This window comes from Sciurus carolinensis, chromosome 1 (genome assembly GCF_902686445.1).
Source record: "Sciurus carolinensis chromosome 1, mSciCar1.2, whole genome shotgun sequence".
Taxonomy (NCBI): Eukaryota; Metazoa; Chordata; class Mammalia; order Rodentia; family Sciuridae; genus Sciurus; species Sciurus carolinensis.
Genome location: NC_062213.1, coordinates 100,193,176 through 100,337,354, shown reverse-complemented (window position 1 = coordinate 100,337,354; position 144,179 = coordinate 100,193,176). Strand labels below are relative to the sequence as shown.

At 38.3% G+C, this 144,179-nt stretch overlaps 3 protein-coding genes, 1 non-coding gene and 1 pseudogene across 6 annotated transcripts; 2 read left to right on the top strand and 3 right to left on the bottom strand.

Annotated features, from left to right (window-relative positions):
* Nucleotides 1-41,578: 41,578 nt before the first annotated feature.
* On the top strand, nucleotides 41,579-42,901 carry Gja8 (gap junction protein alpha 8). Its single transcript, XM_047528942.1, has one exon. It carries the CDS (start codon nucleotides 41,579-41,581, stop codon nucleotides 42,899-42,901), a length of 1,323 nt encoding a protein of 440 aa, XP_047384898.1.
* Nucleotides 42,902-57,279: 14,378 nt separating this feature from the next.
* On the top strand, nucleotides 57,280-107,798 carry Gpr89a (G protein-coupled receptor 89A). Its single transcript, XM_047545928.1, has 14 exons — nucleotides 57,280-57,447; nucleotides 72,399-72,458; nucleotides 73,368-73,471; nucleotides 78,900-79,006; nucleotides 79,415-79,516; nucleotides 84,277-84,397; nucleotides 85,172-85,252; nucleotides 94,907-95,016; nucleotides 96,846-96,934; nucleotides 98,174-98,266; nucleotides 104,204-104,299; nucleotides 106,030-106,119; nucleotides 107,006-107,071; nucleotides 107,199-107,798. The coding sequence occupies exons 1-14, from the start codon at nucleotides 57,406-57,408 to the stop codon at nucleotides 107,403-107,405; spliced, it is 1,368 nt and encodes a 455-aa protein (XP_047401884.1). The 5' UTR covers nucleotides 57,280-57,405; the 3' UTR covers nucleotides 107,406-107,798.
* Nucleotides 78,196-78,268, bottom strand: Trnav-cac (transfer RNA valine (anticodon CAC)). Its single transcript has one exon. It is a non-coding gene; the product is annotated as a tRNA-Val (tRNA).
* A 626-nt stretch (nucleotides 107,799-108,424) lies between the features above and the next one.
* On the bottom strand, nucleotides 108,425-143,288 carry Pdzk1 (PDZ domain containing 1). 3 transcript variants are annotated; one of them, XM_047545898.1, is made up of 10 exons: nucleotides 143,107-143,287; nucleotides 142,427-142,506; nucleotides 123,645-123,856; nucleotides 122,701-122,950; nucleotides 120,100-120,236; nucleotides 118,775-118,970; nucleotides 116,978-117,174; nucleotides 112,753-112,977; nucleotides 111,617-111,904; nucleotides 108,425-108,998 (listed from the first exon to the last, which is right to left on the bottom strand). In XM_047545898.1, exons 3-10 carry the CDS (start codon nucleotides 123,852-123,854, stop codon nucleotides 108,945-108,947), a joined length of 1,557 nt encoding a protein of 518 aa, XP_047401854.1. In that variant the 5' UTR covers nucleotides 123,855-123,856; nucleotides 142,427-142,506; nucleotides 143,107-143,287; the 3' UTR covers nucleotides 108,425-108,944. The 3 variants fall into 3 exon arrangements, with proteins under 3 accessions (XP_047401854.1, XP_047401865.1, XP_047401873.1); XM_047545909.1 differs by lacking the exon at nucleotides 142,427-142,506 and having other exon boundaries at nucleotides 143,107-143,288; XM_047545917.1 differs by lacking the exons at nucleotides 142,427-142,506; nucleotides 143,107-143,287 and adding an exon at nucleotides 129,094-129,146.
* On the bottom strand, nucleotides 109,784-110,624 carry LOC124980413 (nucleophosmin-like; annotated as a pseudogene).
* Nucleotides 143,289-144,179: the final 891 nt, after the last annotated feature.

Here is a 144,179-nt window from a genome sequence, read left to right as displayed (position 1 = left end):
GGAGCAGAAACATCCCAATGGCAATAAACACACCTATTGCCTAGATTCTGGCTTCTAAGAATCATTCTCCACTTAAAGGAACTAGAGCTCCTAGTAGAAATGTTCAAATTCAAGGCTGAGGTACAAAACGTGTAAAATGAGCCTAAAATACTATTTTTTGTCAGAAGTCAATAAAGTACTCAAAAAATGATAGGAGTATATAAAAGCACATAGACATCAGCTTGAGGAGGCTTCCAATGGCCAAATTAAGGACAATTTGAGTATCAAAATAAATGGTGATAGTATCAATTGTAATCTATTGAATAAAATAGGAAAATATGAACCCATACAGCTACAAAACAATAAATTAAAATTTTGTTGAGGAATAAGATAATTACATAGCTTCAGTGATTTTTTTTTTTACACAAAATTGTTTGCTAATTTCAAGGAGAAAAGAAGGAACTTGAATCTGGAGAAGCCTTGTGGACATTCTCTTAATTAAGCAACCAAGGTTAACATCAGTAATATGAAAACATTGAAAATTTGCCACAGCTGACATAATGTACTGTGAGTACAGCACCAATTCTATGTTACTCCTTCCAAAGATGCATAGCCTAAATCTACCAAGAGAAGAGGAGACAAGCCTAAATTCAGAGATACTCCACAAAATAACTGGCCTCAGTCTTCAAAAGTGACAAAGATATGACAGTCAAGGAAAGATGAGAGACCATTCCAGACTGAAATTAACCAAAGAGATTTGACACACACAGCATGTGATTTTTAACTGGATCCTTTTGCTATAAAGAATATTATTGCAACACTTGACAAAACTTTGAGTAGTTACAGAATATTCTTGTCATATAGAAAAATATCTACAGGAAATATGTACACACCAAGGTTTTTGAAGCAATAGAGAATCAAGTTGGCAGCCTATCTCAAATGATTAAGGAAAATAGTTATTTCTACAAAACTTGTAGCTTTTTTGCAACTTTTGATTTAAAAAAAAAAAGTATACTATTAAATAAATAGGCTGTGTAAAGTCTGACTCGCCTTGTGCAGGCTATTCTGCTGCATCTAGGGCCCAGCCAGTGGGAATGGAGATCCGTGGTTGGTTGCTGACCTCAGGCAAGGGAAAGGAATGATATTGTCACACAGAAATAGCTACCTGAATGTGGCTCAAGGTTTTCTGCCTATTCATATTTCTGCTTTAACTTCACTAATAAATAATTATTGCTGTTCTCAAAATATTTGCTCCATCTGTAAAAGTCATCAAATCAAAGACTCAAGTCTGGCTCTAAAATCTCTCACATTCTTTAGAATACAAATCTCTGTCTGCCCCTGAACCTTCCTCAACCAACCAGGCACCTAGGCCTCCTCAGGGACAGATTCACTTCCTGTTCTATTATGGGGAATGTGGCTGACTTTTGCAAGGATTTCCTGCCTTCTCTCAGTAAGTGACTAAACTGGTTGCAGCTAATTCTGCTGGGAAGTAACCAGCTGTTTTTCTACAATCCTACAGCCATTTCCATGAATTAATTTGGGAGCATTGTAGACCCTTGAAAAGCAGCATAAGGCTCTGGTGCCTGATAGCTTTAGTAGGATTTAGCTTCCTCGGCAATGGACTGAACATAAAGAAACATACAATCTATTAACAGCTGCTCCTAGAAATGCCTGTGCAGTCTTGGGTAAGATAAAGAATCACTCTATTCTCATGGGTGATAAGATGATTACACCACTAACCCTTACCTATTGTCAAGGTGTGTGAGAGAATAAACAGAGTGTGCTTAGAGCTATCTTGAGTTTGTTATTAAAAGAACATAATACATGTAGCCATATTGTTGTATTTATTTAGTGCTTAGTGGAAAAGAGCAATTTAAAACCCTAGCCCTGATAAATAAAATAAGATTGTTATTATTAACTATTACATCTAGATAATAGTTTGTGTTTAATCATTTATTTACTTATTTGGCACACATTCATTCAGCACATTCACTGTGCCAAAACTGTACAGGCACAGAGCACCAGCTGTGAAGAGGACAGCACAATCCCTGCTCTCATGAAATAGAGTCTAGTGATAAAACATGAAACACAAGTGTGAGGAGTGACAAAAATGAAAAAAAATAACGTTTTTAGCTTTCAATGAAAATAGCTGTTTTTATTAGGCAAGTAAAAAAAAATTACAGGTCTGGGAGTCAGAAGAGGATTCGAGACACAGATCTCTTGCTTACTGCCATGTGAGCCTCTCGGAGTTATTTAACTTCTGACAACTGTGATTTCATCAGCATTGTCTGAGAATCATAATAACAATGTCTGCACACTGTCTCTCACAAGGTTGTTGTGAAAGCCGATGAGATAATCTATGTGAAAACACTTACAAATCTCGTAGGTGTGAATTATTATTGTTGCAGAAGTCTCCATACTACACTTGAAAGTGGTTGGTTTGCCTTGACCACTCCGAGTAGAAGGAGCCAAGTGCATTACAAATCAGTGTCACCGTGCCTTCCAGAGGTGTTCATGTCAAGCCCTACTGGGTGAAGTAGGATATGACTGTTCCCAGAATTATTGATCCACCACTGCCTCTGCCTGCTGGACTCAGCCCTGTCTTGTTCAATATTTTTAACAATAAATTGGATAAATACGCAAGAAGATGTTTATAAATGTGGAGCTCAAATAAAGCTAAAAATAGAAAATACAAAGAATTGCAGAGTCAGGCTCCAAAATGATCTCTCCAGGATAACAAGATGAAATATAATCAAGATAAATGTAAAGTCCTGCACTTAGCTTCACAAAATTCAATGCAGAGCAGCACAAAGGAAAGACTAAGGAATATTTTGATATTTCATATGTCAATAGAGTTCTGTTATTCACAGAGCACTTGCATCCATCTCATTTAGTCACTTAGGAAGTTGGCTGTAGTGAATCCAGTTCACTAAATTGTTAGATAAAAATTTACTCAGGTTTATCCTTTTGGTTGCAAATCCAGGATTTCCTTGCTTAGGTTTAAGTTCATGTCTATTACCAAGTAAAGTTGTATTCTAATCCTTGTGGCACCTAAGAGTCAAGAGAGTATACTTTGCTTAGAATTAGACAGTGAGGCATGGATGAGGAAAGGACATAGATTTCTTTCTTCAAACCAGAGTTTTATCTTTCCTTTAATCTCTCTCTCCTCTAAGAAACTTTTCCCAGTTCACCCAGTTACCACTAATCAATTTCATTTCTACTGAATTCCCATATACTAACACATGCGTATAATAATGTTCACTATCTTGAATTAAATTTAGTTACACTGTACCAACCACTTCACACCCCAAACTCAACTCTAGATTATAGCCTCTTGAAAGATAAGATTCATGCCTTATACTTTCTAAAATCTTCAGTAGTGTAGCAGAGATTTGCCATATTTTAGGTACTCAATAATGGCTATAATGAAGTAGACACTGAGTCACATTTGAATCTGGTTTAGCTAAATTTCCTATAGTCACTTTTCCCTCTGAATGTTTTGATTTTTAAATCTTTAAAATCTGCACAATAATACCCACTTCATAGAGAATTTTCTGAGTATTCAATGCTATCATTGACTTTATTAAGGTCATGAGGAGCATTTCTTTAAATGGAATGGTAATAATAACCTGACTCTAGTCTTCCCAAGTTCCTATGCAGAGCTCAGATATCAGTATCTTATAGTATCTAGCAGCCCACAGTTCCTGCAGACTCTCCTAGTCCCTGACTAATCCCTGGAGTCACAGCAAGGCAGCTGTCCTGGTTTAAGTCAACCATGCAGGGCTATTTGAGAAGTGTGGGTTTCTTTTGTCTGCCACTACCCTTAACAACATCCCATAGGCACAAAACCTGGGCTCCCAGACTGCACGATTGTTTGCAATTCAACAAATATTTGACTGCTTCCTGTGTTCCAGGAACTGTGCTAGGGCCAAAAGAGACAAAAGGTTGACTAAAGCATAATTCTACCATCCAGGAACTCTGTCTGCTGAGAGTTGGGGAGTATACTTATACAAACTAGTCTCCCACCGAGCAGAATGTGATAACAGCCAATAAAGCATTTGAGTTTTACTTACAGGAGTTACTAGATAGCTATGGAAGTAGAGAGGGCATAATTATGATTTACATATGAGGCATCCCCCAAAACTCCTATGTTACTGCAGGAATATTCAGAGGTGCAATGATTAGATTATGGGAGTTGTAACCCCACAGTCCATCTTAATTTGAATGAACTAACTGGGTGGTGACTGTAGGCAGGAGGGTAGTGGGTGGAGGTGGGTCACTGGGGGCTTACCCTGGAAAGGTGCATCTTCCATGCAGTTGTTCCCATCCCCACTCCCATCTTCCAATCCCCCACCCCTGCCTTCTCTCTCTGCTTCCTGGCTGCTACAAGCAGAACAGCTTGCCTCCACCCTGCCTTTCTGCCATGATGTTCTGCTTCACTTTAGGCCCAGAGTAATGTAGTCAGCCAACCATGGACTGGATCTCTGAAACTATGAACCAAAAAAAAGTTTCCCCTTCTAAGTTTTTCTTATCAAGTACTTTGATCACAGCCAACACAAAGCTGACTAACTCAGGCATTCAGGTAGAAGAAATAACCTAAATAAAGTAAAGGTGGAAGAAATGGGGCATATTCAAGTCATAGCAGCACATGACTTAGGCCAGAACCTAAGGAATAAATTGTGGAGAGCAGTGGAGAAACCTAGTATATTACCAGTTTCTGCAGTGTTTCTCAGTGACAGCCTCTTGACATTCACGCTTTCCTGGCATAATCCCCTCACCATACATAAAATTATTAATTCGTTCTTCCTACCATCACCACCACCTTTCATTCACTTTGGTGAATCCAGCTGCCATGTTTTGAGCCGCCTCTATGGAACAGCCCAATTGGCAAAGAACTAAGGCTAACCTCCAGACGGCAAACTCTGAGACCCAACAGAGGACCTCTGAGGCCCACAAGAAAAATGAATCCTGCCAATGACCACTGGGTGAGCTTGGAAGCACCCATCCCAGTCAAACCTTGAATTGACTGTGGTCCTTACATCTTGATTGCAGTCTTACATGAAATCTGAGCTGTAGTAACCTAGTGAAGCCAAACCCATAATCCTGATCCACAAAAACTGTTAGTACATGTGCACTGTTTTAAGCAATGACATTTTGAGATAATTTGTTATGCAGCAGTAGACAATTATTATACCTGGAAAGGATTAGAGGCAAATTTTGGAGAACATTCAGTATTAGGCTTATATATCTGACCCATGACATTTATCTTATCTATATCTAATAGGAAATTGGGAGATACTAAAGATCTTGCTCAATGACATGACCAGAGATGTATTTTTTTCAAATAAGGAACTGGCAGTGGTTCATAAGAGGTGTTGGAACAGGAAGACAGAGGTGCTTAATATAAGAAATTATTCAAAAATCTTGATGTGCTCATCATTTCCTGATGAAATGCAAAGAACTGAGCAATAGTGACAATGGAGGGGAAAGGGAAGACAGGAAAGCTATAAATTGGATTCATCTGGTCTTAGCTGTAGATAGAAAGTGAAAGTAAGGCAAAGACAGGAAATCAAAATAAGATTCCAAAGAATAAGGAATACAGAACTGGAAATATAGAAACACAATTTATAGAGATGAAAATCAGAGTGAAAAACACAAGTTTCGATGTCACCTGCATAAAGGTCAGAATCTGCACCTTGTAGGGTCAGGGTTACAGGTCAGAGTTCAGATGAGCCAGCAACCACTTTGACACATAGCATGAGAAAGTGAGGCTGCAACTTGTGGAACACACCTTCTTTGAAATCATGGAGGAATCACCAGCTCATTGCCAATGATGCCAGAATCTGGCTGGGAAGACTAGGACTTTGCCCATGCTTTAGTTGGGCCCTGACAAAAGTATACACATTTTCTTGCACAAATATACCATATACTTGGCCAAGGTGTGATGTAAGGTCTTCAGATCTCACTCCAAGTGAAAATCCATATTCATGATGTAAAAAAAAAAGATGTTATCTCATAGAAACATAAAGTAGCATGGCGATTGCCAGGGACTCAGGGGAGAGGGAAAAGAAAAGTTGTTCAGTGGATATACAGTTTCCATTTTGCAAGATGAAAAAATTCTGGAAATTGGTTGCACAATAATTTTCTACTGAAGTAAGCATGTAAATATCATTAAAATGGTAAAGTTTATGTTCTGTATATTCCATAAAACATTAAATATTATTTGTCTAAGAATTCCTGGCACTTCATCAACAGACTGTTGGCCTGTCAGAGAAAATAATTTAAGTAACTATCATTTACTGACTACTTCCTATATTCTAGGAACTAAATTCTAGAATATAGGGTTGTAAATCCTCACAAAAGCCCAATGTTATTGTTAACCTCACAGAGGTTAAAACATATGCATAAGATACATAGCTGATAAACAGAAAAATCAATGTTTGGGCCAAGATCTTTGATTCCAATAGCAGGCTAACTCCTACATTATACTGCTCTGGTTGAATTGTCGAAGAAAAACAAGGTTAAGGTGCAGGAGACATCTTTAGGTAAGGAGAATGTCACATAGTTTTAGACAAGAAGCCTTGTTCTATTGTTCCCTATGACTCCCCCACAGTTTGATACAATGCAATGCACATTAAAGTCTTCAAGAAATTTTTTTGGCTTGACACAGTAGCACACATCCATAATCCCAGTAACTAGGGAGACTAAAGCAAAAGGATTGCAAGTTCAAGGACAAACTTGGTAAGTTAGCAAAACCCTCTCCCAAAAATACTTGTAAAGAAATTGTTTGAGTAAGTAAATGAACAATGAGTATTCAGTATTTAAAAAAAAAAAAAAAAAAAAAAGACCCATTCCCTTCACCTTGAAAAATTAAGGCAATTGTTACTTTCTGGCTGCCAAACCAGCCATTCATTTCTGGTGCAACACATAAAGAGCCTGGAAATCATCACTTCCATTCTCACAAGAAAAAAGTTGAACAAACTGAAAATCACAACTCTTCTTAGATCATCAGAAAACTGAGGTCACAGGACAAACTATTTAAAAACTGGAGATGCAGAGAATTCATTTACTGGAACAGAAGACTGTAGCTAGAGCCAATGCCAGTAGGAATGTTTAACTATAATAGATGAATTGCTGGAGGCTTAGTTTAGACTAGCTAGAAAGTTAAAAATTGAAGAGTCTTAGAGGGTACCAATAGTTCCCTGAATTTTACCTCCAGGAGCCCCACCAGGTTCCCATTGGGAAAACTGAAGAAAAAATAAAATTCCTTCATGCTTCCAACAAAGAGGTGGGGTTGAAGTAACCATTTTGAAATATTCTCCAATCTCTTTCTCCTTAAGGCCTGCCTTCAAGAAAAACAATTTTACTAGAGCTTAACCAACTCGAGGGAAGGAAAATTCTCAACTCCTGTCCCCTCCAGCCTTCCTTAACCCTATTTAAGAAAGAGTCTCAAGGGAAACCCAAAGAGGACAGGGGAGACAAAAGCAAGGAATTAGAGGAAATTTGATCCTCTGTCCGCACAACTAGAGCAAACAGTAAACCCAATCTAACTCCCAAACAGAAAAACAGGACTTCATACTAAAAGTCAATACACCTCATTTTCTTTTACCTGGATGAATCACATGGAGCTTTCAATAACAAAGACGTGCTAAAATGCAAAACAAAGCACAATTTGAACAGAAGAAAAAGCATCAGAACCAGACTCACATACAGCAGAGATTTGGGGAAAGGTCCTTGGAAGAGTTTAATGGGTTTCATTTCTTTGGGAGAAAGATTGGTTTTTTTAACTCCTGACTCTGCTCCTAAACAGGGTTCTCTAAAGCTGGTCCTGCCAATTCTTCCACATCAGTCTGTCACATTCATGTTTTTCTTTTCATTCTGCTGCTATCCCCTGATTCTAGACCTCTATACCCCCTTGGATTTGTTATGTAATCTCCCAATTTATTTCCCCTATCTCCCCCTCTAGCCACCCTACACACAGCCCTAGACTTATTATTCTAAAACATCACTTAGCACAGGACAGCCCCACCCATTAGACTCCACCACTTAAGAATCAAGCTCTTGAGCCTGGCTCCCTAAAGGAGCCCTCCACACTAGCCTATCCCCTGCCCAGCATCCTGACTCTCTCGTCTATGTAATAGGTATTATCATCTGCATTGTACAATTATGCAAGGGTATACCAACCAAGGAGTAGAAGAGTCAAAATGAAATTCCAGTCTGTGGAACTCCAGAACTTACATTCTTTTTACATTGTGACTTCTCGGTCACTCCATCATTATCTATCATTATCTATTCAGCAAATAATTGTGGTGCCCCTATTATGTGTTTTGCATTTTAGTATGTGTTATAAAATAATTAAAGATGAATTAGACACAAATTTAGGCTTTAAAGAGCTTTGAGATATGCTTCTTTGTTCTGCCGTTTCACGTTTTATGTATTTCCAGTATTTCCTTGCCTGATACAGGTTGACCAAGTCTGCTCTGAAGACCTAAAATCCAAAACACTTCTGGTCCCAAGCATTTCAGATAAGGGATACACACACTGTACAATATGATTATATTTGAACATAATGAAGGATCTTTCCCATCAGGCTGAAAATACATGAGCTCAAGAATAATAGGTCTCAAACACTGCTACATTTTGAACATTTAGCACAATATCTGGCACATAATAGTCTGGAAAAACTCACACTGTCTCTCTATACTCACCTACAACACTTTGACACCAGATATGTGGAGGTTTTCCACATCAAGTCATTCTTCAACTTTCCAAACACCAGCTGGGTGTCCTACAATTTACTTCAATTCTGACACTACCGACTTGGAGTTAGCATCCGATCCCACAAGAGGTTCATCCCCTTCCTAGTCAAAAACAAGTCTGGGCCTCTGATACATCTGTCAGAAGGATGAAATTGGGGGTCCCACAACCTCCTCCTCAGGTTTGGTAACTTGCTAGAGTGGCTCACAGAACTTAGGGAAACACTTCATTTAATGTTTACCAGCTTATTATAAAGGATGCAATTCAGGAAAAGATGCATAAACAAGGTAGTATGAGGTGAGCATGCAGAGTTTCCATGTTCTCTCTGGGAGCACCTCCGGGTATTTCTAGCAATGCTGAAACTCTCTGAATCTTGTTCAAAAGTTTCTAATGAGCTTAATCTCCAACCCCCTGCCAACATCTTAGAAATTGGTGAATGGGACTGGAAGTATCAATCCTCTAAACACTGAATTTCAGGTAAGCAGCACCATCCTGACACTATATGGGGCCCCCCGCCCTAAGTCACCACAATAGCTTAAACTCAGGTGTGATTGAAAGGCGCTCATTATGAATAATAGAACACTTTCCTATCACTCAAGATGTTCCAAGGGTTTTAGGAGCTCTATGCCAGGAACCAAGGACAAAGATCAAATACATTTTTATTATACCACAAGTAGGTACTCAAGAAATATTTGTTGAACAAGTGAATAAAGGAGTGGATGAATGAAATGATATTAAATGGAAATGAAAATGTTTAAAGAGAGGAGAGTAAAGGTGGAGAGAATAAAGTTCTCCATTTTCATGTTTCAAGATTCCCAAAGGAAACAGTGCATAAATGTAGCAATTTGAAAGAAAAGTAATTGAGTATGATTGCCACTGCTTAGCTGATGGATGGGAGTCAAATCGTTCCCATGTTGGGTATCTGACCCACCAGGCTGACTGACAGACCCTGTACAATGTCCCCACTCCCACACCAGGAAGAAAGGACTTTAGGTCCAGGTTTCCCAAGTTCAATAGCCTTTTCTTTTTTGCTTTAAAAAAAAAATCGCTGAGGCATGAGATACTTCCGTTCTCCATTGGCATCTTTATACTGTGCCCAGAGAAACAATCATATCACATTCAGGAAGGCAAGGGCCTGCAAAGGCGGGGAAACAGGAACTGTCCCCACGGATGTCCTCCCCAGGGGAGACAGCCAGGGGCTGGGAACAAATGCTGTGTGAAAAGGAAAGCCAGACTTCACCAGAGGCTCCAGGTTGAGGGGCTGGTCCTTCCCGGCATTCAGCCCAACTCTCAGCCATGAAGTCCAGGAACAGCACATTATTCTTAAGCACACACACATACACACACTTTTCCTTCCCTATCCTCACCCGCTACACATATACATACACACACACACACACACACACACACACACACACCGATTCTTGTGCAAAGTCTGACCAGGGGCTTTGTACTTAAGAACATATTTCAAGTCCACCTCCAGGTCCTTACCAGAAAAGCGTCCATTTCCCTCTTAAATACATCTCCATAAACCCAGCTCCTGCCTAGCTGCTCAACTTATTGGCCCCCAAACATACCTCAGACCCAATTTCATTCCAATTCATCTTTTTCTTCCCCTTCTACATACTCCTTTCCCTTCCTCACTAATTATAAAGGTCTTCCCCATAGGTCCTTGACCAAGAGCACCTCAACCATTTACCGTCTCTCACTTTTGAATTCCAGCAGCACTTCCTAAGTCAGTACTCCCTTGTCTTTTTTGTAAAATGGAAAATGATATTATTTGTACAGCACATGAGACTGATGTCAGCAATGGCAACTAGCAAAAGAACTCCAAATGCCTGGAGGACAGAGGGGATCAATATCTCAGGCACGCCTGTAATCCATTCAAAGTCATTGCACACACGACTCCAGACTGCCTAAATCTGTCACAGAGCATTATGCAAGCCAATTGAGGAACTAGAAAAGATGTATATAAGAAAGTCCTGGTCTTTGAAGAGCTTTCATGCACTCAAAGAAATGGAAGATACCTGAAGGCATACATAATACACACATATATAATCATTTTAAGTTCTTTGTGTAACAGGAAAAACATGAGCTTTGGAATCAATAGTATATGGAGGTTCAAATTCTGGCTTTGGTCACTCTTTTTCTGTGTGAACTTAGGCAAGATAATATCACCTCTTTGATCTCACTTCTCCTGTCTGTAAAAGAGGGATAATAAAAACTTATCCTCACAGTTGTTTTAAGTCATCTTTAGTTTTTCAAAAATCATCTTTACTGAGGTATAATTTACACACAATAAAGTTTACCAACTAAGAGCATACATTAAGTTTTCACAAAGGTATATAACCATGTAATCATGGCTACAATCAAGAAACAGAACATTTTCATCAACCCTAAAACTTCCTTCCAGCCTCTTTATAGTCAATATCAATGCCACCAAAGTCCTCCCATTCCTTGTCCAACTGATTTCCTTTACTATAATTTTGCATTTCCTAGTGTGTTAGCCATGCATCACTGTGACTAAAATTCTTGACAAGAACAGCTTAGAGGAGGAAAAGTTTATGCTGGCTCACAGTTTCAGAGGTTCAGTTCATGGTCAGTCAACTCCATTGCTCCAGACCCAAAGTGAGGCAGAACATCATGAAGAAGGGTTTGGTGAGGAAGGCTCCTCACCTCTTGGCAGCCGGGAAGGAGAGAGAGAGGAGAGAGAGAGAGAGAGAGAGAGCAGAAGGCAAGATACACTCTCCAAGGGCATGCCTCCAGTGACCTGCTTCAACTAGCCATGCCCTACCTGCCCACGGTTACCACCCAGAGTAGTAGTCTTTTCAAATTATTCATTCATCAAATGGATTAATCCACTGATTAAATTATAGCTCTCATTTCATCTCTGAACATCCCTGCATTAATACAGGAGCTTTTGGGGGACACCTCATATTCAAACTATAATAACTCGTTTCATATAAATATAGTCATAAATTCATATTCCTTTGCATCTGGCCTCTTTAACTTGTGTTAATGCTTTTGAAATTCATTCATGTTGCCGTATCAGTAGTTTGTTCCTTTTTATTGCCAAAAAGTATTCTATTATATGAAGATACCATAATTTCTTTATTCATTCTCCTGTTGATGGAAACCTGGGTTGCTTACAGTTTTTGTTTTTTATGAATCATTTTGTGGATATGTTTTTATTTTTCTTGAGTAAATATATGAGAGTTAAATTGCTGGGTTATAAAGTGGATATAGGTTTAACATTTTTAAAACTCCTAAACACTATTGCTAAATGGTTGTACCAGTTGAAATTTTATCAAAGATGAATGTGGACCATGTTCTTGCCAATATTTGGTGTGGTCACTGTTTTTAGTTTTAGTCATTCTAGTGGATAAGTAATGATATTTCATTGTAGTTTTAATTTGCATTTTCCTAGTAACTAATGATATTCAACACATTTTCATGTGTCCATAGTCATTCATACATCTTCTTTTGTAAAGCCTCTATTCAAGCCTTTTGTCCTTTCTATTTATTGGATTGTCTTTTGTAATTGATAGGTAAGGTTATTTTATGTATATTTGAAAGAAATTCTTTGTCAGATATATGTTTTACAAATATTTTTTCCTAAATTGGGGGTGATCTCTTCATTTTAATGGTGATGTCTTTGGATGAGCAACAGCTTTGAACTTCAGCAAATCTAATTTATCAACCCTTCCTATTTTTGGTTACTGCTTTTCATGACATCTTTAAGAAATATTTTTCTATCCCAAGGTCATGAAACAACATACTTTTATGTTTTCTTCTAGAAGTTTTATAGTTTAAATTTTTATATTCAGGTCTATGATCCAGCTCAAGTTAATTTGGGAATGATATAGAGAAGGATTCATCTCCATTTTTTTCATACATTCATTCAGTTTTTTCAGCAGGGGAAAGGCTTTTCTTTCTTCTACTGAATTGAGTGATGATTTGTCAAAAATCAATTGACCATATATAAATGAGTCTTTTTCTGGACTCTATATTATGTTCCATTTCTGTTTTTTATATCAAAGCCACACTACTTGAATTACTAAAGTTTTAAATTATTCCTTAATTTGATTCCTTAATTTATTTTTTCCAGATTGTTTTGGCTATTGAAGTCCTTTGCATTTCCACATAAATTTTAGAATAAACATGGAAACTTGTATTTTAAAAATCCACTAGAATTTTGATTGGGATTGTGCTGAATTTATAGATCAATTTGGAGAGACCAGGCATCTTAGCAATATTGATTCTTCTAATCCATGAACATTATATATCTCTCCATTTAGGTATGTCTTCCTTAATTTCTCTCCACGATGTTTTATCCTTCTCAGTGCAGGCATTTTGTACACTTATTAAATTTATTCCTAAGTATTTGATGTTTTCAATGCTATTGTAATGATATTTTAAACCTTTATTGTCCAATTTATTGTTGCTGGCATATAAAGATATAATCAATCACTGTATATAAATTCATTTTTTTTAAGTTATGTTTAAGAGCCAGGTGTGGTAGTACAGCCTCTAGGCCCAGCTACTCAGGAAGCTGAGGCAGAGGATCATGAGTTCAAGGCCAGCCTCGGCAGCATAATGAGACCCTGACTCAAAAAATTTAAAAATACACATATATATATATTTTATTTAAATACTATTGGGATGGTTATTATAAACATTTATGACTTAAGCTGGAAGAACTCTAAAAGAGCATCTACTCCAAACTTCTCATTTTGTAGATAAGGAAACTGAGACCCCAAAAATGATTTTCCCTGTGTCACATGGTGGCAAGAATCCAGGTCTATCAGCCCCCAGATTTCTGTTGTTACACTAGATAATGACATCCTTCCTTAAATTACTAACTACCAGAAAGTAATGGACAGGCAAGATTCAGTTATCCAACACACAATAAGTTCTGTGTTGGAAAGGATAAATGAAGCAAGGATTCTATCCTGATGAAGAGATTGTAGATTTCCATTAGTGAAGAGGAAGGAGGCTAGGGGAGGGGTAGGTAGGTAAGACTGAATAATTGGGGGTAGAAATGATCAAAGTATATACATATATAAAAATGATGCAATGAAAGTCACTATGTTGTATAACTAATATGCACTAACAAAAGAAAGAGATTATAGATTTTCTAAGAAGAATGTATAAAAAGGAAAATGGTAGGACTTCAGCTTCTTTTCCTTGCAATATTGCCTTGGGGCTGACTGATTTCTGGGTTATGAAAAAACATCTTCACATTACCCTAGGTACCTAACCTAAAGTATATTCTTGTTGCTATTTTTTTTTTTTTTACTTAATACAATGTGAACATTATAAGCCAAATACAATACAACCTGTTACAGGTGAGCTCAATAAAGACTAGGTACAGGAAAAATATCTGGAAAATTCATGTTAGAAATTGACATCATTGAGACTTCCAGCTGTGGCATACTATCTGTAGAACCAATTCTTCTTCCAAGAACAGTTAAAATATCTGAATAATATATATGAAAACATCAATTTGAAGTTTCTTAGAGCTACCAAAGCCACAAGGACTTGAGGACCAAGATCTTTGACAAGAGAGAGATGAGCATACCTCCAACTTCACTCTCCTGGAAATATTTGTTGATTCTAAAGTAGTATCTGTGAGTGTGGGAAGCTGGACAGAGCTGTTTGTATTCCCAAATACTGGGAAAACAAACACTGGAGTTAGAGTCCACCAAGGACAAGGAGCTGTGGTAACACCCTAGGGTTTCAGTAAGAACCTGTGAAAGGCTACACTTAGGTGCAACCATGAACTATAAATAGACTAACACTCAAAAAGAATAAATCTCAGGCTGAGGTTGTGGCTCAGTGGTAGAGAACTTGCCTAGTACATGTGAGGTACTGGGTTTGATCCTCAGCACCACATAAAAATAGATAATTAAAGGTACCATGTCCATCTACAATTAAATATTTTTAAAAACAAAAAAGAATAAATCTCAGCTTCTAATGAACTCAATCATGGATTGGATCAAGATAATTTGCCAGCACAACAATAGCTACCTTTTGTTCCACCCAGATGCAGATCTTTCTGTAGGTTAGAATTTGACAGTTTTTACTCTGAAATTTAGGCTAATCTGGTATGCAAATGTGCCATACTTGCTACTCTGTCATTAGCACATCATTGTTAGCCTATATTCTAGATGCCCAAGACCTAGTGGTACCAAATGTTGATCCCTTTAATTGGTTTATTTATACATTTAATTGTTTAAGAAGTTGGTGATATTGAGTGAGACAAATTATACTTATTCATTCATTCATTCAGAAAACACTTTTTGAGTACCTTATCCAATAAGTCTCCTGCAATAACAATGCATTAGGATATATTTCACTTGGAGATTGACTCCCATATTTCACCTAGCCCCATTCTCAAATGTAGAAGACTGAATTTGAGGAAAGAAAGGAAATGTGAAAAGAAGAAGTCAGTGTGGGGGGTGGGAACCAGAGGTGGGGTGGGAGAACAAGGGAAATAGTAGATCAATTTGCTTCTGGAAGCAGGGAAGTGGAAGATAAATCCCAGCATCCGCAGTATTTTTCTGGCCCTACCTATTTTAATTGGGCCAACAAATGGATAACATTAAACAGGAGATTTCTATAATCACTGTTCTCATCCCAGAAATCCCAACAACAGAACATAAGCACAGGAAAACAGAATGTCCCCATCAATATTTAAGTTAAAACAGATAACTGATGTCAAAACTCAGATCAGGTGGTGATAAATTTTTATGGGCGTTCCCCGCTGGCTAGCTCTGCTGACTGACCCCAGTTGTTTCCTTAATCTGATTAATTTTTCCTAATTTTTGATTATTGAATTTTTGTACACTAATTAAAATAAACATAATTTTATTAATATTCACTTTAACTAATATACTCTCAAGAAACATTCTATTGGACATACCAACCAAGTTGGCCAATAGTTATAATGTGATTTAATGGAATCCATAATAGAGTTAGAAAGACAAAATAGGGGGCTCATAAGCTATTGTTCTTTTTCTGTGTTTTTCAGGAGAGTAGGGTGAGCAATTTGACTGTAAACACTTGCAGGTTTTGAACATGTTATCAAGAATAATGGATTTTGTGTCTTTGTGGACCAACAGAAGAGTGTATTGAAACAAATACTATAAATTCATCAACTCTCTTCCCCTATTGCTGTATAAATTTCTTTCATTGATTATATCCAACATTAAATTATTAATGTTATTATTATTACCTTAATGGTTCATGAATTAAAGTTAGAACCACACAAGGTCTATTTTTTAGGGGGGGGTACTGGGTATTGAACCCAGGAGTGCTTAACCACTGAGTCACATACCTAGCCCTTCATATTTTTTAGTTTGAGACAGCATCTCACTAAGTTGTGTAGGGCCTTGCTAAGTTGCTGAGGCTGAATTTGAACTTGTGATCCTCCTGCCTCAGGCTCCCAAGGAGCTGGGATTACAGGTGTGCCCCACCAAACCCAGCTAAAGTCTATTCTTAAACTAAGCTAATTACCAGTAGGATAAAGACCAGTTAGTTTAAGGGCATTATGAAAACTTAAAACTAACATGAGAGAGGAAAAAATTTCCCTTTGCAACCAAAGCTTTTTGTTTTCAAGAATAGAAAGAAAGGTAATAGGCAAAATCATATAGTTGGAAATGCAATGTTTTATAAGACAGCAGGAAAGGACTCAATGGAGAAGGCTATCCAAGGTTGATCTCTTGTGATGGTTAATTTTATGTGTCAGCTTGATTGGGCTAAGGGAATTACTGATAATTCATAAAACAGTATTTTTGGGTGAACCTATGAGGGTGTTTTGGGAAAAGATTAATAGTTGAATCAATAGACTCAGTAAAGAAGATCTACCCTCCCCGATCTGCGTGGACATCATCCAATCCATTGAGGACCTCAATAGAACAAAAAAGAGGAGAAAAGGTAAATCTTCTTTTCTTGAGCTGGGACAGCCTTATTCTCCTGCTTTCAGACATCAGAATCCCTAGTTTTCAGGCCTTTGTACTCCAGGATTTACACCAGCATCCCACTCCCACTCCACCCCAACCCCATTCTCAGGCCTTTGGAGTTACACCATCAGTTCCCTTGGTTCTCAGACCTTCATACTTAAACGAAAGTACAATGCCAGCTTTCCCAATTCTCCAGCTTGCAGGCAGCATATAGTAGGACTTCTTGGCCTCTATCTATGACCCAATTCCCATAATATCTATCTATCTATCTATCCTATTTGTTCTGTTTCTCTGGAGAATTCTGACTAATACAATCTCTTACAAATAGTACAAGATGAAGGAAGATTGGAGGCCAAAAATTGCCAGACAGTAATATTCTCAATGTCCTTACCTCGCTCTCTGCACAGGTCTCCACTAGCCTCATCTTCCAATATACTTTAGCAACCAACAAAACAGACTGGTCTCATTATAAGGAAATGTCTCAACCCCAGAAACGGTTACAATAGGGCCTCAAAAATGCAATTTACAAGCATAAATTTATAGCAGGAAACATGAAAGGAACTGGGTTATGCATAAACCATGAGACATATCTGCCAGAGTCCTCTTTCTTAAAAGGTTGAATCTAATTATACAGGGAGCCATAAAGGGGACAGAGTTAGTAGGAATGACCCCCATAATTTCACATTACCAAGACTAAGGAAGAAGGGCTAAAGGAGGACTATGGTGTTTTTTTAAACAGAAATAATTCCTACTTGGTGATGAGCAATGTGTCACTTTTCTCTGTGATCTCAGGGTCTTGGTCCCTTTTATGCTCTTTCATATTTGCCAGTGTGAGTCTCTGCTTCTTTTATCCAAGTCTTCCTCTGATTATATTTTATCTATAACTTTAATGGGCATGTGAAGGTAACAGGATCTTCCACCCCCGTCTCAAAGCAGACATCTTATTCCTTAGCCTTTCGTTTCAGAGTCCACCCAGTAAAAGATGTTGAACTTGAAATGATGTAAGATCTACTTCCACTAATACCTAGTTTATAACTCAGTTGTTGACTCCTCCCCTCCTTTTTTCTTTATTAAGAGAAAGCAAATAACGTTACCAGAGTCTTGATTCTAGCAGTTGTCTCTATACCCTCCAAAGGACAGGTATCACATAATGGAAAAATAAAGACTTTATAGTTCAAGTGGGTCTGGGTGTAAATACTGATTCTGCCATTTCTTAGCACAATGACCTTGGAGAAGTGAACTAATAATTTAACTCCAGGGCTGGGGATGTAGCTTGACCTGGGTTCAAGTCCCAGTATTACAAAGTCATCGTCATTATCATCATCATCATCATCTCCACCTCCATCTGTAAAATGGGAATAAAAGAGTTATGTAGGGCTTATGTGATAATTAAATAAAAATACAGACATGTACAGGTTCCAGCCATATAATGTATATTTAATAAGAGCTAACCATAGAAAAGAAACACCTCAATTTTCATAATAATGTTGATGTTCACAACTACATAGTTCTGACTCATAGGCTATAATTAATTGTGTTGGTCTCCAATAGCATAAAGGATGGCTTATAATTTTTTTAATTTATTTTTTAGTTGTAGGTGGACACAATACCTTTATTTTTATTTTTATATGGTGCTAAGGATCGAACCCAGGGCCTCACAAGTGCTAGGTGAACACTCTACCACTGAGCCACAACCCCAGCCCCTAGCTTATAATTTTGACCAAGAAGTTGTGTCAGATTACTGAACAAAAGCAAATGATGAATTCGAAAGAGCTCAACTGATCTCTGCTCCAACCATTTCTCAACCTATTCCTACCCACAACCCGGGCCTTTCCCACTCTCCAGGTGACTTTGGAGAAGGAAGTTGGCTACCTTCCAGAGAAAGAGTTCGACAACTCTCAAGTCCTTCCCTCCCCACCCCCACTCCCCACCTCTAATAACCCTCATTCTACTCTCTATGAGTAAAACTTTATTAGATTCCACATCATAAATAAGTTCATGCAATATTTGTCTTTTGGTGCTTGGTTTTTTCATTTAGCATAATGTCCTCCATATTCACCCACATTGTTATAAGGCTGCGTATGTCCACTGTGTATGTATTCCACATTTTTTCTTTTTTTAGACAAGGTCTCAGTATGTTGCTGGTCTCAAATTTCTGGGCTCAAGGGATCCTCCCACCTTGGCTTCCTGAGTAGTGGAGATTATATGCATGGGCCACTGTACCGTACCTGGTTTGTTCCATATTTTCTTTATTTGTTCATCCACTAATGGACATTTATGTTGTTTCCATAACTTGGCTATGATTGAAAGGTTCAAAGTCTCAGATGGACAGGAGGAAAAGGTTTTGAGATCTAGTGCATGATAGTGTGACTGTAGTCAATAACAATGTTATATATTTCAAAATAACTAAGAGTAAACTTTGAATGTCTCACCAGAAAAAAATAATAGATTAAGTGAAATGATGGCTATGTTAATTTACTTGATTTAATCATGGCACACTGTGTACATACATTAAAACATCATATCATACCCTACAAATGTTTATAATTATGATTTGTCAAAAATAATATTAATAAAATTTTTAAATAATAAATTTTTTTAAAGAAGAAAGAGAAAGGAAGCTCAAACAGAAACAGTGCCCTAGACTTTACACAGAAGCAATCTTAGGCCCACTGTACTAACCACAAATCCAGATGAAGGATGGGGTAGGGGATTTCTTGATCTTTTAGTCAGCATTTGACAGTTTTCAAAGAGTTTTCATATACCTAACAACCTGAGCAAGGCCAACCCTTCATTATATGTAGATTTATCACTGTATATCATCTTTATTTGGCAATATTGATTAAATGGTATGTGGGTGGGTGTGTGCATGCATTCATGCATCATTTTCTTCAATAGCTAACTCCAGGAGGACAGGGGCCAAGTCTAACTATTTCCTCAACATTGTATTTCCAACTCTTAGCCCAGTGCCTAGCACAGAGAATAGGCACTCAATAAATACTTGTTGAATGAGAAGAAGATATAGCACTCATATGCCCATCACTCTCTAACAAAATATTTTAATAGAGCTAACAAGTTTAGTTGGAAAATTAATCTACGGCTAATACAAATGCCATGACATTTTCCAGAGTCAAAAGTAAATATCCTTCTGGATAATCCAGGGTACTGCTTCACATATTATCAGAAAAGGACAAACACCCCTAACTCTTGCTGCCAATGAATCATCATTCCATTTAAGAAACCAGCAGAGAATTTTCTTCCCAATTTCATGTCATCAGATTTACTTCAACAATTGTCAACCATAATGAATTATTCTCCAGATTAATTTTTCTCCCTCTTTTTAGAAAGATTAATAGCACATTACCCTCATTCTGATCTTTTTATTCTTCAAAATTCTCCTAGAAGACAGTGATATAATTTAGAGAATGGCCTATCAAAGTGGCCCAGAACCTATACTTCATAATATATATTTTGAAAACTATAGAAAAATTCAGATTTTTATAAGTTACTCTTTCCTGATTCCAACCCATGACTTCTTTCTTTTTTCTCTCCTCTATTTTTTTCTTACAATTTCTCACTGGAGACTCTAAGAATAAATAGTCATAGACATGCAATAGAAGCCCTGAGAGGTGCTCTATTCCTGGTCTTACCCCAGAATCGCTGCAGCTGTGCCCGAGGATTCCAGCCCAGTCAGATTACACGTCAAACACACTGTCTACGACCTGTCCTGTCAGACAATGCCAAAAGCTGCTTTGATTAATTTTTATTTTAAATACAATTGGTGTATGGGTAGAATATAGATCTGCCTTTGCAACCTTTAGACAGGGCACATAATCTTTCTCTTTCACCTATTTCTCCACCTGCAAACTGTCAATAATTTTTTTCTCTCTAAATTGATGTGTAGCAAAAGATAAATATACAGGACCACTGCTGAAATATTGGACTTAAATGCTTTAATATGATTTGGTCTCTGTACTCTGAAGCACACTTTCATCTTATGACAGGTCTCTCTTGACATGATTCTGAGCTCCTGGACCCAATATTTTTTTTTTAATTTATCTATTTATTTATTTATTTTTGGTACTAGAGATTGAACCCAGGGGCACTTTATCACTGAGCTACATCTCTAGTCCTTTTTGTTTTTTATTTCGAGACAGGGTCTCATTAAGTTACTGAGGCTGGCCTCAAACTTGAAATCCTCCTGCCTCAGCCTCCCAAGTTGCTGGAATTATAGGTGTATGCCACCATGCCTAGCTTCCTGGACTCAGTGTTAACGAGTTGTACAAAGCAATAAATATGAATTCATCTTACTGTAAACTAAGTCAAATGAGAAAATAACTCCCACTAAAACATACATCATAGCATTCCAGAGACAAATGCATATCTCTTTCAGATAATCCAGGCCACAGCTCCATAGGCAGTAATGGGTACTTACTATATGGCAGGAACTGTTTTCAGTGTTCTACATGTGTTAGCTTCTCTGTTCTAACAAGTGCCCTATGACATAGGTGCTATTATTAAACTATTTTTGTTTGTTTGTTTGTTTTTTTAATGTGGTGTTGTGGTTCAAACCCAGAGCCTTACACATGCTAAGCACATGTTTTACCACTGAGCAAAATCCTCAGCTCCTAAATTGTATTTTATATATCAGGAAATGGAGGTACAAAGAGTTCAAATAGTTTTCCTGAGATCATATAGCCTGTGAGTGGTAAATTCCAAATTTGAATCAGCTGACGTAGCCTTTATACTCTGCTGCGTTTTAAGAGAAAAACAGAAACCATTTATATGGCAGTCTTTGGGCCAAGTACTTTACATAGATTATCTTATTAAATCCCCATAACCGGCATCTCCATCTCCAGATGATAAAACTGAGACTGGAAAGAGTTAATTTCCCAAATATCCCCAAACTAGTAAATGATACAGTCAGAGCCTAATTATAGAGCCTGAGAACAAAGAAAATACTAAACCATGTTGGAAAATATAAAAAAAAAAAAAAACAATCATAGGTTCTAACTAGAGTCTTCCATGAAAGACTCTCTCATCCATTAGAAGGATATGAACATGTGCCTTTCGAATCTAAAGAGAAATTCTTTGGAGTCTCGCTCTATTGGGTTTACAGATAGGCCAGGAGGAGAATGAACTCCTGAACAGGCACCTGTAGTTTCCATTGATACAGACTATACTACCATATTTTAATCAGCAAGGAGGGCAAGCCCAGGGGTAGGAAGCTCAGAGCCACAGGAACTCCACCATCCCTGCCTCTAGCAACAGAGGTTTCCTATAACCAGATCTGTCTCTGACTTGCAGGTTGGCAAGTTAAATTCAAACAATCTCAGTCATAACTCTTAGAAGATATTCTTCATTACCCTGACCAGAGCATTCCAGAATATTCCTGAATCCTGATCCTCTAATCCCAGTGATCAGGGTATGCTATCTGAAGTTTACCTTTGTCTTTGCCATCACATGAATCCACACTCTCTACAATTTACTTTTGCCCTGTCATGCGCTAATATTGCCCCTTGCATAATCACAAATACAACAGAATTGTGCCATATGAAAGGAAATGAGGGAAGATTTGTGAAAGGGAAGGAGTACATAGTGGGGAATCTGGAGACCCTCAGTTATGGTGATTTTGGGGGGTTGGAAGACTGAGAAACGGTAAATATTTCAGTGATAAGAGGGACTATTGAGTAGGAAGAAAAGGAAAGGAGAAAATGGGGGATATTTCTCTGGGCCATCTATCTCCACCAGCTCGATGATCATTAAACAGTGAGAGAACCAGCACAGGAAACCAGCACAGGAAACGTGGTCATACAATAAACAGTACCCCAAATTAAACCCTAGGTCTTACCCCCGTGCATTTCCTGTTCTCTTTGCTACTCCCATTGAAGTCACACTATCTCTTCTTATGTGATAAATAGATTCATTGGAACTGACCAGTGACTGGGGAGGCTAAGACAGGAGGATCCTAAGTTTAAGGCCAGCCTCAGCAACTTAGTGAGATCCTGTCTCAAAATTTAAAAATAAAAAAAAATAAAAAAAATAAAAAAAGGTAAAGGAAGAGCAGTCCTGGTCCAATCCCCAATATCAAAAAAAAAAAAAAAAAAGAAAGAAAGAAAAAAAATCTCCATGCATTGAACTGAGTGCTGGGGGACAATGAGGAATAGATTATGCTTCCTACTTTAGGGGAGCTTATAGTTTAGTGGGGAAGCCCAAAACATACACAGATAATTTCAATAAAATAAAAATACTTTTTTAAAAAGTGCTTTCTTGACGAGTGCCATGGCACAGGCCTATAACTCCAGCGACTTGGAAGGCTGAGGCAGGAGGATTGTAAGTTTGAGGCCAGCTTCAGCAATTTAGCCAGAACCTGTCTCAAAATAAAAAATAAAAAGGGTTGGGGATGTAGCTCGGTAGTAGAAAGGTCCCTGGGTTCAATCTCAGTATTGAAGAAAAGAAAAGTTCTCTGGACAATTGCAGACTTGGACCTGACCTCTTTGCTTATAGATTCTGAAGATGTCTTAACTATGCTTGGATCAAAAGAGAGACAGCATCTCCCCCTAGTGATACAAGGCCCATCTCTGTGGTGCTCTTGAAGCTTTCCTGAACTACCAAGGCCAGACGGCAGGGGCACACATTCAAAGTGGAAATGATTTCCTTAGAACCTCTGACTGATAAAGAACATGTTTTCTCAGAATGGTGAGGTCTCACATCCTGTTTCCTCCCTCTTCCCAATCAATTTTCTACACAGATAAGCTAGACCTGCCTACACTGTCTTTTGATGACAGGTTGCCCCTAAAAAAAAAAAACAAAAGCCACAACAACAACCAAAAATAACCCTTATGGTTGAGCAAGTCAGCAGACAGCTCAGGGCTGGAAAGGAAAAGAGAATTCTATCTTTGTTTCCATTTTGGTCCATTCTGCCAAGTTGAAGCAGATTGATTTTTCATTCATGTTAAATTCAAATAAATAAACAAATAAACCACTCAAACCAAATCCCATCACATATGTACCCCTAATGAATAATGAATCAAGCAAAGGAAAGGATCAGAGAATCACAGCCAGGCCTAGAGTGGGTGGAGGAGGTAGGGAATGAATTTCTTTGACTGAGTAGACCTTGAGCTCAGAAGCTAAGATAGGAGAATGGGACTCTGGTGTCATGTCAGCTTCTGCCTCTTTTCCCTGGAGCCTAGGCAAGCAATCATCCTGCACTGTCTCTCTGAGACTGTCTAAGGCTTTGCCACCACCCTAAGGTCACCCTCCCCACAGTACCTCTCCTGCCCCTGATGAGAATAAGAAAGAGGCAGGGGAACATGAGAGAATAGTCAGACACAGCTGAAGGAGCCTCTACATCCAAGGGCAGTACCTGGAGTTTAGACCCATCCTGGCCACCACAGAAGCAGGGAGTAAGAGAGGCAAAAAGGAGTCAAGAGCCAGCCTGTTTCCATAGATACGGATTTCAGTTGCATTTTATGACAGCCGTGCCAGGCTGCCTGGAGAGGCATTGTTTGGATGCCTGGGGACCCGCTTAGAAGGAAAATCAAGTAAGAAGCAATTTTTTAAAAACTCCAAGTCATTTCCTTTCCAGTGTCAGGCCAACAGACCCTTCTGCCTCTGTCCCTCTGGCTGGAGCATCCTCACCTTTAGGTATAGCTTAGCAGCTCTAGACCCTGAATCTCAAATCCTCTGAAGTTCACAGTCAAAATGATTCATAGAAGCAAGCCACTGTTAGGGCTTCTTTTGCAGCTGCTTGTGACTGAAGGAGTTCCAATCCCCCAACCCCTAATGACCTCTCCTTGTAAGGGCTGCCTCTGGGATTTTGAGTGGAGAAGGCCCACCTTAGGCTTTTGTGGGAAGCTCAACTCCCCGTACTCCAAGATTCAAACTATCTACTCCCCAAAACACTTATTTTCCTTTCCCACTTCTACATCTTCATCTCTTGCCATGTCATCCACTTAGAATTCCCTTCTCTCTACTCATCATTCAACCATTTATCAAAAAAACCTACTGAGTTCTTTAATTTACGAGGCCTTCATAAAAGAGACACGACCAAGACACATTCCCTACACTCAAAAATTGTAAGAACTGCTGGGCATAGAGGCACACACCTGTAATCCCAGCAGCTCTGGAGGCTGAGACAGGAGGATCATGAGTTCAAAGCCAGCCTCAGCAAAATCAAGGTGCTAAGCAACTCAGTGAGATCCTGTCTCTAAATAAAATACAATTTAGGGCTAGGAATGTGACTCAGTGTTCAAGTGCCCCTGAGTTCAATCCCTGGTACAACCACCAACAACAACAAAAAATCATATGGACTTAGTGGGAAAGGCATTCACATAAATGAATTATTAGAAAAACAACCAGACAGGGGTAAAGAAGAAATCCCTGGGGAAAGTAAAGTCCAAACTGAACTTCATCAGATGAGTCGGATTTGGGGGAGAGGAGATTCAAAGCAGAGCAACTGCATAGACAAAGGCACAGAGGCAAGAAACAGGATGATGGGAATAAGGAACTCAGTAGATCTGAGGTGCTGAGAGTCAAGTGCAAAGGTATGAGTGGCAGAGATAGGCTGGAGTAAAAGACAGGCACAGACAGCAGATACCATGTTCTGTGCTTAACGACCCAGGCTTTATCCTGCAGAGGTTCTTAAGCCTTGTTTCATGGCCCTCCAGGGCTCCACCAGGATTCCTCAGGGGCAGACAAGGGGCCTCTCACTCTTAACCTAAGTGACTTATTTTATATGTGCATTTGTAGATGGCAGCAAACCACAGAGAGTTTTAAGTATGAGAAAGACATGGTCAAATTTGTGTTTTAGAAAGTCTCTTTGGATTTTTAGAACCCACTTCCAACCATTGCTCAGGGAAGTCTATTGCCTGAGAAAACCTCTGACAGAATAAATGATAACATCAGATATAAACACTTTTTCTGTATATCTGTGGTAATTATTGCTAAACCTACTTCATCCAGAGAGATCCCCTTTGCCAACTTGCAGATAGAGCCCGTTCAATCCTCTGACTGTGTTGATGGCACCACCTAATGGTAAGACTGTATCGTGACTCCAAAAGAAACCAAGACTGCTTCTGTACTTCTGTGTCACATTTATTTCTAAAAACCAGTATTATTTTATTTAATCCCCAAAACAACTCAGCAAAGTAATGTCTCATTTTTTCATACATGTTACAGTTCAGGAACTTGAGAGATGGACAGGACAAAATATTTGTCTTGAGTCTCCTGTGAGCTAAGAACCCTGTTAGATGATTTACACAAGACAGGCATTATCCCCACTTCAAAGGTGGAGAAACTGGAGTCCTTGGCAATTGAGAGATCAACTAGATTTAGTCATAGGCACTGAAGTTTTCCTGATTCCATATCCATGTTCTTCTCAATTAATCTGGTCAGATTTAAAACTCTTATTTGAGTCAAAATAAAATCCAGTGGTAAAGGATTAGGAAAAAGTTTAGCTTTTTTTGGAGTTCAGAGTAATTGACCCAGACTGCAGTTATTTTCTTTGTCATGAGTGGCAACCAAAGTACAATTGTAGATTAGACTGGAGGGTAACTATGGGAAAAATATTTACAACTAGAATATACAAGTTATAGGAATCTGTGAACCTGAAGTCAAGCAGATGCCCAACAAATCATGTTTCTACGGAGTAGGGAGTTAGGTGGCTACATTCTTTTTTTTTTTTCTTTCCACATTTTTTATTGGTGCAAGTTGTACATAATGATGGGATTTGTTGTTACATATTCATACTTGCCCACAATATAACAATATGTTTTGGCTAATATCACTCCTCAACACTTGCACCCTTCCTTCTCTGATCCCTTTTATCTACCGATCTCCCTTTGATTTTCATTAGATTCCCCACTTCTGCACATCATCTTTCTTCTCCTTTTTCATCTCTAGCTTCCACATATAAGAGAAATCATATGACCCTTGACCTTCTGAGTTTGGTTTATTTTGCTTAACATAATAGTCTCATGTTCCATCCATTTTCCTGCAAATGACATAATTTTATTCTTCTTTATGGCTGACTCCACTGTGTATATCTACCACATTTTCTTTATCCATTCATCCATTGATGGACACCTAGGCTGGTTCCATAGTTTGACTCTTGTGAATTGTGCTGCTGTAAGCATGGGTATACATGTTTACTTTGTATAATGTAGAACTTGTATAATATGATAACTTTAACTCTTTAGGATAAATACTAAGGCATAGTGTAGCTGGGTCATATGGTGGTCCCATGTCTAGTCTTTTGAAGAACCTCCATATTGATTTCCATAGTGGGTGTACTAATTTCCAATCCCACCAACAGTGTAAAAGTGTTTCTTTTTCTCCACATCCTCTCCAGCATTTATTATTGTTTGTATTCTTTTTTTTTTTTTTTGGCAAAATTCTCATCTCAAAATATTTAATTTTGTTTTGAAAAGGATACATTCCCAGTTTCCCTCCCTACCACATCACTCTGGCCCACCAACAGTGACACACTCACAAGCACACACGCACATAAGGCCAATGGGCTGCTCTCTGTTCTGTCCTCTCCAGCTGGGAAGAAGGGATCTTCTCCTTGCCTCCTTCCCCCAACAAAGGTAAAGGAGAGAGGGGCCAGCTAGAATGACAGCTCCCTGGGGAGGATGCAGAGCCCCACACACTGTATCACATCACACGCACTTAGAAAAATAAGACAAAGTCGTGTTCTGGCACCCCCAACACCGAAAGATAGCAATCTGCACCTGGAAGTCATCTTTGCCATTTTCTAGAAAAATTTATTGCATTTAATTAACAGGTGTTAAAGGAGTTGGGAGGGAACTTTGCCATGAAAATCAGGAGCTCCTTGGCCCTTTGTGTCACGGGGAGTGAAACTCCCAGGGCCATGTGGAGAGCTGCCCAGCACAAAGAGGCCTTTCCCACAGGCTCCCACACTGGCCACCCTGCCTCAGCCTGCAGGACTGCAGAAGTTGCCTGCTTGGGAGGTTGTTTGTGTTCTTGATGACTGCCATTCTGATTGCTGTGAGATGAAATCTCAGTTTTAGTTTTGATTTGCATTTCCCTAATTGCTAATGATGCTGACCTTTTTATATATACTTTTTGGCATTTGTATTTCTTCTTTTGTGAAGTGTCTGTTCAATTCATTCACCCATTTATTAATTACATTATTTGGGTTTTTGATGTTAAGTTTTTTTTTAGTTCTTTATATATTCTAGATATTAATCCTCTCTCAGAATAGTAGCTAGCAAAGATTTTTCTCCCATTCCGTAGGTTCTTTCTTCACATTCATGTTTCCTTTGTTGTGCAGAAGTTTTTAAATTTGACACCATGCCATTTATTAACTCTTCGCATTATTTCCTGAGTTTTAGGGGTCGTAGGTGGCTACTTTCTATAGAACAAAGAATCTCTTAGAGTGAGGAAAAAAATATCACAATTTATGCATCTACAGTGGTCATATTTACTGTACTAATAATGGTCACAAGCATAAATTTAGTAACTTAAAGCAAGACACATTGATGATCTTGCAGTTCTTCAGGTTACAAGTCTGAAATGAGTCTCACTGGGCTAAAAGCAAAGTATCAGCCAGACTATATTCCTTTCTGGAGGCTCTAGTGCTGGAAGCTGCCTAGATTCTTTGGATTTGATCTCCCTCCACCTTCAAAGTCACCAATGACCTGTCAAGTCCTTCTTGCACTGTAATCTCCTGGTTCTCTCTTTTCTGTCTCCTTCTTCACCACTTAAGGACCCTTATGATTATACTGGGCTCACTTAGATTATAAGGGTTATCTCCCCAAGTCAAGGTCAGCTGATCGGCAACCTTGATTCCATCTGAAACTTTAATTCTTTGCCACTCAACATAGCATATTCACAGATTCCAGGGACTAGCATGTGAATATCTTTGGGAGCCATTGTTCTGCCATTCCTATACAAAGATATAAGAGACCAAGTATCTGTAAAGAGAGTCAACCCAAATGAGCCATAGAAATTATAGTGTTGCATCTGAGTAAGAAATTACAGGACCAAGAGTAATAACAACTTTAGAGATACATAAAAGAGACAAGCAATTAAGAGAAAAAGAAAAAAAGGTAAGGGGAAAATTATAAAAGCTCCCTCTTCATAAAAAGGATAGAAAATACACCAAAAGGAAGAAAACAAGCAAGCACAGTGGCTCATGCCTATAATTCCAGTGGCTCAGGAGGCTGAGGCAGGAGGATCTCAAGTTCAAAGCTGGCCTCAGCAACAGTGAGGCACTAAGAACTCAGTGAGACCCTGTCTCTAAACAAAATACAAAATCGGTCTGGGGATGTGGTAAAGTGCCTCTGGGTTAAATATCCATAACCCACCCCCACCAAAAAGACAAAATTGACCCTTAGCTTTGATTTTCCAATTTGCAAATCAGAAAAGGCCCTTGCAAAGGATGATGACAAAATCTGTTGCCAAATGCACCAAGATGATAAATAAAATATATATCTCTTTATTATATTTTTTAAAACCCATTTGAGAAAAAAAGGACTAAAACCTTGAAAGAAGAGACAGTATTCATGTTACTGTGACAATTCACTTTATAAGGGTCTTGGCTTAAATGCTAAAAAAGAAGCTACTCTAGCAAACTGTTTTTCCTAACTGGTTTCCTGAATTTTAATGAAATACAGAGGCTTTTTCTAAGCCAGACACAAAGTCAAGATACCATAAATTTTTAAATGACAGATTTGATTAGATAAAAGTATAAATTCTCCGTACAACAAACACACTAAAAGCAAAGTTCCAAGACAAGTGATCAGTTGGAAGTTTTACAATATATGTAACAGAGGAATGATAGCCATAGCCTATAAAAAAAGAGCTTATAAATCAACAAGGAAAAGGCAAATAACACCAACACACACACACACACACACACACACACACACACAGAAACACATATACACACACATACTCATCCAAGATGGACAAAGGATATGAGTAGGCAATTCAGAGAAAAAGAAATGCAAATAGCTAGTAAACATCTCTCTAGTAATCAGAAAAATGCAAATTTAAATCACAAGACTCTTTCTGCCTGTCCCATTACAAAAACTGTAAAGATGGACAATAGCAGTGATGGTAAGAATACAGAATGAGATAACTTCTTGAAAGCTACATGAGAGTAGTTTGGAAGTACGTTTTTAGAACAATTGGTAGTATCTACCAACTTTCCAATTTTACCTCTTTTGAACAATTAATTCTGCCTCTAGGTATACATCCTGCACCCTCCATGTACTCAAAATACTCATAAGGATGTTATTAGCTTAAAAGTTTGTAACAGAAAAAAAAAGAAAAGAAAAATGTCCTTCAATAAAGGAGAGACTGAACAAATTTACAGAGTGGGCTTACTATGGAATACTATCGCAGACATTAAAAGAATGAAGTTGATCTACATGTACTGCAAAAGTTACCAAGATATTAGTGAAAAAAGCAAGTCACACAATAATCTGCAATGCACTGATCTTGTACATATGTACATAGGAAAAGGATCAGGTAGGACACACATGAAACTTAGACACGGTTATAGTAGTAGTGATGGCATAGAAAGAAGAGGGTAATGAGAGATCACTTTAATTTTTAGCCTGCTACTACTGTGTTGTCTGATTTTTTTTCATTGTACACGTGTTTGTGCCTTACATTTGTCTTTTTAAAATATGGATACATGCAAAGTGAATTAATCTACAGTGCTTTGCAAATGTTCACAGCTATGTTGGTTTCTAGAACAACAAATGTTAACTGATTAACACAAAGACCAGAGACCCAAGATGCCCTGAAAGGTCAGCACCGTAAAATTGAATCTCATAATTAAAAGAGACAACATGAGCAGCCCAGAGCAAACATGGGCTTTGGAGTCAAGCAGACCTGGTTCCTGTCCTGGCCCTGCCTCTTTCTTTCTGTGACTGGGAGCTAATTACTTAAACCTCGTTGAATCTCGATTGAATGGAGATGAAAGTATCTACACCATGTGTGTACATTTTATTCTCCCCCTTTGATGTGTTATATAAGTAGAGTGGACTAATACAGCTGGGAGAACTCTTCACAAAGATTTCCGCCCCCCTCAGTGGACCCAAAGAAATACTCCAAGGGCCCTATCTTGGTGGTAGAGTGTCCAAAAATGCAGCAGGTTCCCAGAAATGTGAGTAAGTTTGGAACACTCAAGTTCTGAGCATCAGGACCAGTATGAACAGTTGCAGGAGCAGGAGCTATCCAGAGCAAAGGTTCTAATGTTTACTATGCATTAGAATCACCTGAAGGATTTGTTAGACCAGCTTGCTGGTCTCCATCCTGAATTTCTGATTAGGTAGGTCTAGAGTAGAGTTTGGAAGTTTGGATTCCTAAAAAGCATCCAGGTTACTACTCTGCACTTTGAGACCCATTGACCTAGAGCATCAACAACTGCTCCCACCTCAGAGAATTTTAGGCTATAGCAGCCATTTTTCCTACCCCTTGTCTGGGTGCTTGATCTGATATTCTCTCTGCACCTCCCCAGGCACCAAGAATGCCAGGACCCTCCCTAGTCTGGCCCCTAACCAGTAGCCAGTTTCTGCAACCTATACCTAAATCTGTCAAAGATGATGGGGCAACTGAGAGAACCCAAGACTTTGAGTTGAGGGAGGAGCGGTGTTGACAAGGAATGCTGAGACCAGATCCGGCTCTAGCCTGGTCCTGCCTGCTCTGTGTGCTCAGCACAAGGACAGGAAGTGTGTCCCCCTTCTGCCTAAGCAGATTGGGAAAGATAACTTTGTTAGCAGAAGGCTGGGCCAAGGGGTCGTGCTCTATAGAATTGGCACAATCTGCTCTCATGCATGAGCTGCTCTGTTCAATAGGGAGCCCTGCCTTGCCCTGACAACTCGTCTGGGCTGGAAATCCTCTCTCAAGTGAAAGTGCTCCCAATCTCCCCCTCCAGCCCATCCTTTGCCCCTCAGGGCACAGGAGCCCTTGAATCTCAGCCAAATGGTCTTGATGAAGAAGAAACTCTGACTTACAGCCATATTGGCTAGGGAGAAAAGACAGAGAGGGGCATGGCTCACCTCTTAGTCCTCTCCAGGTGGCAAAAACAAGAAAAAGCAAGTATTGATCCTTCTTCTGTTGAAGAAAAAAACCATTGATCTCTGTCCAGTGGTATCTAAACCTACCCAATGGAAGCGATAGCAGTTTCTATTTATCACGTGCTTACTAGTACAAGTATTCAGCTCAGATGTACTTGCGTTGCTTTATATAATCACTACAACTCTTTGAAGTTGACATTGTTGCTCATTTTTCACAAGAAAAAACTGAGATTGAGACAAGAAGTTATTTGTGCAAGGTCAGGTAGATGGCTAGTGGTAAAACTGAGACCATCCAACTCTGCATCCTGGCATTAACCATATTTCCATTCAGGTTCCTGTGAGATGGAGACTCCCAACCCTAAGACCGGATCCAGGTGAATACTGGGTTGTGCTGAATGTTTGATGGGTAGACTAGATTCTCCACCCTTCCTCCCCACCCTCCTCAGAGTAAATGTACATGGCACCTCTTTGCATGCTCCATGTGCCAGGCATCACACTGGGATCCTTGCCTTATCCACTTCTGTGTTCCCAGAATAGTGCCAAGCATACAAAGTCTGTGGCAGATAAGAAAGGCAAAGTTGTATATTGGCTGCTGGGTGGTATCTCGTTTCTCCATGTTGGAATTTTGAACTTACACAGGTGAACAAACCATGCATGCATAATCAAGAGATAAAAATTACACTTCCCCACAGTTTTCATCCTTGCCCACTGTTTCAATCCCCCCTGAGCTCTTTCTTGCTTAACAACGTCACCTTGGATGGTTCCTGCCCTGAGGCCTCATGGTTCCTTCCCTCACTTTCTTTTAAGTCTGTTCAAATCTCACCTTGTCAGTGAGGTTTCTCTGAGTACCCCTTCCCCTCCACCACTCCTTCCATTCCCCCTCATCCTGCCATACTTTATCTTTTTTGGTAACACCTAGCACCTTCTAACATACTATATAATTCATTCATTTATTTACTGTTGATCATCTGCCTCCCCACTAGAACATAATAAAACTCTGTGATGGCAGGGCTTTTTTGTTTTATTCACTGGTGTGTTCCAAACACCTCAAAGAGTGGGAGCTCAAAAATGCTTATTGCATGAATCTCCAAGCACTGTCCACTAAGTCAGAGCTGGGGCTGAAATGTTCAGGGAAGTGACCTGATTCACTCAAAGCCTCTAGTCTTGTATTTCTCATAGATTCATTTTCCCTTGCGCATGCCAGTGTCTGAAAGAGAGAGACTGTGCATCTCCTAATTCTAGTCACAACATTGGGGGTGGTTCGTGTAGGCACCATAAATCTTTCTGCCCTTCTACTCACAGGTAGGGCTCACCCTGTTTTGCCTACAGAGTTCTGTTGCTTAAATGAGTTTATGGCCATATGTAGGGCCACCAGAGCCATAGAAATCTTGTGGACCTCAGAGTTGTACCCTGACCTCAGAGAGTGTCATTTTTACTGAGCCTTGGTTTCCTCATATTTGAAATGAGAAAAATTGAGATCAATGATCTCCAGTCTTTCCAAGTTCTGACATTTTCCTATGGAAAGGGGAAATGTGTGACTTTGATCAAGATGGACTTAGGAACGAACCAACCCATGACTCTGGGTCAGAGAACAATCCATATTTACAGAGGAAGAAATCAAAGCAAATATAATCAATAATAAATGAAGAGAGATTGACAATGTCTCATGAGTAGGCACCATCCTGTTTTCACCACCATGTGAGTCAAGTTGGACTGGAAAGTCCTGGATGAGGAGAAGTTCACTTTGAAGATAAGCTTTATCAGCTCTGAGGCCTCTCGAGGAAAGCAAAGCTTCAGGAATCAACTGAATGAATCTTCTGAATGTTCTCAGAAGAAAGGCAGTTATTATTTTCTCTATTTTACAGATGAGAAAACTGAGGCTGAGAGAGGCTAAATGAGTCTCTCATGAATAGGAAGCAGAAGAGCCACACTCAAAGCCAGGTTTTTCAACTTCAAATTCTAAAGTCTTTCCACACATAACTACCTCATTATTCCCAAAATGCACCCTGCTAGAATGCCACCATCACACTACCTAAAATGTCAATAAGCTAATATTGTATTTTAGTTATTACAGAATATAGTTAAAGTTAGCATTTGAATTTTACTATGTCTCATGTTCTAGAGATTTATTTATTTGCACCAAGTAATACAATACAACTACCATTAGAAGACACCCCTGCAAAAAGACCTGCTAAATTAACACTATTCTTGGTAGGAATAGACATTTCATCTCACAGTGATAGAGAAGATGAGCCTTCCTCTCCATCTCTTTCAAATTTTCCCCAAGAAGTACTTGATTTAGAGTTAATATTTTCAGGGAATTTCCAGCTCTACACAGGACTGACAACAAAAATAATTCAATCAATTGGATCCTATTGGTAGAGTGTATTCTGTCAACAGAGTAAATAAGAAAAGAAAATACAAATTAGAAAGCTAGATTTGCTGAATGTGGTGGCAAACACCTGTAATCCCAGCAACTCAGGAGGCTGAGGCAGGATGATCACAAGTTTGAGACCAGCCTCAGCAACTTAGTGAGGCCCTAAGTTGCTTAGAACTTGTCTCAAAATAAAAAATAATAAAGGGCTGAGAATGTAATGTGCCCCTGGATTCAATACCCAGTACCAAAAATAGAAAAAGAAAAAAGCTAATTTGTCTAAACCTGAGAAACGATAGTAAGTTCAGAGCTACATTGGCATTCTGTTTGTCTAGACTCAAACACATCCTCCACTACCCTCTCTCATAAAGCAATGCTGAGAGATGATGCCACCCATCATGTGAGCCAAGTAGGACTGGAAAGTCCTGGATGAGAAGAAGTTCATTTTGAAGATAAGCTGTATCAGCTCTGAGGCCTCTCAAAGAAAGCAAAGCTTCAAGAATCAATTTGTACTGAATGTTCTCAAAAGAAAGAATGATTGGTTTCTTTCACATCTCTCCTCTGATCTCTCTCCTCATTGATATTAGTGGAACAGTCTTGATCATCTATTTTAACTGAAGAATTCCCTAGAGGGCATTGTCTCGGTGTGGACATTCAAACTTGAAAGTTCTAAACAAACCAGAAGTCTAAAGTAAATAGGGTTGTGTACTTGTGCACATTATAATAAAAATGGAACTGAAGACTCACATCACGTGGGTAACATTCTGCTTCAAACTGCCACCATTAAAATGGTATATGTCCCTGATATCAGAAAAGACAGGAAATGGTAGAAGTGGAGAGAAGTTGATTTCATGAAAGCTTACACTTTTTTTTTTTTTTTTTTTTTTTTTTGGGCTGGTTGCATCTGGTTTACTCTCAAAGTTGTCTTCAAGTTAGTGATCATACATTGCAGATTTCCTAAAACAATACAAGTTTTAATTATTTTTGCTTCATTTTTTCCACAAGTAAATTTGTATTGGGATAAAGTTCCCCCATTTTTCATTTAGAAAATGTGGTCAAAACAACCATTTTTTATATCAATGCAATAGGTTCAGAAAATGAGAAGAGAATGGGTCTCAGAAAGCATATGTTCATGCCCCTAAGCTGACTTCCCAGCCATCGTTTCTCATTATACCACATTGGTATTTCATCCAAGAGCCTTTTGGTGAGCAAAACATCACACCCCCATTTTACAGAAAAATGTTAGCTGACAATTGATTCAATTGCAGTTTCTCAAAAATGTTTGTAATTACAAGTGAAATAGATTGGGAAATGTTATTGCCTTAACAAAAGTCACCAAAATTCTTTAGAGTATTAGGGCTAACAGTTTGGAGACCCAAGAACAAAACACCAATGGAGGATAAAACAACATCCTTCAAAAAGTACCAACCACTTTCTTTCAGTCTGACTTGAGGCAGAGGGTTCCTCACAGGTGACCTCTTAACTGTCCTTTCAGTGCTAAGATTCTCTATGATGATAAGACCCTGAGAAAATACCCCCAGGCTCAGGCCTTCTGGAGAAAAACCAAAGGTTTCCTGTTGTAGAGGGCCAGTCTGCTGCTAAAAGAAACTTTTGGAGCCCCATCTAAGCTTTCACAGATCAGCTTTCCCCCATCCTCCTCCCCTCAGTGCCCAACAGAGCTCTCCCATTCTCTCCCTCCTATTGTTTTCCAAACATCCCTCCCTTCATAAAAGCTGTCTGGCTGGGAGCTTAAAATATTGCTGGACAGTAAAACCTACCCATCAGGGCTAATCCAGTCATATCTGCTCAGTCGTGCAGCACAGTAGGGGCGGGGTAGAGAAGTGGGAGGTGGGCTTTTAGGCGGCAAAGGAAAGACACCAAAGTTGCCATTTTGCTGCTGAGCGCCAAGAGAGAAAGACAGCATCTATTTCTCCGTGGGACCCTGCTCATATTGGCAAGTTTTCCTTGGGTGATATTAGGTTATGGCCTTCCCCACACACATACTTCTCACTCAGCTTAATGGAAGGACCATAGACAGGATTCTCCAAAAAGGAAAAGGCTGCCGCTAAGGTTCACTCTTGGGCTTGGACAGCTTGACTTTGAGTCCAACTCTGAAAACCCTCTTGAGGTTAATCTAAGAGTTGGTAGAGGAAAGGAGAGAGTGCTGAGCTATTTGGGGTCTGGGGGAACAGAGATGTTGAAACTCTAACAACAGCCTGACTTCTTAAGGTCTTTTCATTTTTCAGAATGAATTAACATGTCTCCGGAATTCAGAAAGACCTAAACCAAGCATTCAGTTTATGAGAGTTTTGCACTTTTTTCACCCACACTCTGCAATAAGATTAAGAGTCATAATTGTTGAGTGCTATGGGCATAGGGGAGACCTCCAGCTCAGTGTTTTCAATGCTGAAGCATTTAATGAAGCACAGAAAAGGATCTGGCTAAGGATCATAAACACCTTCCTGGGAGTAGGTTCTGTTGTCTGTCTATAGGACTTGCTGATTAGTGGCCGCTCTAAAAACAGGAATGGAGGTACATTTATACTCCATTATCAACTGGAGTGGTAAGTGGACCACTAATTCTTTAGGAAACTTGGTAACATGGATGTTTATGTGTTTTTGAGCCTCTTCAAAGCTAGGATAAGGCTATGCTATACTGGAAATCACCCTGGGCCTGGAGTGGAAGACCAGGGCTCACAGTCTGGCTCTATCCTCACTAGAGAGCCAAATTGGGGGACTCATTAATCCTCCCAGCCTGTCCCTCTCTGGCAATGGAGGTTGATAATGCCTAGTTTCCTGGTTTCCAAACATCTATCTGTGGATCTTCACTTCTAGCCTAAGATGAAGTTTCCAGAAGTCTGTGTCAAAAATATGACAATGGTAAAATAAACAATGTAGTACAATGTGTTCAGTTTAAAGGCCTGTCTTTTGTTCTGAAATTATGTCCTTTCTAAGTGTTACAGGATATAAATATATTAATTTAACTTGACATATTTAACTTAACATATTTAACTATTAAAATTCCCTTTTGTGAAATTACAGTGAAAACAGACCATAATCATTAGTCATTTAATAATTTTTTAAATTTTTTTATTCCTTGTTTGGCAAAATAAGAAATTGGCAACCTTATATTGGTCACCCTATTTTGGTGGTATAATGATGTTGTTATAGTAGTCTGTGAAATCCAAATCTGAGAATCACTGGCCTGGTTCATAGTTTGTTATGGGAAGTGAAATAAGAAATGTGAAAGTTTATCACTATAAGAGCTAAGGGATACTCCAACATAAAGTGCTATTTTAATCATTACCTGAAGCTATAATTCTCTGGTGGGATGTTCCTAGGAGTATATGGAAGCCTTGAGGTTGGAGACTTGAACACCACTGGTTTATTTTTCATCTGTAATAGATTTGTTCACTAAATTTGCACAAGCAAAATAAAACAGAGAATTATCTTTCAGAAAGAGAATGGAAAATTCTTCCTTTGGTTTAGATTTCTCCCTGCTCCAGTGGAATATCTTGCTACTCTGATCTGACTTTAAATTTTCATTGTTGGAAGTTAGAAACCCGAGGCACTTTCCCTTCACACCTCTAAAGTATCTTTCCTTAGCAGTAAGCCTGTTTAATTCACCTTGAAAGTAGAAAAGATTTTGTCTTAAGCTAGTTTCTTTTCTTCAATTAACACAGAAATGTTGTAACTAGACATGGAACACCAACAGCCAGGTGGGGTGGCACACAACTGTAATCCCAGCAGTTTGGGAGGCTGAGGCAGGAGGATTGCCAAGTTCAAAGACTGCCTCAGCAAGACCCTAAGCAACTTAGTGATACCCTGTCTCAAAATTTAGAAAAATAAATAAAAATAAAAAGGGCTAGGGATGGGAATGTGGTCCAGAGATTGAGCATCCCGGGTTCATTCAATCGCTAGTACCAAAAAAAAAAAAAAAAAAAAAAAAAAATCACCACTCGAACAATCCTAGCATAGCAGGACAAAGCATGGAAGGACACAGCTTTGTTTGGTTTTAGTGTGGAAATTACTAGTGTAGTGGTTAGGAGTAGCAAAAAAAAACAGTGGTTAGTGGTGGAAATTACTAGTGTAGTGGTTCTTGTGTCATGAGTATATATCATGATTTTCATAAGACAAGAAGGACACAGTTTATATTTTTGATCTCATACCAAATAAGCCTTTTTTATTTCAAAAACCACTGGTTCAAGATAAATTTACTATCCTTCTTGGTATTCACCATTCCTTTGCAAGTTCTTAACTATCATTATGCTGATATAGGAAGAAGACTAGAGTTCCCTGGACATAGGTAGTGCTGATATTGCATGCACTCACTAGAGAATTTTGAATCAGTTTGTTTGTAATAGAAACAGAACCCAGTGACACCCTACCACTGAACTATATCCCAGGCCACTTTTATTTATTATCTTGCTAAATTGCCCTGGCTGTCCTTAAACTTGCAATCTTCCTGCCTCAGCCTCCAAGTCACTGGGATTACAGGCATGTACCATCATGCCCAGCTAGAAGTTCAGATATTAAATGATTACCATTAGTTATATATGTTGGTGCCTATGGAACTCCCACATTGTGAAGTGCTTTGTTCTGTGTTGTAATAATAGTTCATAGAGGATGGAGTCAAAATGACTCCCGTCATCCAAGACTTTTAGATCCTAAAGTGGAGAAACAAGACTAGTTGACATAGTTTTGAGAGCATGTACTCACCAAACACATTTATGTGAGTATATGAGTTAAATATGCATAGATACTCAAAACAACTAATATGGTACAATACAATTAAGGCTGACAAAACAATTGATGTATCAGTGGGAGTGAGATATTAGCAAGATAGTTAAGATTAAGAAAGATATTATTAGTAAAATATTAGATTTAGAATACATTGAGACCAGATTTGACCTTTCAGAAAAAATTAAAATAATTAGTGTTTTAACATAAATTTTGGATTGAACTATTGGATAAGAACTATTGGACTTTTTTCCAGCTCTGCCACCAGTGGGCTTTACTCTGGGACTGCTTACCCAATTGTGAGGTTTCCCACCTGTTTTCTGGAATGTTGTGGGAATAGTTGACAGTTTACAGAGGAAGCACGAAATTTAACTGTAACTTGAGAGAATTAAAAGCAGATACCTGTGACTGGGATTCTAAGCTGCTGGTTCTAAGGACCTCCTATTCTCCATTCCTACAAGGAATTCTTCCCAGTGCCAAATCATGCCACAGCTACCCTGACTTTTTCAGGAGAGAACTTACTATAGGATACCTTACCTAATTAGGAATTTCTGGGATTCTGAAAGGAGAAATGCCCTCTGCTCTCCAAAGGAAATAGATAGATATACATACCATAAGAACACAGGCTGGGCATTGCCTATGCCTACAATTAATATCCTACCACCAGGCTCCAAATGACAGGATGGAAGGAGACTTTAAGGTGTCACTTAGATCCAGGTTCAATGGTACACACCTGTAATCCCAGTGACTCAGTAGGCTGAGGCAGAAGGATCACAAATTCAAAGTCAACCTCAGCAACTTAGCAAGGTGATAAGCAACTCAATGAGGACATATCTCTAAATAAAATACAAGAAAGTGGTTTAGTGTCCCTGAGTTCAGTCCCTGGTACCCATCCACCCCCCACCCAAATAAAGATGCCATTTTGTTTATCCTTCACTAAAGTTGAAAATCATTCCTAATTCAAGATACTACTTTTTAGCACTCTTTCAAGTGTTTAACAAATATCACAGTCAATAAAAGCAGTAGGCATATGCTCCTTATCGTATATGGTGGGGCATGATTGGAAGAATCCTAGAAAAAGGTCCTCTAACATGAGCTCTTGCCCTGGACTAGAAGCAGGGATAAATACATTTCACACTAGAGATGATCAGGTTGGGGGAAAAAAATGTCCTAAAGCAAGGTGGAAGTTTTCATTATAGTCCTTCATAGGCTACAGGTTTGCATAGGATGAGTGATCCAGATAGCACACATCCTCCCTGTCAATTCAATCCTGTTTCCATTAGCCATTGCTATGCTAGGAACATGATACAGAATCATGTTTAGAGGTATTCTTTTCTACAGAACAAATTCTTAACTCTATTAAAACAACCATGTGCTGGGAAATGGTATGGACCAAATTATATTTTTATATTGTGTGCACATACAAATATGTAACAACAAATCCCACCATTATGTACAACTATAGCACACCAATGAAAAAAATGGAAAAAAAAATAAACATATGTTACAGACCTTGAAACCTTTTCCTTCTGTGGGACATTAAAGTGTTCCAGTGAACCTATCTCAACCTGTAACATGATTCCTTCCCAAAGCACTTTCTGTCCTTTGGATTTAGAAGAGTAATAATAAAAATATACTACCCACAATTTGTAAAACTATTAAGAAGGCTTTTTAGATTGCAACCTCTAGAAGAGAAAACATAAATTAAGAGCACAGAAGTCAGAGAATTGTGTAGCTCTGATCACATTCAGTATTTCTCAATGGCGTAGTGGAAAGAACGGAGCTTTTGGGATCAGGCACAAAACTGCTACTGTGTAGCTGTCTCATCTTAGACAATGTGTTTAGCCTCTGGGAGCCTATGTTTTCTCATGTGTTGGAATCAAATAAGTTAGAAGACACTTATCAAACTTTGTGTGCTAGGATATGTGCCAGGCATTGACTACATAGCAGTAAGTAATACAGGCATGGTCCCTATCATCATGGAGATTGCAGTCTAGCAGGATTAAATTAAATAATACAATGCCAAAGGTCTATCCCACAAGTGTTCAATAAATATTAGTTCTCTCCATTTCCCTTCAAACATTTGATTATCATATATTCTGACACAGTCAAAAGAAAGGTGGCTATAGATAACTTCATACACACAGAATTTTGTCAGGAACCCAGATACCCATGGGGTCTTTTTTCAGCATTATGTCTCATGAACCTTCAGTTGATACGTGATCTTGATTTAAATTCATCTAATCATGGGTTTCTATTTATGGCCCCCAATAAATCCTTAGTTTTTTGATGGAATTCAAGGAATTACATAGATATTGCCTCGTGGATCCTTTCAGAACACTTGTGAAATTAATGAAAACATATTATTATTAAACCCATTTTATGTAGTGCTTACAAAACCCATTCTACAGATGAAGTTAATGTTTGTTTTATTTTGGGGTGCTGGGGAGGGATCCAAGGGCCTCAGGCATGCTAGGCAAGCACATTACCATGAGCTATGTCCTCCAGAACTGAAGAAGCTAATGGAAGTAGATTCTTCTATATGCCTCTTTTGTCCCTGAGTGCTTGTGTGCACAAAGGGAGCACTCAATAAATGTTGTTTAGATATTGACTGTTCCAGTAACTCAGAAAGGAGAGGTGGCCGAGAGATAACTCGGGCTTGCACTGGGGCCACTCAACTTTTGCCTTCTCCCTCCTAGGTCGTGAACAATGGGTGACTGGAGTTTCCTGGGGAACATCTTGGAGGAGGTAAATGAGCACTCCACAGTCATTGGCAGAGTCTGGCTCACGGTGCTTTTCATCTTCCGGATCCTCATCCTTGGCACGGCGGCTGAGTTTGTGTGGGGGGATGAACAGTCCGACTTCGTGTGCAACACCCAGCAGCCAGGCTGTGAAAATGTCTGCTACGATGAGGCCTTCCCCATCTCCCACATCCGTCTCTGGGTCCTGCAGATCATCTTCGTCTCCACTCCATCCCTGATGTATGTGGGATATGCAGTGCACCATGTCCGCATGGAGGAGAAGCGCAAGGACCGTGAGGCAGAGGAGCTGTGCCAGCAGTCCCGGGGGGATGGTGGCGACAGAGTGCCACTCGCCCCAGACCAGGGCAGTATCAGGAAGAGCAGCAGCAGCAGCAAAGGCACCAAGAAGTTCCGGCTGGAGGGAACCCTGCTGAGGACCTACATCTGCCACATCATCTTCAAGACCCTTTTTGAGGTGGGCTTCATAGTGGGCCACTATTTTCTGTATGGTTTCCGGATCCTGCCCCTCTATCGCTGCAGCAGGTGGCCCTGCCCCAATGTGGTGGACTGCTTTGTGTCCCGACCCACTGAGAAAACTATTTTCATCCTGTTCATGTTGTCTGTGGCCTTTGTATCCCTCTTCCTCAATATTATGGAGATGAGCCACCTGGGCCTGAAGGGGATCCGATCTGCCTTCAAAAGACCTGTAGAGCAGCCACTGGGGGAAATTCCTGAGAAATCCCTCCACTCCATTGCTGTCTCCTCCATCCAGAAAGCCAAGGGCTACCAGCTTCTAGAAGAAGAGAAAATTGTGTCCCACTATTTCCCTTTGACTGAGGTTGGGATGGTGGAGACCAGTCCACTTTCTGCCAAGCCTTTCAGTCAGTTTGAGGAGAAGATGGGCACAGGACCCCTAGCAGACATGTCCCGGGGTTACCAAGAGACACTGCCTTCTTATGCTCAGGTGGGAGCACAGGAGGGGGAGGAGGAAGAGCAACCTGTAGAAGAGGGAGCAGAGCCGGAAGTAGGGGAGAAGAAGCAAGAAGCTGAGAGGGTGACTATGGAAGGGCAGGAAATAGTGGCAGTACCAGAGGGGGAAAAAGTAGAGACCCCAGGCATGGGAAAGGAGAGTGACAAAGAAGAGCTGCAGGCTGAGAAGATAACCAAGCAAGGGTTGTCGGCAGAGAAGACACCTTCACTCTGTCCAGAGCTGACTGCTGATGAGACCAGGCCCCTGAGCAGGCTGAGCAAAGCCAGCAGCCGGGCCAGGTCAGATGATCTAACCATATGAAGTGATGCCAAAGAAAGACACCCTTCCCCAGCTAATATAGGGCAAGATGAAACAAAAAGGTGCCAACGGTTTTGAGTCTTCTGTCCCCTCTGGTTACCCCTGCCCCTGGTTGGACAGATACAGCAATGGAACAGTGCACACTGTACAACTAGAAAACGGCCTCTCCCATATTTAAGAACTACCAAGGCAAACTCTGTCATACCAAAGTTCCCATTCTCATATGACTGTCCTGTTCCTCTACTCCAACAGCTATGGGGGACTTTGCTTTTATCCTTACTTCTCCATGGAAACCCTTCCAGTCAGAACTGTGGTTACCTCATAGCCTTTTATCAATCTCATCTCAAGCTAACTCAGCCAGACTTTATCACCACAGCACTTCCCAAACAGATGCCATGTGATCATACATCAGGGATCTCAAACTAAAATGCTTACAGGATCCAGGAAGATTATTTAAATTGCAATGGCGAGAGGTGGGGCTGTGAAAGTTGAAGAGCAGGGGCAGCTGCTGGTCAGTTCCAGGTAATCATCACCTTGCAGTATTAGCTGGTCATCTGATTTTCCAAGAGAAGTCAGAAATTCAAACGTGTAATTGAAACTTCCAAAAATGTTAACATTGGCAGCTAAATTGTAGATATATGGTTCGAATGAAATTTGTGCTAACCAAATTTAACCTGCAGGAGCACCAATTTGCAACATCAGCTTACATTAGCAAGCCCAGCTTTCCTATGGAATTGGTCTTACTTTTCAACTTCTTTTTGTAGCTTCCAAATGTCATTTCACCACTTGGGAGTATTAGTTTAAGGCATCAGTCCAGGAGATGCCCAGAGTTCATACCATTCCTTTGGGTCACTGGAACCCCTAGGTTCTGAAGGGACTTTTGTATTGAAAGGAATTCCTAAAGCAACAAAGTTTGTTTTGTTTTGTTTTGTTTTGTTTTTAAATTTTCCTCTCCCAACATCAGTGCTTAGTCTGAAATCTACACCTCCTTTCATCAAGGGGTTAAGAGGAAGGCCAGTTCTGAGCTGGAGGACACCTACTCACAGGGCTGTCCCTACAAGAGTCAGCTCTCCGTTCTTGCCTAGACACAAGACAAGTACCAAAGAAGTCATCAGAGTAGCACTAGGGGAACCTCTTCAATATGGGTGCTCAAACAATAGAGCCAAGTCCCTGGCCAAGCTTCATCCCTGAAAGGGACAGAGGCAAAAGGAAACAAGAGGAATCTTGTAGATCTCCTGCCCTGTTTCCCCACAACCAACCCACCTCAAACATAGAATCCAGTCAGGGGAAATCCTCCAGTATAAATTCATATCTCACACTGGGAGCAATTTTACCTGGGCTCTATCAGTTTCCAGAGCAGAGAGAGAAAGTGATAATTAAGGTTGTTCATGTAAACCAAAACTATGCCTCATGGACTTCAGTGCCAAGCATAGGGTAGTAGGTGTAGAAACTAAGTCCACAAGGCAAGAATCTGGACAGGAGACCACCAGAGGGCCTAAAAGAAGTTCTCAGAAAAACTGCTTTTCTCCCCTGCCTGTATGGAAGACCCTTTTTTTGCCCTCTGATTACCCCCTTCCTTTTAACATATTCATTCTAGATATGTCTTTCCAAAGCAAGCCTTCTCCAAAACTTCCTTCCCGTGACAAGCAATATTCCTATTTCTTGGTGTCTCATTCTAAAGCCAAATGAACTAAAAATTAAATCCATTCTAAGATGAATTGTTTGATAATTAGTCCTTGGAAATCTGCATTTGGAAGAGAAAACCTAAAATATATTTTATCTAGGAAACTCAAGTGACAAACTTTCATTAGAGGAATATATTAGGCAATGAACAATTGAATAGAGGACAACCGAATAGAGGTTTATAGTATAGACATGTGACTTTCTGGCTACTGCTTGAATCTTACCCCTTGTAAGTAACATTATTCCAACACAGACCTTGTCATATATGGTGAGAGAAGTATCAAAATCTCAAGTCTGAGAAAGAGAGTGCATCCTTGACCTTAAAGACTGCACTATTGCTTCTGTAGTTTTGTTTCTTTTGTTTCCATTTTAGTGAGAATTGTTCTGGGGGTTTTGTTTTGTTTATTGTTGGTAGTGGTATTGGGGATCAAACCCAGGGGTGCTTAACCACTGAACCACATTCCCAACCCTTTTTTTTTGGATTTTATCTAGAGACAGGGTCTCACAGATTTGCTTAGGGCCTCACTAAGCTGCTGAAGCTGGCTTTGAACTCACAATCCTCCTGCCTCAGCCTCCCAAGCCTCTGGGGTTACAGGCATGTGCCACTGCACCCAGCCAGTGAAAGGCTTCTTGATCAGTACCAGGAAAAGATGTCTATCTTAACTATGACATAAGACCAAAAAGAAAAAAAGAAGAAAAGAAAAACTATGTCTTGTACTAAGTGAAACTACTGGTGCTATTTGGAACTAGTTGTAGAGCTACAGGAAAAGGCTGCTCGTCTCCTTGTCTTGGCTGTAACGTAAGCGTGTGATTGAGTGTCTTTCCTCAGATGAAGCAGCATCCTGCTTCAATGCCTGTACCTGCTCTGCCCCCACATAAGTTACTGTTTTCCCTCTTAGTCTTCCCAATGAAAAGAGGAAGCTTATTTTGGAAGAAATAGTCACAGTTATCAAGGGACTGGAATTTTCTTTCTATTTCTGCCATTTAGTAGCTGTGTTGTTATTGTTCCTTAACTTCTCTATACCTCAGTTTTCTGTCTACAAACTAGGGATGGCATTTACCACCTACCTACCTCCAGGGGTATCATAAGGACTATTGTGTTGGCTGCCATGCCTGGAGCCTGCCAAGTGGTGCCACTCCATGAGCGATTCCTCCAACAGCAGTAAGACTGGGGAGAAGGGCAGGTGGGTGGTTTCCATCTGCTCCTCCTAACGTACCCGGCAGTTACTTGGTGAGAGTTTTTCAATGTGCAGTAGACACTCTGGAAATCAGTTTTCTCACAGAAGACAAAACAAAATCCTGACTCCATGTTTAGTAGGAACCAGAGGCTCTTGGACTTTGAGAAATGAGTGGAGACAGATTGGCAAATACTTTCATCTTCTGGAATAAGGTGCCTCTTCTTAAGCTGCTGCACAACTGCTGGCAGTTCCCATTCAGAGGCAGCTGCATGTCTCTTCTCTATGTAGCTGCATTCTTCAGCATCTGTTTTGAGGCAAAAAAATTATGACGGACTCAGGATTATAATTCCAGTAGACTCCATTAGGTCCAACTTTAGTTCCTTCTTGTTGGATTAATCCCAGGACCACACGGACCTACCAAAAAAAAGACACATTGTACATCAGGACATCAAAGTGTGACTCCTTCCAGAGGAAAAGGACTAATCATTTGATAGCAGTTATAACACCTCCATCAGGGAGATCTGTGACCAGGAGAGACAGAAATACTCAAAGTTCAGTTAGAATATTTCAAGCTTAGCTGAGTAATCCCCAGCCTAGCATTTGGGACATGGTGAAAGGGTCTGTCTGCTTTTTGTCATGACTTTGGCCCTTGCCACACAGGTGAAGCATCCAACACAACACTGGACAAATGTTACTGAAGGTCACTGGGATACAGGGACCCACAAAGAACACTAACATTCAAATCAGGAGTATTGACTGCCCTTTATTGATTCTGGCAGTACCAAGATACCACCTATCTGCTCTATGTGACAATTTTCACTAGGTTAATTGGGAATAATAAGTTCTACCTCTCCTTCACAAGATGTAATAGGTCTTTTTTCAAAAACTCACTAATTTGGAAATATGAGAAAAGGAAAGAAGGCAGTTTCCAAATTTGTAAGTCCATATTATAAAATATATACTGAAGCAAGGACAATAATCACTTTTAAATATTGAACAGATTGTTAACTAAGATATGGATAAAAATGAGACAGTAAAAAAATGAGGGAAGAAGATGGAGGTGGGCAACAACAGTCCTGAATTTCTAAGAATTATACTACAAAGAATACCTTTAATCATGTGAGAATTAGTTGTGGAAAGTGATGCCAAAGATACTCAGCTTATCAGAACTCAAGTACAGAGATGCATCATTCCCTGAGACAGTCTCTGATTCATGGCAAAAGGGAGTTCATAGATACCAAAAGAGCTTTATGCAGGAACTCTTCAGTCCAAGCCATGTGGTTAGCCAAGCACAAGACTGGTGCAGATCACTGCTCCTCGCCAATTCCTGAGGAGAATCATTAAGCATGCAAGGGTAAGAATGAGCCCAGGACCCCAACAGCATCTCATACTCCACTTCCCCTCTAACCTTCCCCTCTCTTCTTTCCCTGACCCTGAATTACCCTCCCATACATATCATGTACAAATGATTGCACAACCCAAGATAGAAAAGTCTAGATTTCAAAAAAAAAAAAAAAAAAGTTTTGCCTGGTTGGATGGAAAACTCCTCTGAGTGTAAATACAATCTGTAAAACATAGTGTGTGCCTAGAAGAGAAAGTGAAATAGGTGGGGAGATTTTCCCTTCTTACAATCATTGTATTATAACTAAACATGTATTAGAGGAAAGGGAGGAGGAAAAGGAAATTAAATTCTAGGTTAAGCAGTTGGAAAAGAAGAAAGAAAAAGTTTTTATGAAAGGCAATTCATTCTCTACTGCTTAGACACTACAGGTCCCAAAGGCAGAAAGAGGGTGGTATTCAGCTCTGACAGTAGCTTCAAGTAGCAGTGGGACATGCTGTAGTCTTCAGCCTCACTGCCTTCAGGAAGTTTTCTAGGGCAGTCAAATAATCCTCAAAAAACTCCTAAATTTGCCTGAAGAGAAAAGTAGAGGTCTTCATTGCCTTTTCTGAACATTTTTCCATCTGTGAAACAGGAGAGTAAAGATTCAGCTAAGAAACACATTCATAACAAACTTGATGGAAATTCTCTGGCAAAAGTGAGAAATTATTGGGATAATGGTCCTGTATTCTCCAATCCTCCCCTTTCTTGTATCAGAGCTAATGGTTACATGTTAGATTGTTACAAACCAAATAAAACTAACTTGATTTTAATCATCTTTGTTTGTTCTCTTGACCTATCAACCAACCTAGATAGTGAGGAGACTGACTGTTTCTAGTTACTGTTTGGAATTGAGGGCCTGGGAAAGGGTGGGGAAGTGGTTTATAGGTAAACATTTAAGAACCAGCTCTTTCCAGGGTAAAGAAGTCCTAGTTTGTAGTGTTTGCCAATTTCTTGGTATAAATTCTCCCACCATTACCAATTTTGAGCTACCAGTGTAATGTCACTGAATGCAGAGTTGGAAACAGACAAGCAATAGCACAACATTATTGAATTTTTCTATTACACAGTGGATATGCAACATTCAGTAGACATAAATACCATTAATACTATGGTTTGAGTGTCCCTCAAGAGTCCGTGTGATTAGAAGAAGCCTGGTCCCCAGCATGGTGGTGTTGGGAGATCATAAAAACTTTAAGAGGTGAGGCCTAGTGGAAGGTCCTTAGGTACTCAGGGGAGCGTAAAGTGGTTCTCATGTGACTCCCTTGTTAGTTGTAGTATGACTTCTTAGTAGTTCTCACAAGAGGGTGATTATAAAAGGAGCAAGCCTGGCCCTGCCCAGTTCTCTCTGCTGCCTGGCTTGAGATATGCTGCTAACTCCAACACATGCTCCCTCCATTGTTGTCCACCATCCACCCTGGCAACCTCTCCAGAATTGAGATGATGTAAGCCTCGTACCCTTGAACCTCCAAAACTGTGAGCTAAATAAATCTTTTTCATTATAAGTAGCCTTCATCAAATATTTGAAAAGCTGACTATACCTTGTAGACTATAAGTAATAGAAAAATAATTAGGAAATCGTAAGCTTTATTTATTTCCTTTGTTCCATTATTTAAGTTTAGATTTATATAATTTAAGTATTAATAATGACTGTATGAATAATTGCCTCACAAAAATTCCTGAAAATTTAGTAAATGACTTGCCAGACAGTACAAGCCAACTCCAACATACCATGAAGGAGAATCTGTTTCTGGAAGAACTTGAAAACTCGGTGGTCAATAAAGATGTAATCAGTTTGTTTCCTCTCTCTACAAGACCTCAGGAAAAAACAAAAAGTGTATTTGTTTAGCCTACATAAGGAATCAAAATAATGAAGTTTTTTCTCCTTTATGTCAATGAGAACTTCAGGAAGAGTTAAATTTGTTCATTAAAGAGAAAAATAAACTGGATAACTTACAGGATTAACCAAAATATTCTGCCTGGGATTTATCAAGTCATTTCTCTGATCAAAATTCTTCAATAGTTCTTCAATGCCTACCCAATAAATTCTAAATTCCTTAACATGGTTACAAAGCCCTTTATAACTTACTCCAACCCACCTAGAGATGATATCTGTTTTTACCTGCCCAGAATTATACTCCCTTCTTTTATAATAGCAGTTACATTTTATTTATGGGAAACAGTCTTCCTCAAATTAATATAATATTGGTGGATTCTTAAATTCAACCAACTTTCCCTAGTAGAGGGCCAAGTTGTTTTTCTTTTTTAAATCCAAATAGACCAATCAAGATACACTCCCTGAAATGTGAATCTTGAGTGAAGTAATAGAAAGACTGGATACTGATTGGAATTCATTCATCTTGGCAGAAACCCCTGAAGAAACTCACAATTAGTTCCTGCCTACCTAAATGTCCAGGAGATGTCCTGCTCCTCTTTTTTCAGATCATGGATTTTCAGTCTTCCTTCAGTTTGCTACACCCAGAGTGTCTTTAAAAAAAAAATAAGTCAAAATCATCTCTATTGCTTGCCAGCAACAGCCCCAGATTAAGATACCACCTTTGTAGTCTCTCATCTCCCATGTCCCTCTATACATGCATGTGCCTCAATCATATGGAACAATTTTCTGGTCCCCAATATGGACAGTTTGGCACATTGCAACAAATTAATATATTATTTCAGAACTCTGTGCTGTGTACTGCCTTCCCCCCATTACCATCCATGGTCAGTTCCTTTTTGTCCTTCAAGACTTAGCTCCAATGTTTCCTTCTTCATGAAATTTTAGACACTTCCAATACAAAGCTAGTTGCTGCCTCTTTGTGAATTCTTCTGTTACAGCACTTTTAGCAAATTGTTTTATTTACTGGCTTTTCTCACATCTATTTTCCGGCAACTTTGAGGCAGAGATTTTATCCTATATTTCACTGCACATTCAGTACTTAGCACAGTGTCTGGTATATAGTAATATTTGATGAATAAATGAATGTGCCACTGAGATACCCAAGACAGGAAGGAGATATTGGCCAAGGACTCCCCAGCAACAGAGCAGACTGACCCTATACAGGAATATATCTGAGGAAAAGGTTCCCTAAAGGTCCCAGGAGTTCCAGTCTTGAAAGAAAGCTGACTTTCTTTGTCATAAATAAAGAGGAAAAAGGATATTTTCATAAGCATAGCTTGATTTTGTCACTTGGAGCAATGTCAGAAACTACATACTGAAGATGGCAGCCATATGTTAAAGATGTTATCACCAGGAAATTTTGGAAGCCATTTGATGAGGACGTCAGTCACACTTTGAGTATTGTACATCAGAGAACTCCCCTATCACTACTGATTCCCATTAGTTGAACTTTTAAACTTTACATAAAATGAAACTAAACTCTTACTGTATGAATCCACTGAGATGTCAGACCGATGTGTTATTGTATCTAATACTATCTTACTTACAGAAATTGATACATTGAAGTTAGAGGTGTCTATACAAAAACCTAAAATATGTGACTTTGGCTTCAATAAGCAGTGAAAAACAAAAATCAAAGATTGAAGGATAGAAACCCTAGTCATGGCAGGCCAATATATATACTACTGAATATATACATGTATAATTACCTATGATGATTTATATTTTGTACAACAAATCACTCTAAAACTTAGCAGCTTAGACAAACAATTAGTATGTATTATCTTTTGAGTTTCTGTAGGTCAGGATCTAGAGAATCTAGAGATTTCTCATAAGGTTGCAATCAGATATCGATGGGGTCTGCAGTCACCAGAGACTTGACTGCAATGGTGGGATCCAAGTTGAAGGGAGTAGCAATATGATCTGGCAAGTTCATTCCCCTCACTTGGGCCTCTCCATAGGCTGCTTGAGTGTCTTCATGACCTAGTGGCTGGTTATGCTGAGCAAGGATCAAAACAGAAGCTTCAACTTTTTTGGCGGGGAGGGTGGGTACTGGGATTTAACCCAGGGGAACTTTACCACTAAGCTATATTCCCAATCTTTTTAAAATTTTGAGATAGGGTCTTATTAAGTTTCTTACAGTCTCCCTAAGTTCCTGAGACTGGCCTCAAACTTGCAATCTTCCTGTCTCAACCTCCAAAGTCACTGATATTACAGGCATGTACCAACAAGCCCAATATCTTTTATAACCTAACCTTGGAAGTCATATGCCATCACCTCCACAGTATTCTACTGGTCATTTTTCCTCAGACTACTCCAACCACCATGGAGAGAATGAACTAGAAAGAAGCAAGATCACACTATCAAGAAAGTAAGAAAATAGCTGGGTGCAGTGACACAAGCCTGTAATCCCAGCGGCTTAGGAGGTTGAGGCAGGAGGTTCACCAGTTTGAAGCCAGCCTCAGCCACTTAGCAAAGCCTTGAGCAACTTAGCAAGACCCTGTCTCAAAATAAAAATATAAAAACGGGCTGGGGATGTGACTTAGTGATTAAGTGCCCCTGGGTTCAATCCCTGGCACAAAAAAAAAAAAAAAGAAAGAAAGAAAGAAAAAGAAAATAATGTCAGGTTAGCATCATACTTCTCCATAACATAATAAATGTCAGAAAATAATAGAACAGGGCTAGAATTATAGCTCAGTGGTAGAGCGCTTGCCTAGTACATGAGAGGCATTGGGTTTGACCCTCAGCACCACATAAAAAAATAAATAAATAAAATAAAGGTATTGTGTCCATCTACAACTAAAAAATTTTTTAAAGAAAATAATAGAACATTTATAGGATACTGAAGATGAAAATTTAAACCAAGAACTCTACGACAAGCCAATTTCATTTATGAATAAAGGCAATTAAAAGGCGCTCTCAATTATTTAAAAAGTAAAATAAATACCTTCAAAGAAAAAAATTATTTCATGACCCACTCAAGCCAAAAGAGATATTCTTGTTAAAGGGTAAGCTGGGTGCAGTGTCATGCCTGTAATCCCAGCAGCTCAGGAGGTTGAGGCAGAAGGATCACAAGTTCAGAGTGAATCAGTGAGACCCTGTCTCTAAATAAAATATATAAAAAGGGCTGGGGAGGGAGTGTCGCTGCGGAGCGGTGGTTGGGGTGGATCCCACAGGTCCTGGGCACGGGAAGGAGTCACCAGCCCCACCACGGCGGACAACGAGAAATTAAGACAACCAACAGCTCAAGGCCGTGACTTGGAGTATATCATTCTGGCTCCTCCAAAATATGGTCATACTAACTTTCTTGGGACACAAAAGCATCAAAGGAAATATATTTAACAAAACCCTGATAACTCCAAATCTGGTGAAGATCAGGAATTCTCATTCATTGCCCCTTCCCTGGTTTCCTAGACAAAATGAAAGTCCACTTGAGAAGACACTGTGGCAGTTTTCTTACAAAACTGAGTGTACTCTTGCCATATAATCCAGCAGTTGTACACCTTGGTAGTAACTCAGACCCAAACAACATATGTGAAAACATATGTTCTCACATGGTAACTTTATTTAAATTGCCAAAACTTGGATGTTCCCAAGATGTCTTTCAGTAGGTGAAGGATAAATAAACTATGGTTACATTCAGACAATGGAATATTATCCAGCACTAAGAAGAAATGAGCTACTGAGCCATGTTAACCATGTTAACCATGGAGGAAACTTTACTGCATTTTACTAAATAAAAGAAGTCAATCCAAAAAGGCTACATGCTACACAATTCCAGCTATATGATGATCTGGAAACGGCAAAACTATGAAGACCATTAAAACCTTGTGAAAGGTTTGCATTGGGGCAGAACACATGGGATTCTTAGGGCAATGAAAATACTCGATACTATAATGGTGGTTGTATCATTACACATTTGTAACAACCCATAGAATGTGTACCAAAAGTGAATTCTTAACATAAGCTATCACTTTGGGTGATAATGATGTGTAAATGTAGGTTCATCAGTTGTAACAAATATACCATTCTGGTAACAAAACTGATAAGAGGCTTTAGGGGAGGGTGTGGAGAGTATATGTAAATAATCTGTACTTTCCACTCTAGTTTTCCTGAACTTCCCTGAAAAAAAAATTTTTAAAGAATATGTATGGCGTGGTACCATATTAGTAAAAAATTGAAATTATATAACTATTGTAGACATGGTGATATGTAGCAAAAACACCCATGAGAATTAATCAAATTCAGTTACTTCTGGGTAGGAAAAATGTATGCATAGGGTTACCAGTGAAGTGAGATTTTAGCAGCCTTTATAACACTTTTAACATTTTCATTTCTTTCAAAAATAACAAATAATAATGACATGTATTAAAGCATGGGTGTTGGGCTGCAGTTGGAACTCAGTGAGTAAGTGCTGGCCAAGCATGAATAAAGCCCTGGGTTTGATCCCTGGCAATACACACATTAAAAAGGGGGGGGGGGGCGGGCAGGGCTGGGGATGTGGTTCTGTGATTAAGCGCCCTTGGGTTCAATCCAGGCTACAAAAAAAAAAAAAAAAAAAAAAAGAATTAAGAGGGCAAAGTATGAAAGAGGCTAAAAATGCTGAATACTGAAGACATTCAAACATGAAATGAATTAAATGTAACTGTTATAAGTACAGTTACAAAACAAAATACAAATTTCATAAGTAATTCTTAACATACAATTTTTTAAAAATAAAGTTTAAAATCTCAGATTGTCCCAGTGTAAACTTAGGAACTGCAGAGGGTAGAAGTAGTAAGGAAGGAGAAATATGAGAAAGTAGAAGTGCCCTGATATTCTTAACTCACAAAGATATTATTTGATTTTCTATGCTACTAAGGGGAAATGAAGGGAGGGAATGAGGAAGGGGAATAGGAAAGACAGTAAAATTAATTAAACATAACTTTCCTAGCCTTTTATTGGTATACACAACCAGGGTAACTCCACATCATGTATGACCACAAGAGTGGGAACCTAAATAGAAAGAGTTATATTTTATGCATGTATATTCTACAAAAATACATTCTACTGTCACATCTAACTAAAAATAAAAATGTTAAAAAAATAAAACCATAGGGTCACATGTGTTATTTTAAAACAAAATGTATGCCTTCTAAATTACCAGGAGTGGGGGTGGGCAGGGAAGGGACCTAAGGGAAGATGAACTTCCAGGGCATGCCCCCAGTGACCCAACTCCTCCAGCCATGCCCCACCTGCCTACAGTTAACTACCCAGTTAGTACATTCAAATGAAGATGGACTGATTAGGTTACAACTCTCATAATCTATTCATTTAATCTATTTCACCTCTGAATATTCCTTCATTAACACAGTTTTAAGGAGTTTTGGGGGGACACCTCATACCCAAACCATAACACATTACGTTATTTAAAAGAAGGATAAGGTTGAATTGAGAGTTGAGAGGGGCACTCTGAAGAGAGTTGTCAGGGGAGAAGAAAGTGTTGTGGTGTCCCCTTCTGCACCCTTTACATCCTCCTCCTAGTGTGAGGGGCTCAAGGAAGACCTCTTGAATTTTTCTGCACTAAAAGAGAAGACTGACATCTTATCCACAAGTCATTAGCTGCCTACCAGTTTGCAGATGTTTGCAGGCCCAACTCAGGTTGCCACAGGAGCCAAGCTTGAAGGAGCTTTATGTGTGTCTCAGAATTTTCTGGGACACAAACACAGTGAAAGGACTATGTTGAAACCCTAATCCCCAATGTGATGAAGAAAACTGGAGAAAACTGTTGGGGTAGTGTATCTTTTGGGTCATAATCTATACTATATTATTTTATTATAGCAAATGATATACAAAAGAAACCCCCAGAAAATAGATTGATTAAATCATATGATGCAATATTATTGAGTCAATGAAAGTGTTGCAGTTTTTATCATGAGGAAGTGTTCATGATATACTTCTAAGTGAAAAGTATATAACAAAATATTATATTCATCATCTTAGTTAATATGACAAAATATCTTGTACTGGGTGGCCTAACACTTATTTTTCATAGTTCTGGAAGTTGGATGTCCAAAATCATAGTGCCAGCATGGTTGCTTCTTGGTGATGGTCTTCCTCCTAGCTCATAGACAACAGTCTTCTCACTGTTCTCATGTGGCAGAGAAAGGGTGAACTCTGGTCCCTTCATGTCATTATAAGGGCACTAATCCCATCTTGGGAACTTTACCTTCATGACTTCATCTAAATCTAATTACATCGCAAAGGCCCCACCTCCAAGTCAGCACATTAAGGATTAGGGTTTCAACATATGAATTTGGGGGGACAAAAATATTCAGTCCATTGTATTCATCGTAGTTTGGGGAAATGCAGAAGTGTGTGTGTGTGTATGTATCAGGGTAACAAATAAGAAGGAACATCTCAGACTTTGAAATATGTTAGCTTTACACTCCTGTGTGATTGTCTTACCAAAGTCATGGTGGTAAATCACAACCCAGTAATAAAGGTGGGACTTCTCTAAAATGAAGGAATGCCCCTGACATTAGTCATTCTAGAAAAAAGTTAGTCCTGAAACAGGAAGTTATAGGGAGGCAGGGAGAGTTTTCTGCCCCACCCAGGTCCAGAGGACAGGTGACTCAACATTCAGAACAGTTCTTACAGTAAGAATATGCACATTATAAATTTTATTTATGAACTTCAACTAACATATTCAATTTGAAATTTCATCTCTATATATTCTTCCCTTTTGTTCGCAAATTATATGGGTCGAAGTAATTCTGCAAAATTATATTTAATAGGCTCTCCCAGTATCACTCAGCCTTGAATATTAATTAGGTGCTACTATATAGGGTTCCCTGGTAGATGTAGTGAGAAACAGAAAGTTCTCTAGTTTAAGACACTCCCACAGTAAAGTTGCCTCCACAGATCTCTTGTGTTCTGAAACAGGAATTGATCATCTGATAGGTAATTTGGGCTGCTTGGTAGGATAAAACTCAATTCTAAGAAAGAGAAACACTTTCCCTTATACATAATGAATTTGTTATTCTCGGGTATTCAGATTGTAGTAGATCTGAATAACCAGATCTGGATGCCAGGCCCCCCTCAAGGCTCTGTTTCCAGGTCTTAACTGCAACCTTGACTGCAGCCACTCCCACACAAGTTTATGGCCCTGGGCTGGACAGTTTCTAAGACTGTAAGACAACAGGGACTACAAGGACTAGCTAGGGCTCTGGGGGTGAAAAATAAACTCCACTGCAATACACTAAGCCTTCACGAAATGAGTACTGAGTGGATAAAGAAGTAGATCAGTCTATATTTGAACCACTATAATATGGTGTACGTTAAGGGTGGGGGTACTTCCTAAAAATAACTCATCTTCAGATTCCTAGGAAATTGTTTTTGTTTTTAATTTAAATCTATCTTCATTAACTTCCAGTTCTTTGCCTTACAAATATCTCTTGAGGCTACGTCAATTCTACCAATTTCTTCTCATGAAGACAGTTGTCAAGTTCCTGAGTCTGTCAATTCCCTCCACCCTTATTTGGCGGCTCACCTTAGATCACCTTTGAGCACGCTCCCCGCCCCCTTGAGAGGCTTGGGATAGAACCCAGGGATAGAACCCAGCTCCACCTCTTAGCTACACCCAACCCCTGTGTATCTCTTGAAAGTGTGATACAAAAGCGCAGTACTGCATCTGTGGTCTGATCGGTATGAGAACAATGAAATTATCACTCTCTTACTATAGATGATGTACGTTTTTTGTTAACATCAGATGTTTACTTGGTTCACTATATTCACTAAAAATCTCACCTGCCTGCCCACTCTTCCCTCATGTGTAATTTTGCAGTTATACTTGTGGAGCCAAGTAAAGGTTATAACATTTAGAACACAATGCTTGACTTATGGCTTAAGTCGTTACAATATATATATATATTTTTTAATCTTTTTGCAATGCCGGGCATCTCGCGCAACGCCAAGTCCAATAGTTGTCAACTTTATCTTATTAGCTATGACATTATATTGAATAGAATTAGCATTTAAAACAAGACGTTAGCTTTCGTATCTCACCGCCCTCGGCCACAGAAAGAAATACTACCTAGGTTTTGGATTTTCAGTCCAAAATATAACCCACCCCTTTAGACCCGCCATATCTAACTAAGCCCCGCCCGCTTGGCGCCAGCGCCTGCCCCGCCCACTCCCAGCCTGAGGCGGAAAGCACAAGATATAGAAGCTGATTGGCTGGTTGGGGCGCAGCTTGATGGCGTTGGGCCGGACGCCGCAGTCCTCGCAGCGGCCTCCGGGCGAAGGCCGCTTGCGTTACTGGGCCGGCGGCCCGAGCGCGCAGTGGCCTTGGGAGTGGGAAGTGGAAACATGAGCCCTCCTGATATCTGCCATGAGTTTCCTGATCGACTCCAGCATCATGATTACCTCCCAGGTAAGTCACCGGCCCCCTCCCCGGCTCTTATGGCCTTCCTTTCTGGAATCGGCCTCTGGGGGCCTTAGTGCCGCGAGCTAGCCAGGGGTCTAGCTCCTCTTTCCGGGTCTGCGCCAGCAATGCCAGTATCCAGAGCACAGGGATGGGGGGATTTGCTGCGTCGGATTCCCTCTGCCGGGGTGTTCTAAGACTAGCTCGTTGCGGTAGGTGCCCCCATCCGGCATCCATCCCCAGACATTCCCGATCCGTTTTGAAAGGGGTCAGCTGGCTTCAGCGCTAAGAGCCTGTGCTACAAGAGGGGATCAGTCCCTTGACTCCCCGAGGCTTCCAGACTGCAGCAGACGCAAAGCCGAATAGTGTGGTTCAAGTAGAGGAGTGTGCAGCACGCCAATCAGGACTGAATATTGGGTACACGTGTGGGCTCTGCTACTAATGGTCAAATCCTGAATCCGGGTGCGGAGATATTTGCCGCGGTGTTTAAAAGTATAAGGTTTTGTTTATGCAACAACGCCTTTTATCGTACAGTCAATATTTGTCTACCGTTACTTAAAGCTCTGAGTACAAACACTATCCCAGCTCGCTAATGAGTTTCTTTTTTCCATGTCATTTGTTGTTGATGTATTTTTAATTCCTAGCAAAGTACTATTTAAATTTTTTTGTTGTTGATGAACTTTTTTTACATTTATATGTGGTGCTGAGAATTGAACCCAGTGCCTCACTCATGCTAAGCAAGCATTCTACCACTGAACTACAAACCCAGCCCAAAGTAATTGTTCCTTTCTTTCAAATGTCAAATGATAGAAATAATTCCATTTGGGTGTTTAAATGAGATAAAATTTTTTATTTAATGTTTTTTGTATGGCTTCATCATCATGCTCCTATCTATAGAGTGGAGTATCATCCTTGTCTCTTCAAAAACTTATAACAGTGTTAAGAACATAAGAAATGAGTCAGGTGCAGAGGCCCACCCCTATAATCCCAGTGATTCAGGAGACTGAGGCAGGAGGATTACAAATTCTACTGACCAACCTCAGAAACTTAGCGAGAGACCCTATTTCAAAATAAAACATAAAACTTAGTGGTTAAGTGCCCTCGGTTCAATCCCCAATACAAAAAAAAAAAAAAAAAAAAAAATGAAGCTAGGAAAAGCCGTTCATAGTCTCACCACTGTAATACAGTAATTTTTTTTCATGTTTAACATTTTCCACACTTTATGTAATTTTCTGCTTTTTCATTGACTTCGGAGCATTCAAATGTGTCAATGTACAAATATATGAACATGGAGCTTTCTTGCTTAAAACTTTTGTTTAAGACTTTCTTTTGTTCTCCATGACAACATAGAGTTGTTTTTAACCCTACTACCAATTCAAGAAAAATAGCAATATTTAAGCATTTTTTCCCACTCAGAATAAAAATTAAAATGTCAGGAGAAAACTTACTATATTGCAGCCTCTAAGATTTTTAACATGAATATAATTGAAAAGTTGAATCAAGAAAGTGGCTTTCTGATCTCTTATGCCTTGTATTCATATTCTTTAATTTTCACATAGGTATCCACATGAAACATTATATTGAACTGTCTTCACTTGCTTGGAACTAAGACTCAAAGAGTCCTTTACATCAAATATTCTCTGTCCAAATACAAGTGCTTTACCATCATTTACGTATGAATAAAAATATCACTTAAGGGAGGCTTTTATTTGTTCTAATTAGTTATACATGACAGAGTGCACTTTGACACATCTTACATAAATGAAGTATAACTTCTCATTCTTCTGGTTGTACGTGATGTAAAATCACACCTGTCATGTAGTCATATATGTACATAGGGTAATAAATGTCCGATTTATTCTTTCCTTCCTACCCCCAGACCCCCTCCCCTCCCTTCACTCCCCTCTGCCTAATCCTTATTTTTCCCTAGTCTTGCCCCCCACCCCCTTATTGTGATTAGCATCTGCATATCAGAGAAAACATTCTGCCTTTGGTTTTGGGGGATCGCTTTATTTCACTTAGCATGATAATCTCCAGCTCCATCCATTTACCAGCAAATGCCATCATTTCATTTTTCTTTAAGGACTGAGTAATACTCCATTGTGTATATATAACCATAGTTTCTTTATCCATTCATCTGTTGAAGGGCACCTAGGCTGGTTCCATAGTTTAGCTATTGTGAGTTGAGCTGCTATTAACATTAATGTGACTGTGCTACTATAGTGTTGATTTTAAGTCCTTTGGGTATAAACCCAGGAGTGGGATAGCTGGGTCAAATGGTGGTTCCATTCCAAGTTTTCTAAGGAATCTCCATACTGCTTTCCATAAGATTGCACCAATTTGCAGTCCCACTAGCAATTCATGAGTGTACTTTTTCCCCCACATCCTTACCAACTTTTATTGTTGCTTGTATTCTTGATAATTGCCATTCTGACTGGAGTGAGATGAAATCTTCGAGTAGTTTTGATTTGCCTTTCTGTAATTGCTAGAGATGTTAAACATTTTTCATATATTTGTTGATCAGTTTATTTCTCCTGTAAAGTATCTGTTCAATTTCTTAGCCCATTTATTGATTGAGTTATTTGGGGTTTCTTGGTGTTAAAGTTTTTTGAGATCTTTATATATCCTGGAGATTAATGTTGTATCTGGGGTGCATGTGGTATAGATTTTCACTCATTCTGTAGGCTCTCTCTTCACGTTATTATTTCCTTTGCCGAGAAAAAGCTTTTTAGTTTGAATCCACTCCATTTATTGATTCTTAATTTTACATCTTGTACTTTAAAAGTGTTGTTAAGGAAGTCAGGTCCTAAGCCAACCTGGTGAAGACTGGGCCTTCTTTTTCTTCTATCAGGCGCAGAGTCTCTGTTCTAGTGCCTGAGTCTTTGATGCACTTGGAGTTGAGTTTTGTGCATGGTGAGAAATAGGGGTTTAATTTCATTTTGTTACATATGGATTTTCAATTTTCCCAGCACCATTTGTTGAATAGGCTATCTTTTCTCCAGTGAATGTTTTTGGCACTTTTTTCTAATATGAGAAAACTCATATTTTTGTGGTTTGTCTCTGTGTCTTCTATTCTGTACCATTGGTCTACATGTCTGTTTTGGTGCCAGTACATGCCATTATTTGTTACTATGGCTCTGTAGTATAGTTTAAGGTCTGGTATTGTGATGCCTCCTCCTTCACTCTTTTTTTTTTTTTTTTTTTTTTTTTTTGGTGCTGGGGATCGAACCCAGGGCCTTGTGCTTACAAGGCAAGCACTCTACCAACTGAGCTATCTCCCCAGCCCCCCTCCTTCACTCTTTTTGCTAAGGCTTGCTTTAGCTATTCTGGGTCTCTTATTTTTCCATATGAATTTCATGATTGCTTTTTTTTTTTTTTTTTTTTTTCCTATGAAGAATGTCATCGGGATTTTAATAGGAATTCCATTAAATCTGTATAACAGTTTTGGTAGTGTGGACATTTTGACAATATTAATTCTGCCTATCCAGGAGCATGGGAGGTCTCTCCATCTTCTATGGTCTTCTTCAGTTTCTTTAGTGTTCTGGAGTTTTCATCATAGAGATCTTTCACCTCTTTTGTCAGATTGATTCCCAAGTATTTTATTATTGTTGAGGCTTTTGTCAATGAGGTAATTTTCCTAATTTCTCTTTTAGTGGATTCATCACTGATGTATAGGAACATGTTTGATTTATGGGTATTGATTTTATATCCTGCTACTTTGCTGAATTCATTTATTAGTTCTGGAAGTTTTTTGGTGGAATTTTTTGGATCTTCTAAATATACAATCATGTCTTGTGCAAAAAGTTATAGTTTGAGCTCTTCTTTTCCTATTCGTATCCCTTTAATTTTCTTTCTTCTGTCTCATTGCTCTGGCTAGAGTTTCAAGGACAATGTTGAATAGAAGTGGTGAAAGAGGGCATCCTTGTCTTACTCCTGTTTTTAGAGGGAATGTTTTCAATTTTTCTCTATTTAGAATGATGTTGACCTTGGGCTTAGCATGTTTAGCCTTTACAATGTTGAGGTATGTTCCTACTGTGCCTAGGTTTTCTAGTGTTTTGAACATGAAGAGGTGCTATATTTTTTCAGATGCTTTTTCTGCATCTATTAAGATGATCATTTGATTCTTGTTTTTAAGTTTACTGATGTGATGAATTACATTTATTGATTTCCATGTGTTGAACCAATCTTGCATCCCTGGGATGAACCCCACTTGTTCATGGTGTACTACCTTTTTAATATGTTTTTGTATGCAATTTGCAAGAATTTTATTGAGAAGTTTTACATCTGTGTTCATCAGGGATATTAGTCTGAAGTTTTCTTTCCTTGATGTGTCTAGTTTTGGTATCAGGGTAATAGTAGCCTCATAAAATAAGTTTGGAAGGGTTCCCTTCTTTTCTTTTTCATGGAATAATTTGAGGGGCATTGGTGTTATTTCTTCTTTGAAGGTCTGTAGAACTGGACTGAGAATCTATCTGGTCCAGGGCTTTTCTTGATTGGTAGGCTTTGATGGCATCTTCTATTTCATTGCTTGAAATTGATCTGTTTAAATTGTGTATGTCGTCCTGATTCATTTTGGGTAGGTCACATATCTCTAGACATTTGTTAATGTCTTCAAGATTTTCTATTAAATTTTCAAAATAGTTTCGAATCGTCTTCTGTATTTCAGTAGTATCCATCGTGATATTTCCTTTTTCTTCACATATTGTATTAATTTGAGTTAATTAGTTAATCTAGTTAATTAGTTAATCTCTTTATAAGTCTGACTAGGGATTTATCAATTTTATTTATTTTTTCAAAGAACCAACTTTTTGGTCTGTCAATTTTTTGAATTGTTTATTTTGTTTCAGTTTAATTGGTTTCACCTCCAATTTTAATTATTTCCTGTCTTCTGCTTTTGGTGTTAATTTGTTCCTCTTTTTCTAGGGTTTTGAGATGTAATAGTAGGTCATTAAATTTTTTTTTCTTAGATGGACACAATACCTTTATTTTATTTATTAATTTTTTATGTGGTACTAAAGATCAGACCCAGGGCCTCACATGTGCTAAGCACATTCCCTACCACTGAACCACAATCCCAGTCAGATTTTTTATTTTTTAATGAAAGAGCTCAATGCAATGAACTTTCCTCTTAGTACTACCTTCATAGTGTCCCAGAGATTTTGATATGTTGTATTGCTATTCTCATTTACCTCTGAGTATTTTTTTTATTTCACCCCTGATTTCCTCTGCTATTCATTGGTTACTCAATAGTATATTAGTCTCCAGGTGTTAGAGTAGCTTCTATTTTTTATTTTATCATTGATTTCTAATTTCATTCCATTATGATCTGATAAGGATACAAGGTATTATCTCAATTTTTTTTTTTTTTTTTTTGTATTTGCTAAGAGTTGCTTTGTGGCCTAAGATATGGTCTGTTTTAGAGAAGGATCCATGTGCTACTGAGAAGAAAGTGTATCCAGTCATTGATGGATGAAATATTCTGTATATGTCTGTTAAGTCTAAATTATTGATTGTATTTTTTAGTTCTGTAGCTTCTTTATTTAGTTTTTGTTTAGAGGATCTATCCAGTGGTGAGAGAAGTGTATTTAAGTCATCAAGTATTATTGTTTTGTGGTCTCTTTGCTTCTTGAAATTGAGAAGGGTTTGTTTGATGTATGTACATAGATACTCCATTTTTTGAGGCATATTTATAATTGTTATGTCTTGTTGATAAATAATTCCATTAAACAGTAAGAAATGTCCTTTGTTCCTTCTGATTAACTTTGGTTTGAAGTTCACTTTATCTGGTATGAGGATGGAAACCCCTGCTTGTTTATGCAATCTGTATGAGTGATGTTTTTTCCCATCCTTTCACTGTTAGTCTGTGGATGTCTTTGCCTATGAGGTGAGTCTCTTGGAAACAGAATATTGTTGGTTCTTGCTTTTTAATCCAGTCTGCCAGTCTGTGTCTTTTGATTGATGAGTTTAGGCCGTTAACATTCAAGGTTATTATTGGGATGTGATTTGTATTCCCAGTCATTTTGTTTTACTTCTGCTTTTTAATTTGACTTAGTTTCTCCTTTGATTGGCTATTACCTTAGTGTAATTCCTCCCTTTGCTGGTTTTCATTTTTTATTTTTTTCATTTCATCCTCATGGAATATTTTGTTGAGAATATTCTGTAGTACAGGATTTCTAGTTGTGAATTCTTTTAACTTTTGTTTATCATGGAAGGTTTTTATTTTTTCTTCAAATCTGAAATTTAATTTTGCTGGATATAAAATTCTTGGTTGGTATCCATTTATTTCAGAGCTTGAAATATATTATTCCAGGACCTTCTAGCTATAAGTGTCTAAGTTAAGAAATCAGCTGAGATCTGAATTAGTTTCCCGCATACATAATTTGATATTTTTCTCTCACGGCCTTTAAGATTCTATCCTTATTTTTTATGTTAGTCATTTTCATTTTAATATAACTTGGCGCGTCTGCTGTAATTTTGTACTTTTGGGGTCCTGTAAGCCTCTTGTACTTGATTTTCCATATCATTCTTTAGATTTGGGAAATTTTCTGATATTATGTCATTGAAAAGGTTGCACATTCCTTTGGTTTGTATCTCCACTCCTTCATCTATCTTGATAAATCTTAAATTTGGTCTTTTAATGTTATCCCTTAATTCTTGGAAGTTCTGTTCATGGTTTCTTACCATCTTCTGTGCATATTCAACTTTATTTTCAAGATTATATATTTTGTCTTCATTGCCTGAGGTTCTGTCTTCCAAGTGGTCTAGTATGTTGGTGCTGCTTTCCATTGAATTTTTAATTTGGTTTATTGATTCCTTCATCTCGAGGATTTCTGCTTGTTTTTTTTTTTTTTTTCCTTTCAGAATCTCTGCCTCTGTTGAAGTGATCTTCCTGTATTTTCTTGTATTTTCTCTCTGATTTCACTCCTTATACCATCCTTTATTTCTCAGAGCAGTTTATGTACATTCTAAACTCCTTCTCTGACATTTCTTTCACTGTGTTGTCAGTGAATTCTATTATTGTAGCATCTTGGTTTGTTTGGGGCACTTTGTTCCCTTGTTTTTTCATGTTGTTTGTGTGTTTTCCCATCTAGCAGTATGGATCTGAGGCAGTACAGTTTCTACCCTATAGACTTTTATAGTGTCCCTGAATATTTCCAGTGCTTCAACTTTAAGGGGGAGACCAATATTAACAGCACCCAACATAAACAGTCTATAACCTTAAACTTTAAATAGCTCCTATTAAAACATCTGCAGTTTTGTAGCAATTAACAGAAATTATGTGTTCAATTATTGTCTACATTATAAACTGTAAGTTTGGTAAAAGAGATTACAGTTTCAAATGGTGGATAAAGAGAGAACAGAAGTGGTATAGGATGTGATGTTTATAAGAGAGGAGCAGAAACAATAGAAGTAAAAATTTACAGGAAGAGTGAAAGAGGAATTCATAGAGGCTGGTTGTTAGCAGAAGAAAAGAGAATCCAGGGAAACAGATAAGTGAGAGGAAATATATATACATAATTTTTAAAAATTAAAAAGAAAAAAGTAAAAATTTAAGAATATACAACAAAACTGTAAAATACAATTCATATATCTGAGTCCTCAGTAAGCTGATGCATTAGAAATATTTGGTTTCAAATGTGGTAGAGATGTGAGAAAGGAAAAAATGAAAAAATCTCAGTGGACAATTGAACAGTTATTTCTGTTGGTGTTCAAAAGTTTCTGAGCTTCCCTTCTCCACTGATAGGTTGGGTTTTCTGGAGTTTGATGGTAGTTCAAGTCCTGTGGGGTGGGTGCTAGACCAGCTGGCTGGGTGATCTGATAGCAAGATGCCCTCTTACCCTCTTCCAACCTGATACAGCCAGCCTCTTTTGTCCCTGTGCACTTCAGGACTCCTGGACTGGGGAGAACTTGGCTTTCTCCATTCTCTTCAACCTGTGCTCCCTGGGGGCAAAATGCCCCCAGTCTCCAGCTTTTCACAGGATTGCCTGATCCAGACTGACCCATGAAGACCCTGTCACTATCTGACAGATCTGGGCTTCAGATACCCGAGGCTCAGCCATGTTGTAGTTCCCAAGATCTCAGTGCCATTCCAGCTTGCAGAGAGACCACCAGGGATGCGCTCACACAAAGGAGCAACCCTGCAAAGAAGCAGCAAGATGGTGGTAGCTAGCACTTCTAGCAGGTAGACCTCATGTGCAGGCAAACCCTCAGGCACCCTGACACTGAACCTCCAGGCCCTGGCCGGTGTCCCTAGACAAAGTTGTCTGTGCCCCAAATGGTGGTGGTGGCAAACCTGCTTGCACCCTGGCACCCAGGCCTTGGCCCATGTCCCATGATGGAGGCAGTCGTATACAACCAAACCTGCAGGCACTATGACAGTGGACCTCTGAGCAGCACCTGGGGCACCCAGACAATGGACCAGTGGTGGCAGTGGTGGCAGTGGCGGCCTCAGGGAAGCTTTAACCTGACCCCTACTCTCAACCAAAGTAGGCTTCATTCTGGACACCTTTCTCATTTCCATTTTATTTTCTTCTCATTTATCACTATTGTTCATTTGTGTTTTTATCTGTGGACTTCACAAAGTTCAAGATACTATCTTTCTTGTTCTCTCTGGTATTCCATAGTATCCATATTAGTTGCTGGAATAACAGGGGCCTGGTAAGTATCAATTTAATTAAAAGTCCTTCTCTAGAAAGATTCAATTACCTTGGAAGAAACCTTCTCCCCATTTTTCCTGTTTTGTATGAACTGAAAGGTTTATTTGGAATGAAATCTGAAATCAGAAGTCACATCAGCTTGTAAGCCTCAGATGATATCTTACTATTGAAATTGTTCACCATGCCATAAAAGAAAGTTTAAACTCCTTAATATGGCTTATAGGGTCCCTTATATTGGGACCATGGCATAGCTCTTCAGCATGGCTCTTCACTTCATGCTCTAGACTCCCTAAACTACTTCTTCTTCTTTTTTTTTTTTTTTAAACCAGGGATTGAACCCAGGGCACTTAACCACCAAGCCACATCCCAAGCCCTTTTTATGTTCTATTTTGAGACAGGTCTCAGTATTGCTTAGGGCCTTGCTAAGTTGTTGAGACTGGCTTTGAACTTGCCATCCTCCTGTCTCAGCCTCCCAAGCTGCTAGGATTACAGGTGTGCAGCCAAGCTGCCTGGCTCCTAAACTTCTTTTAGTTCCTTAGTTCCTTAACCTGTATGGTCTGTCATGCCCCCCAGATTTCCACATAGTGTCTCCGCCTTTCTGGATCTTTCCCCCATATCCCTCCCCTTCTTACTCCTGGCTTACTTCTATTCGGTCTTCAGATCTCAGTTTGGACATCCAAGACTGGATTAGATAGATGTTCCTATACATGGTACCATAATATCCTTAACTCACTTCCCTTATATTAGTGCTATCATATATAGTAATTGCTTATTTATCTCTTCCATAGATTATAAACCCTCAAGAGCAGCAGCCATGCTTCTTATTCACCATTCCATCTCTAGGATCTGGCATGTAATAAACACTAATAAATGTTGAATGAATAAAAGGGTGAATAAATGATTCAAGAAGGGTGTCTTTTTCCAGCTGGTTCTTTAAAAAGTATCTTACTAATGGCCATTTTTTTTGTTTATAGCTAATTTTTAACCTAGAGGTAATTTTTATAAACCTATCTGTTTTGAGCCCTCTATCTAGTCATGAAACTTACCAGTTTCAGAATACACTCTAAGTCCCAAGGTCAAGGCTCTCCTCTGTACAAGTTTCAAAGTGTCTTTTTTGTTGTACTTTCCACTTCATTTGCAAGCTTTTTGAAATGACCTTTTCCTTCTGCATACTTTTTAGATCCCCTATAATCTTGCCAGAATTCACATGATGTATCTTGGATGTAATAAATTATCCAGGACCTCTTTCTTCTTTCTTTCTTTCTTTCTTTCCTTGTGAAAGAAACAGGGTCTCACTATGTTGCCAAGGCTGTCCTCAAACTCACAGGCTCAAGCAGTCCTCCTTCCTCAGCCTTTTGAGTAGCTGGAACTAAAGGTGATTTGCACATCTCTGTGCTCAACCCCAGTTACCTTTTATGTATGTGCATGTATAGTTTAAAAATCTTTGTAAACTTTCTTTGTCAATGGGAAAGGAACCCACAATAAAATACAAAACGTATATATATAGTTCTGTTCCCTGTCCCATCATACAAATTTATAATTTTTGCTTGTTTTCCTTGTCTAAAGTCCCATTTTAGAATGATCTTGATTTTTTAAAAATCTACATACACACCACTCCCAGCCCTAATTACTAAACTTCTCCACCTTCAGTCATGCCTTCATATATAATCATGACCTCTAAACTCTGAACTTAAATGTCACTACTAGCCAGCAGGTCTTTTGAGACAGGGTCTCACTATTGCTTAGGGCCTTGCTAAGTTGTTGAGACTGGCTTTGAACTTGCCATCCTCCTGTCTCAGCCTCCCAAGCTGCTAGGATTACAGGTGTGCAAGGCCCTTGATTTCAGGGCCCATGGTTTCAGGACACCACATTCTCTGGTTCTGTTATTTTCTAACCTTTTCTTCTTTGTCTCCTTCCTTGTCTCTTGCCATTTACAGTCTAGGAATTTTTTTTCTTCTAATCTCTTTGCCTCTCTCCTTTTCTCCTTAGTCTGAACTTATGAATCCCAAGTTACCTTCTTGTGCTCTCTTTTTCCTTTACCTTCATACGAAAGTCCATATTTGGATCACTATTTTAGTTCATACACTATTAATACAGGGGCCAGAAGTACAGCTGTGCAGTTTGCTGATGCCACAAGTTTAACCCTCATCTCATTGAATCATTCATTTTCATGACTTTAGTTATTTGTTCTACCCCCTTATAATTTCTCTGAATTTTTATCACTTTCCTCAAAGATCCCTGTTCTCCATGCTCGCCTCTCATAGCAGATGTTCCTACCTCCTACCTAGTCAAGAGTGACCAAAAGATGTGATCTCCTTTTATTTCCTACATTTTAATTTGAAAGATTATCTACCCACAGTCATTTTCATCTCCTTTCCTCCTGTGTCAGAACACAAGGTGTCCCCTTCTCCTCTACAAGACCATACTCTCAACCTATGCCTTTGATCTTGGAGTAACTCATTTTGAAGTGGTTAAAAGTGTAGGTTTTGGAGTCAGTCACACAGACTTCAGTTTGAATCCTGATTCTTACATTCACTTTAACTTCTCTAAACTTCAGCTTTCTCTCTGAAAATAGAACAGTCAAACCTACCTCATTGGGTTTTTGTGACTTTTTTTTTTTTTTTTTAAGATCATAATGCTAAAGTACTTAGCCTGGAATCAAGTAAATGATCAATTATCTGATGATAATACTAATAATTAATAATATCAGCTCATCCTCTGGTGTTCCATCAATTATGTTTATTTATCTCCTCTCTACTGCTTTCATCCCTGACTAAAAATTTTCCCTTTACCTCACATTCTTCTTTAGGCTACTGTCTAATGTTTTCTTTCTCATTCTTGGCTCTCCTTAAAGTAATTTATTGTCTCTGCTTGCCTTTACCCCCATTTACCCTCAACCAACTGTATTGTGGGTCTCCTTCTATCTCACTATTCAAACTATTTTTCTTAGGGTCATCATTGAGCAAGTTACAAAGGCCTTTTTTGTTTGTTTGTTTGTTTGTTTGTTTGTTTGTTTGTTTTCTGTGCCAAGGTTTGAATCAAGGACCTTGCACATGCTAATCAAGTACTCTACCACTGAGCCACATTCCCAGCCCCCTTTGAACATTTTCCATTCCTTGTTTTATTTTCCCTCTCTGCATCATTAGTACTCCTTTAAACTGTACTCATGGTTTCAGGACACCACATTCTCTGGTTCTGTTATTTTCTAACCTTTTCTTCTTTGTCTCCTTCCTTGTCTCTTGCCATTTCTACCCTCTAGTGTTTTTAGCACATTGCTGTCCTCACTCTATATATTATCACACTTTGGTGGTTTCAACTTATAGATATACCTCAGTCCTGTCTTTATAATCTTTTATTCAAATGCCAGATATCTTGACCAGGAAGACCCTCTGGCCCTTAGCATGTCTAAAAATATACTCATCCTCTTCTTCATCCTTCATTCCCATTTCCAAATCTCCTCTTCCATTCTTCTTATAATATGAGTGGCTTATTCTTTATCCTGTGTTCAAAACTAGTCATCCTTCACTCTTCCCTGCTGGTTTACCTTCTAAATAGCTCTCAAATCTATTTCTTCCTCCTCTTTCACCAGTCTTAATTCAGGTCTTTATCATCTCATCTGTATCGTTTAACAACTTCCTACGCTTCTTTTCCTATAGTTGTTTCTTTTAGATGCATCTTCCACACTGCTACTATAGTGTTCAATGGTAAACCAAATCTGACTATGTTGATTCCTGCTTAAATGACTCTCACTATCTATAGGGTATAATCCAAGCTCATTGGGTCTCTCAGAGATTGAGCCTCTGTTTCTTCTCTCTAGCCTCATTTTTAACCACTTTCTTTGTTTTGTTGTTGTTTGTTTGTTTGTTTGTTTGTTTTTATTTTGAAGGAATTGAACCCAGGGCCTTGAGCATGCTAGACAAGCACTATACCACTGAGCTACTACTTCCCCAGCCTTCCTTTGAATGTTATCTTCCAGCAGCACCAAACTGTAGTTGCCAGCATGTCCCAGTGCTGCATGATCTTTGCTGTCTAGAGAACCCTGTTCTCCTGCCCCTACCACCTCTGTCTTTTCCTGCCTGATTCTTATTCACACTAAGAGAATGATTTTCAGTATTTTAGGAACTTGGAAACTTTTGAGTATGTGATAAATATACCTGGGAACCTCTGAAGAAAAATGTACCGAATCCCCAAATTTGCACACAATATCAATTTTTAACCCTAAATTACAATCTTCCTCAGCTTAGGTATTATCTTCTTTAGAAAATCTTACATACAGATTGGTTGAGTCTCTGTCATTGTTTTTCAGTATTATACACATGTCTCTATCATTGCAACTCCATATTACATTATAATTATTTATTTGATGTCTTTCCCATGATATAGTGAGCTTCTTGAGGGTAATGACTATGTTACTCATCTCAAAATTGGGTTTTTCTTGGAATGGAACCACCATTTGACCCAGCTATCCCACTACTCAGTTCTATACCCAAAGAATTTTAAATCAGCATAGTGACGCACAGCCACATCAATGTTTATAGCAACTCAATTCACAATTGCTAAACTGTGGGGGCAACCTAGATGCCCTTCAGTAGATGAATGAATAAAGAAACTGTGGTATATATACACAATGAAATATTACTCAGCATTAAAGAAGAATAAAATTATGGAGTTTGCAGGGAAATTGATAGAGTTGGAGAATATTGTGCTAAGCAATATAAGCCAATCCCAAAAAACCAAAGGCCCAATGTTTCTCTGATACGTGGATGTTGATCCATAATGGGGTTGGGGTGGAGGGACAAAGGAAGAACAGAGGAACTTTATATTAGGCAAAGGGGAATGAGGGGAGGAGAGAGGGTATGGGGATAGGAAAGATGATGGAATGAGACACATTATTACCCTATGTACATGTAGAATTACACGAATGGTGTGACTGCATTGTGTATAACCAGAGCAATGAAAAGTTGTGCCCCATTTCGAAATGCATTCTGCTATTATATATAACTAATTGGAACAAATTTTTAAAAATTGGGTTTTTATTAAAGAACAGCCAACTTTGACTATGGACCTAGCCACCCAGCAAACGCTTATAAAGAGACTGCTGTGTGCCAGGCTTTATACTGGGTACTGAGGATACAAAGATTAACAAGATAGACATGTTCTTCGTCCTCACAGAGCTTATAATATATTTATTTAATTAGACATTATAAAACTCTGTGGTTAGGACTTTGATGAAGCAAGTACAGGGTGAAATAGGATTATATAAAAAGAGCAATGTATCTTTTTTCATAGAGAAAAAGAAGTCCTTCCAGAAGGAATAATATTTGTTGAGGCCTGTAGGATTACAGGTGGGAAAAGTCTGGAGGCAAGTCCTGTCAGAGAACAGCAGAGGTTTTAGTAGTATGAAAGAATCTACAGAACCATAGGAAGTTCCATATGGCTGAAGATATCTGGTAGACAGGAGGGGCTCAATAAGCTGAAGTAGTCTATGCTAAACAGCTACTCTAGAATTTGCTCTTGCTCCTAAAGTTAGCAGCAAGGCCTAAAAGAATTTTATTCATTAAGTTCCTGACCATTATAAGTAGAAGAGGAGCTGCATCAGAATGCGTGAATATGTGTGTGATGATTCTGTTTAGTAGTGAAAAATAAACCATCTTTGTCAGCTGATGTGTGATAATTGTCTCTGATGCCAGTTTGAATCAAACTGACAAAAGTGGGATCTATAATCCCAGCTTTACACCAAGATGGAAACACTCTATATAGTTTAAGCAGGATGGTTGGAGAAGCTAAGAAAGTCCTCTGAAAAACACATATAAAAAATATTTGTCTTTCTACTACTCTATTTTTGTATCAACTGCTTTTCCCTGAAATTTTGACTTTTTTTTTTTTTTTAATACTTGGAAACAAGGATCATCTATAAGAAACAAGTTTCACTGAGTCCTTGTCTGTTTGCTAACTTCCCTGGCTATCATAAGACTATGGGAGGGCTGGGGATATAGCTCAATTGGTAGAGTGCCTGCTTCGCATGCACAAGGCCCCTGGGTTCAATCCCTAGCACCCCCAAAAAAATAAATAAATAAATAAATAAATAAATAAGACTATGGGAAAATACGTAAGTACTTCCATTTTTGTCTAATTTAAAACACATTGTATAGCATGGATAATTTCAAAAATCTAAGAGTGTCTAAACCTCTCTTCCCAATGTTATGAATGGATCTCATCTTTAATCTCTGAAATATATGTAGTCTCTTTGAAAGCATTTCTTGAAAGAAGATATATTGACATTCTGTCTTCTTTCTCCTGTAGATACTCTTTTTTGGATTTGGGTGGCTTTTCTTCATGCGTCAATTGTTTAAGGACTACGAGGTGAGAAGAAAACATTGTATTGTGCTTATACTATATGAATTTACATTGTTTTAAAATGAGATAAGAAAAATACCTCTGTTTAAGATCATGTTCACTTCCAAGTTAGGAAACTTTTTGCCAGATGAGAACTGTATAACAATGAAACTGCAGAATATGATTAGGCTTAGATTTTAAAAATAAAATAAAATATAAAGCAGTTCACATATAGCCCAGAAGCTAGGAGTAAGGAATGTCATGCTGTAGTTACATCAGGATATACACTAGTAGCAGTTATTCTCATAATGTCACATAAATGTTCCCTTTCATTTGTCTATCTAACCCTAAATTAGCAATTTTACATTTGAAACTACTACCAAAATTCAGAAGGTGGTCTGGTTCTTATTTTAAGTCTTGGATTCAGAATATCACCACCCTAGACTTGACATACTATAATTAATCTTCATTATTTACTAATAAAATTAGTGGTTATGGACTACCTTTGTATCATTTTAGAATGTTCTCCATTAACCCTGTGCAGGGAGTTTGGGTAGTTGACAGAGCCCAGAATTATGAAGATTCTCTTCTGTTTGATACTTTAAGGCTTCCAAGTGGAGGTTCCGGAACTGGTCTGTGATCTGCAGGGTGTTGAAAAACTTTTTTAGTGTTGAACATTTTATTTAGATCTGTAGTTCTTTTTTTTTTTTTTTTTTTTTTGTCAGTATGCATTAGAAATTCTAAATGCTGCTTCTGACCCTGTCACTTCTTCTTGTGCTTTAAATTCTCCAACCACAAGTGGATATTGGTAATCTGTTTCCATTGACTTGAGAATTTCTTCAAAATAAAATTTCTGACTTGTCACCAGGAGAGTATCAGTTCAAAATCTCAAGCAAGGAAGCAAATGACTTCTGTTCTCTTTTTGACTTTTAACAGGTGCGTCAGTATGTTGTACAGGTGATCTTCTCTGTGACTTTTGCATTTTCTTGCACCATGTTTGAGCTTATCATCTTTGAAATCTTAGGAGTACTGAATAGCAGGTGAGTAAGAATACTAAATAACTTGCCTCTTGAGAAGTGCTGTGCTCCACTCTTTACCATATATACATAATCTGGATCTTAATTGAAAAAAATTCTATCATTTGGGTTCTTCAGAGGTATTTAAGGACCTCTCTGAAATGAATTCCAGTTCTTACTATCTTGGTTACCTTTTTTGATTTTACAGACATGATCAAGTTTGATTGAACTTAGAATTTTTAAAAAAATTTTTTTTAGTTCTAGATAGACACAATACTTTTTTTTTTTTTTTTTTTTTTTGCGGTGCTAGGGATTCAACCCAGGGCCTTGTGCTTGCGAGTCAAGCACTCTATCAACTGAGCTATGTCCCCAGCCCAACACAATACCTTTATTTATTTATTTGTAGTGGTGCTAAGGATTAAACCCAGTGCCTCACACATGCTAGACAAGGCTCTACCACTGACCTACACCACCAGCCCCACTTAGAATGTTTGCTTTTTAAAATATTTTTTAGAAGTAACTCTTTACTCCATGCCAAATAACAAACTTGTTAGTTTATTAGACAATCTTTCCAAAAATATTTCTTATATGTTAAATTGCAAGCTTGAGAATTTTTAGACCATCATCTGTATGTGGCATTCATCAACTATGCTGTTTTGACTTTCGTTGTACTTTTTTATTACCACATGAAAAGATCTTTTAGAAATGAAGTGGCCTTTCACTCCTAGTCAGGAATTAATGCCAAGCTAAGCTGTATAAGTTCATTATAGGCCACTGATACTTGAGACTTATAGAGAGACTTTACTCTCAAATTCTTTTTTAAGAATCAAAGTTGAAAAACAAAAATTTTAAAGGCACAAAAGAGATGCTTAACCACAAAATATTGAACAGTTAAAAAAATCAAAGTTGATAATTATGGTCTCCTGATAGATCATTTATTAAGCTTTAGTATGATAAAACAAGAATATATTCTCACTTTTCTACTTTTAAACTTGTTCTTTAATGATCCAAACCATTTTGGAATAAGCTGGGTATAGATCCAGTGACTATGGAGAATAGGCAAATATTATTTTACATGCTGGTTATTATATTTTATTATCACAACTTGGGCACTTCACTGTTATTTAAACAGAGGTTCACAAACTTATTTCTATGAATAGTACGTATTTTAGGCTTTGTGGGCCAAAGGGTTTCTATCACAACTACTGAACTCTACTGTTGTAAATCAGAAGCAACCATAAGCAATACATAAACAAATGGGCATGGCTATCCTCCAGTAAAAATAGGTAGCTGCCAGACATAGTTTGCTGACCACTGATCAAAATACTGATAGAAAGGACTATGGCTCACATAATCTAAAACCATAGTTATTGTTTTTGGCAGATGATCTCTCTCAACTTTTAATTCATAATCAATAATCCTGTATAGTAGGAAACTATATACTTGGTGTATGTTTTTCAAGTTTCTGAAGTAATTTATCTGAGAGAATATAGGAAATTGCTAAAATCTTGCTAAAATCTGGTTCTTTAGGTATTTTGGGAAGGGACTGGGTTTGTTTAGGCTGAGACATGCCTGTAGTCATACCTATTTCATCATGCTAACATTTGACTCAACTGTGGAACAGAAATGTGGACATAAGTTATGTGTTATATCTGTATGTTGACTGAATTCAGAATAGTTTTTAAAAGAGAATCTGGGCCCTAAGAGTATTAACTTGCCTTTGAGCAGAAGTTAGGTGTATGACCTCCTATTCAAATATAAGATCTTGTTGGGATCCTTCAAGAAAATATCATTTTAAACTCAGCTCAAAACACTGGTTAAAACATGTGTTACACTTGGAACAACACCTGTAGTTGAAAGCCCACTGCTTCCCAGAATCTTTCAGAACTTGGCTAAAATATTTTATAGGATTGCCTGAAGCTTGTGCAGTTTGTCTTGCTAGATGCTTTAAACTGAGTTAATCCAGATGAGCAAAAAGCTTTCTATGTATCTAGACCAACTGGTTTTTGCTCCCTGTAGAGAAGCCTTTACTGAATGGCTCTTTGTTATATGATTCCTGTCATTTGTACTAAGCAGGAAATAGTAAGAAACAGTTCTCTGTAACTCACTGATGTTTCTTTTGAAAGAATATTGTTCAGGGTCTTGCTGATTGATCTCACATTTTCTTCCTTATGAAAGCATTAGAGAAATTTCATTATCTTGGTAATAATTCAGTATTAATTATGGATTAATTAATATTAATCAGTACTAATTGTGTTTCCTTGGAGCCATTGGTTTATTTTTTTTTACAGACACATGATTTTATCTAACTAATCAAATTTTATATTTCATATTGACCATTAGAAAACTTAAAACTAAAGTTGTGACCTACTCACAGCAAGTTTCTAAAACTATTTAACAAAAGCCATTAGGCCTGTGTTAATATTTTATCTATCTTTTGCCATTGTTGCTTTCTTTCATATTTCTTTGCAGTTTATTTCCTCATCCTATATTTTTTATGTCCGTATAAGCCAGTTAACTGCTCAGCCATTTTTTTGAAACCAGGCCTACTTAAGTTTAAAACCAATAAATACAAAGGACACTATCAAGAAAGTAAACAGATGTTCCAAGAGTGGAAGAAACTTTTTGCAGATCTCTTATCTGATGAGGGATTTTTTTAATAATTTTTTAATTTTGATTCATTGTAAACAACTGTGGTAAAACTTATTTCTCTGGTTGTATATGAAGTAGAGTCATACCATTTGTGTAATCATACATGAACATAGGGTAATGATGTTTGTCTCAATCTGTTTTTTTTCCCTTCCCCCCCATCCCTCTTTCCTCTATATAATCCTCCTTCCTCCGTTCTTGCCTCTCTCCCACCCCCCATTTATGTATCATCATCCGCTTATCAGAGAGATCATTCATCCTTTGGTTTTTTGGGATTGGCTTATCTCACTTAGCATGATATTCTCCAATTTCATCCATTTACCTGCAAATACCAGAATTTTATTCTTCTTTATGGCCGAGTGATATTCCATTGTGTATATATACCACAGTTTATTTATCCATTTGTCAATTGAAGGACATCTAGGTTGATTCCACAATCTAGCTATTGTGAATTGAGCAGCTATGAACATTGATGTGGCTATATCACTGTAGTGTGCTGATTTTAAGTCCTTTGGGTATAGGCCAAGGAGTGGGATAGCTGGGTCAAATGGTGGTTCCATTCCAAGTTTTCTAAGGAATCTCCACACTGCTTTCCAGAGTGGCTGCACTAATTTGCAGCCCCACCAGCAATGTATGAATGTACCTTTTTCCCCACATCCTCACCAACACCAGTTGTTGCTTGTATTCTTGATAATTGCCATTCTAATTGGGATGAGGTGAAATCTTAGGGTAGTTTTGATTTGCATTTCTCTTATTACTAGAGATGTTGAACATTTTTTCATATACTGGTTGATTGCTTGTAGATCTTCTGTGAAGTGTCTACTCATTTCCTTAGCCCACTTGTTGCTTGGGTTATTTGTATTCTTGGTGTAGAGTTTTTTGAGTTCTTTATAGGTTCTGGAGATTCCTGCTCTAATCTGAATTTGTGGCAAAATTTCCTCCCACTTTGTAGGCTCTCTCTTCACGTTGCTGAGTTTCCTTTGCTGAGAAAAAGCCTTTTAGTTTGAATCTATCCCAATTATTGATTCCTGCTTTTATTTCTTGTGCTTTGGGAGTCATGTTAAGGAAATCTTATCCTAAGCTGACATGATAAAGATTTGAACCTACTTTTTCTTCTATAAGGTGCAGGGTCTCTGGTCTGATTCCAAGGTTCTTGATTCATTTTGAGTTGAGTTTTGTGCAGGATGAGAGGTAGGGGTTTAGTTTTCATTCTGCTGCATATGGATTTCCAGTTTTCCCAGCACCATTTGTTGAAGAAGCTATCTTTTCTCCATTGTATGTTTTTGGCACCTTTGTCTAGTATGAGAAAACTGTATTTATTTGGGTTTGTCTCTGTGTCCTCTATTCTGTACCATTGATCTACCTGTCTATTTTGGTGCCAGTACCATGCCGTTTTTATTACTATTGCTCTGTAGTATAGTTGAAGTTCTGGTATTTTGATACCCCCTGCTTCACTCTTCCTGCTAAGGATTGCTTTAGCTATTCTGGGTCTCTTATTTTTCCAAATGAATTTCATGATTGCTTACTCTATTTCTGTGCAATTGGGATTTTCATTGGACTTGCATTGAATTTGTGTAACACTTTTGGTAGTATGGCCATTTTAACAATATTAATTCTGCCTATCCAAGAATATGAGATATCTTTCCATCTTCTAAGTTTTCTTTAACTTCTTTCTTTAGTGTTCTGTAGTTCTCATTGTAGAGGTCTTTCACCTCTTTTGTTAGATTGATTCCCAAGTATTTTATTTTTTTGAGGCTATTGTGAATGAGGTAGTTTTCCTAATTTCTCTTTCAGAGGATTCATCACTTATGAATAAAAATGCATTAGATTTATGAGCATTGATTTTATATCCTACTACTTTATTGAATTCTTTTATGAGTTCTAGAAGTTTTCTGGTGGAATTTTTCAGCTACTCTAAATATAGAATTATGTCATCGAAAACTTAATTTCAAGTTTCTCTTATGGTGGTAAGGATGTTTTCACTAAATGTCCAAGCCAATCCATAGAAACAGAAATACTTTGATTACCTAGAACTGGGGAGATTGGGGGAGGGGAATTATAAAGTGGTAATGGGACAGGGTTTCCTTTTTTTTTTTTTTTGGCGGTACTGGGGATTGAACCCAGGGTCTTGTGCTTGTGAGGCAGGCACTCTACCAACTGAGCTATATCCCCAGCCTGGTACAGGGTTTCTTTATGGAGTAACGAAAATGTTCTAAAATTAATGTGATAGTTGCACCAATCTGTGACTATACTAAAAAAACATTGAATTTTATACCACTTTAAATGGGTGAATTATATCTCAATAAAACTGTTATACAAAGCAAAAGTGCTAAAGATTTTTAATAAATTATATATTATAAAGAGTACTAAAAGTAGTCTTGCAAATCAGATGTTTACATAGAGTATGAGAGGCATGTTTGAGTCTTTAGGGTATGCATTACTATTAACCTTTATTTCCCTTTAAGTCTCTTGTAATAAGACTCCTGGTAGTGGGTGAAATAAGTCATTCTACTGGAAATGGAATATATTGATATATGTTTTTATACATTGCCTATGAATATAACTAAAGTATTAGCATTTAGTGAAATTCTTAGGTTAAGATGGTCATATATACCTTTTAGAAATTTATATTTTTAATCTCTACCAGTGAGTAGATAGTGATAGCATAGTTGGCTAATTAGATGGATCATATTCAGTATTGAGTGTAAAGACCAAGAAATGCATTGGAAGACTAAAGAGCACGAAAAGTTGCTGCCCTCACTGTTCCCCCGTCCCCAGTGATATTCTTTGACATTTATTACAGCTCCCGTTATTTTCACTGGAAAATGAACCTGTGTATAATTCTGCTGATCCTGGTTTTCATGGTGCCTTTTTACATTGGCTATTCTATTGTGAGCAACATTCGACTGTGTGAGTATTTTACTTTCTTTTGTCAGCACATAGATTGGAGTGAATATTCTTGGGGATTGGAAAAGTGGCTAGCTTTACTACTACATTACTTTCATAACTGCTACTATTTGGGGGCACTTCACAGTGTCTTAAAATGGTCACATAATTAATATCAAATGAATGATTAGGTTATTTGTCTTGCCAAAACTTTACTTCTCCTACAATGTCTCTTTTAATTCAGTTCACAACTTAATTTCTTCAAGTTTCTCTTATGGTGGTAAGGATGCTTTCACTAAAAATTGTATAGTTCCACCATTCTTTGACCAAGTGAACAGGCCAACCAAATATTAATTAGCATATACTCATAGTTTTAAGTAGAACAAGCTCCTTATTATGTTTTCCCTAACAATCTTGCCTCTTCTGTCTTAGTGTATAAACAGAGACTACTTTTTTCCTGTCTCTTATGGTTGACCTTTATGTATTTCTTCTGGAAACTGGGAGATCCATTTCCCATTCTCAGTCCAAAACATGGTGAGTATATGGGGAAAAGTAGGTTTGGAAGGAGGGTTGTTTAAATTTCTAATTTTGAAAAAAAAAAAAATTAATGTTTTAAAACTTCTGGTTGTCAGGAAATAGAGCAGATTATTTCTCTAAGAAATACCTGGTTTTTAACCAAATTTTCTTCTTCATCTTAATAAGTACCAAGTGCTGGCTTCAGATCAGATATCTATCATTCTAGAGTAGGAGTTTTTAGCCTTGGGTTAGTGTAAAAAAATCTTTAAGGGTCTAAGAAACATGGAAAGGTGCCTTTAACTTAAATCTCCTGATATTGAATGCCTAATTATGGAAATACAGTTACATAGATATTAGTCACTTTTCCATTACTATAACATAATACCTGAGGTAAATGACTTAAAAAGAGGAAAGGTTTATTTTGGTTCACAATTTTGGAGGTTTCAGTGCATAGCCCTTTGCTTTTGGGCCTGTGATGAGGCAGTACATCATGGTAAGATTGTGTGACAGAGGAAGCTATTTACCTCATGGCAGCTAAGAAGCAAAGAAAAAGAAAGTAGAGCAGCCAAGGTCCGATATCCCCTTCAAGGGCATGCCCTCTATAACCAGAAACTTGCAAGTAGACCCTGTATCTTAAATGTTCCACCCAACAGTATCATAGGATAGGGACCAAGCCTTTAACATGTGGACCTTTGGGGAACACATATCCTAATAGTAGAATCTAACAGAATCTCTGTCCCAGCTGCATCAGCTCCCAGGTGTGTAACACCCCTACATAGTTCATTTCTACGTTTAAGGCCTCATGTGCACTTGTCAATTTGGTGAAAACTATGAACATTAAAAACCTTAGGACTGGGAATATAGTTGAGTTATAGAGTTGGGATTGAACCCACTAGGCCCTGGGTTCAGACATTATTTCCCTATATACATGTATGAGGAAAAAAAATTTTTAAATAAAAAAAAGAAATGCTAGCCAGATGCTGTGGCTCATGCCTGTAATCCCAGAGGCTCAGGATGCTAAAGCAGGAGGATCATGAATTCAAAGCCTCAGCAACTTAGTGAGGCCCTTAGCAACTCAGTGAGACTCTGTCTAAATAAAATACAGAAAAGGGCTGCGGATGTGACTCAGTGGTTTAGTGCCCCTGGGTTCAATCCCCAGTACCAAAAAAAAAAAAGAAAAAAGAGAAGAGAAGAGAAGAAAAGAGAAGGGAAGAAAAGAAAGAAAGAAATGCTAGAAAAGAATTGGAATGAATACTGAATGAACCAGTGGTCTAGAATCTGCCACACTTCCCACATGTCTTTCCATGTGTATTCATTGTCTGGTAGCAAGAGACTGGGGAGAAGGTTTTGAGACTCTCCTGCAATTGGGTCAGAGGTAATGTGCAGTTTTTAAAGCATATACAGCATCATAAATAACTGTATATTTTGAAAATAAAAGTAGCTCTTTCAGAATTTGAAATAATATTAAAGAAGCAAAAAAAAGTTAAATCACTCCAGCCTAACAAAGACATAAGGATTTAAATCCTTAACATGGTGCACAAGACCTACCCACTGTGCTCTCTCTATAAGAGTTCTGTTCTTTAGTCCTACCAAATTTGAAGTTTCAAGCTGTTTGATTAGCTCTTCTACCAGAGGTGACAATTTTTCAACCCTTACCTACCTTTCCAGGTGCCTTTTATTTCAATTCTTATTAGTTCTTAGAAGACTTCCCTAGTGGACATCACTGGGAGATATTTATTGCTCCTACCTCAGTGAACTTATTTATTTCTATCACCTATAAAGCTTATAATTATTTCTTTTCTTTTCTGACTGTTTTAATCTATGGCCTCCCTTGAGGTCAGAAACTACATCTTATTTCTTTATATCCTAGTGCCTACTCAAGCCTAGCACATAACAAGTGTTTGATGCATGTTTTCTGAATCAGTGGATTGGGGGAAAGTTGAATTTCCATGGTGGTAGATGAGTTCAAGAATTAACACTCTGTACTTTATTATTATCCAGATAATTGGAAGAAAATAAAACAGGTGGGCATCAGCTCAAAACATATTGTTGGTTAAGGTCTCTTGTCAAGATATCTTGGGTTGCACTTTTTTTTGAGGGAAGACAGTGTAAATAGTTGAAGAATGTTAATAAAATTGAAACATTTGGTTATGGAGTTGTGTGTGGTGTTAGAGGGTTTCTGTTTGTGAAATGTATGTATTAAAAATAAAATTTCAGAAACTAAAAAAAAAAAAAAAGAATTAACACTCTGGATAGGAATTTCGGATTTGCTAATGTGGTCAGCATGCTCATGTCAGTGCAGGAAAAGATTTAGAGTAAAGAGGTCCTGATAGTATTGCTCTCATATAAACCTATTTCAAATAAGCCCACAGAGAAACAAGTTTGTGATGTTAGAAGTCAGATGAAGGATTTTAAGAAGCTTCCATGTAGTCTAAAGACCCGACTGACATAATTCTCCAGCTTTCTTCTTGTGAGCAGTGAACTCGCATGGCCAGGACAACCAGGCCATGCCAGAGGGAAGAAGACCATCATATCTGTTGTACCTTTCATCCATTTTTTTTCTAAATTTGATGAGAATATCCTGAAGGGACTGTCAGTGTGCTAGGGAGATAGTTTCAGTTTTAGTCTTTCTTTCATGGTGCAATAATTAGTCATTTGAGTTTTGCATATGAATGTTCAGGTTTTTAAATTTATTTAACCCTCGAAGAGAAGTAAATAGGAAGAAATGTTTAGGCAATCACTTAGAAGCAGCCAACCTTACACTGCCCTTTTAGAACTTTCCCAGCAACCAGTATGATTTCTTGCTGTGGAGATCACAAAAAATCGTAAGACGCAGACCTTTCTAATTAAAAAAAAAGTCTATGAAAGCATTCTTTGTGCAATGCTTGAGCCTCAGAAGGTTGGGAGACATTCCACAGTGGGAAAGAGTAAGGCTAAGAAAGTATGTAAGATCAGAGGGAATCTATGTGAACAGGTCACAACAGTGACATGGTCTGCTACTCAGTCACATGACTTCCTTTGAATTAACTGGTAAATAAACATAATAATGCCTGACTACTTCATAAAAATGCTGTTATCATCTACATCATACATAATAACAAAGTACTTTAAACCACAAAAAGATTTAATTAAAAGACACCATGTTGGTCTGGGGTTGTGGCTTAGTGGTAGAGCACTCACCTGGCACTTGCGAGGCACTGGGTTCAATCCTAAGCATCACATAAAAATAAATAAATAAAGTAAGAGCATTGTGTCCATCTACACCTATTAAAAAAAAAAACAGACACCATGTTAATGGGAATAAAGGTAGAAGGGGCATTTTTTTCCATTTTAGTATTTAATAACTTGTATTAATCCCTTGGACTTTTTATGTTTTTGAGTGAAATTACATACCCACGGTCAACAAACATTTGTTGTATATCTTCTATGTACCATATAGTATGGAAAAAAAAGATATGATATGATATAGATATGATCCTTTCCTATAAAATGATACAAAATCAAGACATGTGGAAAATAGAATCAAGAGAATTATTCCTTCATTAATATCCCAAAAATATTTAGTGAGCACCTATTGATGTTAAGTGCTGGAGAAGAATCGTGAACAAAACAAATTTGAATTCTGCCCTGATAAAACAGTCTTTTGAATGGGACTAGACAATAAAGAGGTAGGTATATAAATAAATAATAATTGCCAGTTGTGGTCTTGTCACAAGACACAGACAGGTTATTATTATAGAGAGAATGATGCAGATAAAAATGTCAAATTTATTGCAAGTTATTAGAATCAACCTTAGAGTCTTTGAAGTGATATTTAAGCTAAGATTTAAAGGACAGACCAAAGGAAGGCCCAGCAAGAAGGTATAAAAGATTTCTTACAAAGCCTTAAAATAGAAAAGACCTTGATGTATTCAATAGAAGTAGGAAATGGAATGGAGACTAGTCATCCTAGAAATAGGAAGTTAAAAGAAATGAAAACCAGTGTTTTCCTGTGATGCTAAACTTCCTGAGTTGTTCTTTAGCATTGCTTTCTCTCATTTATCCCAAATACATCATCTGGCAGCACTTACTTTTTTTAATTGGTTCTTTTTAGTTTTTAGTTGACAGTAGAATCCATTTTGATAATATACAAGCATGGACTATATCTTATCCTAATTAGGACCCCAGTCTGGCAGTACTTATTTTAACTGCTGAGTTGATTTTCAACATTCTCATATAATAGGAAAGAATTGATAATTAGAATACAACTGGTAATCTAAAACTCATGTGTTTGCCTTTGAATTATTCATCCATCTTTAAATTCAGCCCATTTACTAGAGGCATTATGTTTATTGGATGCAGAAAGGAATAAGACATAAACTGAAAGATATGACCTTTAGGGGAAATACGTATATCAAAGGTACCTACCATTTATATTTTTCCAGAAGATTTTCTTTCTTTTTTTTTTTTTTTTCTCTTTTGATCAGACCTTTTACTAAAATAGCTTTTTCTTTATTAGAGGTCACACTACCTTAGAATAAATGGTTAGAAGTGTTATTTACGATTTTTATTATTGTATTGTTATCATCCAATAAAATGAGGTGACTAAAGCATAAGGATAAGAAGAAAATCAATTGACTTATGTATTTATTATAGAGAAACTACACTTTAATAATTAAAAGTTCACTTATATGAGTTATGTGAAATGGTTGATGTCTTCAGTAACATCTACCTTTGTAGTACAAATAAGAGCCGTTTTATCTGTATTACCTGGTGTTAATGTACTTTGATGTTTTCAGGGATATTGTCCATAGAACAGCTCATCAGCCGAGTAGGTGTGATTGGAGTGACACTCATGGCTCTGCTTTCTGGGTTTGGTGCTGTCAACTGCCCATACACTTACATGTCCTACTTCCTCAGGTAACATGCACTTTGTCTCTCTCTTTTTTTTTTTTTCCAATCACTTAAAAGATATATGTCATGCCACCATCTTTAATACTTAAATCATATAATCTATTACTCTGCCTTTTTATTCTTCTGTCCTTATAGTTGTTAACCTGAAACCGTTCTAAATAAATCATCAATTATATTGATTGCCTGTGTTATTTGTCCTTATATTTTATTTTATTTCAGTACCAGGGGTTGAACCCAGGGGCACTTGGCCACTGAGCTACATCCCCAACCCTTTTTTTTATTTTGACACAAGGTCTTGCTAAGTTGCTTACCTCAGCCACCCGAGTCACTGTGATTACAGGCATGGACCACCATGCCTGGCACATTTATTTATTTTTTAAATGACAAATTTCATCCCCACACACATTTTTAAAAGAACATTTCTAGTGGTCAGCAGTGTGAACTAATCCCAACTTCAGAAATCAGTTCCTCCTAGAAGTAGAACAGTAGAATACAATCCCAAGTTAAAAATGTGTTTAAACATGTATCCTAGATCATTGGGTCGAAGCTCAGAAAGACCGTAAGAAAGCTAGATGCCTTCTATTGCCCTGAGACCCCAGAAGAATTATAAGAAATGACAGTGAAAGCCTTTTAGATTTTAGTCATTTTAATATTTTATAGAACAAAGCAGGTCCTTGAATTACTGGGTAACACTTGGAATTTTTTTGTTTCTCCAAAGGGCTTGTATTATGCCCAAGGGTAGGACCCCAAAACAATGCTAACAGTTGATGTTTATTATAGGAATGTAACTGACACAGATATTCTAGCCCTGGAACGGCGATTGCTCCAAACCATGGATATGATTATAAGCAAAAAGAAAAGGTAAGATCACATTAAAAACTTGTATTCTGTTAGAATTTCTCAACAGTAAAATTTGACTATGATTTGGTGCTGACAGGGAATTTTGTCATTCAATTTTATTATAAAGTAGAATATCATCAATATTTGGTGTCTAGTCTTCTATTTTTTTAAATATATATATTTTTTTAGATGTTGATAGACCTTTATTTTATTCATTTATGTATATGTGGTGCTGAGAATTGAACCCAGTGCCTCACATAGCTAGGCAAGCGATCTACCACTGAGCCACAATCCCAGCCCCTGGTTTCTAGTCGTCTATGAAAGAAAATTGTCAAATTCAACCAAATTCCCTGAATTTAGATATTTCTCTATGTAGATTGTTAAAGTAACTTTTATATTTGATAAATGGATGTTTTAAAAGTTTTTTATCATACGTTTTAAAACTTTTCATGTTTGACTTGGATCTTTCAACTTCCTTTTCTCTAACAACTTAAAATCCTTCAAGTCTTCTCATTGTTATTGTGTTTATGATAAAAAATTTTTTTTTTAAATGTGTGTTTTCCAAGTGGCATTTCATAGGAATCTGTGCTACAGTGTACAAAAGTCCACTCTGAAATCAGACTGAATCCTTGGTCTGTGCCTTACAGTGTGACTTATATGTTTTTGTGCCTTGGTTTTCTCATTTGTAAAAAAGAGTTAATATATTTAGACCTTTGAACAGTAAGCTATGCCTAGTTATGAACACTGCTTAACTTACTAGTCTTTGCACAGTAATCATTTATTTTCATACTTTGCCTTCATTTATTCATTCATATATTCATTTAATAATTTTAGAAAACTTAGTCTGTGCCAGACACTGTCCTAAATGCTGGGGAGACCATCAGAGTTAAGCTAAAAAAGAATCTGGATGCTAAAAAACTGAACAAAAATATTAGTTGCTGCAGGTGTGATAGATTTCACAGTTTGATTCTAGATAAGTTACCTGTCTACTAGTATGAAAAACCAACAGTCCTCAGGGAAAAAAACCAAAAACAGATTTCTAAAGTCACTACAAAGTATCTATAATATCAAGTCTTCACCCAAAACTTACTAATCATTATAAAGAAATAGGACATGTCACCCATATTTAGGATTAAAGGCAATCAATAAAAAATAACTCCAAATGTGCCCAGATAATAAATATATAGCAAAGACTTGAAGGCAGCTACTGTAGATACAATCAGAGAAATACAGGTAAGCATGATGTTAATGAAAAGATAGAGAATTCCAGTAGAGAAATGAAAACTTTGAAAAAAGAACAAATGGAAACTCAAAGCCAAAAATGATAATAACCAAAGTAAAAATTTTACCACTTAGGCTTAATAGAGTTGATATGGCATAAGAACAATATCAGTGAACTTAAAGATAGGTCAGTAGAGATTATTCAGTCTGAAGAATAGAGAGATAAAGGATTAAAGAAAAGTTTCAGTCCAACATACTTGTAGTTGGAGTGCTAAAAGAGAGGGAAAGGGGCAGAAAAAGTGCTTGACAAATTATGATAAATAACTTTCCAAATTTGGTGGAAAACATTAACAGATCCAAGAAGCAATCTATAAACACAAAAGAACCTAAGTACATATAGTCAAAATGCTCAGAGTTAAAGAAAAAATCTTGAAAGCAGCAGGAGAAAAATGGTATCATGGGGAAACAATGAAAAAAGTAATGACTGTTCAACAGTGTAATTGGGTGCAAAATAAACACAAAAATCAACTGTTTCTGTCTGTATATTAGCAGTGAACATGTGAATACTCAAATTAAAATACACTATTATTTATAATTGCTCAAAAAATGAATTATTTAGAAATAGTCTAACAAAACATATATAGGACTTTTTTAAGTAGAGCATTATAATTATACATAGTCATTGGGTTTCTTTGGACATGTAAGAAATTTGATTTCAATCCCTGTTACCCCTTTTTCCTCTCTTCTTCCCTCCCCTGGTTCTCCCTCTTTGGTATAGGATTTATATGCTGAAAATTATAAAACTCTGAAAGAAATCAAAGGAGATCTAAAAAAGTGGAAAGACATGTCATGTTTATGGATTAAAAGACTTAACATAGTAAATGTTAATCCTTCCCAAATTAATATACAGCTTTAGTGTAATTCATTTCAGAATCCCAACAAGATTTTTTTGTGGAAATATATAAAAGTATTCTAAAATTTGAATATAAAAATAAAATTAATAGAATAGCTAAAACAAGTTTGAAAAAAGAACAAAATAGTAATTATTCTACCTGATTTTGAAACTTATTCTATAACTACAGTAATTAAGAGTGTGTGACGGTGCTGGGGATATAGCTCAGTTGGTAGAGTACTTGCCTCACATGCACAAAACCCTGGGTTCAATCCCCAGCACCACCAAAAAAAAAAAAAAAAAAAAAAAAAAGAGAGTCTGTAACATTGGCAGACATAGAAAGTGAAAGAGAATAGAGAACTCTGTAATAGACTGACATAAATATTCTAGCTAATTTTTGATAGCCTTACTACTTAAGACATGCATAGGCAAAAACAAAAAAAAAGAATCAAATCTAAATTTCATACTTTATATAAAAATTAGCTTAAAACAGATCTTAAAGTAAAATGTAAAATTTTTAGAGAAAAAAATCTTTGGGATATAAGACTGGGGAAAAGATTCTTAGACTTAATATTAAAAATACAGTCCATGAAAGGAAAAATGGATAAATTAGATTCCATCAAAGTTAAAAAAACTTTTGCTTTGAGAAAGATCTTGTTAAGATGCTGAAAGACAAGCTACAGAAAGAGAAAATATTTGTAAACCACATATCTGAGAAAATACCAGTATATAGAATTTTTAAAAGTTTAAAACTTACATCTTTAAAAAGCAGTACAGTTAGGAAATGAACATAAACCATAACCTGACATATTATTGTAAAGAATATAGAGATGGTATATAAGTACATGAAAAGATTCTCAACATTATTAACCATTAAGGACATGAAGTTAAAACCACAGTGAAGTATCACTGCATACTTGTCAGAATAACTAAAATAAAAATTGGCGATAACACCAAATGTAGAAAGAATACTGAAAAACAGGATCACTCATACATTGCTGGTGGGAATGTAGAATAGTACAGTAACTCTGGAACACAATTTAGCTGTCTCTTGAAAACTCAACATACAAATACCAGACCTCCAATAATTATACTTCTGGGCATTTGTTCAGAGAAATAAAAATTTATTTTCACAAAAACCAGTACATGACTGTTATAGTAGCTTTAGTCATAATAGCCAAAAACTATAAGTAACCCAGGTGTTCTTTAATGACTAAATGGTTAAACACACTGTGGTATATACTGTGGATATATGTGCCAATACTCAAACAATAAAAGAGAACAAACTCTTAATATACACAACCTGAATGAGTCTCTAGAAAATGAGTGAAAAAAATTCCCAAAGGATACATAATATATAATTATAATTGTATACACATTTTTGAAATGACAGAATTATAGAAACAGAGAACAAATTAATGGTTGCCAAGGATCAAGGAGTTGACAGTAGGAGGAATGTGAACTGTACAGGGCAACATGATGGATCCTTGTAGTGATAAAAAATGTTCTGTATAATGACTATTATCAGTGTCAAAATCCTCTTTGCACTGTAGTTTTACATAATATTTCCATTAGGGAAATCTGGGTAAAAGGCACATAGAATCTGTCTATATTTCTTAAAATCATTATGAATCTACAGTGATCTCCAAGTGAACTTTAAAGTTCACTTTAAAAAGAAAAGCAAAGTAATGACTGATATCCCACCAGAAACCATGTGTTTTGGTCAACTTTTTTGCCACTATAACAAAAGACCTGACAAGAACAATTTTAGAGAAGGAAAAGTTTGAGTTGCACAGTTTCATAGGTCTCAAGTCCATAGATGACCAACTCTGTTGCTTTGGGCCAAGGAAAGACAGGACATCATGACAGAAGAGTATGGTAGAAGAAAGCAGCTCAGGACAGGGAATCAGAAAGCAGAAAGAGACTCTCCTCTCATCAAGGACAAAATATGCATACTCCAAAGATTTGCCCCCAGTGACCCACCTCCTCCAGCCACAACTGCCACCCAGTCAATCCCTATCAGGAATGATTAGGTTGAAATTCTCGTAACCCAGTCCTCACCTCTAAACTTTTTTGCATTGTCTCATACATGAGCTTTTGGGGGAAACCTAATATCTAAACCATAACACCATCGAAATCAGAATATAACAGGATAGCATATTTAAGCCATAGTCGACAGTTTGCAGCCTCATCCCTTTCATGCTGCCACCAAACCTGAGCCAAGTGCACATGGTTTTTCACATAATGAATTTTAAAATGGTGTTCAGCTAATAACAGATAATTGGTTGGGAACTACCCTCGTTTTTGAAAAAAGGTAATTGTGAACATAGTGATGATGGTGATGATGGTAAAGAAAAGTTGAAGTCGAAAGCATCTGTCTCTATAGTACCTTGTATTGTTTTGTTAATTCCTTTTTGCCACATCTCAGGAAGTCTGATGTTAACTTTTCTTCTTAAATATATGAATATTTATTTCTCTCTGCAGTGTATTTGATAAGAGCAAAATTGGATTTTTTTTCTTGTCTGTATATTTTTTTTTTTTTTTTTACGTTTACATAGGGTAAGGATGTTTATTTTATTTTTCCCCTCCCCCCACCCCTCCCCCCCCTCTTTTCCCTCTACACAGTCCTTCTTTCCTTCATTCTTACCGCTCTCCTTAGCCTAACTCTAAACCTAACCCTAAACCTAATGCTAGCCCCTCCCACCCCCCATTATATGTCCTCATCCGCTTATCAGCGAGATCATTCGTCCTTTAGTTTTTTGAGATTGGCTTATCTCACTTAGCATGATATTCTCCAATTTCGACCATTTGCCTACAAATGCCATAATTTTATCATTCTTCATTGCGGAGTAATATTCCATTGTATAAATATGCCACAGTTTCTTTATCCATTCATCAACTGAAGGGCATCTAGGTTGGTTCCACAATCTGGCTATGGTGAATTGAGCAGCAATGAACATTGATGTGGCTGTATCTCTGTAGTATGCTGATTTTAAGTCCTTTGGGTATAGGCCAAGGAGTGGGATAGCTGGGTCAAATGGTGTTTCCATTCCAAGCTTTCTGAGGAATCTCCACACTGCTTTCCAGAGTGGCTGCACTAATTTGCAACCCCACCAGCAATGTATGAGTGTTCCTTTTTCACCACATCCTCGCCAACACCTATTGTTGCTTGTATTCTTGATAATCGCCATTCTAATTGGGGTGAGATGAAATCTTAGGGTAGTTTTGATTTGCATTTCCCTTATTACTAGGGATGTTGAACATTTTTTCATATATCTGGTGATTACTTGTACATCTTCTTCTGTGAAGTGTCTGTTCATTTCCTTAGCCCATTTGTTTATTGGATTATTTGTATTCTTCGTGTAGAGTTTTTTGAGTTCTTTATAGATTCTGGAAATTAGCGCTCTATCTGAGGTATGGTTGGCAAAGATATTCTCCCACTCTGTAGGCTCTCTCTTCACATTTCTGATAGTTTCCTTTGCTGAGAGAAAGCTTTTTAGTTTGAATCTATCCCAGTTGTTGATTCTTGCTTTTATTTCTTGTGCTATGGGAGTCCTGTTAAGGAAGTCTGATCCTAAGCCAACAAGTTGAAGATTTGGACCTACTTTTTCTTCTATAAGATACAGGGTCTCTGGTCTGATTCCGAGGTCCTTGATCCATTTTGAGTTGAGTTTTGTGTAGGGTGAGAGATAGGGGTTTAATTTCATTCTATTGCATATAGTTTTCCAGTTTTCCCAGCACCATTTGTTGAAGAGGCTATCTTTTCTCCATTGCATATTGTTGGAACCTTTGTCTAGTATGAGAAAATTGTATTTATTTGGGTTTGTGTCCATGTCCTCTATTCTGTACCATTGATCTACCTGTCTATTTTGGTACCAATACCATGCCGTTTTTGTTACTATTGCTTTGTAGTAGAGTTGAAGATCTGGTATTGCAATACCCTCTGCTTCGCTCTTGCTACTGAGGATTGCTTTAGCTATTCTAGGTTTTTTATTCTTCCAGATGAATTTCATAATTGCTTGCTCTATTTCTGCAAGGTACATCATTGGGATTTTAATTGGAATTGCATTGAATCTGTATAGCACTTTAGGTAGTATAGCCATTTTGACGATATTAATTCTGCCTATCCAGGAACATGGGAGATCTTTCCATCTTCTAAGGTTTTCTTGAATTTCTTTCTTTAGTGTTCTGTAGTTCTCATTGTAGAGGTCTTTCACCTCTTTTGTGAGATTGATTCCCAAGTATTTTATTTTTTTCGATGCTATTGTGAATGGGGTAGTTTTCCTAATTTCTCTTTCTGAAGATTCATCACTTATGTATAAAAATGCATTGGATTTATGAGCATTGATCTTGTAACCTGCTACTTTACTGAATTCACTTATGAGTTCTAAAAGTTTTCTGGTGGAATTTCCAGGTTCCTCTAAATATATAATCATGTCATCAGCGAACAGGGATAGTTTGAGTTCTTCTTTGGCACACTATGAAAGCAGTACTTAGAGGAAGATTTATTTCATGGGGTGCATTCAAAAAAAGAAGTAGAAATCAACAAATAAACGACTTAACCCTACAGCTCAAAGCACTAGAAAAAGAAGAGCAGACCAATACCAAAAGTAGTAGAAGACAGGAAATAGTTAAAATCAGAGCCGAAATCAACGAAATCGAAACAAAAGAAACAATCGGAAAAATTAACAAAATAAATAGTTGGTTCTTTGAAAAAATAAATAAAATTGATAAACCCTTAGCCACACTAACAAAGAGAAAGAGGGAGAAAACTCAAATTACTAAAATTCGGAATGAACAAGGAAACATCACAACAGACACGAGTGAAATACAAAACATAATTAGAAGCTATTTCGAAAATCTATACTCCAACAAAACAGAAAACCTCGAAGACATCAACAAATTTCTAGAGACATGTGAACTACCTAAACTGAACGAGGAGGACATACACAACTTAAATAAACCAATTTCAAGCAATGAAATAGAAGAGGTCATCAAAAGCCTACCAACAAAGAAAAGTCCAGGACCAGATGGGTTCTCAGCCGAGTTCTACAAAACCTTTAAAGAAGAGCTCATTCCAATACTCCTCAAACTATTCCATGAAATAGAAGAGGAGGGAACCCTACCAAACTCGTTCTATGAAGCCAATATCACCCTGATACCTAAACCAGACAGAGACACATCAAGGAAAGAAAATTTCAGACCAATATCCTTAATGAACATCGATGCAAAAATTCTCAACAAAATTTTAGCAAATCGCATACAAATATATATTAAAAAGATAGTGCACCACGATCAAGTGGGTTTTATCCCAGGGATGCAAGGTTGGTTCAACATTCGGAAATCAATAAATGTAATTCACCATATCAACAGACTTAAAGTTAAGAATCACATGATTATTTCAATAGATGCAGAAAAAGCATTTGATAAAATACAGCATGCTCAAAACACTAGAAAAAATTGGGGTAGTGGGAACATTCCTAAACATTATAAAGGCAATCTACGCTAAGCCCATGGCTAATATCATTCTAAATGGTGAAAAACTGAAAGCGTTCCCCCTAAAAACTGGAACAAGGCAGGGATGCCCTCTTTCACCGCTTCTATTCAACATCGTCCTTGAGACTCTAGCCAGAGCAATCAGACAAACCAAAGAAATTAAAGGGATACGAATAGGAAAAGAAGAACTCAAACTATCCCTGTATATTTTTATATATTTTTATTCTTTGTACACAAATGGGGTACAACTTTTCATTTCTGTGGGTGTACACAATGTAGAGTCACACCATTTGTGCAATCATACATGCACATAGGATAATGAAATTTGTCTCATTCCATTATCTTTCCTTCCCCCCACCCTCTCCCTACCCCTCAATTCCTGTGCACAATCCACCATTTCTCCATTCTTTCCTTACCCCTCCCTGCAAATGTTTTTTGGTTGGTTGGTTGGTTTTTGTTTCTTTGTTTGTTTGTTTGTTTGTTTGTTTTCCAGTGCTGGGGATTGAACCCAGGAACTTGTGGTTGTGAGGCAAGCACTCTACCAACTGAGCTATATCCCCATCCTCCTGTAAATGTTTTAAAGCAAGACTGTTCTTGTCTGTGTGCAACCAACTTTCACTTCTAGTGATTTTACTTCTCTAAGACCGTAGGACAGTGTCAGTCACCTTTACATATTCAGCCAGTTCTACTCCACATCCAGTCATTAGTGTTGTTATATTATAGACATTAAAAATAAGGGCAATAGAAATGGACTTCTGTGTTCCTCTCTTTGAATTGCCTCTGCTTTAATCCAGCTTATGAAGCTGAAGTGAACCATCTAATGATGGAATGGAACCTTTTCTTCATATACCTGTTCTAGTTTTCCCAGTTTTTTACTTCTTCAGTAAAAAATTACTGATCTTGCCAAGTCAGAAACTCCTTTGGTCTGAGCCTCTTCTTGGTTGTTAATAACATTTTTCCCAAAATACTGAGCTACAGTGAATGTATATAGAGAAAAGGCAGAAAGAACTGAAAGGAACTTTTTTATTCTTAGTATCTAGGCAAAGGTGGTTTTGAGGAGGAAACAGTTAAGTCAACATGATGACACACCTGACATTTTTTTTGTTAATATTATTTTAGCTAATGACTTGAAGAATTTGGCCCATAGAAATACTACTTGGTATTTGTTTCCATTGATATCATTTTTACAGGTCCTACTCATAAACACCAGTTCTGCTTTGTGGTCCTCAACATTTTTCTGTCATCACCCAAAAATATCCACCTTAGATTAAACTTTTCTTTGGTCCAACTTCTCTGTTTTTACTAGGTCGTCCTGATCATTTAGGACTGTAGGCCTTGGCCCATTTTAGCCTTCAAATAATCATTTATGTATAGTTTTTTTTTAACCTAAAGAGGACTTTGTTCTTAAAACTGTTGTGGTGAGCTGGGACATGTCAGCAGCTACCACTGTACCTGTGAGGCCCCCACAGACTGAGAGGACAAGAGGAAGGAACGAAAGAATGGTAGGTTTCCTGTTGATTTATTCTGCAATGGACAGATTATACTAAGAGAAGGTGGCAAATTGAGGTTAGAGTTAAGAGGCCAGGTTTATCTGTTTTTTATTTGATCTTTTTGTTCCTTTGTATCTGCTTTTCATTGAGTTTCTCTTTTGTACCTGGTTCTTTATCTAGGTGTGTTAACTATTTTATTTTTTCCTTAAGTAATAACTGCAATAATTATTAATATATGTATAACACTTTGTAATTGATAGTATGAATTCTTATATATTATTTCAATGATCTTTACAACCATCCAGAGATGAAGAAATGAAAACTCTAGGTCTCACAGCTTCTGAGTAGCAAAGCCAATATTCGAATATATTGCCCCAAGTTCTGTGCTCTTGCAGAGGCCATGTTGTTTCTGGGAGTGTGTAGTTGTAAGAAGTGGAAAAGTGGAACTCCAGAATCAGTATCATTTCCTGCATAGCTCAGCAAATGAGAGGAGCAATTGTGAGACTGGAAAGTGAATGAGACTGGGCTATGAGAGTCTGCTTCCTTACTAAAGTTTTATATTTTATTTTATTTCAGAATGGCAATAGCGCGAAGAACTATGTTCCAGAAGGGGGAGGTGCATAACAAACCATTAGGATTCTGGGGAATGATAAAGAGTGTCGCTACTTCAGCTCCAGGAAGCGAAAGTATCCTTTATCCCTCTACTTGATTCTTTCTACACTCTGGACCAAGGGCAGAAGAAAAAAAAACAGTATTGGGATAGTTCCTTCTAAGGTACCTGAATGCATTAGAGTCCAGACTGGCTTAGGAAATACAATATGTATAGAGTCATCTTTCCAACACCCACGTAAGATCATAAAATCATTATCTTTGAACTGGAAGGGTCCTAAAAAGTCAGTCTTTCCATGTTACAGATGAGAAAATAGACCCAGAGAGGTTAAGTCACACAGTGTTTGTGGCAAAATTAGGAACAGAACTGCGATCTCCTTTTTATAGTTCTTTCCACTACACTATATTTCCCAACTCTGGAAAAACCATGAAAACATAATAGCTCCCTGAAATGAATGGTTTGTGTATGGAATAGTAAGTGCCCATTTCTAAGGTAGTTAGTATTCCTAAACAATTTTAAGTAGCTCTGCTTCTCCAGTAACTTTTTGGTATAAAAGAAAATCAAGATGATTAAGTTAATAGATTGTTCTAGCCCAGCTGGTTATAGTGCTAAACTAATTCCCAAATTCAGTAGCCAAATCCCAACATGACTCCCAAGCCATGTATCTATGGGGGACTGAGTATGAGATCACATTATTCCTGTTTCCTTCCTTGGCCTAGGGAAGTACAAATTCCCTTTGCCTTCAATTGGAGAAGGATGTAGTATATTGCTGTAAATTATGATATATTCTGCTGTCAAATGCAGATAATACTAAGATCAAAGAAAGGCAGGACACTTATGACTGAGGATAAGAATTACTCAGTAAACATTCATTTCATGTCTTCTTTTTCTAAGCAGAGTGCTATGTGATACATTAATGAGTAGAAAATAACCTCTCTCCTCAAGGACCATATGGTAGAAATATATAATTAGTTAAACCTGTTGTTTGGTGGCCTGGACCTTGCCAATAGCAGCCACCATTGAGGAAGGAACTGAAGGGCACTTGTTGATTTGGGCAATAGTGGGGAAATTCACAAAGGAGGGAAGATTTGGACTAAAGTAAATGCGTATATGTTCAGAGATACTGTCTTTACTATTTTCATTACTTAAAACTCCATAAAAGCCAAAAGTGTAGGTTTAAACTATTTTAGTGATAAGTGCCAGGGTAATTTACATGCTTTCTGAGCATGTAACCTAAGTGAAGAGAGTAATAACACTACTCACTGAGTTCTTGGAAAATAGCATAGCTTAGTGGAAAGAACAGGCCACGGAGTAAGGCAGATGTCACTGCATCCACACCTATTAGTTGTGTGGCTTTGAGCAAGTTATGTAACTCTGAGTTTCACTTTCCTTATCTGCAAAATGGATAACAGGATTGTTGGGAGATTAAAGGTAATATCTGTAAAGAACTAAACCCCAGCCTGTGTTAAAACTCAGTTTTAGTTCCCTTTTCAAACATCAAACATTGTATTTATTCAGATAATGTAGGAGAAAACCATGCTTTATTATAGGTGTTATTATTAGTTATTATTATGCAGGCATTTGAGACTTTGAAGATTACATTTAACTTAATTTAATAGACTAAAATAAAGAGGAAAAAACATAAAACCATCTGTCTGAGACACTTGAGCTGGGAGAAACTAAGCAGCAGTTTTTGGTGATGTTCATGGTGGAGAAGCTTTTACATACCTATGTCAGGCTGGAAAAATGGCTGTGAAGTAGCACTACGTACTCTGAAACAGGAAGCTCAAAATAATAGACAATTCCTGGGATCTGATTTAGAAAAAATCAAAAGCAAATGCTTTCTTCATTGCTATTTTTTGAAATTTCTATGTGATTTAAACCTTGATGCCCATTTTGTGCCAGATCTTACTCTTATTCAACAGGAAGTGGATGCTTTGGAAGAACTAAGCAGGCAGCTTTTTCTGGAAACAGCTGATCTATATGCTACCAAGGTACAGAGCAAGGAAAGTAAACTATGGTTTTTACCAATATGATTGGTAAAACTAAACTGAAAAGACTAAATAGCTGGCCGTGGTTGTGGCTCAACGGTAGAGCACACTTGCCTAGCATGTATGAGGCACTGGATTCAATCCTCAGCACCACATAAAAATAAATAAAGGTATTGTGTCCATCTACACCTAAAAAATTAAAAAAAAAAAAAGACTAAATAACTTTGTAGTATCCTCTATAACCAAGCAATGCAAGAAATACCTCACAACTTCATTGTAAGCTATGAAGCACTAGGAATGAGTGATACTTCATGAAATCATTCCTATCACTGGCAGAAATCCTTAATGGAACACTCTCAATAATAGAAAATGGAAGGATAGTCAGAAGAGGCTTTTCAACATCTAGGGAGGTAAACTCACACCACTTCCTACTGACCCAGGGTAAAGGTAGCAGCTCCTTTATTTCTTTTTATTCCCTCCTAAATTAATTTTAAGAACAGTAGAAGCCATACACCACCAGCACACCTGTAATCCTCGCAGCTTGGGAGGCTGAGGCAGGAGGATTGTGAGTTCAGAGCCAGCCTTAGCAAAAGCAAGGCTCAGTGATACCCTGTCTCTAAATAAAATACAAAATAGGACTAGGGGTGTGGCTCAGTGGCTGAGTGCCCCTGAGTTCAATCCCTGGTACCAAAAAAAAAAAAAAAAAAAACAATAGATACCTATCTGCTGTCCCTATTTTAAAAGACCCAGATCGAAAGGTATCCTAACTGCAAGAAGTAACTTTCCTGTGTACACCTAAAATGCAGTATTATTCAAATGTGCAAAATCTATTAAGGCTTCAGACTATTTTAATCCTTTTTGAGGGTAACTTCACAGGGGTAGCTATAGCGGGTAGAGGTTAACTAATATAGGCTTTGGAGACAGACCTGAGCCTACTCACTCACTTGACCTTCGGTAAGTTATTTAACCTCTCTCAGACTTGATTTTCTCATCTGTAAAATGAAGATAATAGAACATACCTCAACAGAAGATTAAAGTAGATAATGCATATAAGATGTTTGTCCCAGTCTCTGGGTTAAGGTAAATATTCAATAAGTGCTGGCCACTATTGCTCTCATTTTAATATCGTTACCATGTGTAGTTTGGACTCGACTCAAACAGTGATTCATGGAGGGATTCTTTTATTGAAAATAAGTTTACATTTGCTGAAACTAACCATGTTTTGTGTTTGGTTTTCCTCAGGAGAGAATAGAATACTCCAAAACTTTCAAGGGAAAATATTTCAATTTTCTGGGTTACTTTTTCTCTATTTACTGTGTTTGGAAAATTTTCATGGTAAGTATATTGTTTTTAACTGTAAAAGTTGGGTAATTTTTCCCTGGCAAAAAGAGAAGATGAATTTGATTGATACATTTAAGTTCAATTCCAAATTCGATTGAGTTGACAGAGAGAGTGACCTTTCATTTCTCCAAGCCTCCCTTTTTCTCTCTCCTCTCCTTTTTAGAGAACCTAAAAATGGAGGTTACCTTTTTCTTCTGTCAGAAATCATTAGTTGCACCTTACATTATGAAGCATATGAGTTGATGTAAAGTTTCTTATTTTATACTCTGCTTTTCATATTAACCATGAACACTACTTTCACCTCAGAATAGAAGCCACTTGGGGTTGGGGATTTAACTCAGTGGCAGAGTACTTGCCTAGCACATCAAGGCTCTGAGTTTGGTCCTCGGCCCTAAAAAAAAAAAAAAAAAATAGAAGCCACGTACCCTTTTTAGTAATTTATACCTAAAAACTTAAGTCTAAAATAAATTCTAAAATATTTATTTCTGTAAATAAATTCATCTTCTGCACTTATTACTCATTCTTTTGTGATTCTCCCTGTTTTATTTCTCTGTGTGCATTTTATGTACATTTATTTGTCTTCTGACTCATCTGTGGGTATTCATGGATTTCAATGTGACCATAGAAAAGGCTGATTTGACTTTCTAGTTTGGTGACTTTCCTACTGGGGCTGTGTTTGCACAAAGAGGAGCTTTGTCAGCTTGTTGGTTAATTTTGATCAGTATAGATGAATGAGGGATTTTGAACGTAATGGATCTAATGTTATAATAAATTGAAGTCAGTAACACTTAGATGACATTTTAAAATCTTGATTCATTTAATGAGAAAAGATGAATAAAGATAGCATGTTCAGTTAACTAAGCCACTAAAAGAATTTTTCCTGAGATGCAGCGTTTAGGAGAGCATATCACTAACAGATTTTTTTTTTGGAGTATATATATATAATTGACCTACGATAAACTGAACCTATTTAAAGGGCAATATTTGCTCAGTTTTTACATATGTATGTACCTGTACAGCAACCATCACTACAATCCAAATAAAGAACATACTCATCCATCATGTTCAAGTTTCCTCCTGCCCCTTTGTAATGCCGCTCTTTCACACCCCCAGTTCCCAGTCAATAACTGATCCGCATTCTGTCATTATATATTAATGACAGAATCCATTATGGTCCATAATCCATAATTCTTGAATTATCGAGGTATGAAATTCATTATTTTGCATATAGATTTCCAGTTGTTCTAGTACTATTTTTTGAAAAGATTATTGTTTCTACATTGTACCTTTGCAGTTTTGTCAACCTAATTGAGCATATGTGTATGGGCCTGTTCATATACTTTCTTACTTTCTGTTGATTTAGTTGCCTTGATCTGTCCCACTTTGTCTTGATCACTGCTTTATAATAACCCTGAGATCAGATAGTATGTTCTCCAACTTTTTTTTTTTTCAGATTTGTTTTGGCTGTTCTATTATGTCCTTTGCATTTCCATACAAATTTTAGAATCAGCTTATTCTTGCCAAAAAATATGCCTGCTGAAATTTGTATTGGGATTTGTTGAATCTATAAATTAGTTTTAAGAGAAATGACATCTTAATATTGAGTCTTCCAATTCACACATAACCTTTCATGTATTTATTATCTTTTTTAGTTTCTCTCAACAGTATTCTGTGGATATTTGACTCTTTTGTCAGGTTTCTCTGAGTATCTAATTTTTTTATGCTGTTGTAAATGTGACTTTTTATCATTTCAATTTGATTGTTACTATTATGTAGATATGGCTCATTCTTATGTATTGATCTTATATTCTGCAGCCTTACTAACATTCCATGTAATTTCTAGAAGTTTTTTCATAGATTTTTCTGCGTAATCAGGTCTCTTCCTCCTCTGTAATGAGGATGCCTCCTATTTCCTTTCTCTCCCCCACCTCCTCTTCTTTCTTCTCCTCTTATTTATCTCCCATCTCCTTTTCTCTTCCCTGCCCTCCACTCTCACATTCTTAATTTCCTCCCCTTCTCTTTTACTTCCTGTTTCTTTTTCTGTTTCCTCCTCTTTCCTGTTCTTTTTCCCCTTTTACTCCTCCATCTGCACCTCCTCATTGGCCAAAACCTCCAGTACGGCGTTGAACAGAGGTTGTAAGAGTAGTTTGCCCTAGTCTTGTTCCTGATCATAGGGAAAGAGCATCCATTCTTTCACAATTAACTATGATTTTAGCTCTTGGCTTTTTCTAGTTTCCCTTTATCTGGTTGAGGAATTCCTTCTGTTCATGATTTGCTTAGTGTTATTAATCATGAAACTGTTGGATTTTGTAAAATGCCTTTTCTGCATCTGTTGAGATAATCATATTATTTTCTTTTTTATATTAATTTAACCTTGCATTCCTAGAATATGTCTCACTTGGTCATGGTTAATTATCCTTTTTATATTTTGTGGGATTCAACTTGCTAAAATTTGGTTAGGAATTTTTGCATCTCTGTTTATGAGGGATATCAGACTATTGTTTTCTTAAAATGTTTTTATTTGATTTTAGTCAAAATAATACTGACCTTAGATAACAAGTATTGCCTTCTCTTCTAATTAGAGTAAAAGTTTGTATGGAATTTTATTAGTTCTTCCTTAAGTTTTTGTTAGACTTGACCAGTACAACATCTGGGCCTAGAGTTTTCTTTGCAGAAAGATTTTCTTTAAAGATATGTGGTTTATTCGGTTATCTATTTCCTCTTGAATGAGATCTTGCAGTTTGCATCTTTCAAGGAATTTATTCATTATTATTGAAATTGTCTGTTATTGGCATAAATTACTCATAATATTCCCTCATTGTCCTTTTGGTAGCTATACAATCTATAGCAATGTCACCGTCACCACCCCCTTTTTTTTTTTTCATCAGGGATTGAACCCAGGGGCACTTAACCACTGAGCCACATCCCTAGCCCTTTTTATCTTCTATTCTTGGAGGCAGGGTCTCACTACATTTCTTAGGGCCTTACTAAGTTGGTGAGGCTGGCTTTGAACTTGCAATCTTCTTTCCTCAGCCTCCCGAACTGCTGGGATCGCAGACATGTGCCACCGCGCCCATTGAGATGTCACCCCTTTTGGTCCTTTACTATAAAACAATTTTATTGAGCTATAATCCACATACATTTACCCATTTAGTGTTCATCTCAGTGGCTCTTAGTTTATTCACAGAGTTGTGCAGCCATTACCACAGTTCATCTTTTAACATCTTCATCAAATCAGAAAGAAATCTTATACTCATTAGTAGTTATTTACCATTTCTCCCCCAACTCCTAGTCCCCCAGCCACTAATATACTTTATCTGTAGGTTTTCCTATATTGGACATTTCATATAAACAGAACCATAGAATTATGGTCTTTTATAATTGACTTCTTTGACTTAACATAATGTTTTTTTAAAGTTCATTCATGTTATAGCATCTTTTTATGACTGAATAGTGTTCCTTTTTATAACTGAATATGATATTACCCATTATATGGATAATAACACATTTTATTTATCCACTTATTGGTTGATAAACATTTGAGTTGTTTCTACTTTGGACCACTATCAGTAATGCTATGATCATTCATGGGTAAGTTTTTTGGTGTTCCTAAGTTTCCATTTCTCTTATGTACATATCTATGAATAAAATTGCTGTGTCATATACTAACTATATGTTTAACCTTTTGAAGACCTGTAAACTGTTTTACAAAATAGTAGCACCAGTTTACATTCCTGCCAGCAGTGTATAAAGGTTCTAATTTCTTCACATCTCACCAACACTTGTTATTAAAACGTCTGTTTCATTGTAGCCTTCCTAGTAGGTGTGGTCTCTCACTCTTGATATTGGTAACTTGAGTCTTTCCTCCTTTGCCCTCCCCTTATCAGGCTAATAGAGATTTATTGATTGCATTGAATTTTTCAGAGAACCAGCTGTTAGTTTACTTGATTTTTCTGTATTATTTTTCTGCTTTCTATTTCATTGATTTCTGTTCTGCTCTTAGTTGTTTTCTTTCTTCTGATGATTTTGGGTCATCTTTTTCTAATTTCTTAAAGTGGAAGCTAAGATCATTGATTAGAGACCTTTTCTGATAAAGATGTTTCATTACTATACATTTTTTATGTACCATTTTAACCGTATCTCACTAATTATGTATTCTTATTTTCAGTCAGTTTAAAATGCTTTCTAATTTCCATTTTGATTTCTTCTCTCAGGTTATTTAGAAGTATGTTAAAGTATCTGGGGATATTTCAAATATATTCTAATTGATTTCTAATTTAATTTTATATGTCTAAGAACATTTTGTATGATTTGAATAGTTTAAAATTTATCAAGGCTTGTTTTATGTCTCAGAACAGTCAACTGAATTCAGCATGTTAAACATTCTGTGTGCACTTGAGTAGAATGTGTATTCCGCTCTTGTTGGCTAGAATTGTCTATAAATGTCAGGTCAGGGTGATTGATAGCATTTTTCAAGTTTTCTATATCCTTACTGATTCTCTGACTACTTTATCAATTATTATGAGAACAATTCCAGCTATTTTGGACTTGGTTGTTTTATTTCTATCAGTTTTTGCTTCATGTATTTTGAAGTTTTATTATTAGGCATATAAACATTTAGGATTTTTTTGTACATTTTGTTGAAAAAATGATCCTTTTATCAGTATGAAATGACCCTTCTCAGACCTGACAATATTTTTTGCTGTGAGATCTACTTTATATGAAATTTATATAGATATTCTACCTTTCTTTTTGATTAGTGTTAGCATAGTATATCTTTTTTCCATCCTTTTATTTTTAACCTATTTTTATCTTCATATTTAAAGAGGAATTCTCATAGGCAACATATGCATTAGTTGGGTCTTACTTTTTTATCCAGTCTGACAGTCTCTGCTAAACAATCTCTTGGCATGATTAAATCAGGGATTAGCAATATATAGCCCACAGTCAAAACCCAACTACTGCTTGCTTTTGTAAATAAGGCGTTATTGGAACATAGCCAAGCCCATTCATTTATGTATTGTCTGTGATTGTCACACTACAGTGGCTGGGTTTGCTGACCCATGATTTAGACTACTTACATTTAACGTGATTATTGAAATGGTTAGGTTTAAAACTACCATGTTGCTATGTGTTTTTCATTCCTCCCATCTGTTTTTCCCCCCTTTTTTTCTTTTTTTAAACTGCCACTTTTGTGATTAATTGGGTATTTTCATGATTCCATTTAATATCCTTTGTTAGCTTGTTATAACTCCCTTTTCATCTTAGTCTTTGCTCTTAGAGCATTCAGAAAATAACCACAGGGAATTAGAATTTCTTGCTTCTCTCACTGATCTTATCTATCAGAATGTTACCTTTCTGGCTTCCAATAAATTAAGGTATTTGTGCAGTAACCTTATTCCCCTTGACTCCATAGAAAATAAACGTGAGTAGATAGAGGCTTTTATTTTCCTGTGTGTGAGTAACCAAAATAGATTTCCTATACATGGTTTAAATTAAGAAGAGAATTATGTTTTTTAGAAACATTGGCCTATAAGATATGTCCTATTGATTAATTCATCTTCTTTTTTGGGGTTTTTCTTTTGTTTTTGTTTGGTACTGGGGATTTAACCCAGGGGTGCTTTACCCAGCTCATCATCTTAAATCACTTTTTTAAATAGTGATTATTAAGATGCTTTAATAACTGGGCACTGTGGCACACACATGTAATCCCAGCTGCTGGGGAAACTGAGGCAGGAGGATTGCAAGTTCAAAACCAGCCTCACCAACTTAGCAAGACCCTAAGCAACTTAGGGAGACCTTGTCTCAAAATATACAATAAAAAAGGCTGAGGATGTGGCTCAGTGGTTGAGCACTCCTGGATTCAATCCCTGGTCTCCCCCCACACCTCCCCCCCAAAAAAAACTAATATAAAAGTTTGTATCTCTGCAGGCAACCATCAACATTGTTTTTGATCGAGTTGGGAAAACTGATCCTGTTACAAGAGGCATCGAGATCACTGTGAATTACCTGGGAATTCAGTTTGATGTAAGAGTTATGTCAAGATCTTGGTCTGTTAGGTTTCTTTTTGTTTCATCTGCTTTAACTTAACATTATTAAGATCCTAATGCTCATAATTTAGGTACTTGCTTCTACTTTTGTTCTTCACACTGTCCTTTATATACGTTGGCATATTCACATGACATATTTGTAAAAGGCTAAGGGTACTCTTTCTTAATGTAAAAACCATAAGTAATAACTGGTACTTATTGTCATCATGAATGCTGATTATTTCTGCAATTCCTCCTCTGCTTCTCTATAGCCAGTTATCACTTTGCCAGTTTCTCCTCACCATATATTCAGATCCCAGTCTCTGTGATACTTGATGAACTCTTCAAACACACAACTGACTTTTGATTTCCCTGGTAGAAAATTAACTACTAATTAGTGTTTCATGTTAACACTGAAGTGATTAATGTGGACCTTGGACTAAAGATGGTAACTGTCACCTGTGTGTAGTTGTTTTTTAATCATTCTACTTGTTTCATAAAACAAGTGTCATAAACACACCCTTGCCCCAGTTTAAGTTCAGTGTCTTTATTCACAGAATAGTATAGTTTCCAGTTGTATGTATGACCAATAATTCATACTCACTAATACTTTTGGTAATAAGACTGGGCCATTTAGCTGTGCTCTAATCCTAAAAGACAAGACTGCATGATACACCCTGTCCTCTGTCTCAGCAGGGTGTACTTCAGTCTCAAGGGTAGCTGGATAAAAACAAGAATGAGCTGGAGCAAACTGAGCACCAGTCCTTGAGAAATAGCTCCAAATGTACATTTTTTTTTGATGATGTAACAATTGTGTTTCCTTTTTGCATGATCTTCAAGTACTATAGAAATTAATTAAGTGTGTTTTGCTATTGTTGCATATGTGTTTTCCTTGTTTAAATTTTGTGCTGGGCTGAATTTTTAGAAATGTTTTTTCCTGAGACTACTTACTTGCTGTGTATATATTCCATCTATAATTCATCTGTACCCTGCATATTTCATGATTGCGAATAACAAGCTTCTTAAATATTAGTAATAGCAGCTCTCCCTCACATACTTTTCAGAACTGAATCAAGCAAGGCAAAAGGACAAAAAGATTCGAGTGAAGTTCAGTTATCTCCTAAAACATAGCTGAGAATGCCTATATATTCTTTTATTTTTAAGAGATTCTTAGAAGTTTTGTGTAATTAGAGGGCTCTCATTCATAGATATTAAAAATAAACAAGCTCCTATTCATTTCCTTTTAATTCCTTCACTTAAAGTAAAGCTACATTATTAACTGTGGGTTTTTTTCTTTTTTTTTTTTGTTTATAAGTGTTATATTTTTTTAAATATTTTTTTTTAGTTGTAGATGGATACAATACTCTATTTATTTTTATGTGGTGCTGAGGATCAAAACCAGTGCCCCACACTTGCTAGGCAAGCGCTCTACCACTGAACTACAACTCCCAGCCTCTATAAGTGTTATTTTTATCAACTTTGTTGTACTTGCTTTCTTCTGCCCTTAATGTTTAAATTCAGTCCACCAGTTTAGATAACCACTGCAGTCTTCCTATAAGTGTTTACTGAACCCCTACTTGCTTTCTTCTTTCCCTTTTAAAAGAAGTGGGGATGAGTCAGGGCCTAATAAGGTTCTCACAATCGCATAAGTGATCAAAATACATCTTCTTTCTTAACATCTCTTTGAACAGAGATTTAACATATTTTTTCCTCTTGTTATGGTGGCAGGTAAAGTTCTGGTCCCAACACATCTCCTTCATTCTGGTTGGAATAATCATTGTCACATCCATCAGAGGATTGCTGATCACTCTTACCAAGGTATATTGTATCACAGTATCAAAAAGTATTTATTTAATTAACTGTGGCACCATGAAATAATGTGACCCAATTAAGATTTCTGCCTTCTGAAATCTTAATAGTCACAAGTGTTTAGAAAACATATAGTAGAATAAAAATGTTAAGACTACTATATAAATTGATGATAATATATGACATCATATACCAATAACAGGTAAGTCCCAAAAATAATAGAATGAGATGAGAATCTGTTGACTTTTATATCACTGTTACTGATAATGGAACAGGTAGGTATTCAGCAGATATTTGGAATAAATGAATTAGATATTTGAGGTTAGAATAATTATGAGAATCATTCATAAAGAAGATATGGAAGTAGGGAAGCAGAATGTTGAGCTGTTTCTTGGTCAACATAGGAAGACTTCATGGAGGTAAAAAAGGGGAATCCTCTTTGATAGATATGTAGGGATTTCACTATCCTACTATGAGAATAGTTTCAGTGAATGAAGAGAAGAGGTTGAGACAGGAAAGGATCTCCAGGCATCCAGCATAATTTCGGAAAGAACTCTGGAGCCTATTAATAATTGCAAATGTCTGTTTTAATGTTTTGTAGGGATATTAAGTTCGGTTATATGCATCACAGAGTTTCTAAAGTTTAATAGGCTAGGAATCCTCTCAAATGGTATCTCACTAAAAACCACCAACTACTTCAAAGGGAAAACTAAAGTTTTTAAGTAGTCTTTTTTTTTTTTTTAAGTCTCTTCTTTATAGCCCTAATCATCCGAATTGTTCTATGCAGGATTGTGGCATGAAGAGACACTTATTAAAGGTTAACCACATTACTTATAGTTCATAACACAGGAATCTAGCAATTCTGCATTAAGTATCTCTCTCCCTTTCTTGACAGTTCTTTTATGCCATATCCAGCAGTAAATCCTCCAATGTCATTGTCCTACTATTAGCACAGATAATGGTAAGTATAATGAACAAGCTTTATGTTTATAGCTGTAAAATACCAGAAATGTGTTTTAACAGCTTCTTCTGACCTGGCTCTCACTATGTTCAAAGCGATTTCTGGATTAATTGATCTGATTTTTCAGGGAATGTACTTTGTCTCCTCTGTGCTGCTGATCCGAATGAGTATGCCTCTGGAATACCGCACAATAATCACTGAAGTCCTTGGAGAGCTGCAGTTCAACTTCTATCACCGTTGGTTTGATGTGATCTTCCTGGTCAGCGCCCTTTCCAGCATACTATTCCTCTATTTGGCTCACAAACAGGCACCAGAGAAGCATATGACACCTTGAACTCATGCTTATTAAAGACTCTGAGAAGCCAGTGGTTACAATTTTCTAAGAGGAAAAACAATGGAGGGGACCAGCGCCTAATATTTTTTACACAAAATGCCATGTTAGCCTATTTCTACCTCCAACATATGCCTTCCTCTTCAGATGATACTGTGATCATAAGTAGCATGAGCTAAAACACAAGGAGTAGTACTCAGCAGAGAGCATCCTGTGCAGATTTGAAGTTTTCACCAAGTGGAGAGGGGAGAAGAGGGAGAATGAGAATACACTGGAACTATGGGGCAAGAGATGTCTGATAGCTGGGCCAAACACATAGGATTTTTGTTTCAAGGTTCACATGGAGAAGGTTATGGCTTTCCCTTGAGATTGTCATTAAAATCAAAGATTTTAACACTTTTGGCCTTAGGTTCACTTTATCAGTCATAGCTTGGTATTATGTTTGTGATCTAATGTGAGTTGACATCCCTCCTTCCTCACCCAACCCCTGCCCTATTAAAATAACCAAGAGTTTGTTTTCTGAGAAAGAAAGAGTAGACAACTGAACTAGATTCTACCAAAAGAGATGTCAGATTATGTTGTTTTCTTGATTTCCTTTTAAATTAATATTAAGAGTGAGCCGGGCATGGTGACACACACCTGTAATCCCAGCAGCTTGGAAGGCTGAAGCAGGAGGATTGCAAGTTCAAAGCCAGCCTCAGCAACTTAGCAAGGTACTAAGCAACTCAGTGAAAACCTGTCTCTAGTGATGTGGTTCAGTGGTTGAGTGCCCCCGAGTTCATTCACCAATATCAAAAAAAAAAAGAATACCCTACATTTTAATTCAGCAATGATGTATCCCATGTTTTCCTTCCATTTGCCCCTCATGCTTTGAGATAAAACAATGAACTGCAGTAAGTTACTTTCATACCCGAGACTCAAGTTCTTCAAAAGGTATGTCTTGGAAAAATTTTTAGAATACTCAAATGCATCTTAAGATAATTATGAATATTATCACCTTTTATTACTAAGGTCTTATTCTATATTTTATTGTGTTTGGGGTTTTTAGAAGATTAAAGCATAAAAAAGCACTAATAAGGTTATACTAGCTAACAGGGAAGTTCAAGCATACTCAAAAGGCATTTTAATAGTATTTATTCCAGCAACCATAACATTGCTATAAAAACAATTTTAATCAGATCTGCTGAATGTTTTAATTAGCAACTCTAACATATATAGATTAGGTATTTTTGGCGTTCAAGGAGCCTATAGAAGTAAGAGAATCATCATTAGAGAAATGGAGTTAACTTGAAGCTTGGAAGAGATCACATAAAAATGATCTGACTACTGCCTTGGATCTTCCTAAGTTAACCATAAATAAGCCATCTGCAGTAGCAGCCCCTAAGACAAATGACAACAAGACAATCACACATGTTGAATGGTTTCCAAAGGAGTTGTTGTTCTCTAAGAGAGACAATAAATGGATGGCAGCTCCGTTCTTTGAGAAAGCAGTTTCTGGATACTTAGTAGTAATCCTGTTAGCCAAAATAATTATTTCTTGCGTCACATCTCCGTATCTTCAGAATTGGAAGAAGAATGTGAGACTGTACTGTTGGCCTGTGCAAAAGAAAACAAAGGATTTACAAAGTGGCAGATTAGAAAAGACCATCCCTTTCACAGAGTTGTATAACTTAGGGAGTAGAGTCACTTCTAGAAGACAGGTGATCTGAATTCTACACTTGGCTTTGTTTCTAACTTGCTATTTGACACATTAACAGATTTCTTAATGTCATATATATTTCTTTTCTATAACACTAGCATAGAACTATAATTGACCACCTATAGAGGAATTATTAAGACAACTAGAATACTTATTAAACTTTCTGGAATATAAGGTCAGTGATTATTTTGTGTGTTCATTGAATTGTTATATCACCAATCAGTAGAATAGAAAAATATTAAATTCAACTTTTTACTTTATTAAAATATTGAGTATTTCACATGTATATTTTTGTCTCCCCACCACTATCACCATGTCATATCATACATACTTAAAAACCAAGCAAAATGGAACTGGGGTTGTGGCTCAGTGGTGGAGCACTTGCCTAGCATGTGTAAGGCGGTGGGTTCGAACCTCAACACCACATAAAAATTAAGGTATTGTGTCCATCTACAAACTAAAAAAAAAAAATTTTTTTTTTGAAGAAATTTTTAAAAAAGCAAAGGGTGGAGTTCCAGCTTTAAAAACTAAACAGGCATTTTGGACAATACATTTTTGGCAGTGAAACTTGGACAACCTTTATTAAACGGTAGGGAAAGTTCTCACTTTGCATTGTAAAAAGGACAACCAAAAACCAACTGTTATAGAAATGAAACAAGACAGATTTTTAACAAACTTAAAACTATTTTCTTAGAGACTTCCTCCACTGTCGGAGTTCTTGACTAGCCTCCTGTTCAGTCATCCAGAAGCAGTTCTTCACATAATTGATGAATGTGACTTCCACTTTGGGAAGAATACCACCTTTTTTTATACTTGCTTGCATTTTTGCTTTAATGTCTTCTACAGAACTAGGCCCTTTTGGTGTTTTAAGAGGTTTTTCCTGTTTTTTGAAGGATTGTTGACCTTTTGATCTTTGTGTTGATGGTTTTGAGTCTTTTCCATTTTGGTTTGATTTTTGTGCATTTTGGGCTAGAGTATCTTGCATAGATTTCTTCACTGGAGGTTTTCAGTTTCCTCATCAAAATCATTATCATCATTGTCTTCAGCAGCAGGTTTTACTTTTTTTCTGGGGAACCTTGCTACCACCTCCAGGGGCAGATCACTTTCCAGGTACACTTAAAAGTTTTACATCCTCCTTCCCTTCATCTTCTGATTCTTCATCTTCCTCAATAGTTAAGGACTGCCCACCAATATGCACAGGCCCTGAATCGTACTTCAACTTTAAGACCATAAGTAGTGTGATTTCGAAGCCCTCAAGGGGAAACCATTGGCTGTACAGACATTTGCAGTGTTGCCAGTGTTACTTTAAGCGGACTGGCTTCATAATTCATTGCTTCTGCTTCAACAACATGCAATTCATCTTTTGCACCAGCCCCTAAACTGAACGTTCTTAATGATAACTGGTGCTCATTTTCATCATAATCCACTTTAAAGTGATAATCTTTGTCAACCTTTAACTCACAACTGAAAAAGATAGTTCTGGGACCTTAGGGGACTCATTCCATATCCATCAAATCTTCCATGGGGTGGTAGCATGCAGTTAAGTGGGAGAGAAGTTGGACAGAAAATAGACTGCTACCCTAGAGAAGAGGTACGCAGGATGGGATCAAACCATTTGAATTCAATTTTTAGAGTCCTAACTTTGCCATAAACTTCTTTTTTTAATATTTTTAGTTGCAGATGGACACAATACCTTTATTTTATTTATTTATTTTTATGTGGTGCTCAGGAGCAAACCTGGTGCCTCATGCATGTGAAACAAACGCTCCACCACTGAGCCACAGCCTCAGCTCCGCCATAAATTTCTTTGATGAACATAGATAATCAATTCACTTTTGGACCTCAGATTTACCTAACCTGAGTGTATACAGAATGATGCTTAATCTTTTCTAGTAATAAAGTTATAGACACCTGCCAATTATTTTTTAAAAACTGCCCCTAACATCATTTTTATGTTTACTGTGAGCCAGATACTGTTTAAAGCATTTTAATAGCCTCAGTATAATTCTGATAACAATTCTAGAAATTATCCCTTTTTAATACATAGAGAAACTGAGGGACCAAACAAATAAAACCATTTTCCCAAGACCAGTAAGTGACAGAACCAGAATTTGTAGTACATAGGCTGATTCTGGTGGGCTCCATTATAATTTTTTTTTATTTTCTTATATATTTTTAGTTCTTGATGGACCTTTATTAATTTATTTATATGCAGTGCTGAGAATTGAACCCAGCACCTCACACATACTAGGCAATTACTGTACCACTGAGCCATAACCCCAGCCCTCCATAATAATTTTGATAAACTTATTTCTTGACTTATCAACTCTACATAATAGCTATCTGCAGCATGCTATGAAAATAAGGAATTTTTTTCTTATACTGCCTTCTATAATTTATTTGTTATCTTTACCAGATTTTCTAAAACATTAGAAAATAATATAAACAGACATGAGCTGTGTACTTATTAGGGACTGTAAGACAGATCACATAAATAAAATGTGTCACCACTCACTCGTTCTTTAGCCATGTGTGAGTCATGCTCTGACTCTGCCAGTGTTTCTTTGGAATCAAGGCAGGCAGCCAGTGGATCAGCCATCGAGGAAACAATAGAAATTTTCTTTGCTTGGAAGTAATCATAGGCCTTCTTTCCACAGACCAAGAGTGTGACATCCTTCCCACTGCTCTGGATTCTATCTACAACCTTCTCATAGGGTTCATCCAACACATTAACCCCATTCACTTCGATAATGATGTCCTCGTCCTCCAGCCCCGCTACATCAGCAGGGCCACCCTTCTGTACCTGTGAGCAGAGGTTCCGAGTTATCAATTCTAAACATGGGTAAGAGTATGTTAGATCACCTTTTTTTCAGAGGAGAAGTTTGAGAATTTATCCTGAACTATATTATTTCCCTTTGAGGTACAGAAGTTAAAGATTCTTTAATGCTTTTCTACTTCTGGAAGCTCTGACTTCCATACTCAAATGAGTAGTGTTAACCAACTGGTTGAAAATCAGTTTTCTGAGCTGAAGGCATTAGATCCCATAGGTCTTCCTCCTTCACTCCCAGTCTGAGAGCTACATGGGTGATAATCTCACTGTCAGTCCTATTAAGGGAAGGGCATTATGCCAAATGCATAGGAGCAAACAAGTGTCACTCCCAGTTAGGCTTGACAGTGTCAACTATTCATGTCAGTTCACTGTTTGATTTGAAAGTGTCTAAAGAGATAATTAGGTGCAACAGATACTCTGGAAGCAAAAAAAAAAAAAAAAAAAAAAAAAAAAGTGACTTATGATATAACTTAAAGGGTGCAGGACTGTGAAAGTATCTGAACCCAAATGAGGTAAGGTACACTGAAGACGTTTTGTGGGGCAGGGAGCAGGAGACCAGGTATTGGACCCAGGATCACTTAACCACATCCCTAGCTTTTTTTATATTTTGAGACAGTCTCAAAGTTGCTTAGGGCCTGGCTAAGTTGCTGAGGCTGGCCTCGAACCTGTAATCCTCCTGCCTCAGCTTCCCGAGCTGCTGGGATTACAGGCATGAGCCACTGCGCCTAGGGTGTGTAACCTTTTTATTAAGCCATCAATGAGTAGGAGAAGCTAAGACTCTTCTGAAAGCACACTGGACTGCTGGAACCAGATTACCATACCTCTTTGATGAATGAGCCTGGCAGACCCCGAATTGCATTTAAGTGAAAACCATAGCCATTTTCATCTTTAATCAGCCTGCAGAGTTTAGGCCTATGATCTGCTACTTCCTCTGTAGTATCTGGGCTTGAGACCTCCAGAGGAGCAGGAATAGAAGCTGGAACCTCTTTGACAGAACCATTAGGCATTTCTTGACTTTGATAGTAGAAAAAGGGAGAAAAATGAGCCTTTTGAAAATAAAGAGGAAAAAATAGTTAAGTATGAATAGTTACACTTTAGTAAATGAGCTTGTTTCTTTTATAAGATACCATACATGTACCACTCCTCTTCTGGATCTATCTGATTATAGGCTATAAATTCTTCTAGTACCCCATCCAGGAAAAGTATAAAAGATAATTGAGCTTGGTTGTGGAATAAAATGTATAAATATAAGCAGATTGTATAAAATAAAAGCAATACAGAATTCTGTACAAGGATTCAAAAGGCTATCTAACAATTGCCAGTATCTGGGGCATAGTTTAGTAGTAGGACACATGCCTGAGCATGCACAGCACCCTGGATTTGCTGTCCAGCACCATAAAAAAGAAAAAGAATTACTAAGATTTTTCTGACACCATAATGCTGAGCCTGTCACTGAACAACCCATACACTTACTTCTTTTTGGGGACTGGCTAAGTATCTCATGCAGTTAGGTTTTTCTGACCCTGCCCCTTCAGTAAGATGGTCTTTAGAGCTCCTCAAACATGTTAAGGTAAAACACAAGATACTATTTTTATTACTACTGAAGATTCAGACATCAGAAAAGGCCAGCCAGTACACACAGTAATAATTGGGGGAAGGTAGTCACATAATGAACAAAAGTTAATCTCAACCCTTTGTGATATACCGCCCTCCTCTGGTGCTGTGTTCTGTTGTATTTTACTGTTCATGGTTGTAACTGTTAGCTAGCATTTCTGTTATGCCACACTCCCTACTAGTTTTTTTTTTTTTTTTTGGTACCTAGGGGCACTTAACCACTGAGCCACATCCCCAGCCCTCCCCCGCCCCTTTTTAAATTTTATTTAGAGTCAGGGTCTCTGAGTTGCTTAGGGCCTCACTGATTTGCTGAGGGTGGCTTTGAACTTGAGATCCTCCTGCCTCAGTCTCCTGAACCACTGGGATTATATGCATGCACCACTACACCCAGCACTCCCTACCATCTTTAAATACTTGTAATCCATCTCAACTACCAGAACATACATGTGAAGAAAGCAGTGACTACAGAAGCATAGGACAGAAAACATGACTTATTTTTTAAATAGAATTAAGAACTTAGTTGGCTGGGTATTTTAGGTGAGAATGTTTGGAAGGCTTATGTGAGTATGGTATGAACCTGGATCAGCCATTATAGTGCTGCCTGCAAGTGTCCAGGACGTTCGTTAGGCAATGGATAGGAAGTCAGCCAACTGAAGGCAAGTGCAGTGTGTGCGCCACCCCAAAATACTATGGCCTCCTAGCTAAAATTAGCTTTTTGGTTCTCTAGTTTTTTTCATCTGTCTTACTAACCACAAAACCTCATCTCCTTCTTGTCTGAGAGCGGTACCAGGACAGAACCTCCTAGTTACCCAATTCAGCTAACCATAGACCTTTCAGTGATACATTTGCAAATGTTCCACACTAGAGACTCTTTAAAACGTGGAAAATTATCAGAGTGACTCATTATATACCAAAATACCTCCAGTAGCACTACCTGAATAAGCAAATCAGCTGTCACAATAGCAGTTCATCTTTGGGCAAATTACAGTAACTTTAAACACTTAATTTTTATTCATTCTTCATTTGAATATGGTTATCTAGTATGTATTGGGAACTGATATAGGTATTTCATATATTCACTGATAGATCTCAAAGATCCACCACCCACCCCAACCTGTGAACTTATTTTGGGGAGCTGGGCAAGCATCTTTTTAGAGCAGAGTTCTCTCTTATATTAACCAAAAAAGAAAAAAGTAATATTTACATCATTATATAATCATTCTATAAGATTATGAAGAGTTAGAAAGGAGCAGATGGCAGAAACCTTAGAGCAGTTGCCTACTGACTTCGGCTTTTAATAGTCACAAGATGGCAGCTTCCAAAACCTCTTTCCTGATTAGTATTTGGCCCTCTTAAGATGGGGTTCTTCTCAGAACTATACATAATATTGATTTAATCTAAATATTAACTCATATAATCTTCTAACAGCCCTTCACAGTAACTACCCCCATCTTATAATCAACACAACTAAGGCATGAAGAAGATAACTTATCCACAGTACTGATAGTTCCAAGGGTAGTCTGATCAAGTCAGTACAATAAGATAATTATCTCCAGAAGTCAAGTATCAATTAAATTCGGAGGGGGTATTGTTTTTGCACTGCTAGGGATTGACAGGACCTCATGCACGCTAGACAAGCACTCTACCACTGAGCTCATCCTAGCCCTTCAATTAATGTAACCTTTTTGAGGGTGAGGGCAGCTTTTTAGAGTGTCACTAAAGCAGATCTCATCATTTAATACTCATATAATATACTTTTTTTTTCATACAATATACTTTTTAAGTTGGAATATTAATTATGCCTTCCTGCTCGTTAATTATCCATCACTGCTTTAAGTTCCTTCAGTGTTTTCTGTGTTTCCTTCCAAATTTAATTAGGATAGAACAAGTAGCATGCCATTGGAAACTTCTGTTTACATTGACATTGTTCCAGTATCAATTATTCTTTTAGTATGGTTGTTCAACTAATTAAAAAAACCCATTAACGTTTCTGTCATTCAGTCTATTATTTGATCTTGTTTACAGAAACATCTTGAAATATTTAATCAGTGTGTCAAGGAGTATGATATAATGAATTAAGAGTCCAAGAACTTGGATTCAAACATTGGCTTCAGTCGTAGCTGGGTGACTTTAGCAAGCCACTTAGTCTCTCTAAGCTTCAGTTTTCTAATATATAAAAAGGAACTAAGTTCATCATCCATTATATTCCTCCATCTGTACCATGTATGTGTCCTTAGATGCTTCTGTTCTCTCACATAAGAACAAGAAACATTTTCTTCTTCATCTTTATGACCAACCCCTAGCAAGGCAGATAGTACTTAAGCCCCCAGATGTCTGTTAAATTAGCCTAGACCTTAATTCCTGTTATAAAATAAATATGTTATAAAACCTTAAAAGATGCAAACAGTAACTGTTAGAATGACGGTTGTTGAAGTAAGATTAATTTGATACAACTTGGTCCTCCTAAATCTGTTTCAAACTGCTTAATATTCTTTTTCTGGGCTTTTACATAAGATTGATGGAACTTAAAAATCCAATTAGTCTCTATTTGGGAAAGTTAGGTCTACATCTGTCTATCTCCAAGTTTGTTCTTCATAGATTATCTCAGATCAGCAAGAGTAGCTGTGTTGCTGCCCGCAGCAACAATCCCGCGGGAAGGAATCAGAGGCAGACTGGGAATGAACTACTTCTGTTTTCTTTTTCTGGGCTGCTTTCTTGCTTGCTTGCTTGTTCGCTAGTTTATAGAGGAAGAGAGGCTTGCTTGCTTTTAGAGGTACTACGCTTTCAGAGGAGCTATTTCTTAGAGTTCTGCTGCTTCTTAGAGGTTCGTCCTGCATCCTACACCCTAAAGGTGCATGCTAGAGGTGTGTGCTATCAGAGGTGCTTTCTATCAGAGGTGATTCTTAGTGGTGCGTCCCGCGTACTGCGTCCTTCATTCTGCGATCTAGAGGTGTGTTCTCCTCCGAGGTGAAGAGAATGTCCTATATACACTAAAGCAGCCAATCAGCTTAGGATTAAGTAGCACGATTGGAACACGCACCATGGTACCAATCTAGAAAGAATGGGGAACATGTGTCGACCACGAACGCTGAAGAGACATCAACCAATCAGGCAAAAGGTCATGAGAGATCACGCCATGTTAACACTAATTATGCACCACCTCTTGGCCCAATGCCAGCCGCTATCTTAGAGCTGCTTAAACATGTCTCTACATAGTTGTGTAGTTTATTCACAAATTCTTTCAAAATCTTAAGTCCAAAGACTTGAAACCCATTTAGTAATCCCTGAGCATTTTCATATCAGTACAATTTAACCTTGGTGATGATTGTTTTCTCCTTCCAGTTTGAAGATAGATAACTCAGCCCAAAGTTTGAGAGCATGAGTGAATGGACACAACTTTAATTCATGAATATATGACCTTGTGTTACTTACCAGTCTATACATGTTATCCGTCTCTTTGTCCACCACCAACAGTGAAGTCTTATCTCCACCCTTTTTAATCATTTCCACCACACTGTCATGATCAAGGGTTTCCACAGACTCGCCATTGACAGCAACTACCAGGTCATTGTTCTTCAAGCCAGCTGCCTCTGCTGGACTTCCAGGATCTATGTCCTTGATGATCTGACCTACCCTCCCCGCACAAAAAGATAAAGTTATCAGAAAAGCCCCCAAGCAAAAACTGGAAGTCCAGAACCCTGATGAAATAAAAAAGAAGTTATAAAAAAGAGAGACCCTGACGAAATAAAAGGTATGCTGGGTACAACTACTGTCCCTCCCACTGCATGCAGGGAGGCCTGTAAGCACCCTATCTAGGCTCATTTCCTGCTAAGACAAACCCAGCCATTAACAATGGAAGAATCTTAAGGATTAAAAATCATATTACTAACATGATTGACATTCAGTCTTGACAGAATAGCAGACTAAACATGAAGGATCAGCAATTTCCCAGGAAGTCAGTGGTCATACTTGTATCCATAAATCATATAGAAGTTAAGCCATAAAAAGGGAAAGGGAAGAAGTTTTTTTTTAATTCAGAACTTTGGGAAAACCCATTCTGGAATTTTAAAAGCAATCAGGCATGTTCAGTTAAGAATGTGTTTGTGTGTACATGCCTCAAGGATGTCTCTTTTTTCTGACTTCAGCTATCTTCACCAGATTCCTGCAGATCTCACTTTTTTTGTCCCTCACACTATTTTTAACAAGTTCCAGTTTCACTTTTTCAGATAGCTGCTGAGTATCTCCAATAAGCTATGTCATAGATTCTTAATATAATATAGTCAAATTGAAAATCATCTCTGCCCATTCCCCATCCTAAAACCCCTCCTGGGTCACCTGTTGAGTGGAGCAACATCCCCCTACTCACCACCAACACATGGCAACTGAGTCTTCCTCAGCATCCACTCCCCACATCTAGCCAACTGATAAATCCTTTGATGGTACCCTAATATTTTATACATCATTCTTTTGTTCTCTTTCCTCTACCATGAATGCAATTTATAATGGCCCTTGCTTCCCCAATCCTTCCCTTCACCAATACAGATCTGTTTTCAGATCCATTTTGATATGTGTCTCATCAAGTCACTCCGCAGTGCAAAAGAATGAACTGAACCACAACTAACTATTTAACTACATAATAGTTGATGAATTAATATAAACATACAGTGAAAAGAAGATACAACTTCTGGATGAATAACATTCTTTTATATAATCACCTTCCCTGAACGGACCTTAGTTTTTTTGAGCAGAAAGAATCTTGGCTCTGTTTTGAGTTCCCGATCCTGACCCACACCTCTGCCTCCAACCTAACAGTGTGTTAAGCTGCTGACACTGGCTCATGAGAACCAATTCTGTAAACACCGCCCAACTTTGTTTTCAGGAACATCATATTGTAGCTTGAAATCAGACAGTGAGGTTCTTACACCACACACACACACAAAAAAAAAAAATTCAACAAATGCTAAAAATTAAGATTTTTTTCAGAGAGCTAATTTACCAGTATATTACTGCCCAAATCCCAAATTCTGCCAGTTTCTGCTATGGAGACTTTGGGAACCCAACATCAGGCCTCCCATATGACATAGAAATTGACCTAGCTATGCTTCCTAGTTTTTTGCTGTTCCCCTCATGTATCTGGTGGACAGTTGGGGGCCTAGTGGAACCCTAGAGTTGGATTGGGAAGAATTGGTAGACTACACTGCTGGGTTTTCTGCTCTTCCAGTGACTCACCTTTCTGTTCTGGGCCTGCCTTCAGATAGAATCCATAGCCATTGCTTCCCTTCTTCATCTCCACAACTCGGGGCTGATGAGGCAGGAGTTTCAAACTGGTTGATTCCCTCTTGAATTGTATCTTCTGTTCACTATGACGCTTGTCAGTTTCTTTGTCCACAAGCAGGAACATGACTCGGCTTCCTGACTTCTTCACCTGCAACAATACACACAGATGAAGAACAGCAATGACCTCCAAGAATAATGCTGAAGAAAGAAATTTTCTTTTGAGAGGCACATAGACTCTATATTCCACAGAGAATATTGAATTCACAGCCTGAGTTTGAGCTGTTATGCTATTTTCTACAACCTAATTGGTATTTCTCTCTACTTCTATAATTGTTTTTCTCTTAGTTAAATATTACAATCACCAACACACATGCTAACTGAACTCAAAGAGCTAGAATTCAGAAAACCAGAAAGGCATATAGGTGAAGGCCAGAAAAGGAGTTTAGAAAAGAAAGAGTCCACTTTGAAAGATCATTCTACCAACAGAAGAGAAAGTCAATTTTCAAGATTTCAGGTGACCTTCCTCTGTTTTTTATGTGTTGTGAACATTTTACTCTATACAGTTTCCCCCCTTATCCATAGCTTCATCTATCTGTGGTTTGTTCCCAGAGTCATCTACAGTCCAAAAACATTAAATGGAGAATTTCAGGAATATTTCTTAAGTTTTAGATTGCACACTCTTCTAAGTAAGTATAATGCCATCCCATTGCATCCTGCAGAGGATATAAATCATCCCTTTGTCTAACATATCCACATTGTAGACAGTATCCCCACCCCCTGCCCATTAGTCACATAATAACCATCTGGAAATAGCAGATGGTCCTAAACCTCATATGTACTACGTTTTTCCTGTACGCACATACTTACCATAAAGTTTGATTTATAAATTAAATTAAGTGATTAATAAGTAACAAAAGTTATATAAAACTTATGAATTATGTTTCTGTAATTTTCTATTTAATATTTTCAGGCTAAGGTGGACCACAGGTAACAAACCACAGGAGTTGGAACTGTGTGTGGAGTACTGTGCAAATAAGATCCAAAAGATGCATGGTTCTTTAGACCTCTAGGTGCGAAACTAGCAAAGACTTTATTCCAAAACCCTATATTAACACTGCTTATTTTGCTGAGTCTATATTCACCCTTAATACAAAAGGGGCAACTCAACTGTATTTCTCCATCATAAACCTACCCCAGACCCTACCACCTGCCTGCCATCACTTCCAATGAAAGAGTAGAGTGAAAGGGTAAAAAGAAAATACCCCGTTGGGGTATACCTTTTCCACCACTTCCTCATGGCTGGCGTTCTCCACATTCTCTCCATTTACTTCAATCAGGTGATCATCAGCCAGGACACCAGCTTTCATAGCCACACCCTGAGGTGTGATATCAGTCATGTACACTCCCTTTTTACCTGGAACAGAGTGGGAAGTGAACTCCATTGCACAGAAAAACTAGAAGTCCAGAGGTAAAAAGGTTTTCTCATGATGATGTGAAAGTACAACTTCAAACTCTAGAGCAGTCACAGCTCCTAGCACAAAGACTGACACAGTCATACTTAGGAGGTATTTGTTGATTTGAATAGAATTTCTGAGCCCAGCTAAAACTCAGGTAGCACTGGCCCCTTGAACCAGAAAATGTCAAACCATTCCCATGCTTCTTCATTGTGTCATACTCTCTGCATTTGTAGCATCTTCTGTTTCTTCCTTCTTAAGTAGTACTATCACCAATGATCACATACCAATGGAGTCAACAAGGTCAGGCACAGAAGGGAGGAGAAAGCACGCATGCATTTCCGTGGTGTGAGTCAGGTACTAGTTAAATAAATGCTGTCAGTTCTTTCAAAGGACTAATATTTCACAAATTAAAACTACACTGAGATTCCATCCCACTCCAGTCAGGATGGCAATTGTCAAGAATATAAGTAACAATAAATGTTGGCAAGGGCATGAAGGAAAAAGTACACTCATACATTGCTGGTGGGACTGCAAATTGGTGCAACCACTCTGAAAAACAGTATGGAGAGTCCTCAGAAAACTTGGAATGGAACCACCACTTGATCCAGTTATCCCACTCCTTGGCTTATACCCAAAGGACTTAAAATCAGCATATTAGGGCTCAGTGGTAGAGCGCTTGCCTAGCATGTGTGAGGCACTGGGTTCGATCCTCAACACCACATGAAAATAAATAAAATAAAGGTATTGCACCCATCTACAGCTAAAAATATATTTTAAAAATCAGCATGCTATAGTGACATGGTCATATCAATGTTTATAGCTGCTCACTTCACAATAACTAAGCTATGGAACCAATCTAGGTGCCCTTCAGCAGATGAATGGATAAAGAAAATGTGGGTATATATACACAATAGAATATTACTCATCCATACAGAAGAATGAAATTATGGCATTTGCTGGTAAATGGATAAAACTGGACTATCATGCTAAGTGAAATAAGTCAATCCCAAAAAACCAAAGACCGAATGTACCCTCTGTCAAGTGGATGAGAACACACAATAGCAGTGGGGGGTTGTTAGAATAGAAGTTCACTGATTAGACAAAGGGGATGAAGTGAACTGGGGCCTGGGCTCAGTGGTAGAGCACTTGCCTAGCATGTGTGAAGCACTGGGTTTGATTCTCAGCACCACATGTAAATAAAATAAAGGCCCATTGACAGATAACTAGAAAAATATTTTTTTAAAAAAGAGAAATGAAGGGAAGGAAGATAGAATTTCACTGGATTAGACAAAGGGGAATGAAGGGAAGAGACGGGGGATGGGAATAGGAAAGACAGTGGAATGAATCAGACACAACTTTCCTATGTTCACAGATGAATACATGAGCAGCGTAACTCCATATCATGTACAACCACAAGAATGGGACATTATACTTCTTGTTTGTATATCAAAATACATTCTGTCATTTATAACGAAAAAGAAAAAATTTTAAATAAATTTTAAAATACTACTATTTCAATCTAGGCAAAGGGTAGCTTTATATGACTGAATTACCTACAAGGAATAGCTTAAAGCCTATTTCCTTAAACACTTAATATATCTCCTGTTACCTTTTTATACCTATATATTTGTCATGAAAACATTTTCTTTACAAAGCTAAAGAATCATTCGCCATGTGCATTATTTGCACAAAAGTCAAATGAATAGAGCTATTATAGTTCCTCTGATTCCGACCAACATCCCAGGGAACCCATTACAGAACTCTAGCCTACTGAATACCAGTCAATCTGCACCTCTGAAATTATGGAAATAGGATTTCTAATGCTTCCTGATGGTCAGGATTTCTCAAGTATGTGAGCTGGAGGTCAGGGACACATCTCAGAACAATTGAAGCTGGACCAAATCTGAGGATATGATTTACATGTCCCCACAGAGTGAAGGTTTATGCAGAGAGCTCAGCAATGGTTATGGTGTCCAATACATCAATAGTTACTCAAGAATTTACCGAATAAATGAATGACCACCTGGGCACTCCAAGTGATGAAAGCTTACTCAAAGGTAGCTATGGTGAAGAACCTTCTTTATCATGCTTCCCCTCCACTTTCACTCTCAAAGAACTAGAAAATAACAAAGCAGCATCAGCCCACCAACCCCCTAGCTTCAAAGAGTCAGTCAACCTGACAAACACTGGGGAACAAGATCGCCCAGTGTCACAACCAACCCTCACTGGTATTCATGTGCTGATCCCTCATTGCACAGTTGTGCCAGGCAAGAGAAAATGCAAAAGGAGGAGGGGGAGAAAGGAAAGTTGCTGTGGGACATCTACAACAACTGAAAAGATAGTCGAAGAAGAAAAGTCATTAGACAATAATAGCATCTTTCTTCTGGAAGGTTGTTTTCCATGTCTTACCATCAAGCTCACCTTGGACAGTTTTCAGAGAGAAGCCATAGCTGTTCCCCTCCTTCACCAGGTAGCAGAGGCGTGGCTGGGTCCAAGTCTCCACTGCTCCATTCATCACAGGGGCCAGTTTCTTAGCATTTGAACCCAGCTCCTTCTGGCTTTGACCCAACTCTTTCAAGTCTACCCGTTTTTTTATGGCTTTCTCATAGGAATCTCCATCCAGAACTAGTAAAGTCACTGAATTCCCACTCTTCCTGACCAGATCCACTACCTTGGAAGAAAAGGGGAGGGTAATAACTTAAATACTCCTGTCTCAACTACAAGAGGGAAATGCTTATCATCCAGCTCACCGTCTGGCCCTGGAGATTGTGATAGCTGACCTGCCACCCAAGTTAAGAAGGCATGGACCTGGCCACTTTTTACCCTAATGCTCCTAACATTCAGATGTAGATTAAGATGGGCTCTGGCATTTTGGGAATCCAGAGAGCTTTTATAAGGACTGGTCCTTTCTAGACATGAATGCCACACTACAGTGTAATATGTTCCCCCAAATCTATGGGGACATGATGTAATTTGAAAAGGGAATTGGGCAGAAGTGGAGTAATGCCAGACCCTCCCATATATTCACAGCATGAACATATTAGCAAGCTAAGTTATCTGCACATAACTTCCTCATCTGTGGGATGGAAATATATACCTTATGGGGTTGCAATAAGGATTTTAGATTATGCATGTAAAATTGCATACAACAAACTTGCAATGCATGTTAGACCTCATAGTATTAAAATGTAAAAATTTCCTTGCAGTTGGTGCATTTAGGGGACTTGATTGGCCAACAAAAAATATGATAAATCCTTGCCAGTGGCAGCCAGGAAAGAACCAAGTTCTGCTGACCCCAAAAATCATAACTGGCAGAGATTTGGAAGCTGAAGAGATCCTAGAAAAACCCTTTATGTCTCATTCACCTGTATATGCTCTTCCTTGTCAACGAAGATACCATTGATCCTCAGAACTCTGTCTCCATCCAGAAGACCAGCCTTCTCTGCTGGGCTACCCTTCTCAACTACCCGGACCAGGTGACCATCAGTATCCTTCTCAATTCGCAGGAAGAAGCCATAGCTTTGCCCTTCTTGTTTGGACAGGTGACATTCCCGGGGGCTGAAGGTAGAAGCCATTTCTGTGGTGAAAGAAAAACAAATGGATAAATCTCTGGGAAAGAAAATTTAATTGGAGTTAAAATCTTGTTCTCCAATTCCTGTGCTTCTGTTCTTCCAATTCTGTTTTTTCACGTTCCAATAGAGCACATTGGGCATTTAGGAGGCCACCATCTAGGACTTGCTATTTCCCCAAGGATAACTTTTCACTTCAGTTTCAGACCCACATAGTCAACTGGGTATTGGACTTGTAACAGGGATTCACTTGATGCTTTGATTATATCCCCTGTTGCTTTGAAACTTACATGGTTTTTCTTTTTCCCCAACCTTTTCCCTAACCTTCTTTTCCCTCATCTTCTTTTCCCTAAACTTCTCCCCACTAATCATCTTTTCCCTGATCTTCTCCTTCCTGATCTCTCCTCTGTAATCTTATTCCCTCTGTATCACCTATATAAATAAGCCACCCTGTTCCTGCTGACGGGTGGAATCACAGCCTCTGGAACAGGGGTCCTCTGTGTTTTTCCTTTGCTAGCAAAGCAATAAACTGTCTTTCCTTTTTCTCAAAATTGTGTCCTCATTATTGAATTGGCATTAGGAACAAGGACTAAGCTTTCAGCAACAGACACAGATGCTTCGATTTCATTAGCTCCAACCAAATGCATCTTTGTCCCCTGACCTAAAGAAATTAAATCCAAATACATGATTCACAATTTTAAAGACTTTCATTCAGATGTATAAAGAGCCTTTCAAGTTTTAGGCCTTGAGCATAAATCCGTGGACAAAACAGACCCATCCATACTTCACCTCTCTCATCAGGGAGAACATAACTACATTTTTACATGGTGGGGAATATTACGCTAAGGAAGACGTAGAGTGGTAAGAGAGAATATAACAAAGGGACTTTCGGAATAGGGGGAAAGAAATTAAGAGCAGCTTCCTAAAGAATGATTTTTTCCAAGAAGTGAAAGATTAATAAGAGTCAACTGAGGTAGGACAGGACAAAGAAGACCTCAAACAATTAAAAACAATCCAGACCTCAGAGCTGGCCTGGTATGGTGGTATGTAACAGAAAAGGCGGTTGAACAGGACCCTAAGGGTTATAGTCAGTAGAGCAGGAATGTCCAATAGAGAAAGGACTCCTATGGCCGAATCAGGGTTCTTCCTCCAGAAGCAGCCTCGGTTTCCATCTATCCTGTCCGTCCTCTTGCCATTGCAGGGATAGGATCTGAGCCATAAGGGAACAGGACCCTCTCTCAGCTGGAAGCAGCTTGGAGATGTCATTGCCCATTTTTCCATAAAAATGAAAGATAAAAATTATTGACAGTGGGAAAACAATGGTCCACCTCCTGCTTTAAACACAGCCCTACTGCTCTGCCACTGAGGCTTGCTTATTTCAAAACATTTTTCTCTTCTCCCTCCCCACCACCAAAACCTGGATCACCTTTTCTCCCCATCCTAGGGAGAGAAATCTCTCCTTGAGCACACACCCACCACAGCAATGAAGTAATTTAAATTTGGGGCTAGCCCAGAAATTCTAAGAAATGACTATCTCCCAAAATAACAAGTAAATTACAACCCCAGATAAGGAACACCTGGATTGTAGTCTTTGCAACACCTTTTTTCAAACCCTCTGCTCCCATGATGGGCAGAATCACAGCCTTTGGGACAGGAGTCCCTTATGTTTCTCCCTTGCTAGCAAAGCAATAAAACTTAAAAAAAAAAAAAAAAAGTCAAAGGGAGGGGTGGTCAGGAAAAGTGTGAAAACAACTGGGACTCTTAACTCCCAGATATTGTTAAGGGGAAATTTCCTACCAGTGATTCCAAGGCCTCCTGGCTTACTGCTTTTCTTTTTTGCGGGGGGTAAGGTGGACAGAACAGCAAAAGGCTGATATATAGGTCAGTGGGCCCTAGAGCAGAAGGCTGGAGTTGACTTTTTAAACTGCCTTCAGGGCAAGCCCTGTGTTCCCCTCATCACAGTTCCCTGCCTGTAAATCAGATAATAACCCAGAATAACCTGTCTGTCCTTTCCCTCCTGGAAGGAATAGATGACCATATAGGGTACGGAGAGGACAGAGTAGAGAAGAGGCAACAAAGTGCTCTAGGCACCCTAGAAGCCATGCAATGGCAATTTGAGATAGCCATCTCTGACCTTTGTGCCCATAGACAGGCAGTACAAACTGGGGCAGGAAGCCTCCCACTGCCCAATGACTTGGCCATCTCATGTGGTCTCAGCAAAGTCTACCAGTCACAGCACCAGTGTCATGTATAAGTAGTCATGTTGCCAAAAGCTCGGTCCTTGTCCCTGATGCCAATCCATATAAAGAAGACACAATTTTGAGAAAAAGAAAAAAGGTTTATTTCTTTGCTAGCAAAGGTGAAACATAGGGAACTCCTGTCCCAGAGGCTGTGCTCCTGTCCATCAGGGGGCTTTTAAAGAGGTGATTCAAAGGCTACCTTCCACATGTTCTGGAGTTGTAAGTCACTTGTGAATTTGGGAGATAGTCATTTCTGAGATCTTCTGGTACCATCCCCAAAGTCTGGATTACATCATTCCTATGGTGGGTGGGTACTCAAGGACAGATAACTCTGCCTAGGATGGGGAAGAAAGGTAATCCTGTTTCCCCTGAGATGAGGGAGAGATTAGGGAGGAGCAGAGAGAGAGAAAGAGAAAAAACAAATGTCCATTTTAAAAATAAGTTGCAGTAGCAAGGGCTATATTCAAAGAAAGCATAAAGTGGACCAGTTACAGTCAAGAAAACAAGAAACAGACTCCCCATCAGCATCAAGAGAAGAGAAAAGCGAAGTCACCCTCACCAGTGGTCATACCAGTACCTTAGGAGAAAAGGGGAAAGTATAGGGCATCACTAGTCCTGTTTGCTCAGGCGCAGGCCCCTGTTTATGACTCTAACCTCTCACTTCTCTCTCTGCTCATCCCCAGCCTGTGTGCATCAATTCCATTTCCAACTTGAATCCACATCTGTGTCCAAGCTCATTTCTAGATCCCTGTCAGCTGTTTCACAGGGCTGAAAAGTCTGAGGGGGGAAAAAAACCAAAGCCTCTGAAACCTTCAGGTTTAGGAACTTCATCTAAACGCTACAAAATTCAAAGCATGTCGTTGTGGTCAGGATAAAGGCCACTGGATTCCATAGTTTTGCCAAGAATTGAAGCTGTTTTGATCAACAGCTGATGCTCATTTTTAAGATAATCACCCCTAAAACCCAGCTGTCTTACATCTTGCAGTGTCAACCACAGGCTCTGAATCTTTTTCTTTATGACTGAAGATAGAAAGTGAAACTTCCTCACTAGTAGGACTAGTCTGTGTTTGGGGACAGGAAAGGAGCAAAGTTTTCCTGCATCTCCCTGGAAACCCAAAAGTCCAATATTTATAAGGAGATACAAATTACTATTTCTTGGCAAAATCTCAAGTTGTATTTTGCTTATTTGGTTGATTGGTCAAAGTTGTTAAACAGACAAATCACTCAGACCTGTACCGATGGCTTTGAAGCCTCCGGCACTGAAGGTCAGTTTCTTTTCATGTCTGTGGTTGAAGCCAGAATTAAAGCCAGTTCACACGAATAACAATACGGAAATGCTGCCACACCAGTGAAGAAATAGCTTCTACCCCCAGCCCTGCCTGCTCCCACAAGATGATTCGCCTAGGAGTCAAGAAGGCTGAGCTCTGGTCCAACTCCAGTCCTGGTTGTGTCTAGTTCACATCCGTGTTACACTGGCCCCTAAATCAGGTCCAGGATCAGTCACCTTAGCAAATCTGTGTTCTTGCTTCCTGATGAGACTGTCTGAGACCCTGGAACACTAGGCCTAACTAGGAAGGATTTTTGTATTTAATAATTATTTTCTGTCTCTTCGTCCCCCTACTCCATCCACTGCTTCCCGAGGAGATCTTGGGATCAGGCCCCTATGATGAACAGATTGATAACTAGTGAAGATCTATAGATTTCTATAATATCATTTCAGCAATTATCCGAAGCTAGAGTCCATTAAATCTTCAGCAGGCTTTATTCCCCAGTTCAAATAGCCAAAATAAAATACTGGAAATGAAAGCTGTAACCCTTTCTGAGCTCTAGGGGGGGAAAAAGTCAATACTTGGCAAGAAATTTGCTCATCTGTGGGAACCAGCACTGACTGGCAGACAGGAAAGTCTCAGGCAAAAGCCAAAGATTTTTTTTTCCCAGCAATCAATTATTAATCATGTCAATCCTACCTTTAGACTCCATACTCTTCCAAAACAAATTATTACCAGGAAAAATAATATGCCATGGTCAATAAGAAAAATTAGGTACATTTTAGAAGCTAGGAAAGTGAGGTAATTGCCCCAAAGGTGGGTAGGTGAGACCTCCAGGTGTAGTCAGCCACTGGGCTATTTCCACAGGAAATAAATAGCTAATGAGACCCACAGAACTTCTTCCAAGCCCAAGGCAAGCCAGGCTTTCTTAGCTACCATCTATCCATCCACATGGATTAGTCAATACACACCCTCACCAACTTCTCTGCACAGAGCTGGAAGTCCGAGCAGAGAGCATAATCTAAGGCTATGTAACTGAGATCCCAAGAGCCAGAGGGTTCAGCTTGGTTGACCAAGCCTTAGAATTATCATTTTCCCCTCAGTCTGTATGTCTGAGGCAGGACCTTTCTGGGCAGAGCTGGAAAAAAAGCAAGACTTCAGTTGATCCTGGTGTCAGTGGAGCTTGTAGTGAAGCATACCTGCCCTGTCAGTCTGCATGTCAAAAAGGCCTCTTCTAAAAGAATTGTTATATGTAGAAATGTCCTTTAGGGCTGGGGTTGTGGCTCAGTGGTAGAGTGTTTGCCTGGCATGTATGTGGCACTGGGTTCAATTCTCAGCACCACATATAAATAAATAAAGGTCCATCGGCAACTAAAAACTTTTAAAAGAGTCTCATTCCCTTAAAAAAAAAAAAAGAAGAAGAAGAAAGAAAGAAAGAAACAAAGAAAGAAAGAAAGAAATGTCCTTTTAAAAAAACATCATGGGAGCCATGCATGGTGGGGCCTACCTGTAATCCCAGGAGTTTGGGAGGCTGAGGCAAGAGGATCACAAGTTCAGAGCCAAACTCAGCAACTTAGCAAGGCTCTGTCTCAAAACGAAAAATAAAAAGCTAGGTATGTAGCTCAGCGATGAAGTGCCCCTGGGTTCAATCCCCAGTACCAAAACAAATAAATAAAAAAATTTTTTAACAACACCACATCATGGGCTGAGGTTGTGGCTCAGTGTTATCGCACTCACCTAGCACACATGAGGCCCTGGATTTGATCCTCAGCACCACATAAAAATAAAGGATTGTGTCCACCTGCAACTTAAAAAAAACTTTAAAAAAACAAAACAAAACACATCATGAGCATGAAAACTCACAAACTTACACAGAGTAGGGGACAGAGGAAGGATGAAGGGATTTTAAAGTCACTTAGCTTTATCTAAACTCCATTATTTCCTGAAAAATATTTGAAACTCTCAAGGTCAGTGGGATTCTGACAAGAACACAAAGCATTTTCCAAACCCAAACATGAATGGGGGTTTCCTGAAACATTTCCAGTTCAAAGACACAGTTATTTATCTAGCCTTCTGTGCTTCCAGATATTTTTATTTTTTGTGCAGCTGCATTTCTTCTTGTTTTGCTGTGCTGGGGAATTGAACCCAGGGCCTCACACATGCTAGGTAAATACTCTACCAGTGAGCTACAGCCCCAGCCCCAGGTATTATTTTTAAAAAGAATTGTGGAGCTGCTAGAACCAGGCAAAATATGGGCCACAGAGAAGCAATTTCTTCTGAGGAAAGAAAAGAAACAGCAATTCCTAAAGAAGCAAAATCAGCAAAAATTACAGGATCTTCCTTTATCTCCTCAATCCTGGGAGTTGCCCATCCATGCCCAAAGTCACCATCTGGGTTCATCCGAGTGAGCAGATACACTCAGTTGAAACAGTATAAATCCATACATCGTAGGATGGTGCTAGCCATAATAAATCCTGTCATTATTTGCAAACTTGAGGTCAGTTGAGGTATTTGATCTTCAAATGATCACAATCACCTGACAAATTTGGTTCTCACTCCTAGCTGCCACTCAGAATCACCTGTAGGGACTTATAGAAATAGACGCTTAGGCCCCACCTTAGATCTCCAGACTTGAAATTTAAACATGAGCAAAGAAACTAGTGTTTAAAATCATCCCATGATGTCCCTGACTCCTCTTTTCTCCCCTCAGTATTAGGATAACTCCCTCATGGGTCACAGCAGAATGTCAAGGTTGAATGAACTATTAACAACCACCCTGAGCTCAGCTTTACCCACTTGAGAAGCCAAGGAAACAGCCTGGCTAGGAGAAACCTTTGGTCCTCCTTGTAGAGTCAAGATCCAGTCCTGACCCTAGTGAGTGTCCCAGCCAATGGGAGTATACAGCAACCTAGCGCCTGTGCCTTGTGCCTTTCTTCCCAAGTTCTAGGCAAACAGAACCAAACATAGATGAAAACAACTTTTCACCTATGAATTTGGGGGAGTTCTGCCTCTCAGCCTGTCTTTTAAAATCGTGTGCCACGCCTCCTTCCCCCACCATTCAAGTCTGAGGCCCCACTAGTCATCCTGTGATCCTACAGTCATCCTGAGAACCCCAGAGTCACAGTGGTGATTACCAGCTCTATTTTAGTTCTTCACTCCCTGCCAATCTCCTCCTACCCCCCAAATGGTTAGCTTCTTCAAGTAGCATGCTGGAGAAGGGGATGCCTGTGTGGGATCATGAGCATGGTTCCTTCAACTTTCACCAAACATCAAGATCTATTACCCCAGAGCCAATTTCATCTGTTCATGCCTCAGATACTTGCCTCATATTTATATGCAAAACGCTGTTAAATGTTTGATGGAATAAATTGAAACATACCTGCCCCCAAATCCTTGGGAGACTTTAGAATCAGGTTAAGGAAAAGTTTTAGTACAAAATTAACTACCACCGTATGAGTGCCATAAGATCTATGACATGGGCCAAATGAAGGAAAGGTTCAAGAGTTAAATAGGATTTGACTTAGGCCTTAAAAACAGATGGGTGAGAACTGGGGTTACGGTTCAGTGGTACAGCACTCACCACGCACGTGTGAGGCACTGGGTTTGAGCCTCAGCACCACATAAAAATAAATAAATACAAATAAAAGTGTCCACCTACAAAAAATATATATAAAAAAATGAGATGGATGAGGTCTGGAGTTGAGGCTCAGTGGTACAACACTTGCCTGGCATGTGTGAAGTCCTGGGTTCTGTTCTCAGCACCACATATAAATAAATAAAATAAAGGCATGCTATCAATCTACAATTACAAAAACAATTTTTAAAAATTTTTAAAAACAGATAAGTGAGATTTCAATAGGAAAAAAGTAGGAAGAGAACATTTTAGACACAGAATAGTGTGGCCATCGGGACATGGACATGGAAAAGTTCTTGGGCATAATCAAGGAAGAGCTAAAAACCTGATGTGGGCGAAAGGACTGCCAAACAAAGGGAATTGTGGGTTAGACTGAGAAGGGCTTAATTACCAGCCCAAGGGGTCTGACCTTAGATTGGAGGTCAGTGGGCATCACTCAGAGCTTTTAAATAGAGCAAGGGTAAGGGTTTTGTTCCAAGAATGGTGGTGGAATGAACTGGACCAAAGACGCACTGGAGGAAGGCCAGGTAAGAGGCTGTTGTAATAATCCTCACACATGATAAAGGGCCTGACCCAGCCTAAAAACCGTGAAAACAGTATGAAGGTGACAGAGGCAGAGGAACTACATAGAGGGCTGGGTGACAGCTGGCGTTAACTCCTCAAACCTGTCCTCTCAGGTTTCTCCATGAAGGGATGATGTAAGAAAGAACAGGTGCAACAACACAGGTGTCCAAATACACTCACTGACTAGGACTAGAATCCAGGAGGAGCAACAGGTCTCCTGCACCCAGTCGGAGTCAGAGCCCACGACTTCTGCTTCTCTCCCTCATTACTGTTTACCCCCCTGAAGTGTAGCTTTTTTGTTGTGGTTTCCCTGCCAAGAAGGATCCTCTGTTTCACAGAGTGTTACATGCACAGCTGTCTTTGAGGCCACATCTCAATTTGAACACAGCTGTGCTTTGGTTCCTATCAGACCCAGGGTTGCAAAAATATTCTAGTTCTGTAGCCACCTACTTAATCTGTTTTTCCACAAGGGCCACTTGTATAACTTTCTCTGAATTTATTACCTTAGGTCAATTTTTTTCTACTAACCAACTTTGATGCTTTTCCTACCTTCCAGCCCTGGACTCTACTACCAGTATGGAATGAATTGTAGCCCCCTGCCCCTAATTCACCCATTGAAGCCCTAATCTCCAATGTGATTATATCAGCTATAAGGACCTCAGTTACTTTAAAAATCCCTAAGGGTGAGAACCTAAGCAAGGACTGGTGTCCTTATCAACAAGGGAGGAGCCATCAGGGAAAAACTTATTTAAAGAAAAGACTAAGGACACAGCAAGTAGGTGGCCACCTGCAAGTCAAGGAAGGAGTCCTCGAGAGAAACCAAACTTTCAGTCTCTAGAACTTCAAGAAAATAGCTTTGTTGTTCAAAACACCCAGTCTGATATTCAGTTGCAGCAGCCCTAGCACCTTCTGAGTAACAGTCACTCAGCTTGGATATTGGAAAGGGAAGGGGTCAAAGGAAACCAAGTTCATGCTTTGGTGAGTGGCAGAAAAATGATGCTATTAAAATATGGTATAGTTTGAGGAGCAAGAAGACAAAGACAGTTTGGGATGCATTTAAATCAGAGAACATGGCAGAACCTCTCTGGAGCTCAGGAGATATTGGACTGGAGTCTAGGTTTAGGACAATCAGCATGGTGATGCTAGGTGAAGCCCATGGTTACAATAAGGAACAAAGAGGGCCAAGGATAAAACGTGGGATAATAACCTAGATAGGTGACAGGAAGATGAAGCAAAAGGAATATTCAGAAACCAGAAGGCCAAGATTTAAAATATCATCTAACCAAAAAGAAGAATTTTAAGATAGGATATTTAAATAAATAGGCTAAAGAACTGGACAGACATTTCACAGAAAAAGATACACAGATGATCTGCAAATCTATAGAAAAAGTGCTCATCATCCCTAGTAATTAGAGAAATGCAAATTAAAACCACTCTAAGGTTTCATCTAACTCCAATTAGAATGGCTATTATCAAGAACACAAGCAATAATAAGTGTTGGCGAGGATGTGGGGGGAAAGGTGCACTCATACATTGCTGGTGGAGTTGCAAATTAGTGCAGCCACTCTGGAAAGCAGTATGAAGATTCCTCAGAAAACTTGGAATGGACCCACAATTTGACCCAGCTATCCCACTCCTTGGTTTATATCCAAAGGACTTAAAATCAGCATACAGTGATGCAGCCACATCAATGTTCACAGCAGCTCAATTCACAATAGCAAGATTGTGGAATCAACATAGAGGCCCTTCAATTGATGAAAGGATAAAGAAACTGTAGTATATATACACAATGGAATATTACTCAGCCATAAAAAAGAATACAATTATGGCATTTGTTGGTAAATGGATGAAGTTGGAAGAGATCATGCTAAGTGAAATAGATCAATCCCAAAAAACCAAAGGTCAAATGTTTTCTCTGATAAGTGGATGATGATATATAACAAGGGGGGTTGGTGGAGGGAAGAGAAGAATGAAGGAACTTTGGATGGTGTAGAGGAAAATGGGGTGGAAGCGGGTGGAGGACAGAAAGATAGAATGAAACAGTATTACCTTATGTATATGTATGATTACATGAATGGTGTGAATCTACATTGTGTACAATCATAGAAATGAAAAGTTGTACCCCATTTGTGTACAATGAGTCAAAATGCAGTCTGTAAAAATAAAAAAGATTTTAATTAAAAAAAAAAAAAAAGAAAAGAAAGAAAAAGAAAAAGAAAATGAAAGTCCAGGCCCAATGGAGAACTCAGAGCTGGGATAGCACTTTCAAGGGAAAACTTAACAATCCTTCTGCCTCAGCCTCCCAAGTTGCTGGAGTTACAATCACATGCCACAACACCTGACTTATTTTTAACATTAGAAAAGGTCACCATATGCCAGGCACGGTGGCGCACCCCTGTAATCCCAGCAACTCAGGAAGCTGAGGCAGGAGGATGACAAGTTCAAAGCAGCCTCAGCAAATAAGGGAGGTTCTAAACAACTTAGTTAGATCCTGACTCAAAAAATGGGGATGCAGCTCAGTGGTAAAGCACTGCTGGGTTCAATTCTCCAGTATGAAAAGGAAGAAAAGAAAAAACTGCAAGCATGTGTGTACACCAAGGGTTAATGTAGAGAACAGAGGAAACAGGGTTATCCTTGACAAGATGGAATACCTCTACTTTGGGGCTGAGAGAATAGGAAAAAAGGAAATAAAGAAGAAAATAAGGTTGCTTATTTCAGTTTTGGTCTCCCCTGAAAAGTAGTTGAAAAAGTGGCAAGTCAGCAACTTTGACAATACAGAATAAAAGTGTCACACCGAAGTACCCTTTGGTCATATAAATCAGTGAAGGTGGTCAGGAGAGGATTGTAGATTAACTGCTACTTAACACAAACACACTGCTGCTCTGAGGAAGCCAGACGCTAGTATGCCAGATCTTCCAGTTTCTCAGGGGAATATGGAATTTTTTTTTTAAACTGGAGATTGAACCCAGGGATGCTTAGCCACCAAGCCACGTCCCCAGCCCTTTTTATATTTTATTAAGAAACAGGGTCTCACTGAGTTGCTTAGGGTCGTGCTAAATTGCTGAGGCTGGCTTTGAACTCTCCCACATCAGCCTCCAGATCTGCTGAGATTACAGGCCTGTGCCACCATGTCCGGTGAATCTGGAAATCTTGATTTATGTGAAATGCCCCCATTTTTAAAAAACAATACCTCTTTCAAACTTTTAAGTAACTGTAAACTAACAGAATTGAACCTCTGGACCAGCAGTTTGTAACCACTGGTAAAAAGGATTTCTGATGCCACAGTACTATTTCACAACACAGAGTCCAAAAAATTGAATAAAAATTTGTAGGAGCTGGCCATGGTGGTGGACACCTGTAATCCCAGCAGCTCAGGAGTTTGAGGCAGGAAGATCACAAATTCAAGGTCAGCCTCAGCAACTAAGCAAGGCCCTAAGTAATTTAATGAGACCCTGTCTCAAAAAATAAAAAAAAAATAAATAAAAGAGTTGGGGTGGCTCAGTGTTTAAGCGTGCTTGGGTTTAATCTCTAGTACCAAAAACAAAAGTTAAGGGGTTGACACAGAAAACTTCATCTTGAAGATTAGAACAGAGTAGTTTTCAGTAAAGGAATTCTAAAGCAGCCACATTTGTATGTGACTGAGGTGAACAAACAAGATTGAAGCAGTAATAAACCTCTAAACAAAGAAAAGCCCAAGACCAGACAGAATCACAGCTTAATTTTACCAGATCTTTAAAGAACTATGACAAGAGTTCTAAAATTATTCTATGAAATCGAAAGGGAGAGAATACGTCCAAACTCATTTTATGAAGTCAGTATCACCCTGATACCTAACCCAGTTAAGGACACTTTAAGAGGATTACATAAATTGACAAACACAGATGCAAAAAAATCCTCAATAAAATATTAGCAAATCAAATTTAAGAACATATTAAAAGGATCACATAGCATGATCAAGTTGATTTCATCCCAGGGATGCAAAGATGGTTCAAGATATGTAATTTTTTTTCCAGTACTGGGGATTTAACCCAGGGCCTTGCACATGATAGGCAAGCACTCTACCACTGAGCTACAACTCTAACCCTAACGTGAAAATTGACAAATGTATCATGCCACATAAATGGAATGAAGTACCAAAAATTACAGGATGAACAAGGGTTTTAAAGCTAAATCTAGTTTTTGATCCCAGTTTCACTCCTTGCTGGTTGTGAGAACATGGGTAAGTTCTTTAATTGGAAGCTGAAGATTGAAGTACACCTGGCATAGAAAGCACATATGGAGACATTAAATATCATTCAAGACAATATGAAAAGCATTTATGTTCAGTATCTGGAGCATAGAAGCCCACTCCATGCAAATCATCTTTCCTGTCCCCTGGTGGGAGTCCTTGTACACTGGGATTCCCATATCCTGCAGAACATTTGCACAGTGTTCCTGATTTTATTTTTGAAGCTGAAGAGTTTACAGATTTGAGAATATGGCAGGTACCTTGATCATCAGGCCAGAGATTCTCTATCTATTCACTTCAGACCATCTCTGCAAAGTTAATGTTATCTGGTAAAAAGTCAATGAACTCAGATTTATCTGGACTCAAGAGTATCATGTAGGGCTGGGGCTATAGCTCAGTTGGCAGAGTGCTTGCATGTCAAGCACAAAGCCCTGGGTTCAATTCCCAGAACTGAAAGAAAAAAGAAAAAAAAAAGTATCATGTAAGTCCAAATGCCAGGGAATTATAAGATAGAATCAAATGTTGTATATCTAAGTGCTGTAAGAGTCCAGGGAACTTTAACGGAAGTTCAAAACTAAGCTGGCCAGAAAGATCCACCACCTGAAACAGATGAGCTCCAACGGAAGTGAACACCAAGGACCAAAGAACAGACAAAGATGGGAAAACTGGAGTGAGTCAAACATTATCTTAAATACAGATATCAGGCCCAGGATAGACCATGGTTGCCAGGGAGGATCTAGTGAATGGTTTCACACACCAAACTGCAGCACTGAATTTCCAAAAAGATTAGAGGAAGGACAAGATAAACAGGCATTCAACTTGGAAGTAGAAAAAAACAGAAAAAGGACTCATAAGTAATGGCCAGGTGCAATGTATCATCAGGCATGAAAGAGCCCAGGAGCTCTTTCAAGGCACGGGATATAATAGGACTATTCCTAAACAGAGTAACTCATGAGTATCCTAGACTGCCATCATCTTATCTAATAGTAATTAGAAATCAATTATGCAGTCAGAATCAGATTACAAAGAAAACAGCCTATCCCCACAAGATCCTTATATAAGCAACACCTGAGCCACAAAACTTTTCCTGAACAGTAAAAGAGAGTCATCAAGTGATAATGTTTAACCCTAATTACTACAACTGTGGAAGGGTCTTTGATGATATAACCTAGGATGCAACTGTTGAGTAAATTATGCCTGTTTCATGGAGGCATAAGGGAAAGAGCACGGTCTTCCTGGTCACTTTCAACCTAGACATAATTCGCCTTCCACTGAACTCTGGGCTGGTCTATAAAACACTTGGAACTTCAGCAAGGAGAAAGCAGTGTTCCCAGGAAGCTTGACCAGGTGTATCTGCACAATGTGCACTTTTGAGGAATGCTGTTCCTCCAGCATTTGTATGCATCTGTATAATAAGAAAAGAAAGTCACAAAACTTGTTAGAAAAATATAGTCTGTGGAGACTACGTGATGCTAAGTTCCACTACAGTAGATAGGCTGAGAATTCCTCTGTTAAAATCAGCCCTGACACAAAACTCTCATCAGCCATATCCATCTTCTTCCAGAGCCTTGCACACAGCCTTGGCACAGGCTTTTTTTTTTTTTCTCTCCCTAACAACATGAAATTCTTTTGTATCTCAGCGGATACTGACAAAATGTCTCTGGCAAGGAAGAGATAAAAGGCAATTTTTTTGTATGTGGTGCTGGAGATTGTACCCCACCTGGCACGTACTAGGCAAGTACTCTACCACTCAGCACCATCCCCAGCATCAAAAAAAAGGCAATCCATCCCAGCGTGGTGGCACACAACTGTAATCCCAGCGACTCAGGAGACTGAGGCAAGAGGATCACAAGTTCAAGGCCAGCCTCACCAATTTAGTGAGGCCCCAGGTAAGATGAGATGCTGTCTCAAAAAATAAAAAGGACTGGAGATGTGGCTCAGTGGTTAAGTGCCCCTGGGCTCAATCCCTGGTACCAAAAAAAGTCTGAACTCCTTGCTCAGATTGAGGCTGAGTATAGCCCAGCGCCCCTCATCTTTCTCTGCTCCTCAGTAGGCACCAAATTGTTCTAGGTATGACCACCCACACTCAGCACACCCTTTACTCTGGCTACTTGCTCTATCTAGAACACCGGTCCCCACTTCTACTTATTCATAGTAGGTGCTAAGTAAATATTTTTTTCCAAGTGAACAAATTCAAGACTTATTTTCAAGGCACAGTTCGAATTTAGGTTGTAAAAAAATCCTTCCATGACTACCACAGTCCTGAAGGTATTACTCCATCTTCTGAATATCAAGCATCATGCATATATTCAGCAAGGTATCTTTAGTACCTACAGTGGGGGAGGTGTCGAGGCTCAACACAGAGTATAAACTGTACTGCCTTCAAAGAGCCCATGCTATGGGCAAGGCTATAGGGGCAATGACCAAACAGACTCTGTTGTACCCTGAGACTCCATGTCATGTAAGAAATGCTTCTCTGGTGGGAATACCCCACCTTTATACCCATCAACAGTTGCTTAGCATAGCATGTTTGGCAACACAAAATGGCAATTCTTATGTAATGTAAAATTGTTCTCTTTTTGGTTCCTATTTTATTGGACAATGTACCCTGTCAGAGAATGACTGTCTAAATGTTAGTAACCATTCTCAGATTGTACCCAACTAAGGTCGTTTTGACCCACTTCCCCTTCTGCTTATGATTTTAGATCTCAAGTTAGTTTGTAATTTTGAATCATAGCAACAGTCACTTATGATTGATGTACTGATATGCTTTACTTATGGTATAAAAACCCCTGCAACCCTATGCTCGGGGTTGTTCTCCCAATAGCCATTTTTGGGGCATTGTGTGATACGCTCAGTCAACTGGCTAATAAAGACTCTCAAATTTGGACTTCTCAGTGGTGATTGGTCTGTTCTTAAGTTGTGCCCCAAACACCCAGAGACCAGTGGGAAGAGTTACTAAACAAATATTGAACAATAGTATGGATGCTGGAACAGTTAAAACGTTTTCTTATTGTTATACACATTTATTGAGCTCTGGGTTCTAGGAACAGCCTACATACTGCTTATGAGTTCCAATTTAATCTGAATGGGCCACTTTACAAGGAAAAAAGGACTCTGAAAAGTTAAGTTAGTTTCATGTGGCTATTTGGATAAACAGAACCTGGATCCAAACCTAGTTGGGTCTGGGTTCCTTCCATCTACCATCCTTTCCAGCTGTGAGGGGTACAATGTGTTATGGGAACACAAGTAGTTTGGGAGGAGGAATGCATCCCTGGAAAATTAAATAGCACCACAGAATGGTTCAGAAAGACTTGAGCATTTGCATATTGAAAGGAAGAAATCGGTCAGTTTAGACTGTGAAACAACTTGAACTCAATCCTGTAGATTACAGAGGAACTTCAGTGTTCACATTGTGTGTCCCCATCAAGATAAGTTCCCTTAATAGACACCACAGCTTCTCTCTGTATTCTCACACCACCAAGTATGTACTCAATACAACTGGCAAGAAGTCCATAGGCCTTTCTGGGTCATTTAGTTTTGTTCCATGGTTCCACCCAGGTGAAGATTATCTAACCAGCTTGGAGCCTCAGAAGCTGGTGGCTGTTTCAAACTAAGAGCAAACCTTAGAAGGTGACATCAAGAATTCAAGAGGTCACCTTCCCTGTTTATCAAAACTCCCTGCACACCAAGGTTCCTTCATTTTCTGGGGTCATGCACATCTCAAAGCTGTCTGTGATCATCATCATAGTAGCACTTACATGAGGGGGGCACTATGTGCATTCTCCCATTTAACCCCCATAACAACAGGGACTAGATTCTACATGCTCATTTGACTGATAAGGAAATAGAGGCTGAGAGAGAGAGTAATCTCATCTGGAATACAAGTTTCAAATTTCTAATGCCCATGCTCTTAGCCATTTCTCTTTATACCCACCAGGCAAAGATATTAGGGAAATCCAGGTAATCCTTCATGAAGGACCAAGGGAAGGAGTTGCTAAGGTCTTGAGGAAAACATGTCTACTTTTTTCTCCTCTCATCAAATTTCAATATTACAAATGAGAATCATTTAACCAAAATGTGACCAGAGTTCACCTCCACGTGATCAGACTCAACTTGAGAGATGACTTGAGACAGGATCAGAATTCTTCAACCTCTTCTCCTGAGAAGCAGTTTATCAAAACAAGTGTCTGTCCTTCCAACTCCTTCTCTGTTACACTAACTTCAATTTATCCAAATATCTAAGTGTCAGTTCTATGCCAGCTACGGTTCTAGGAGCTAGAATACAACAAGTGACACAAAGGACAAGATCTCTGCTTTCTTGAAGCTTGACATCTGGCAAAGGTAACAAGCAAAAAGTAATCAAGATGATTTCTGACCAGGCATGGTGGCCCACGCCTGTAATCCCAGCAGCTCAGGAGGCTGAGGCAGGAGGATTCTGAGTTCAGAGCCAGCCATGCTATGAATGATATAGTGGTGAGATGGAAAGGGGAGGCTATTTAGAAAGTCCTTCCTGGGGAAGTTAACATTTGAATTCATACCTAAATGACAAGCAGCTTTCAAAGTACTAGGATTTACCTTATACTTGGTGGGTTGAAAAGGACATTGGTAGCTTGGGGTGAGGGCCCATACATGGAATCCCAGTGACTCAGGAGGCTGAGGCAGGAGGATCACAAGTTCAAACCAGCCTCAGCAAATTAGTGAGGTCCTAAGGAACTTAGCAAAATTCTGTCTCAAAATTTAAAAAGGGGGCTGGGTTTGTGGCTCAGTGGTAGAGTGCTTGCCTAGCACATGTGAGTCACTAGGTTTAATCTTCAGCACCACATAAAAAAAAATGTTTTGATGTCCATCTACAACCAAAAAGTATTTTTTAAAAAAAAATTTGTAGGGCTGGGGAGATAGCTCAGTTGGTAGAGTGCTTGCCTTGCAAGCACAAGACCCTGGGTTTGATCCCCAGCACCGCAAAAAATAAATAAATAAATAAAAATTTAAAGGACTGGGATGTGACCCAGTGGTTAAGCACCTCTGGGTTCAATCCCTGGTACAGGAAAGAAAGAAAGAAAAAGACATTACGGGCTGGGTATGGTGGTGTGCCCCTGTAATCCCAGTGACTCAGGAAGCTGAGACAGGAGAATCACAAGTTCAAAGTAGCCTCAGCAATTTAACAAGACCCTGTCTCTAAATAAAAGGACTGGGGATGTGGCTCAATGGTTAACCACCCCTGGGTAATAAAAAAAAAAAAAAGACATTAGTAATTATCTAGTCTCAACTCTAGTTGTAGGTGAGTAAATAGAGGTTCAATGAGATTAAAAGACTGAGTCTTCAGCTGACTACACTGCTGTTTCTTCCTGCTATTCTGTAGAGCCTTTGAAATGACACATTTGAAATGTAAGTATCTTACATTTATGCTTTTAATCCCCTCAAACATATTCCAATTTATAGTTCTATTTTCAGTACAACCTTGGGAAAAAGATGACAGGCCTTCCTTCATTTGACAGATTAAATGGAGGCCCCAGTTGGCTAATGGCCCATTACAAACAACTGAATCAAAACCCTGGTTATTCGTATTCCAGACTGTATTCTTTCCTCTAGATGAGAAGCAGTTGTCTAATAAGTGGTCTACGAATGCAAGACATTATTATCAACTTCATATTTTATGATGCAAAGAACATACAGATGAGAAAGATAAGAGCAATTTACTTAGCCATAACAAACTCAAAGTCCCAGAGTTATCTGTGTGGGAAGAATAAGTGACCCCATGTGACTGGACAACTATGGCCTGGAGTCAATCAGGGTCCTATGACTTCTGGATAAAGAGCTGAAAGCTTCAGCACCACATTGCAGGAATTTTAGTAAATTAAGGAGGAATGTGTTCCTTTTGCAGTGTCAGCCCAAGAGTCTCCATAGCTGGATCCAGACCAGACCAGGAGTCCTCATAGATGACAAAGCCTTAGTAAAAGTCATATTTAAGTCCTTTGATTTTTCTACTTAGGAAACAAGTAGTTCTCAACCCTGTCTACACATCGAAATCGCCTGGGAGAACTTCAAAGTAACAAAGATTTTTCAGATTCACTCAAGACAGAGATTTACAAACTCCAAAGGGTAGAACCTGGGAATCTGTTTTAAAATTCAGTCAGTCTCTAAATCCATGGGCTATTTTTCACTTCTTAATACTATAATATGATAGAGGAAAGATGCATGTTTTATTACCCAGTGAGAGGGTTGTCTCCCTTTAAGGGATGCTTTAAAAGAAAGTCTTTTCTAATAGGCAAATTCCCTGCATAGTAGGGAGGTCCTGGGAGAATATTTCTAGTGGCCTGTGAAGTCCGTTGTCTCACTCCCCTGGCTACACATCAAACCCCCCACTCAACCCTGGGAAACTTTTTTTGAGATCAGTTTATCAATTGCTTTGTGAAGCAGAGCCTAACCCTCAAGCTGCCCCTTGAGGGGCAGTAGAAAGAATCTGAGTGTCGACAATCCCTTACCCCAACCCTTACTCCCAACCACCACAAAGGTGGCCTTTCCCACTGGCCTCTCCTCCGCTCTGGGCAGCCATCTACTTTAGGGGAAAAGGAAAAGAAAGAAGGCAATTTGAGCCCAGGTGGCCAGCACCCTCAATCAGGGGGACACAAGCCAGTTCTTACCTGTACTCGGAAGGAAGAGGAGTTGCTCTGTCCCTCAGGAATTCTCTCTGCTGTGAGCACTAGTCTTGGAACCCACTGGACTTTGAACAAAGATCAATTTAAAAGCTGATGTATTTAACAGGACGTGTGATCTGAGTTCAAGTGACCTCTGTACTCCTTCAGCCAACTGGCTAGGCCCTGAACTGGAAAACCTGAGAAACCCTCAGTAAACCAACGCTCTGGCCCACCTGCCTGGAGGTGCAGGGAGGGGCTTCTTATCTTCCTCCAGACAAGGAGGAGGGGAAAGAAGAGGAGCAGGGAGAACAATCAGGAAGTAGGTACCTCCGCATTCCTTCTTCTCTTCCTTGGGCAGATGCCGCGGATGCCCAAACAACCCCCAATTCTGTTAGGAGTTTCTACTGTCCCCCATCCCAGGGTCAGGTCCAGGGATTATTACCAGAACACCCTCCCATTGTAAGGCCATCCTGGGGAGTAGTAACCTGTACAACCCCACCTAGGAAAAGGCAGGGTGTGTCAATAAACCCCAGTAAGTGAGGCAAATCCCTTCAGTTTACATCCTTCCACTGCCCTAGAAGTTCTTGCTTGCACAATCCCTAGGAGCCAAGTAGCAAAGCCCAGGCTGATTTCCCAGCCTTCCTTTTAATAGCCCTCTCCTCACACCACCTTCCTCTCTTTCTCACCTGAATGCTGTTTTTAATTCTCCAATCTTCTGGTAACTGTCTTCCTCTTGCACACTTAGAGCCTATTCGTTAAGTCCAGCAGGGCAAGTGGAAGAACTTTGCACAAGCCTGGGTCACTGTGGGCTGTTGCTGCTTTGCTCAGTCCCTAGCCCCAGTCAGGATCAGCAGCTGATCTCTATCAGCCGCATCCATGCAGACCATTCCAGCACTGGCTTCTCACTCACCTGGATCCTCAGCCCACACTGCAATTCAGGGCAATAGATTGCTCCAGGCAGTGAGGCAAGGCGAACCACAGACTGAGAACTGGATGGCCTCACCCTTCCACCCACGCTGGGCAGGCCACTTGTCTTCCCTGGGCCCTGGCTGGCTTTGCCCCCAACAGAGGCATGACCTGAGTCAGGATACATGGTTTAAAACTGACAAATATCTGAGCCATTTTCTCATACTAGGCCATCTTTGACCTTGAAGTTTTGCCCTCTTGATCTCTTATATATCTTCCAAAGCATTAGGGTAGAACGGGAAAATATGAATTAAGGATCGGAACAACTGAGTTTCAAATGTTCAAATACTGATTCTGCTATTTCCTGGGTTCAATTTAGAGTAATTCATATTTTAACTTTGTATGCGTGGGGTCCTGGGGATGGAACCCAGGGCCTTACACATGCTAGGCAAGTATTCTACCACTAAACCACATCCCCAGCTCATTTTTAACTGAGTCTCATTTACTTTCATCGTCTATAGTATTTTTTATATTATTGTTAGAAATTTCCCTTTTATATTGAATCACAATATTCCTTGTTACCCTCTGGTGCAACACTGATTGTTCTTCAAAGCAGTTCTCCAAATATTTGAAAGTTGATATATGCCCCCCAGTCCTCTTTTTTATGGGATTCAAGAAATGTCCCTCATTCCATAAGGTGGTCTGCCTACACAGTGATGTCAAGACTTCCTACTCTGGACCCCAGCTGATTTGCAAATGTCCCTCTTAAAACCAATACCTAAAGAGAAAATTTTTAAAATGAGAGAATTAGTCTGTCTTTGGTACAAGGGTACCTACACAGTTGTCTAAAATT

What these genes read in the sequence shown, in the direction of transcription:
- Pdzk1 (XM_047545909.1), bottom strand. Translation starts at nt 123,854, where the DNA reads ATGGCTTCTACCTTCAGCCCCCGGGAATGTCACCTGTCCAAACAAGAA. An exon ending in CTCTCTGAAAACTGTCCAAG is followed by an intron (nt 120,237 to 122,700) that starts GTGAGCTTGATG and finishes ACTCTGTTCCAG; the next exon opens with GTAAAAAGGGAGTGTACATG. An exon ending in CACACATGGCTAAAGAACGA is followed by an intron (nt 108,999 to 111,616) that starts GTGAGTGGTGAC and finishes TCTTTTGCACAG; the next exon opens with GCCAACAGTACAGTCTCACA.
- Gja8 (XM_047528942.1), top strand. Translation starts at nt 41,579, where the DNA reads ATGGGTGACTGGAGTTTCCTGGGGAACATCTTGGAGGAGGTAAATGAG.
- Gpr89a (XM_047545928.1), top strand. Translation starts at nt 57,406, where the DNA reads ATGAGTTTCCTGATCGACTCCAGCATCATGATTACCTCCCAG. An exon ending in AATTGTTTAAGGACTACGAG is followed by an intron (nt 72,459 to 73,367) that starts GTGAGAAGAAAA and finishes GACTTTTAACAG; the next exon opens with GTGCGTCAGTATGTTGTACA. An exon ending in TACATGTCCTACTTCCTCAG is followed by an intron (nt 84,398 to 85,171) that starts GTAACATGCACT and finishes TGTTTATTATAG; the next exon opens with GAATGTAACTGACACAGATA.